Source organism: Pieris brassicae, chromosome 1, assembly GCF_905147105.1.
Source record: "Pieris brassicae chromosome 1, ilPieBrab1.1, whole genome shotgun sequence".
In the NCBI taxonomy this organism is placed as follows: domain Eukaryota; kingdom Metazoa; phylum Arthropoda; class Insecta; order Lepidoptera; family Pieridae; genus Pieris; species Pieris brassicae.
Window position 1 is genome coordinate 20,986,430 of NC_059665.1, and position 121,896 is coordinate 21,108,325.

General features: G+C 33.4%; 3 protein-coding genes across 5 annotated transcripts; 1 reads left to right on the forward strand and 2 right to left on the reverse strand.

Moving 5' to 3' along the window:
* Window positions 1-11,206: 11,206 nt before the first annotated feature.
* LOC123710780 (putative ATP-dependent RNA helicase DHX57) lies at window positions 11,207-27,429 on the reverse strand. 2 transcript variants are annotated; one of them, XM_045662977.1, is made up of 18 exons: window positions 27,286-27,429; window positions 27,025-27,184; window positions 26,591-26,739; window positions 25,402-26,344; window positions 23,965-24,171; window positions 22,681-22,960; window positions 22,459-22,560; window positions 21,486-21,664; window positions 19,673-19,827; window positions 18,902-19,084; window positions 17,032-17,282; window positions 15,887-16,134; window positions 15,211-15,285; window positions 14,927-15,133; window positions 14,257-14,331; window positions 12,752-12,998; window positions 11,892-11,980; window positions 11,207-11,448 (listed from the first exon to the last, which is right to left on the reverse strand). In XM_045662977.1, exons 1-18 carry the CDS (start codon window positions 27,351-27,353, stop codon window positions 11,305-11,307), a joined length of 3,762 nt encoding a protein of 1,253 aa, XP_045518933.1. In that variant the 5' UTR covers window positions 27,354-27,429; the 3' UTR covers window positions 11,207-11,304. The 2 variants fall into 2 exon arrangements, with proteins under 2 accessions (XP_045518933.1, XP_045518942.1); XM_045662986.1 differs by lacking the exon at window positions 27,286-27,429 and having other exon boundaries at window positions 26,629-26,739; window positions 27,025-27,152.
* A 6,616-nt stretch (window positions 27,430-34,045) lies between these two features.
* LOC123715311 lies at window positions 34,046-57,679 on the forward strand. Its single transcript, XM_045670276.1, has 6 exons — window positions 34,046-34,487; window positions 49,178-49,357; window positions 51,314-51,435; window positions 54,224-54,464; window positions 54,961-55,223; window positions 55,465-57,679. Exons 1-6 carry the CDS (start codon window positions 34,343-34,345, stop codon window positions 57,310-57,312), a joined length of 2,799 nt encoding a protein of 932 aa, XP_045526232.1. The 5' UTR covers window positions 34,046-34,342; the 3' UTR covers window positions 57,313-57,679.
* A 33-nt stretch (window positions 57,680-57,712) lies between these two features.
* On the reverse strand, window positions 57,713-119,042 carry LOC123715321 (inositol-trisphosphate 3-kinase B). 2 transcript variants are annotated; one of them, XM_045670296.1, is made up of 7 exons: window positions 118,932-119,042; window positions 95,623-96,091; window positions 61,824-62,003; window positions 60,396-60,468; window positions 59,919-60,046; window positions 58,963-59,214; window positions 57,713-58,532 (listed from the first exon to the last, which is right to left on the reverse strand). In XM_045670296.1, the coding sequence occupies exons 2-7, from the start codon at window positions 96,058-96,060 to the stop codon at window positions 58,185-58,187; spliced, it is 1,419 nt and encodes a 472-aa protein (XP_045526252.1). In that variant the 5' UTR covers window positions 96,061-96,091; window positions 118,932-119,042; the 3' UTR covers window positions 57,713-58,184. The 2 variants fall into 2 exon arrangements, with proteins under 2 accessions (XP_045526252.1, XP_045526244.1); XM_045670288.1 differs by lacking the exons at window positions 95,623-96,091; window positions 118,932-119,042 and adding an exon at window positions 87,602-88,291.
* Window positions 119,043-121,896: the final 2,854 nt, after the last annotated feature.

The window sequence follows — 121,896 nt, forward strand, 5'->3', positions numbered from 1 at the left end:
CGTCAAAATCATAATTATTTGAATGAAATTACCAGGTTAATAACCTGACAGCAACCTATCACGAATATTAGTAAGTGTTACGTTTGTACCTAACGTAACGTATTCAAGTACTTTCATATAAAAGACTCATATATATGAGTCTTTCCTCCAACTTTGATTTTGTTCCCTTGGGAAACTTGAGACTTTAATTACAGATTTAAGTTGGCTGGTAGATTGTACCAGTGACACCAGAGCTGGTGCTTTCCTCGCTCAACGAAACAGTATCGCAATGCAGAGAGGAAATTCTACCAGCATTAAAGGTCGCACAGGCACAGAAACCAGACTTTTAAAATGTCTTTTTAATGTTCTATAAATAAATCAGTGGCCTTACAACCGTTTCAGATCTGGGCCTCATATATCTGTTTTATGCTCTTTTGTCAATCTAATAGGCAAGGAGATGATCAGCCTCCTGTGCCTGACATCTGTCGATTGTGGGTTTAGAGCAAGTTCGGTTTCCTCACGATGTTTAACTTCACCGTTCCAGCGAATGTGAAAGGCGAATATAGAAAGTTCATTGGTGCACCGCCAGATATCGAACTTACGACACGGATGAGGGTCGTACACTGAAGCCACTAGGCCAACAGTGCTCGCGTATGACTATACTTATTATTATTAAGTGTTATATATATATATATATATATATATATATATTATACTGGGTGTCAGCAATAAAGTATACTTATATATATATATATATATATACTTGTTCAGGTTTCATAACCATAATACATCAAATATGCCGGTTTTGGTGATCGGCGTGTCCTGTGTTAGTTAGGTATGTTAGGTATTCTTGTCCATCTTGTGCCTCCTATTATCTTTATGACTATACTTAAAAAATAAAAAATCAATGGTGCTACAACCTTTTTAGGTCTGGGCCTCAGATTTCTGTATCTGTTTCATGATCATTTGTTAATCGAATAGGCAAGTAGGTGATCAGCCTTCTGTGACTGACGCACGCCGTCGTCTTTTTGGCTCTAAGGCAAGCCGGTTTTCTCACGATGTTTTCCTTCACCGTTCGAGCGAGTATTTAATGCGCATATAGAAAGAAAATCCATTGGTGCACAGCCGGGGCTCGAACCTACGACCTCAGGGATGAGAGTCGCACGCTGTAGCCACTAGGCCAACACTGCTCATTATAGTATACTGTATAGCATATGACTATACTTAGTCACCTCTAAATACCCTTGAATAGAAGATTAACTAGACAAAGGCGTTAAGCCATACTATATACTTATATCAATGTAACTACCAGCATTAAACATGAGACGGCAACCACAAGTAAATAACGTCGTTAAAACTGTTATGTGTGAATAATTAAATATTGTGTACATTAGTCCAGCTCTCCGGGTCGCCACGAGATCAGCTTGCTAAATGTGCGGACTATGTATCGGACATGGAAAGATACGGAGCGGATTACGTTATAAATGGTTTAATGGTTGCAGCTCCGTTGTGTAAAACAAAAACATTTTTAAAGAGATAGGTTAGAGGTGGAGTGGTGAGATTTATTGCCAATTCTTCTCTTCCGTTCTACGTTCATGATTTGAGAACTGGCAGTAAATGTAAAATTAGAAGCATTTTATATACATTTGTGTTTTTTTAAGTTTATAAGTGTACATTGTGTTACCTATATGAATAAATGACTTTGAATTTTTGAATTTAAATATACTAAGTCATGTATCTTTGGTTGGGTTTTACATAAGTGTGTCCAATTTATTAGAGAGATTCTCTGAGTCAAAGAACGTAGAAAAATCACCACAACTAGGTATTAAATAAATATATAGTAGTCTTTAATTCATCAATATAACAAGAAATTAATTGACTCAAGGTCTTAATTTTTGAAAAACAAATAGGTTTATAAATTGAAGAGTTATGAACAATATCTGTAAATTATTTTCAGTAATAAAATTCTTTGCGCAATGTCAACTCCTTACCAGTTCTGTTCTCTATATAGTCGGTCCGTAGTGCGACCGTTCAAGCGTCAGTGTTTGGTCACTGCCTGAAACATACATATGGCGCGTTTAACTGTAACACACCAGCTTTAGGGTTGACCAAATTCAATCACGAAATTAACATTTAACATTTATATCACTATTTCAGTTATAAATTCCTTTTTCAAAAATACGTAGAACATGTCCATAATAATAATATTATTGTCAAAATGTCTATATATATGACAATAATATTTAAACTCAAAGTTAAACTCATCAAACCGGTTTCATGACCCCAGTGACCGGAAGGGGATGCTGTGAGGTCACCTCATCCATTCAACACATCAAGATGAAAAGTGTATCAACTTGACCACAGCCTGTTATGACACTGAAGTTGACCTGCGCGTGAGCACGAATGGAGATCAAAAGTGTAACAGGGGGATGCTGGGTCATTTACATTAAATGGGGTAAATTATCTCAACAGGTTCGTTTACCTTTATTTGCATTTGAATATAATTTTCTTTACTATTGTGAGTGACTAGGGGATGCTGTAATTCAAAAGATCAATTTGACCTGCGCGTGCTCATCAATGACTATCAAAAAAAAACAAGTGATGCTGGCGTATTGCATGGGGGAATTGTATTTATATACAAAAATATTAATTTTAATGTTTAAAGAACTTTATTTCTAGATACACGTCACCATCAGCCTTCCCAGCTTCAGTCTACTAATCCCATTCAGATATGTTTCTTTTATTCCCTTTTGAATTGGTTAAACTCGCTAACATTACGAATTTTAGACGGTAATTGATTAAATAATTGCACACCCTCATACTTAATAGACTTCTTCAAATAATTTGTACGCGGTTTTGGCTAGATAAACAAACTCGCTCGACGTATATTGCGTTTAGTGGTGTGTCATCATCGTCATCATCACCAATATTCGAATAGTTTTAATGAAGCCTTCTATAAAGTATTGCATATTACCTAATGCACTTCGTTTTATAAGATTTTTAAAGGTCACAGTTTAACGACCTCGTCATACGCAGATGACACGGGATGAGGAATATTAGTTTTAGCTAAAAAGATCTAATACAATGATTTCTTCAAGATAAAATCTCTGTCTCCAGTGTTTTATTTGTTTGTAAATTGTTTTTTAATCGTTTTTTGAATTCTATTGTAATTGAATTGTTGAACGTTGTTAAGCTGGTGACAGCAACATAATGATTTGATAACATTTTTGTTAATTATTTTCAAATATTTAATTAAGCTCGCTTAATAAGTCTCTTGAATGTCAACCCTGGCGTTAACTCAAGATAAGTAACGGTTAGTTCCGCGACGAGGCACATTTGTAACGCCAGATACAAGATTCCGGATCATTCTATAATATAGCAATTTCCGTCTTATATACACGAAATTACATCATCTTGTTAAGGATATTAACTAATAAACAACGTGAGCCTTTAATAAATTGAATTATGTTTATATATATGTCAATTTGTGTTTGCAATTTTTTTGCTAACATTTTTGTTAAGTTTATAATTTCAATTAAAGTGTGTTACATCAAAAAAAAATTTTCTTTCATAAATTCCATCTTGAAAATCTCGTTTTGTATCTGCGATATTTGTTGAAAGATTTAGACATTACTTAGTTTGTATGTGTCCTTAAGGTACGAAACAAAATACGTATATTCAGTTTAGACGTGTGCGCATGCTTTTCATTGTCAAAATGGTTACACAATTCGCGAAAGAGTAAGACATCCGTTCGCAGAACTACCAGGAGGCCTTGTTCTGTGAAGAACGGGCAAGAAACTCAGCAAGTTTTACCCTTCCTCTACATTACAATTATTCAATGGAAAATGTCATAAACCACAACGTCATTAAATTTACATAAGTAAAAAATTTTTTCTGTGATTTACCACATTCACTATTACACACATATTTACGACACTTTAAAAATAACAATATAACTAGAACCACGCGTTTTTGTGTTCTAGGTTGTCATTGACTGTGTAGTAACCTTTACGTTAATGTTTTTTTGGATATGTGTTTTAAATCTGTTTAAAGGCAGTTCTAATATTTCACTAGGAATTCCTAGAAATTCCTCATTTAGACTTGATTTAAATACAAGCGTTTAGCGAAATGGGTTAGAAAGATGCTCCTCATTTAAAAGCCTATGCAATGTATTAACTTATAAATTAGAAAAGACATCGATTGGTAATAAAAATTAATCAGTCCATATAAGTTTTATCTTTAGTCACTTTTAAATTCGTTCCTAGGTTTTTCTGTACTCTTAAGATCGTGAAACAGATACAAAAATCTGGGGCCTAGACCTAAAAAGGTTGTAGTGGCATTGATTTATTTTAGTAATTTCTTAAATAAAGATTTAATACTGTCGAATTGTATAACCTTTATAGTTGCCGAAATCACAAAAATTTTACTGGTGAAAAAGAATTTCACGTTTAAGATAATTTGATTTAAGCGCGCTTTCATTAATTTATCGGCTACAGTATTAGGTTTAATATTATAAAATATATATATAACTATATTTAAGTACTATAAAAAGTATTACATTAAGTTTATGTTATTATATTTTATATTAGAACACCACTTCGGACGGCGTATAGGCCTCCTCCAAATTCTTCAATTTGTCTCTTGTATTTCCTCTTCCAGGTTTCTGGGCACTCTCTTTTTTCTGCCCATCCCATGTAATTGTCTTTGACGCATCTGTCATCAGGAACGTGGACAATGTGAGTTTATATTTTTAGAGTTATCAATGTGATGTGTAAAACACGTTTTTCTAAGGGTATAACACTATATTTTACTTTGTCTTTAATTTTCAATCGAAGGTTCAATATTATCACAACAAAATTGTAAGTTACAGAATAGGAACAAGAAGGGACAAAGGGAGGGAATCTGTCGGGTATCAGTTGAAACAGCCGTCCCTTAAACTTTGGGGCCAGAAATTCTATATCTTATAACCAATACTAATGCTGCGAATTATGTAACAAACTTTATGGTTAAAATTTATTTGTGTCACAACTTTAAAAACCATTTAAACAGGTTTGCACAGACTATTAACAAAAAGTAAAAAAGAAGTGGCTATACAACCTTTTTAGGTCTGGACCTCCGATCCGAATCTGTTTCATGATCGTTTTGTCAAACTAATACGCAAGTAGGTGATGAGCCTACAGTGCCTGACACACGCCGTCGACACGAAGACTTCCATCAGGGTGATGCTGATGATGAGTATGTGGCATTAACGCATCTAAGAAAACACTTTTAAAACGGATTGAAGCTATTTATTATTAGTAAAAACTTATAATCTTCCGAACTTAATATAAATTTATACCCATATTATGTTTTTGCGATATTGTAAAAACTATATTAAAGATTTCGTTAGATGTCTTTAAAGTTTTTCGAGTGTACCAAAGATCTTGTTAAGTAATTACTAAGCCTTATTCGAAATCTTTTCGTCAATTAATATAATATTAAAAAATAAACAGTGAAAACGCAAAAAAACGTGTTACTACCCCAGTAATAAGATACCTACTACGTAAACCTCCACTGTTGTTTATGTGTGCGTATTTACTACGTACATAACGTTTTGCCTGTGTGTAACAAACTGACCATTGGTCAAGCAGTCAGTGGGGTCGAGAAAGGGATGCAAATATCTAAACATCCTTGGTGTAATAGGGATGGCGCTAGCGTATTGTAAATCAGTATTGTACCCTTTTGTATTGACTATTAGATTTGAATGAAGTTTGATACGCTTTGCGGGTCAAATTGCAGAACTTATTTTGTTGAATTTTCATAAAGAACATTTTTGTTACGGAATAAAAACTATAGTATGTATCATAGAATTCCTCTTATGGTTTCTTTATAGGGGTGACCTGATGATGAAGAGATTATTTTCACTATGAAATATTAAAAATTGTTCATTTAATATTACTTAAAGGACATACTTAGTATTCAACCGGGTTTGTAACATTAAAATTTAAATGCAAAATTTTATATTTTTACGCAGACGAATGACGAGGGATAACCATTAAAGTCCACAGAATTGCCTATTATTGATTCAAACTTGGCCGATTTTAAATGAGCAGACCAGATATATATCTCTAGAGCTGTTAAAATGGCTTACCTAAATATAAATTTATATATGAGTAAAAGTACCTATCGAGTACCTGTGTCACACCTTGAAATTTGTTGAAGTTCTCTTAAAGGTGCCTATTGCCAAAACTTTTCGCATTCCTCACTTATAATACGACAGAATCCTGGCTGAATTGTACATATCTAGTATATATTTATCTGTTGTATATCTAGTACATAAAAAATAGAACAACGTTCTGCTTAATATATTTTTGTATTAGTATTTCGTTTATTGAAACCTAAACATAACAATCAAATTAACAGTATTTACAATTTTCTTAACCTTAGTTTAAGAAAATAAATATCATTGAAAGTTAATTAAAATTAAATATTAAATTAGAAGCATTTAAAATGTATTTCTTTTTTCACGTTACGTGAGGTAACACTCATACCTATATAAATGATTGTGACTATAAACAAATTTAAAAAGTTTGGTCCCTATGGCAGTGCACTTGAACACAGCCCAAGAGTATCCACTAACTCCAAAGGGAATTAATAATTTATTATTGATCATTTATTATTTCTATAATTACTTATAATGTAGGTTGTTATTCTGCCAAAAAAACCATTAAATCCATTCTCAACTAACTAAAGATCACAACAAAACTACCAACTATCATTTACAAACGATTGCTTAGCTACTTTGGCCATATAGAACTGGCCAAATAGTCTCGACAAGCTGGTAATAGGAGGAATGTGTAATGTCCCCTACTCGTTGGTCTGACAATTACGGATATCTATATCCCCAATGCACTGATACAAGCTGAGGATGGAGAGTTGTGGAGGCCGCAAGTCAATGTATCGGTTAGGGCTTTTCAAGACAGGCATCATGTATGCAGGCAGGCATGAATTGTGTGTTACAGCTTTTTCCATATTATAGTGTAGATAGTACTCAGATATTAAACTGACTCCATTGTTTAACTACTCGCAAGTAAATAAGGTCATATAAGATATTGCGTGCGTGATAGGGCCCGTTAATATTTAGATATATTATCCAATTTAATGTTTTGTATTTTCTTCTATATTTTAGCTTAACCTCGTACAGAGCTACAGACGTGTCAAATATCGATGGAACGATATATGGTAGGGACCAAAAGAATAGATAAAATAAAGAATACATCTTTAAGAAAAACAACTAATAAATAAACAACTAAATAAACTTAAGTGGAAGTGGAGCAAGAATGTACTAAACTGGAGCTCAGGTTACAATGAACGAAAAAAGGAAGAAAACGTAGTTAGACCATTTTAAGGAAACCACAAGTCATAGATGGCATAGAGTAGCACAGTGCTGACAGGTATTGTGAGAATTGGAGGCCTTAACCATAAAAGACCACACAGATACCTAAAAAGAATGCGAGAGAAATATAAAAGTGTAAAAGTATCTGACATAAAATACATATTATTTTGTTCTGTGTTAGCAGTTACTTGTGTGTAATCAACATTGTTATTATGTTACTTGTATTAGCAGCTCCATATAATATCCCTCAACGAACCCAACCTGAATTTATTAAACCGGACCTCCAAAAGGTTTGCCGTATGCAGATAAGAGATTATTTAGCAGAAAGGTCCGCGGGTAGGCGCTAAAATGCCTTTGGGTCGGCGATGACCAGGATTGGGACGATTTATCGACGGATTTCGCCTGATTTATACAGCCTTACTGAATGAAATCAGGGACAATGATAATTTCGGGTTTTATATGTAGTATATTTATGGTCTATTGGCTGTTAAAGTATTTATAGAATATAGAATTCGGCCTATTAAAGCTCTTTGGCCTAAAATAATCAAGAGCATTTCAGAAATTCTGACAAAAATAGTCATTCATTAAAGCTTTAAGCTTTAAGAACATTTTGTTAATTATCAAACTGAAGAGTTTCATCTTAAGCAACATTTTTTAAACCTGTCTTTCGCTTGTAACTATCTTTCTTGTGCAACAGCAATATAAATATAACTAGTGTTATGTAGAAATTATTACTACCTTATAATAATAAGGAAAATTAAAGAGGCTAACTGTCCACGACGTGGAATCCTAGTGTAGGGGCTAGTGCACATTCTCATTTTATTGTGCATACATTTTTTTATTATGTGTTAAATATATATGTATAAGATATAAAGAAAGGTAATCTATCTTTAAAAAACCTACTGTTAATAGTGTTATTTCCAACTTCAAATTAAGTAAGTCTAGCCTAAACTATAATTATAGCTAATAAGTGTATATACTCCTCGTAATTAAGATAATTGAATTTACATTGTTGTTGTAATTATAATTTTAATAACAGAAGAGTTAATAGTGTATGTTTAACCCTTGGAAACTAAATTACAGGCTGGAATATTGGTTTTCAGCGGACGTAGGGCCAAAAACGTGTAACGAAGCGACGGCCGAAACGGTAAATGGCGCCAATTACGCGTCGGCCCGTACGTGATGCGATTCAAAATGGCCGAAATAGGACAGGCGGTTTGGTGGAGAATAATGTGGATTAGCGAGTCGCGAAAACACTTCATATGCTAGTACTAATGCTAAGTGGAATTCTATGGCTCAGTGGTTAAGAGTTTGCTCTTTTAAATACGTTTATAAGATCGTAGGATTGATAGCATCTTAAATTATAAATGCTCATTTTGTTGTTTTTTTAAGGCAATTTTCGTAATTATTTTACTATTAAACTATAAAATTAAAATTTCAATTAGCTACAAATATAATATGTAGGCAATGAATATTTCGACACCAGTAAAAACCAGCATAACTCAGTGATTCACTGCAGCATTTTAGCATTCTGTTTATAATTGCGCCATCTATACTTACAAAAGTGATTTTATTGAACTAGATATTTTAGTTCCTGCTATTTGCCAATAGATGACAAAATGTTTACGTAACAAAATTCTGATTGTTCAAAAAATTATTTAATAAAACAAAATAAATTCCACATTAAAATATAACAAATGCAATAAATAATTAACATTATGTTCAATAAATGTACGCTATAATATCGTCTAACTCTTTTAATTAAATTTGTATTTGATTACGATAATTAAAAGTCGAGTTATCTATATGTACATATATATAATAATAGTTTCAATTATATGTGTATATATATCTAGTTATTAAATATAATTTAGCATTAATTATTTAATCGTATACTTGTCAAGTATATTTTTTTATTATTCATTGAACTCAAAAATTTTAATCCTTCAGAGAGTTGAGCTATCCCTAAAGTATCAACGTAATTCGGCCGGTCCTAACCCACAAGTTTGCTATCAAAGTGTACACGTGTAGTTGGACTGGAACATGTGTGTTTTACAGCTACGGACACTATTCGGATATTGGTACCGCATTACATTCTTTAAGTACGTAAGAAGTTTAGGTTGGCTACATGATTTTATAAACGATTTTCGAGATTTGTGATAAAAATAATGAAATATGGAAAAATGTGTCTGTGGAGGATGTTGTTTGCTTCCTTCGATCTAAAGGCTAAAGGAGGCTGTCATTTGGACCAATATCGACACTGACTGGCCCGCAGGTCCCAGGTCGAGGACTTACGGATTAAAACTGATTGTACACGCAGATTGTGTATCGCTACATGTCTTTTCCGTTCTTATTATGAGATTTAAAATCTTAATATCATAAGGAAGTTACTGCCGCGCCTAGCTGCCCACTGAAGTATTTTCGAACCATTATGACTTAGGACCCTTCAGGAAAGGACCAATTCATAAAAGGCCAGCAACGCAGTCACGAGCCCTCTGGCATTGAGTGTCCATAGGCGGCGGCATCACATAACATCAGATGAGCCTCCTGCCTATTTGCCTGCTGTTGTATAAAAACAATGCGTGTACAATCTTGTACTTTGACATAAGTACAAGATAAAATTTTCTAGTAGGTGCAATAAGTCCTGTCTAGTGAAGAAGAGTAAAGTAAAAATAGCAATTTATAAAAAGTTATGGTGTTTTGGTTATACCAACTGTAAATCCTGTATAATACGATCCCTATAAATAAACTGGAGGTGATCAGGGGAGGCCATTTTTCGTTTCCCCGTGATATATAGACGTGGGTGTGACGGACGGTCGTTAGTTTTGGCGGCAAAACGTTTTGTCCGAGGTAAATGTGATTGATGGAGGTAATATTTCCTCCTTGGTCAATTCTTTTGCTGTTTACTTTTTGTCGTAACATGTATGTTATATTAAATATTTGTTTGTTTTGTAATTATTGTTTACATTAACACATTTAATTCGTTAGGTATTTTACCAAGAAATTGAGGCACGTACACACTTCACGATATTCCTTCACAAATAAATTCCAAAAATTTGATATTTAAGAATTATATGTGACATTATCAGTACTGTTGTCGTCAATTAAACCGATCATTCTCGAATTATTTGTTGTAAGCACTCTTCGGTCTGTTTTTACGTTAGGAACGGTGTAGTTAGAACCTCATTTCCTAGGCCGTAAGAGCAAATCATGGTGAAGGAAAACATAGCAAGGAAAGCAAAATGCCTTAGACAGAAAAATGCCTTAGACAAAGGCGGCGTTTGTCATGGATAGAAGTTGGATCACCCATTGCCTATTAAAACAAATGCCCAAAGAACATAAAAAATCTGCGGTCAACTAAGAGTCAAGGCGTCACAATTATTTTATAATCAAAGTAAAGAGAAGTTTGATATTTTTTTTAATAAAACACACTTTCCAAAATATATATAATATTCAAATAATACTTATACTAAGTACAAATTTACTTACATCTCGAACAAGGAACAGTTATTGTCAATAGCACAATATCACAAAACAAAAAAAAATCACTATTAAACTATTATTGCTAAAAAAGCGCTACCGTTGTTTAAATTCAAGCGCTTTTTTATTGTTATACATTTATTTAAATATATTTAATCTATATAAAAAAACTATGTTCAAAGATGGTGCAAAGATTTACTTTGAAGCGTTGGATGGAACAGACATGTATCATAAATTTTCATTATGTATTGTTATTTTTTTTATTTTAACTATAAATAATTAATCAAAACACGCAAGCCATGCACTTTTCGTAATGATAACGGCTTCGTTCCCTATTAGGACAATCATTTGGGTTAAATGAGAACAACTAAAGACAATTAACAACTTTAATATAGCGCCATCTATTGAGTCGAAAACAAAACACATTTTTTATTTACAACGGAAACTGTACAAACGAAAATATATGGTAACTAATCTTTAGTAATAATTTGCACGATGGTCTTAATAATTTTATTACCCTTTTCGTAATGAAGCAAATTTAGAGACGGATCATTAATTTTTTCTTCTAAAAGATTTATAAGCTCTATTCGAATTGCTTTTAACATCTCAGCAACCTGAAAGGAATATTAGAAAAAAATATTATTATTAAATTAATAATTATAAACCCGCGATTATTAAATTATACTTTTGAAAAATAAAAAAATATTAAACTACAGAGAATTAATCATAGTATAGGGGCCGTTCAAGTATTACGTAAGCACTATAGGGTATGGCGGTCTTTGATTTAATCACCAAATAAGGAAAGGAATATATAAATTGCAGTAAATCTGCTTACGTAATCCTTGAACGGACTTTTTGATAATTATATTTCATAAATTCAAAACCCTCTTGTTTCTTAACGCGGTTTACTTAAACTCTTAAAGGAGCTTTACAGGTTTTGCTACTGCAAAATGTATTATATTATTGAAATATCGTCCAATTGTTGGTCAAATTAATATTGCATTTTTTTCCTAAAAATAATTGTTTTGTCAATTTTAATAGGTAAAGTTATACTCACTTCGTGGTTTTCCACTTGGAACATGATCCAGCCATCTTCCAATGACACAATAAAGGTGCCGTTGTGAAGTTCAACAACCAAATTACAACCTGAAAAGATTTTTAATATAGAGCATATTCCGTCCGAAATTCATTTAAATACGCGCCCTCTTGTGACTAAGCAACCTTCTCAGATTTTATGCTTTTCAACACTAGGTGGCGTTTATCATAGATTTTAATTTGTGATTTATACTCACACACTACAGATGGCACTGTAACTAGTAATTTAACTTTGGTTTAACGCCATCTATAGGCTATATTAGTAAACTTTTAAATGCGAAGTAATACCATTTCAGTTTTATAACAAATATTTATATTGTTTTGCTGTGCACGTAATTTTCTTATAGACAAAAACGTATGAAAGTTAAATGTGTTTGTTAATATATAATTTTCTGCTTCGATGATTTCCTCCCACAGTATATAATTAATTTAGCAGACATCATTAAGCACCTAATGAAACACTCGTTGCTTATTTGGGTCCATATTCTAATTCGTAACCCAAGACACAATCTCGTCTTGAGCGCTGTCAAATCTTCTAAAGTAGAGTTTGACATATTTGACGCTATATTTTTACACACATTTTATTACATACAAAATTTTTAATTTCCATATACATATGTATTTGTACAAAGATTAGTCGGTCGCGAGATTATTGCTGCAACTCGCAATAGCCATAGCAATCGCGATCACGACACACATATATTAAGATAGTTGCGGTTAAACAACGGCTGAAAACTGCAAGCCTTCATCCCATGTGATGTTAAATATGACTTCTCATCAGGTTCAACCCCTTCACCAGATTCTTAAAAAAAATAAACATACCAGAAAATAGAACAAGCGGCACCTGCGGCACCATAGAACACTCCCGGATGAACACTTTGGTCGTCTTGACCTTCTCCTGGTACACTAAATAGGGGCTGGTGTAATGTCCTATTGTGAAATTAACCGACGACGGATGGAGGGAGACATAGCCGTCCGATTTAGTTCGGAATTTTAATTCGTCTGACTTGGCCTGTCGTGGTATAGCCCCGCTTGCTTGCATGTGGAACGATTTTTCCGGCGTTAGAACCTAAAACGAAAAACGTACTATAAGCATTAGTTAATAAAACAATAAAGCAGTGTTGACTGGTCCGAACCAATTCGACTAAGATCGTACCAATTCTTAAAAGGCCGGCAACGCACTCGCGAGCCCTCTGGCATTGAGTGTCCATGGGCGGCGCTATCATTCAACATCAGGTGAGCCTCCTGCCCGTTTGCCCCCTGTTCTATAAAAAAAATTAGCGACTCTCATACCTGAGGTCGTAGGTTCCAACCCCGGCTGTGCACTAATGTACTTTCTATGTGCGCATTTAACTTTCGCTCGAACGGTGAAGGAAAACATCGTGAGGAAACCGGCTCGCCTTATGGAAATGTGTGTGTGAAAATGTGTATCATGGAAAGGCCTATTAGATTGACACATGAAACAGATACAGAAATCTGAGGCCTAGACCTAAAAAGGTTGTAGCGCCACTGATTTATTTTTATTTAATAAAACATTTAATTCGTGACAACTGGTAATAGGCCTCTTCATCAAAAATCTTTATATTTAATTACTAGACAAAAATCCGTTCGATTTCTTTGGATCCCGTAGAGTATCCTGGGACTAAAACCTAATTTAGTTTTTGAAACCTATTCCTCATTTTTCTGTTGCTCCAGCATCAGTTGCGTGGGCCTTATGAGAAATTAAAAATGAGTTGTTTGTCATTAGGGGCCGTTCAAGTATAACGTACGTACGTATACGTTTTCTTCTATGGGAGCATACTAGTATTACGTAACGAATTTGGGGGGGGGGGTTGATTCCACTTGTAAAACGATGCAGGGCGGGGATTGAATTACGCGTACTGATAATATTATTTTCAACTTTCCAGTACTTTCCACCACATAATGGTATGTTTTAGGTATAAAGAGTCACTGGGGCTGGTCACGAAACGTTTTACTATTGGATACAGAAAACGGTACGGTGCGTTTCATAGGGGGGGGGGGTCGAGAATCTCCAAAAATTGCGTAACGTTATACTTAAACGCTCACTATGCTTAAGAACGAAATGCATGCAAAAATTAAGACGTATGTACTATTATTTTTGAGAGCTTTGCTGACAAGGGGGGGGGGATAAATTCCAGTAATTCTGCTTACGAAATACTTGAACGGCCTCTTACTCAAGTCGCTTATATCTCTAACCTATTTCTAAATATGAGGGTATTGTTGCCCTGTTTTGACATTAACCCCCTTGAACCCCCCACTATCCAGACATAACCTTTAGCACTTTAGTAGTAAATTAAAATGAATACCTTAACAACATTCGGATAAAGCGCAGCGCATAATATCGTGGCCAGCAAGCGATCATTGTTGCCGTTGGAATTTAACTGAAAATTTAAAAAATACATTTTCTAAGTAATTATTTAATGTTTTTTTTTTCGTTTTAAAAGATTTAGAGTCCATTTCTCTGGAGTGCCACAATAAGATTCTAAATTATGGTACCACCTTTGGGATATCTCCTGCCCAAAATCGGCTCATAAACGAACACTAATGTGAACGCTCATAACAATATTGTCAAAATTTGTTATAAATATATAGGACTACTGATAATTGGTCGTTAAAACCGATAGTCGTAACAACCGATGACGTTGTTATTAAGTACCTAATACAATAGAATTCCGATTAGAATCCCTTTGATTTTGGTCAATATATAAGTTTTGACTGTATAAGGTCGAATTAAGAAACCTAAAAAAAGAAATGATTTTTTTTAAGTCGCTTAAAAAATGTCTATTTCATTTGACGTACACACTATTTACGAACACCCGATGACGTCATTAACGCGGTTGACCAGGTTCAACACCATGGTTACTTATAAAAAGATTAATAAGAGAAAACCAGCACTCCCGATACAAATTTTTATCATTTATACTTTTTTTTTTTAGAAAATCATAAGAAATTTATTAATATAATTTATTAGTATACCTCATCTCCCGTCAATTTGGCAACAGAATCCCTCCACATTTTCTTCCTCAACGCAGGCATATCCGGGACGAAGCCTATAGAGGCCAGAAGCCCCAACAATTGGTGTTTAATATCCGCTAGCATTAGCAGTGTCTTGTGTGAAAGGTAATGTTCGTTCGCGAACACTAAACCCGCGTACGTACTCGATTTCATCGCTTGCTGCCATTTCTGTAAAATAATACCAAATTTCTCACAGGAATGTTGAAAACTATGTCGATATGTATGTATGTATTATTTTAACTTACCTTATAAGCCTTGAGCGTAGTCAACTGATCACTATTCGAGCAAGCGAACTCACGTCTTTTGGCATCAGCTTCAGCCTGGAATTAAATTTGTAACAATAATAATGCCAAAATCAACACAATTAAAATTTAAAACACGTTATTTAAAGTACAGTGTAAACTCTATATAACGACACTGACTGTGCATTTTATGGGTTCGTTAAATAGAGAGAAGAAAAACGTAATAATCCATGACTCCTACTTATTAGTCATGGTCAACAACGGTCTACACGAGCAAGCAATTCCCATTTGTAAACAAAATAACGCATTTCTTAGAAAGTCCGTATGCATAATAAAGCGTACACAACTCCGCAGTTTTTACTATTTGTAGCAACATAAAAAGTACTTTATTACTCAATTGTTGTCGTTATTGAGAGTGAAATGCTATGTTGAGTGTCATTGTATGGAAGACACGCTAAACCAACCAAAGCCAATTCATTCCGACGCTTTAATGAGTTCGTTGTTAAATCTATGGACGTTACATGGAGTTTACACTGTATTTAGTAATAGATCAAACTTTTAAAAATGCATTTTTTTTAAGTTTTGTCTGTAAAGTCGATTTAGTAGCGCAGTACCGCGTTCTACGTATACATCGGTATACGTACAAATGTCACATAAGCAAACACAGAAACAGACATACCTTCTTTCCAAAGGGCGCAACAAACGGGCTCTTATGACTCAAAAAAGCTGCCATAGTGAGTGCTGAGTCCACGCAGCAGAATATAGCGCCGAAGAGCATTAACTTGCCAATTCTGACATCCACGGGCAACGAGGCAAGGTGCTTCCCGAGCGCAGTGAGCTGAAACCCCTTGTCCAACGCTCCCACGTCTTGGAGACGTGATAAAGCGCCATCTATGTTGTGCTTCTCTGGTGGTTCGATGGTTTTTGCTGAAAACAAGAGTAAAAACGTTTGGCTTTTGTTATTTTAAGACATCTTATTGACTCTATCGCGGCTTTACTACTTTTCGTAAACAAATAAGGCTTAAATTAAAATAAAACCTGTATCACACCAAGAATTTACCTCAGTCTTTGATTAGCAGAACGATGGAGTTAAAACTCGTATATAATAAAAATAGTTTAAGTTATAATACAAACGATATAAGAAAATAAACGATACATAAAAGTTTTACATAAGTCATTAAAATATTGGAGATTTTATAATTGTTAATCTCGTCGTTTGAGTCGTTGGACTAACGTAGGCTTACCATATCATAAACGCTCCTATAATAGCGAATCCATACCTAGGAATCTAGTTTTAGAATAGCTTTTTATAGAAACGGGACAGGAGGCACCTGATGTTAAATGATACCGTACTCTCGATGCCAGAGTGCTCGCGATTTCCGGCCTTTTAACACATTGAATGCCTTAACAATAGATTAAAGTAATAGTCAAACAACAACACTTAATGGCGAATTTTGATTAAGTAAATATGAATGTTTGAACATATGTATAAATAAAAAAAACATTTTTCAGATCCGAGTGGAGCGGGACTATAGTAGCCGTGCCGACCGTGAGTAAACGGCAGTTAATGTGTTAAGACCCTAAATTCTGAGTCACGGAAATACTTCAGCAACTGCCTCAATTTTTTTCTACTATTTAATTACGTCAAGAATTTGACCTGACCTGAAAAGAGTATTTCCGCGAAAAGACGGACAGATAATAATCATTAATGTTTTTTTATCTATTATTTTATAATGTAATCTGTTTTGACTTTGTATACTGTGTTTTCTTTTATGATATGTATATCTGTGGCTGTAAGATTAATATTAGAGAAATAAGACTTACCGAGAACTTCGTGAACGCTCATATTCTGAAACAGCGGAAGAATCTTCAACTTCAGCAGCAACTGTTCGAGGGGTACCCTGTGTATTTCCGGCACAGGTTGTTCAGCTATATGGTAATTGTATCTATGCGAGGTAAATAAGTGTATACAGACACCCGGCATCACTCGTCCAGCTCGACCGCAACGCTGTTTCGCGTTCGCACGTGATACCCAAACCAAGTCTAGGGATTCCATGTTACGATTTGAATCGAATCTAAAATTATTATTACTACTATTAGACAAGCCTTGACTGGTTTAAGCTAGCCGAATATGCTTAAAAATATCCATAGCGCATCAGTATCATGACATCATGAACACACCCTACATACACACCTTCACGTGCATACCCTCACTTTAACACCATCACACAACACAGCCAAATTTGGTATGACTTAGTTTAATGTATTGAATTTTTTTTATTGTTTTTTCCCTATCTTTAGTGTAATTGTTTATATTTTGTTAGATATTACGAAATAAATAAAATAAATAGATTTGGATGTTCGATATAAATCTCCTCCTTAATATATATAAATCTCCTGTCACGATGTTTGTCCGCGGTTGACTCCTAAACTACTGAACCGATTTTAAATTAAAATGGCCCACCGTGAGCAGTCTGGTCCAACTTAAGAGATAGGATAACTTAGATCTTTAATTATAGTCGCAATTTTATTTTTTTGTAAATTATTTGTCTATAATTAATTGACAGTCACAATTATCTGTTAACTCCAAAAGATTCTAACAGATATCGACACTTTTCGACTGCATTGAGTAAGTGATCAATAGATGGCACTGCTATGGTAAACCGACAAACGTGTCATATAAGCTACAATTCAATATCATGATTACCACGCGTTATTGAGGCTAAAGTATAAATTAAATTTATTTTGTAGTAAACGAAATACCGTTAAATTCAATTATTTCTACTTTTTTAGTTTTGGTGTTAGCATTCAATCAAATTCAAATTATAGTGACGATAATACAGTGAAATTATTCTATCGTGTCACGGTATTAAGGCTAACTAAAACCACATTAAGGTGAAACGAAGTTCGCGGGGGCAGCTAGTATTCTATAAAAAAAAATTTTTTTTTATAAATTTTGTATATAATTGTGTATGCATAACACTTTGACTTTTAATAAACGACGAGAGAATGCCATGATGACTGATGAATTGATATACGACTCTATTGATACAAAATACTACATTTTTTGGATTGACAATTTTCCTATATTATTTATGCAAACACGACACTTGTTAGAAGACAACAAGATACTTATAATGCGCATTTCCAGCCCCACAAATTGGCAAGGGTTTGTGGGACTCAACCCACACCTGAGTCTGCTTTTTAGAGATTGAATGAGCAAAACCCACTAAAACCACCTCGGGCTGTTGCTACAGGGCCATGTTAGGTTAGGCTCTGGGGTTTTTGGGTAGAATGCCTGGCGAACCCCGAGGGCCCATCTTAAGGGCGTGTGAAGGGCTGAGATGTTTTTAGTGGGTCGGGTCTCGCTACCCCTCTGAATAGCAGAGGGATTTCAGTGTAGACCCAGCCCCACAGTCCCCGCGTCAAGCTCGACATCCTTGGCGCGGGCCTGCGCAAGCGCATTTTCACCTCATTAAAAAAAGGCTCTGGGGTCGCTCTGGGATTCTATCAGGACCACAGCGGTGACTAGTTCTATTTTTCTTCTTAATAGCAAAGTATCTTCTGTACCTGATACGTGATACTCCTCACGATATTTATTCGAGTACGAGGGCATACAAAGTGCACAGCTGTGATTAGAACTCTGGACGTCAGGGTTAAAAGTCGCATTAAGCCAAAAACCTCAAGAATATACCTTTTCTCCTTCATCCTGCCTCCATCAATAACGAACACACAGTCGTCAATAGTGACCGATGTCTCAGCGATGTTGGTCGATAGCACGATCTTCCGAACTCCGGGTCCCGGGTTCATGAACACAGATGCTTGTTCCTCACTTGACAGTGTCGAATGCAGGGGTATCAATTTGTATTTTCCGGTTCTGTAATAAAACGAGTTTTCTGAAAGAAATATTCCAAGAATGTGTGCTTTAAGTGTATGTTTGTCCACAAATTTATCGGAAACGAAAACACTTTTGGATTTAATTTTGTTATGGTATATCCCAACATCCAACAAAGCCCAGAAATGTTTGTAGTTTATGTTGTATATTAAAACTATAATATATATGTAGCAGTAAAGTAAATTGAATCAGTTAATTAAAAATCGATATTCCTAACTTCTTAAAGCTCAACCTAGCATTACCTAAAGCTCACTTTCCTGTCAACACTGGACTTGAATAACGTGTAATACGCTTTTTTGGATCTCGGAGTGACATGCCAACGCACCATCCGTCAGAATTTGTCCCATGGGGGGCTGAACCTTTTTTTACTTTTGGTAGCTTGTAAGCTTATTTTATTTATTAACACTTCGTTACACTACAGAAAATAAATAATTGAACATAACTAAATCAAAAGGAGAGCAAAAAAAAACATTTATATTTTTGTTAAGTTTTTTGTCATACTTGCAGTTAGGCACCGACGGTTAATTTTTAACGTTTAAGATAAAGTTCAAAATGCCTTTATATACTTACTTTGGACTAAATGTATGGCTTTCAGCTAGTTGATCATGGAGCGACATTATTTCACCAATTCCAGGAAGAAATATTAGGATCGCGCCCTCCTTGGGCCAGTTATGGTCACCGGACACAATGTACGTTAGAACGTGTTCTATTAGTTCTATATTTATCTGAAAATTTATATACAATATTTTTTTCTCTTAAGTCTTTAAATGTTAATTTAAGGAACACATATAGATACTATCAAACCCAACAGACGTTATCCTGTACAGATGTTTTAAACACACATAATTGTAAATCTTAACTATTCTCGAATCAGACACAGAAATTTCATTAAAATCTAACCAGCCGTGACTATTGTAACCTAACTACTAGTTAACTTACGTATATTTTATTTAATAATTAGTTAACAAAATGTTAACAATAATCGCACACTTGAAGCGAATATGTGGCCTTTAGTTTTTACCACACTTTGGTGTGGTAGTGTGTCAAATTTGACATCCTAGTTTCCGATAATTTCCACTTATGTTAATTGTCACTTAGATTTACGAACTCCTCAATATGTCAAGTTAGTTTATTGTTAACCCCACTACCCCTAATAATATCTTATTTATAAGCTCGTGTTTTAAACAATTAACGCCAGTTGTTAAGCGCTTCAAACAAAAGTGTTTCATTGATATAAAGTGTTTAGATATCTATCTATCCATACAAAAACACCGCCACCAAACTTAATTCGTAATAACACGAGCATAGAACATTAGCGTAGTTAAGGAATGCAAATTAAAAAAAAGAGTTATTAGCGTATGAATAACTTAGTTCCTACTATGTGCTGGGTTTGATTTGTTGAAGCCTAAACTAGAACAATTAATGAAACATTGAAAGAAAACACTTTTTTACCGGATTGAAGCTATGTATTATATAAACTTTTAATTATTTTACATAATGATCGTTTCGCGTGCTTTACGTAACCGTAACCACGCACGCTGTGAAACGTCGGAAAAAAATTTAATTATGTGAAATAATTATAAGTTTATATAATACATAGCTTCAATCCGGTAAAAGAGTGTTTTCTTTCAATGTGTAAAAGCTATGTTAACAAAAGACAATACAATGAATGAAACAGACGGCCTACTCTATTGGTCCACAATACTTTCAGTTGGGGCTTGAGACAAGAATCACTTTTCGACAGGCGTGACCCACTAACTGTAAACGAATTGGTATGTAAATGGTCACGTGACAAAGCCTGCTAATGTAATTCGTACATGCCATACAAATTCGTTCAGCGTTAGAGAGTCACGAGACAGAACCGGGTTTTTTCTTAAGGACCGGATCCGGTCGCTAAACTCCGAAAAAGTACTATGTTTCGTTTCTCGTAACTTTCTTGAAGTAGGGCGAATGGAAAAAATATATGGTGGAGTTGAGTAGTTTATTTAGATTTTGCAAGATCGATACACGATTTAAATAACTTCGCTTCGAAAAAAATCCAAACATAGCCAATTTTTGACACTTTGAATTCATTTTATGACGAAACTGTATATAGAACACAATTTTGCAATTAACACGATATATTTATCGCAAGCCAAGTAATACATTTCAGAAAAAAATATTACGAAATTACATTAAATTAATGTTTTACATAATTGTTATTAAGGGGAGGTGCGCCTCAGTGCTCCAGCCCTCCACTGCGCACCGCAGTCCACTCCGTGACACTGACACAACAATTCGTGCTGGGATAGGGCCTAAGACCCAATTAACATTTATTAAAATCGAAACATTAAATGGATTAATCAAATCATGACTTATTAGGATCAAAAAATTTTTTTTTTACCTTTTCTGTATCCATTAAAAACAGATTTTTCCAAGTCACCCTATTGCATTTCGGATACCGAGCCAAAACCTGTGATATAGTGAGATTCTCGTCTCGTATCGACATTTTAGGCTCTACGCACGCTTCCGAACGCACATCAGACGTTTCAATTTCAGTTTCGAAATCGATCTTTTTGTCGGCTGAAAATATTTAGTTCGAAAACGTGAAACAAACACCGGGCTCAACTTGGTTTCCAGATTATTTTACAATAAAGTTCACAAAAGTTTTTTTTTACATATATTACAATCCTATACAATAATATGTTGAATTAATGTTCTACAATACTAGTGAATATCTTGTACTAAGGTAATATTTATTCGTTCGTATGTCCGTGACAGAACTTGCACTTATATAGAAGTGTGTTGTGAAATGCGATCCAGACATATATGCCACAGCATATATCTTCACTATAAAGAACTTGTAGCTCCTTGTAGCTCTTGTTGGTGATTTAAATGGCCATTTTCCAAACGATATTTTTCAGAATGTTGGTCATTTTTGGGCATCAATTGTAGAATTTTAGTGCTGTTTTTTTGTAAATACATGTCAAGTATTACAAAATAATAATAAACATAGGCAGTCCAAAAGAGCTGTGGGCCGATTCACAGGGTAGCTGTTAAAATTTGTATGATGGTATAAATTGGCCTTCTTAAATTGTATTTATCTTTCATTTTGTATATTATTAATACAAGTATTAAAAATCATATTGAATTATCCATTTGTTGCGAAAGTGACAACACGCTTCGACAAACAAAGCGTGTTTATTGCACTGTTAAACATTCAAACCAATATAACATTTTTTTTTTTCAAAAAAGATTCTTTAAACAAATCCTCAATACAAACATTTTTGCTTCTATTTAAATGATTAATGTTAGTATTTACTAACTAGTCCTAAATTAATTCTGCTATATAAATGCAAATATATAAAAAAAATTACCTTTCTTTATTTTCCGAGCAAAATGGCCATTTTCTTCTAACACATAGTTTGTTAGATCCATTATTTCTTCTAAAAATACTTGTTCAACGGGAAATGTTCGACCTGAAAATTACGTCACAATTAGATTACTATAAACAATAACTAAAACACTGAGCCAATATTGATGAGTTGAATTAATTTAATTTTATGAGAGAACAAGTCACAAACATTTGTATGACGTACCTGGAATTTCCAAAACAGGAACCTTGTCAAAGTAATCAGAAAACAAATCCGCATTCAAAGTCGCACTCATCAGTATCACCCGTAGGTCCTTCCTCACTTTAATAAGGTCCCTTAAAATGAGAAGGAGAAAGTCACTCTCTTCCGACCTCTCATGGACCTCATCGACGATTATATGTGTGACAGAGGTTATTTGGGGGTCATATTCCAGTCTTCGTAATAAAATACCCGTAGTACAAAATGATAGCCGTGTTTTAGAGGACATTTTGTTTTCGAGTCTTATCTAAAATTATTGAATACAAAAAGTTTATCTAAAGGCAGACTATCATCGCTGTGCATTTGCTTGTTAGGTTCAAAGAAGATCTTTCTTTGAGTCTAATCAAAGAAAATAATTCGTAAGTAAACTATATAATAGCTTAATGTTTCATAGGGCGACTCTGAAACTTGAGGACGTGCGTTCGAAACTGTCGTATAAAATAACACCTCTTAGGGAGCGTTCAAGTATTACGTAACGAATTTTGGGAGGGGGGGGTCTCCATTTGTAAATCGTTACGCGTTATTGTTAATATTCTTTTCTACTTTCCATTACTTTACACCACATATTGGTAAGTTAAGTTTTAGGTTTAAAGAGTTACTGGGGTTATTTACGAAACGTTTTACTATTGGAAACAGAAATGTTACGGCGCGTTACATGGGGGGGGGGGGTGTTTAAGAAGAAGGGCTCTCCAAAAATTGCGTGAAGTAATAGAAAAGCCAGAAAGAATGCCAGTTTTAAAAATTATTCTTAGTCCCTGAAAAAAATCGACTTACACTAATCATAGAGGTATTGAGTGGATTTTTCTTATAGAACAAGAGGTAAACGCGCAGAAGGCTCATCTGACACGCTCAAAATGGCCTCACTTCCGAGAGGGTATGCGTACAACATTTTCCTATTTGTTTTAAAATAAGTGTTGTTTGATGATTGATTAAAGAATACTGAGAGTTTTTTACCCCGGCTTTTTCTCTCGGCCTACATCCTATCTTCTTTGCCGATGAGTAGGGATGTCTAAGTATGCAAATTTAATGACGTGGAATAAGTGATACTTGTATCTTATTGTTCCATAATAAACATTTTTTTTTCAATGCCAGTGCCGCGAGTGTACCGGATTTAAGATGTGGCACGCTTACTTGAACCATAAAACAAAAGTTCAATGACTATTTGTATTATGTAAATAATAAATATGATACTTAGAAAAAACTTCCTATGTTGTTAGGTTAGAATATATTTGTAATTTGAGAAAAACTCACCTGATAACCAACAACTTGACCAGTCTTCTCAACCCGTTCCTCCGCCACTCTATCAGCCACGCCGATTGCAGATATGCGTCTCGGCTGTGTGCATACAATCTCCACATGCCGAGGCTCCTTATTGAAGTTCTCTAACCAATCGTCCAAAATGTATTGCGGCACCTGTGTACTCTTCCCGCAACCTGTTTCTCCACTTATCACTATTACCTGAAATGTTGATGTAATTAATCTACAGACAGAGAAAATGACAGTTCGTGTCGGCAAAGCTTCATACAAATTTAGTTTTCGACTTTCTACATACACTACTGTTAAGGCATCTTGTCTAAGCCCCCAGGAAATCTTAAGGGCGTGTGAAGGGTTGAGGGGTTTTTAGTGTGTCGGTTCTTGCTACCCCTCTGAATAGCAGAGGGATTTCAGTGTAGACCCAGCCCCACAGTCCCCGCGTCGAGCTCGATATCCTTGGCGCGGGCCTGCGCAAGCGCATTTTCACCTCATACAAAAAAAAGCCCCCAGGAAGCACTGGTTCCAATTAAAATATATTACTCAGATAAAGGGTCTTTGATTGTCTTATTTGGAGATTACGTCATCAGAAATTATTCACTTTCTTACACACATTACCCACACATTGTCTATGCTTAAGAACGCATACATTTTCGATGATGCCTACAGAAAAGTAAGACGTTTATATACTATATTATTTTTCAGAGTTTTGGTTACCTTTGCTGCCAAGAGGTGGGGGGAGGGATAAATTGCAGTAAATCTGCTTACCTAATAATTAAATGACGCAATAGACCGTTTATTACATATCTTCTAACGTTTAAGTTATTTTCAATAATAATGTTATTCTCTAACAAATAATAATACTCCCACAAGTTCTGAACATAATTCTCATTGAGATAATTAATTTCAATGATTACTATGATAGTATATATGTACAGTAGTTAAATCAGAGAGTTAATTGCATAAATAAAGCAGCGTCGAAACGTTTAACTATCTGTCTGATCGAAAGCCAGCGAGTTGATTAACAATGTAAAACAAGACTCCGCCATGATTATTTCATGTTATTGTTATTTCGGTTTGATCGTGAAGAATTGAGAGCTTGGAAATTCCGTGTTTTGCTTTATTGTAAATGGTTAGGTTAGCTTAGGTTGGGCTTGTTGTCAAGGAACTCGTTAAACGTTTCGTTCACTCATTTGTCTGACGGAACTTTAGCGATTGAATATCGATTTTTAATTAACTATCTAGAGATTCAATTAACTCTATAATTTAATTACTTTACTGCGACATATATATGTATGTATGTAGTCGAGCCTTCTGGCAATGTCATTGTCCATGGGTGGTGCTATCACTTAACATCAGGTGAACCTCTTGCCTGTTAGCCTCCTGTTACATAAAAATAACTATAATAATATACTGAATGAACATAGTGTGTTATACCTGTGATTTTTTCATTGCATTTAAAATATCATTCCTCTTTTGCCAAGCTGGTAAATTTTTCCTTCCGGACATCATTTTATTGTACCTATTGTTATCTGGTTTTTCAAAATATCTCTTTGCAATTTCTCTATTTTCTCTCATCATATTCTCAATATTTACACTAGGCCTATTTTCTTTAACCTTACTTATACTATAATGAGACGGCTTTTTGATATTACTTTCTACATTTTCAAGTTGTGGTAACAAAGAGTCAGTTGCACTCGGGAATTGTTTTGTAGCAAATTGGATATAATTTAAGATTTCATCTTCGTTATTTAATAATTCAATTAAAGAGTACACGCATGGTATACCATCACGTGTAAAGTTGAGCGCTTCTTCGTATAACCTTGCTGTTAGTAATAAACATGTGCGTTCTGGGATCAATTTTGTTCTAGTCTCTAGCTTAAAAAATATTAATGGACACTCATATGGGTATACACTGTCTTTGGGAAACCGTATCTCCATTTCATAATTAATAGGTTCAATTTTCTCTTCGGCTACATTTTCGACTTTGACTTCATGTAAAAATTTACATTTAGCACCAAACCTGCAAGGGCCGTTCAAAAACAGTTTACAAACTTCTTTCTTTTTCGTCTTGAAATTAACATTTTCCTTTTTTCTAATTACGGTTGTTTTTTCATAAATTTTAGATAAATAGTTCATACTTATTTTCACACTCCATGTGTGTGTGTCCTTTATTCTAAATATGCTATCATAAATGGATTCAAGAACGGCAATTTCATCATTTCTCATCTCTAATAGCTCTGATTCAGGAGGTATATTTTCAGGTTTCTCCTTTGAATGTGCATTAAAATATTTATATGATAAGATTTCCAAAGCCTTATCTGTGCTTTCTTCTCCCATTAGCAATGCTTCAGAGCAATGTGCCTTATGAAAATGATATCTAGAAATGAAAAGCATAAATATTTTAGGAATGTTAATAAAGATAAATTCATTGGATTAGAATTGTAAACAAAATTGTCAGCATCTAATCAAGTGATAATGTTATTGGACTATTTATTCTAAGAAGGAATATAAAGAATGTTTTATGTATATAATGTATATAAAAATAAAACAAAAATAAGTTATATGTAAAAATTGCTATTACAAAATGAAATAAGTCTGAACTATTTTTAATATTTACACAGACCTTTCTAATTTTGCTAATGCAAATTCTCTAAGTCTTACTTCAGGTGTCTTGACATCATCTTTGATAGTTAATGAATAATCACAACCTCCTTGCACCACCAGGTTGCCTCTTTCCATCCAATATTTGTTGCCTAGGTTTGATCCTTTGTCCTGAAAAGGCAAATGAATTCAATTCAAATATTAAGGTTATATAAAAATTTACCTTTATGATCACTTAAAAGGAACATCAAATATAATACTTGTTTCAATAAAATTTCCAATTATAGTTATTACTGGGAGCCACATTAGTTAACTTTAAAACTATAAAGCCTTCATCATGTTTTAATACTCTTTAGTCTGTAAGTAGTAATTACATGCCAACACTTTAGAATAACATTATTTTTTTAATCAAATTGCTACATTATTATATTATTAGGTAATGTAAGTAAACTTTACCTTGTAATTGCTAGCACTTCCAAATTTGAAATCAGGTCCATGAATAAATCTTAATGTATCCAAAAGATGTTTCTGGGAATCGGGATGAAGTCTAATGGTCTGCATTTCCACTTTAAGAGTTGGATGTGGGTCTTCATCTTGGGGTTTTTCCTTCTGTTTTCTAAAAGGAACAATTTGCTTTCATAATAATAAAATATGTATGTTCGATTATTTAGTTGAATTAACAATAATGTGCAATCTGATTTAAAAAAATAAAAATACCGTATTCGAGCGTCCACAGGCTCGCGAAGGAAAATATCCTCAGCTAGTTGTTTACTGAGTTGATCCATTGTTCACAAAATAAATTAAAATAAATGAATTAAAATTCTCCTTGTAATTTATTATAGGTTAATTTTTTGAATGTTTTTTGTAAGACTAAATTCACAATTCAGACTTCACAATGATCACACTTCAACTATGACAACTGACAATTTACATCTTAAATGCAGGCGTTAGTGAGGCAGTGACAGATTATTTACTTTTTTATTATCTTTCCCATATTTATAATTTTACGTAAAAATGTGATAATTTCGCGCACTGTGATTTATAGCATACACAAAAGTAAATATACTACTATACTATATACTTAATTTGTACTCAAAGTCACAGTCAAAAATCATTTATTCATATAGGTAACACAATGTACATTCATGAACGTCAAAAAAAAAGAACTGTAAGTACATTAAATGCTTCTAATTTTACATTTACTGCCAGTTCTCAAATCAAGGGCGTAAAACGGATGAGAAGAACTGGCAATAAACTCATTCATCACTCATTTTAATCGCCAAGTTTTTTTTGTTGTATTATACAACGTTTGTAAGGAGCTGCAACCATTACACCATGTTCCACATGACATCAGCAGGAGGTATGGTGAAATAGGAACACGCACTTACATTCTTGTGGGAACAACACGCAAATACACAGTCAAAGTAATTATCATCACCGCATACACGAATTAAAGTACGACCAGTCACCACAAGTAGCACCCGTTCACGAGTATCACGCATGGCCAGCCATCAGCCCCCTCGCCATATTTTAGGGAGAGAGACAACCCGACGCATGGACGCCGCCACAAGCAATGACATTAAGGCGAGCATGATGATCCTTGAAATGTGAACTTGGCTACATAAGAAAATAATAGTAATACTAATTATACGGAATTAATTTGATACCACTTTAGATTAAAGCAGTCGTGGATGATGCCGATCGCCTCAGAGTCTGGAAATGCAGCCGAGAGATTCAGTCGCGTTACCTCTTTACTGGAGCAATTCATGTCCAAGCACTAGGATCGTTTAAATATTCATTTATATTATAATAGCCCTTCGCAAGCAGTTTTACTTAAATATACGATTTAAATTTATTTATTGACAACACTTGTAACTCACTAGGGATGTACATTATATATTCCAAAGGATTCACCCATTTCTATTTTGATGTGAAAATTTTAATCAAAAAGTTTTATATTCAAATTATTTTATTACTTCGTAAAAACGTTTTCAGTGAGCAAAAATTAAAAATAGGTACCTAATGACCGTTATCGAGTTATCTGGTTGACCATTTGAAGGTAAATAATGGATACATGACAATAAAACGTTTTAGACATTAGAGGTAATTGTCGCAATAAACATTTCTTCGAGATGGTCACTTGAATTTATTAGACAATAAAAATTGGAATTAATGTCCACTTTTGTTAAGGCCAGTATTTTTCCTGATGTGCTCTATGATTTTAATATAGTGTTTGAAAATGGAAAATTAATATATTTATCCATTATATTTAAGGTTATACATTCTAGATAGTATATAACTTAAACGTATTGGTGTTACATGGGCCAAAACAGTCGACTGCGAAAACATCGCTAGATGCAATTTGGGAATATAAGAGAATAAATCAAAATAATTAACCTCAAAATATAGGTACGTCTAGTCTGTTACATACATAAACATAACACAATAAACAGAGTATATCAAACATACTATATTTGTCAGATAATATCAGTCTACAGAATATATACAAAGTTAAGCCCGCATGGTAAAACATATTTTAATGAAATGACATTAAAGTTTCTAGAGCTGTCAAACTATATTTGACAGTGTCTTGAGAACAAGCGTTTTTCATAAGCATAAGACAGGTTAAATAGTATATCTTTTAAGTAACACATAAACTATTATGTCAGCCTTCCAATGCGAGCGGAACGGACCCATTACGGACTCCGCTACAATCGTTACAATGTGCTTCCACCAAAGCGGAGACGGCATGTATGAAAATGGTAGTATTATAATATTGAATAAGTAACTGCTACCTAGGTACTTAATAAGTCAAAGATCGTAGCATGCGCAGAAGAAATTAATTCACGTTGCACCTTTTAGCATTGCTACCTTGAATACTAATTTAAGAATCCGGATCTGGAAATCTGTGTAAAATTCTACACTATAATATCTATGGTTTTCACGACAACTATTAATTTCGATAAAGCGTAAAAAACTCACGTTTATATCCGTTATTCGAGTGGACATCAGTTTATGAGTAATTTACTGATAACAGTAATTTGACCTATATTGAAGGTTTGAAGCAAGATCAACTAATATTGTTTTTATTTACGACATAGTCATACAACTCCGCTCAGGTCGGCCATCGTTACCATCGGAGTACGAAAAATTATTGATAAGGCATCATGTGTCTTGGCGTCGTGTAAGTAGCCCGTGTCTTTGCGCACATACTTGTGCATTATCGCCAGTCTCCATAGAGATTAATCCTAGACTCCCTTGTTTACGGTAACTGGCTACCGCGAATTGCACGAGCAATTGATACTTACTTTATTTATTTAGTCGCTAATAATTGCATTTCCACGAGCATTCCTAACATCAGTTATTGGGCATCGCAAAAAATATAATATTATATACTTCCTTCTCAAATCCTACGAGACCTATACCGGATGCAGTCCATGGATAACAGATTCTTTGACTCAATCTATTAATATTCAGCAAGTGATACTCGTAATGACACGTCGTCAAACGAAAACGGCATTAATTTTGCCTAACAATACATCGGAAGTTTTTCGGAAAATATATACATTCCAATTGCTTTATTATTAATAACAAAACATCCGTTTAATCCGTTCAATTAAGATAAAAGGATCTTTCATGCTTTGGAAGTCGCATATTCATATTCTTCTTTGGCCGAACCCCAGTCCTTGACTGGTCCTCCTCAAAAGTCTAAATAAAGTCCTCGGTAGGGTCAAGACCCTACCGAGGACTTTATTAAATAGAATTAATGTTACAGAAGCCACGCTAGGACATACTTTTTTAAATTTATAAAAACTCCTGGATAAACTAATCGATTGTGGGACAAATCATAGTTCCAGTATGGCCATACAAAATAAATATATTCTAGTTATTAGGTCGTAGTTTACTTTCTTCTTGACGTTTCAATGACATTACGTGCAATAACCTTAATACTTCAAGTGACGTAGAATGTAAAGAGGCTTTTACGGTAATCCGTAATCCTGGAGATTAGGCTGGTGTAAATATTTGTGACATACTGATAGACATTTATACCATCAAGGTTTTTGCGAATACAGATCTCCATATCTTTCTTCATTTACGATTTAAACATTTTATGAAAAATTGGAAATATAATTGTATTATTTGGAAAAGTAGAAGAAACATTAACCATGTTTGAATGTCTGCAATGTTTCAACATACCGTTACCGTCTGACCGTATTGTCAAATTATTGTTTTTTTTTATTGATGTGAAATTTCTTAACGGCGTTGGAAAAAAAATACTTTCACATTTTTCCGTTACGCATCATATTTTTCTTGACCCTACCACGATTGATTCGAAGCCAATAATAACAAAAATATAAAATAACGACAACAATGATAGTAATAATTCTATTACAATTAATGAAATTCTGTAATAATCTTAGTAGTAATGAGGTAAAATGAAATAATTGTATTATTTGTATTCATGCTTGTGATTAAAGCCTTTTGTTAAACTTTATCTAATTTAACTTTATTTAACCAATTTCTGTAAAGTTGTATATAGTAGGTCATTTTTCGAAAAATAAGGTCATAAAGAAGTTTCACTTACGTGTGTACAATAGTACACGCACACTTTTTTTTATTATTTTACACATTATCTTTAAAGTATCGATACTATATAAACTATATAAAATAATATTCTAACTATGCGAAACACTAAATAGAATATCTAAGTACTAACATTTTAAGTGTATTAAATATAAAACCAAATAACTTTCACTTAAACTATTGTCAAACGTAGAAACAATGGTGTCAAATACACCAATCAGATTATTTATTAAAAATAAAATAACCTAGTGCTACAACCTTTTTTAGGTCTAGTCCTCAGATCTTTATATCTGTTTCATGATAATTTGTCAATCTATTAGTCTCCTGTGCCCAACACATGCCGTGGACTTATTGGGTCTAAGGCAAGTCGGTTTACTCTCGACGTTCCCTTCAACGTTTGAGTGGATGTTAAATGCACATATAGAAAGAAAGTCCATTAGTACACAACCGGAGATTGAACTTGACTTCAGGTTTGAGAATCGCCCGGTGAAGCCACTAGGCCAACACTGCTCTATCAGATTATTTATTAGTGACTATAAAACCCACACAAATTGTTATTTTTAATTCTAGTATTGGGTTTTAAAATTAAAATTAAACAAAGAACTCGTTTAAATGCTTATTAGTTGCACCTAGTGAATCTCGGCGTGGTATTCAGTCCATAGAACGCCTTGTCGTCCAGGGGAAGATAGAAGGCACTAGACCGCGCGGAAGGTCACCTACGCGTTGGACTGACCAGATCAAGTCTGCCGTAGGAGGTACACTCAATGAGTGTAGCAGGATGACCACTAATAGGCAACGATGGCGAAACGTCGTGAAGCGCATCACATCTTTGATTACCACTACTACATAGCGATCACGACCGCTCTGTCAAGAGTGTACCGGATAAGAAGAAGTGAATCTCGAGTCGTTCTTCTTCAATTAATTTTTTTTCTATCAAAAACACTAAGAAAAAGTTAAGCTTCAGGATAGTATTAGGATTAGACTGTCATTTGTGTCACTAACAAGCCATTGTACTCCACAACGCTTTACAAAGTCATGTTTCATACAATTTACTATCGAAAACATTTTATTCATATTCTGACAAACAACCTTTAAAAACAATAAATGTAGTATAGATACAAGAAACCATAATATACTTTAAAAATTTGGTATTAAACATTACTTATCGTCATTAAAATATTTACTAATTTTATAATTTGCATAGGCACACTAGCATCTACAGGGGCTCATTAACACATTTCATAAAGGAATCGAGTTTTACTACATAAAATAAGTACTAAGCTAAACTGAGATGTCTAGACTAAGATGACCTAAAGAATTGACGAATATTTTAATTTTTGTAACATTATTTCAAAACGTATTTTGCTTGCCTTAATAAAATTGTTTGGCAATTGGAAATGCTTTTATGGTTAATATATTTCTCAATTAATTACTATGTTTACTTTAAATCAACTTAATTTTAATGAATTATACATGAATTACATGCATTTATGCTAATATCAGTGTACCATAAAAAACATTTAATAAGGCCTTCATAACAGGAAACTTTTATTGAAGATGCGTTGTCGTTCCTTTGACAAATTCGCATTAGGGGGAAAACCTGAAATTATCTTTATTTGGTGTATATTGGTGTAATAAACTAATTTGGTGAGTCTAGTAGCTCGTAATTACAACTTTTGCCTATGAATTTTCCTTTGCTTTAGATGAGTAATGATATGAAGAATAAACGTCAACCGTGGTTAACAAAGGAAGTCCCAAACAGGTGTATGGTTCAGGGATAGACCAAATTTGAATTACTGAAATGATTTGTATATTTTATATTCGTGTAATAAGTAAATTTTAGAATTGTTAAAACATAAGTTAAGTACGACGAATACACCGACAGATATGTTTTTATTGGGCAGTGTATAAAATGTTGAACGAATTGTCCAATCGCGATTTTAAGCATTGCTCAACTTACTTGTTAAATCGCCGGTTCTTGAACTATAGACACAAATATAAAGATAGGATACCATCACTAATCATAAATTAATTATAATAAATTATATAATAAACACGTTATTAGAAAATGTGTGAATGTATTTATGTGAATTAGTAATAATAAATAAAATATATTTAGATTTTTTAATAAACTAAACCGGCCGTTACAAATGCCTTTAGTATTTGCATTCTACAATATTTTGTAGAATGCTACAACACAGAAGAAGGAGACAGGAGAAGAAAACTAAAATTATATATTTTTAGAAAACTGAATCTCATATGTATTATCTAAGTAGATCCAACGTAATTGAGTTGGTACGTTTAGTAGTAATTAAGCACTTTTAAAACAATAAAAACTATGGAACACACAGAATCTAGAGAAGTTTCAAAATTAAAATCGTTTTGCTTAATTAAATTCGTTTTTAGAATTATCTTAATCTTAGTAATGGTACAACTGACTAAAAACAAACAAAGTGTACTTCGAGAAAGGAAACAACCATAGTTATCTAACAGACCGAATGAGAGAAAAATTGTTTTTCTCACTCTGCTAATCCACTAACAGCGGACATTTAAATATAAAATTAAAAGGAAATTCTCTTAAATTTCTATATCATTGTCGAGTCGTACCTAATAATCTCGACATTAGTCATGATACGCTATCAGCATCTTATTATATAGGGGATTAGGGATGCTCTTAATTGCGTCAAAATTTTAAAGAATATGCTATCAGTGAAATGATGTAACGTAACCATTATCAGGCGCAGAATCCTTTTAATCTTCTGTTGTAAACGGAAATCTTTCTTGTACGCGTTAGTATTCTCAGCTACACGTATAAAGTTGACAATAACCTTACATATTATCCTTTGACGAGCTAATGTGATGCCAGTCAAACATTTAGCTACGTATAAAAAAGACACGCAACATTCGTTTGAAAGCGCGCGCGCCGGTAAAATCATTCGATCGCAGCCGCTTCGGTAAAACGTCGTGTAATTAAATTGACATCTAATCGAATAATGGTTTAAACAATCGACTTTGCGCGTCAATGATCACTCCGGTATCATGTGCTGTGAAAAAGGCAACGTTCAAAATGCGAGCGCTAATTTTACGTACACGAAAAATTTAGACATTAAATATAGTTTCGCGAGGACGATATGGACAGCGGCCATTCTGTGATAAACGTGTGTTAAGATCGAAACTGTGAACCGTCAAGATGATGTCCAAGAAGCAGTTCGCCTGCATGCTAGTCCTTCATATTGTTTACCTTCTGGTAGGTGCAAGTATATTTTACCACATCGAGAGTCCTGTTGAAGTCGCTCAGAGGGCCGAAGAAAAACTGGAAAGACTTGAAATCCAAAGTAAGTAAACTATTAAGCAGGAAGTCGAAAGAAATTATAATACTATATCCTATTCAATTTCTATAATTGCTACTGGTTTATGTTGAAATCAAACGGTTATTCAAGGCATAGCGGAAGTTCTTTATAAGGATTATTAGTTAAATATCACTAAAACTTTTAATTCAATTTATCCTGGTTGTAATCACACGCGTCAATATATGTATGTCCACACACCACAAATCACAATAGAAAAGGAGTTGTTGAATGTATTAAATCACTTATTTTGGATCTATATTCCAATCACTAAAATAATTCTTTAAATTTTTACTAAGCCTACAAGTGTTTGCGCATATTATAACAAATTATTTGAAATTTCAATACAGATTAAACTTGTATGAATTCATGAAGTTTTTATTTCAGTTTATTGTTATAATATACCAGCTGACTTGACAGACAGTCCTGTTTGAAAGTTTATTTAATTCGTTTTCTTTCTTATTTTTGTAAATTTCCTATTAAAATTTCTTTTATAAGAACCTTCTGAGAAACACAATAAAAATAGAATTAGCGAAATTGTTCCAAATGTTGGAATTGTTCACGGATGATTCGATAACCAAGGGATATTAAGTAGTTTATATTCAATAAGTATTTTAAACAAGCAAGCATACGTACGTGTGCGTATACGTAAAAAAATACGTATCCGTTGAAACAGAAGTTCTCGTTATTAAACTAAACTGCACGAATACTATAATCCTATCCACACAGGTATCTACGTGACAGCCAAATATTATTAAAAATCTACTAACGGTATTGATATAGAACTCCCTGAATATCAGCTATTGGTTTTATTTACAAAACAAACGAAAACGAAAAACGTTTCGCCCGATTTTGATCCAACAAATGTTCAATCTACAATTACAAACTCTTAAACTATTTACACATTTATCGAAGCACTTACATTTGTCGACATTGTGATGCAACTGGACTGCACTTAAAAATAAATATGTACCTTCCTATCTACTTGTTATAGTTTCTGACAAGCGTTAAGCATATATAGGCAATAAACAATATCCAATGTTTATAATGTGTCAACTTTTGTTCTCGGACTTACATACTCCCATACAACTAAGTGAAATAATTGTTTATTACAGTTCCTGGTACTCATTATTAGATGGTTGTTTTATGTCTTATCCTAGTGAAGGACATGCGCGACTTCCTTACCACGCCAAAATCTTTTCAATTGGAGTTACAGTAACTTGACTGCTGTTTAAAGTCAGAAAGTACATTTGTTTGTGACATTCATCAATTATTAGAAAAGACTTAACCAATACTTCTGTGCCTTCAAAAAATCGACGATCTGAGATTTAAACGCCAATGCTAAAGTATATTTTTCTGCTTACTGCAGTACTACTAGACCCTGATAAGTGACCATATCGTGTGCTCTTAGGACGCATGTCGTAATTGTTACTAATAGTAAATTTTCTACAGTGAAATGTTTCCATTATCTTACGATAACATAACCTTACGTATAATACGTATAATCTCAATTAATTTCACATTGATGTTTTAGCGGTCAGAACTCTTCAATCTATTGTTCGACATTTCCACGATAAAAAACTATCATTCTAAACACTCGATATAATGCAAGATGCCGCAATTATTACAATCTACTCTGATTAAGGCTAATAACAAAGATTTTCATTACCATTAAATACACGTGCAATTTTGCCTTTGCTATTTATAAGTCAATAAATGTAAAAAGAATCCTTATATCTAATTTAAACTTATTGTAAGTTATGCGATTGCCATAATTTATAAAATCATCAATAATTGTGTCATTTGGAATAATTTGTCAAATTTATTCATAGATTTCCTTCAAAATATTCAATGTGGATTGCCATATTTCATAATTGGTTAGAACATGTTCCTGTTACCGGAAAAATAAATATGATAACGGTCAGTAACTCAACAATTAACGGGTTAAAACATTGGCGCTGATAAGACGTATGAAATGAATAAATGTGCCGCGCAATTTGTTTTGCAAGTTTAGGCGTAAAAGTCACATAGATTTTCCACCTTTTGATAACTGTACTATGTAGAGCTCTACATATTTCGTATTTTATCCTATAAAGATAGGCACTATTTATCTATTTTTTTAATCGAAATAAATACTATTAAGCCGAACTCTGGCTAAGTTAGCTATTCAAGAAAACCTTTGCTTCTGGAATACAATGTTATTTTTTTCCATTCATTATCTCAACAGATTAAATACTTTTACTTTTTTTATTGATCTGTTGAAAAAGATTTTAGTTGTTGTTCTGAATTTAAATTTATGCTTTTATTTTTAAATAATTCCTCTAAAAGGTGAAACATAAATAAAACTTTTTTAACGTATAGAAATGTTATTTAGGCAAATTTCTACAATTCTGTGTATAAATGAGTATTCTTTTAAATTAAGTATATACTTATTTAAGTATATGCTAATTTAGAAAACGTTAATGAGTTTTATTTGAATGTGAACAATACTACAAAGTTAACTAAAAACTTAAGAAACTAAGTATAATTGATAAATAAAGAGTAAAACATAAAACAATTTAAAATACATAAACAAAGTTAATTAGACACATAAGAAGTAATTATAGGGCAATGAAATCAATATTACTGAAACAATTACGTAGTGAAAGGATGGTCATAACGAGTTCACATAATGTATTGTGAAGTTTACAAATCGTACAAAGATCGTTAAGTTAATCGACATTTTTATAACTATCTATTAACGTTCAATGTTTTGAAAGGAATTCGCATTTTACTTATACAACTGAAGTAACTACTATTTCATAAGTTAAGGAAGCACGTTTCTCGTAGAGTGTAATAATTACGAGTCGCTACGAACAGCGATTTTTAGACGTTACAATTTTTTTTTAAATGAAGTCCAATTGTTAAGTAGAAATAAATATGATTGTTAAGCAACCTCCAGTTCTGGTCAACACAAGGTCGTGTATCAGGGTTGGCTACGATTAGAGGTGTTTCGAGTTAAAAAGCAAAAAGGCTGATAATCTTTTTTCTTTTAACGTTACGAGCTTCACCCTTGTGCTATATGGGATCTCTACATACTATACTAGTTTCATCATTGGACGTCGAGGCGGAATACGAAATTCCACCTCGACATCCGACATACGACAGCTACCCTCTGAAGTATTTCCGAACCAATTCGACTTAAGGTACTTAAATAAAGTACCAATTGCTAAAAGGCTGGCAACGCACTTGCGGAACTCGGTGGCGGTATCACTTAAAATCAGATGATCCTCCTGCCCATTTGGCCCGTTTCTATAAAATGTTTGTGATTTGCTAGACTTTACAAACGAGTGCGTTAATTCCTCTGATTATGAAACAGAACATTGTCTCAATAATCTATGTTTCTTTCGTTTCTAAATTATGTTATTATTACTGTCCTTCTAAAACCTGATAAAGCAAAAGCAAATCGCTCGGCATCTGTATTTACAAAAAGTCACAGGAGGTGTTAACCTATTTCAAAAGGAACTCAATAAGGAATATAAAAGTCGTGTAATATTTCATTCCATAGTTATGAAGGAAAATGTATTTATTTCCTAACCAATAAAGTAATACTAATGGGCGTAATGTTACAATAAAATAATGGAAAGATAATTGTTTATCAATTGTATAAAATAATTCTTATTAGTGCAAATTCATTTAGATTGTATTATTTTATTCCAGTAATAATTAATAATATATTGTCAGTTTTAAATAGCCGTCGCAACTTTATTCTTTAATATAATAGGTAACAAAGGCTGATGTACACTGGTAGTAGGATTGCGAGTGCGTTGCCAACCTTTTAAGCATACTCTCTTTGAAGTCTAATAGTCCATTTAGGCTTGATGGTTTTCCTATATGTCAAACATGTGTCGTAGAGGACATGCGGGGAAAAATAACGTTATATTTAACGTTGTTTTGGTTACCACGTATTTAATATTAATTTATTTCGTAATTATAGAGAATAACAAATAATTAAAAATAAATCAGTGGCTCCACAACGTCTTTAGGTCTGGGCCTCAGTTTTCTGAATCTGTTTCATGATCATTTGTCAATCTAATAGGCAAGTAGGTGATCAGCCTCCTGTGCCTGACACACGTCGACTTTTTGGGTCTAAGACGTGTCGGTTTCCTCACTTTGTTTTTCTTCACCGTTCGAGCGAATGTAAATAATAATTAATAACAAACAATTACACTAAAATATAGCCAAAGATGGAATACATAATATTTATAAAAGGATTCAAAAATTTACAAAAGGGAAATAACTATAAAAAGTATTCAATACATTAAACTAAGTCTTACCTAATTTGTCTGTGTTCTGTGATGGTGCCAAATTGAGGGTTTGTACGTGAAGATGTGTATGTCGGATGTGCACATGATGCAGGTGATTTTGCGCTATGGAAATTCGATTTCGTATTTAATATAAAAATACCAAATCGTTGTCTATTCTAGCTACACGCTATATGTTTAGCCTTAATTAGTTCCTATAATGTTAAAAATACTTAAAATTTCCTTGGTTATTTGAAGGTCCATTTATATGCGGATATTTCTAGAATATATTAGCATTCTACCACGGTCTGGTGTGACGAGGAAAACTTGAGGACATGGGGACATCCTCATTCGGTCAGTTTGATTCATTGAGGAAAGTTTATTGATAGAAGAGGTATCGTCACGTATCAGTGTTTAAACACTTACTTCTGTATTTTTAGCATACAATGACAAAATATTAATATAAAGCATAATAAAAAAGCCCGTTTCTTTTGTTAATATATTCTTTCTTGTTCTCCCAATTTTCTTTAGTACCATTGATTAAAGGCCTCCTCTAGCTTTATCCAAATTCCCCTATATATAAAGATTTATAAAAATTTCTCTTTTCTCTATATATCAGTTACAATATTAAATTGCATTTATTAAGTCAAGTACCTAAAATTATTGTCAAATGGAGCAGACTCACGCCATAGGGAAGGGATAAGTCTACGGGATACGTACACTTTCTCAAAGTCAAAGTCAAATCATTTATTTCAATTAGGCCTATTAAAAGGCACTCTTGAAAACGATAATTACAAGTTAAAATATTGAAAAGGTAATTATTAGTGGCCCTTCTAGAAGGTAGTTTCATACGAATGGGCAAGAATCACCACATTCTCTTTTGAAATAGTTTTTACAATATTTTGTAAACATTAATAACGTGTATGTACACGCGTTAGAAGTTATTCTTCTTTGGCGTAACAAGATAAAAGTCTGTAGTTGTAGGTACATATTTACAAATATTGCATCTATACAATTTACATTATTCTTTATTAAAAATGTTAATTAACATAGTCAGTGTGAGCTACGTCAAAGCTAATTTCTTTTAGGAAACAAAGAAAAATAAATGCAAATATAAACCTATATTAGCGACCAGTTAATTTTGTCCAGTTTGTTTTTCCTATGAAGCGGGACCAGCATGTTTCCAAGCAGTTTTATCTTGAATATCACAAAGTGTATTTTAACAAAAGTTTTAAGTTTTATTTCGTTTAGATTTAATATGACAATAGGTATGTTGTAAGTGTAAATGTTACACATTTAACATAAAATAGTTTGTACTTTGGCTTATTTGAAAGGCCGTTAAGAAATTTGATCTTTATTACCGTATTAATATTATGTCTATCTCTTTTATCATGTGTAATAAAGATATCTATCTTTATTTTTCGTTTAGCTTCCTTTCTCCATTATCTTCATTTAGCATTTAAGTACAAATCAGGCGTCTGGTAATTGTAGACTGAAATGCCACCATACAGGTAAAAACATTTTACATGAATAATATTCTACCAGATACATACACTGCATAGACTTATCTTCAAATTCTATGGAACAGTGATTTATGGGTCCTTTCAGACCCCACGATGTACTGCTTAAGGGAAATACAAAAAATATCTGTTTTAATTGCTTAATTATACGATTTTATTCATATTGTTTGTTCCTGCTAAGAGCGACTGATTTGGCTTAACGTCACCGGGAATTTTAAGGGGATATAAAATCATTACGAATAAATTTGCATTTTTTATATTGAAACGAGGTTTTTAAGATACATTGAAAGATGAGGCAAGGTGGAAATTTTATAAGCAACGTAAATAGTGTCGACCTCCAAGTTTTACTTCGTGATTTGAAAATTAGGTAGTTAATTGGATGACACGAATGGTGACTTACTGTTATATAATCATCAACTCAAAAATATGCATTTGTACATACATACATTTGTTAACAAAGGACTTTGGCAACGGTTTTATCAAATTCAAAATCATTGGTTCATATAGGTAACACAATGTACACTTATGAACACCAAAAACAGAAATGTATATGACATGCTTCTAATTTTACATTTACTAGGGCGTAGAACGGAAGAGAAGAACTGGCAATAAACTCCCCCATTCTTTTAAATCAAGTTTTTGTTTTACACAACGTTTATAAGGAGCTGCAACCATTACACCATGTTCCACATGACATCTTAAGTAGTTAATAATAATAAAATTAAAAATAAATAAGGGGGGGGGGGGGGAGAATGTAGGAGCACGCACTTACATTCTCGTTATCGTTCTCTTAAATATCGATTTTACGTACAGGAAACCCCATAGGTATTTTAACGAGATTAATTTCGTTTTTTAAAAATAAATGGCAACATTTTATTTTTAAGCATATTTAACGAGACTGCCATGTTGTGCAAACATTAAAGCCATATGTCAACATTCAAGATGACATTTATTGATATTAAAATGGCCAATAATTATTTATTAATACACGTATACTAGAAAAACATCTTAGGTACCAACAATAATCTCAAGAAAATGTAATATTATGCCTGCAATGAATAATAACACTACAAAATAATAGTTGATAAATTCTATTATATTCAAATAATTATCACGTATATAATAATATTTTTAGGTATTTGTTACACTTATTCTAATGATATTTATTTTATAAAATTTACGAGACATGTGTTTGTCATAAGTCCGATCTATAAGGTTAACAAGGGAACATAAAATGAATGACTAATGACACGGTCTGTCTGCGCCTCAGATTTGCATCTGTTTCATGATCATTTGTCAATCTAATAGGCAAGTTGGTGATCAGACTTCTGTGCCTCACTCACGCCGACGACTTTTTTAGGGTCTAAGGCATGCCGATTTCCTCACGATGTTTACCTTCATAGCGTATGTTAAATATGCGGTAGAAAAAAAGTACATTGGTGCACAGCCGGTGATCAAACCTACGATCTCAGGCTCGCTGCTCGCTGGTTAATCTTCTATTAGTTGTGGAAGTTCAGTTAAGGTTTAAACAAAAACAAGATGTTTCTAGTTCCTAGCTGATACATAAAATAATAATACGTAAATATTTGTGGTTTTTTGTCTTTTTTGAAATAATAAATTGTCATTTGGTTCATCATAAATGGTTATCATGTATCATGGTTGGTCATAAATAGCTTCAGAAATTTGTTTCACAACTTGTGGTATGAGGTCCAATCTAATTGGCCTGCTTATTTTTTTTATTAAGTTACACACATATACAATATATATAGGTAACACGACGTTCACCGAGTTATAATTGTCGATTAGTCTATGGAAAAATGTTATCAGCTTATGTTAAACTATGGCGCTAATCATAACGTCATTTGGCTAACATCAAAATGGCGTCTAGACATATCACAGAGGAACACGTGAACAATCAAACTATATTTGTTAGTTGACATTATTATCATTTCTCTATGACTTATTTATTTTATAACTATGTAAATGTTTAATCTTAATTCCATTCGAAAGTTATTATTACTACTTATATTAAGACTTATCAATAATAATGAAGCCCGTTTATTTCCAATAAATGGTTAACAATATACGTTATTTTTTTCTTATTACTGGTTGTGGTAACGTACTTCAGTTCGATCCAAACCCCCTTTCGTGTAAAGGCAACCTGCATCCTGCAACCAAACCTGTCTGTCCATAGCTTTCTTTTCATCCCATTTTCGTCACTTAGACTACGAACTCCGTTTCCTTTTAGCGTCATTACATCCGGTTAATTATCACGTATTAGCTTAATGCCCCTAAAACACGCTAATAAACTCTTTAAACTGAGCGAACTTCGTGACAATGTCCTTAAAAATATTGCTATTGTATTGCATAACTGACTGATAGTGTTAAAGGCTCATAGCCAGTTAATTCAAACACTCAAAATAAAAAAAAATTACAGTGTATCTCTTTGCTACGAATTATTCTCGTAGATCGTAGAAGCCAATTTCGGTGTAAATTTGCTACGTGCATTTTTTATTCAAAGAATACATACTACAATCAGTAATTTCAGTTCTCTAATATAAATAAACGTTTAAGGTCAAGATGTCGTTGATTTTTGAGTATAAAACGTGGTGGTTCCCTCACAATGTTTACCTTTACCGTACACAAGTGTTAAATGTTAAAACATGAAAGAAAATGAAAAAATCCGCGTGCAACCGGATTCTGAACGGTTCTGCGTTCAAGGTCACATAGTACACTTGATTTCTTAATAACTGAATTGTAGTTAATCAACCTTTTCCACAAGTTATATTTTAAAACAATAAATACTTCTAATTACATGTTTAAATTTATTATAGTAGTTAAAATACACTCGGTACTGATCAATGGACATGATATATTAAGGCCTCATTGAAGACGTCATTCATAACAATATACCATTAAAATGTTGTGTGTCATAAATTTAATATAATGGCTTCACTATTGTTAAACGATTTTATAAAAGAAGCCTACGATATCTTTATAAAATGTATGCTGAAATATACAAAACATACAAGTAAATTATTAAAAAAAAATTATGCATACAATTTAATTTCATTAGTATCCGTAACTAAGTAAGTAAACTGCATATTTAAGCTATGGCCTTACAAATAAAATTCTTTATCTGAATATGTAATATACTCAATAAGTTCTCATCCCTTTATGGGGTTACCCTATATATTTTAGAGACGTAAAAAAAGAAAAGTACAATAACCTTTTAGGTTTGAGCCTCTGATTTTTGGAACTGTTTTGTTATTATTTGATATTTCTAAGATGCAAGATGATTCGCTTTCTGTGTCTGTCAGACGTCGACTTTTCGGATCTAATGCCCGATGACTTTCGGTAACGATGACTTTCATAGATGTGACAATCATCGTAACGAGTGTAGCGGAGTACGTAATGGAAGGCGGGCATAAATCATTCCGCTTTCCTCACAAAGCTTTCTTTTTACCGTACGAGCTTTAAAGCGCAGATATAAAGCCCATTTTTTCGAACCTACGACCTCAGGGATGAGAGTCGCACGTCACTAGATCACCACTGATTAACCAGCGCAGATTTTTCAGTTTCTATTTCAGTCTATTATTTCTTAACTTAGACTTGTAATAAGAATATACGGATACAGTTTGTATTCACAAGTGCGAACTACATAAAAGAAATCTCACATTATTCAATGTTGTCACTCGGGATTTGGAAACGAGATCTCAGCATCTAAATGAAGAGATAAATCCTGTACAAAGTGGCGTGCTGTAGTATATTGTAGAACACAATTTTCCATCATTGCTCTTGACCACTCTTGACAGTGACTCCAACCTTCGTATTGTAATAGATTCAATTGAATCATTTTAAATCCATTTAACTCAGCCACTCCTCCGTTTCAAGCGTAACATTGTTTGGACATACTAAAAAATGGATTATTTCCGCAATCACTAAAGAAACTTTAGGGCTACAATGTTAGGTTAGGTTAGGTTAAAAATGCAACGCGTGCGATATTCTTATGCCCTAGATTGTGAATTTGAACTTGAACTTGTGATTTCGTTGCTTTAGCTTGATCTAATGTGTTTTGTTGTTATCTATTGTGTTGTTCTCAATATGTTCGTGCTCCCATTACGCCATGCTTACTACGAATTGAGGCTAAAGTTTGTTCATTATTATGATTCGTTTTATATGTAAATTAGTCAAAATAAACAGTTTTATTTAATAAAACTAATATGTTATAGTAAAGCGTTAACGGCGGTTAATGTCGCTATAGCTTACTATACATAGTGGCGACGTTTTCTGGCGTTATGGAGAGTTGTTATTTAGTGTGAACAACAAGGTAAAGTTAAGGTTTCACAATAAGTTGAGTGATATTTTCAGACTTTAGAAGATTAATTAAATAGTAATTAATGATTATTTATTAGAGCATAAAAATATCAAACAAGAATAATTGTATCCATACTTATATACCAGCATAACTACAAACAAATTTTTTATTCAATATATCCAGTTCTGCTGCAGAACTGAGGAGTTAAGTAGAGGATTCATATGCGGATGGGGTGACTCTTGGGCCAGTTCGTGAGCTTCGAAAGCAGAACATGCCTCATGTCTCATATTGTCTGTTTTACTCCGCAAAACATTAACTACAAAGTAGATTGCCAATTATTCTGTCTCTATGATGAATATCATACACTTGAACGCAAGTTAACAATGCATCAAATTGACGTTTATATCCCTTAAACAGTTAGGTTGGCAATAGAGAATTTAATTGGATATAAATACTCGTATCAATATCACGACCGGTGACAAGTCAACGATTCATTACCATAACTTTAACTGTATATGGTGAATCCGAGGTGAATAAAAATACGTACTAGTTAATTATTATTTATTTAGTATACTACTACAAATATTACAGATGTGTCCCAATGGGCCACGAGAGTAGTTTCACATCACACATATATCAGATTTCTACATGACAAACCGTTTTGGGTTTACTGTCAGATTAACTATATTTATACCAGGGATACTAATCCTAAAGCACTAGACAAGTAAGCGGTCTCTTTTCAACGCAGTTTCTCTGAAAGAGACGAAAGAGTTTAGATTAAAGACAGTGATCTATTTAATTTTAGTACGATTAAAGGGATAAATACATGTTTTTAATATAATTTCGGTAATTCGAGTAGCCGGAGCAATAAGTATTAGATAATGTTTTGACATTGTTATTATTATCAAAATATTGAGTTCCACTTATATTCAAATATATAGTAAGTTTTTGAAACGGAAACAACGTGTGGTCAAAACTGTCATGTAACATTACCGAAGACACGCCACGCCTTTGTTTAGTAAACTAGTTCTATTGAATACAAAGTCAGATCTGATTTCAAGAAATTGTTCTTAAGAACACCTTGGTTTAAATAACTGTTATACGATTGGCATGTAGCAAGACTGTCTGATGTTCGATGGACCAAAGGCGACCCGAGGGAGGCCCTTTTGGTAAACGAAACAGAGGTAAACCACTCACGACATGGGTGGATGACATTACTAAAACGGCTGGCTCGAGGTGGATGCAATTCACTCAAGATTGAGATACCTGGAGATCCTTGGAGGAAGCCTTCACCCGCGGAAGGGTTCTTACAAATAGTTATAAAAATAGGAAAAACATATTGTTCTTTGGTTTCTTTAAACAAAATACACGTAAATGTAATAGGATTAAGTTTACTTTGATCTTTTGCAAGAAATACAGAGCTGCTTTTTACTTATTATACGGTTGTTATGATTCTTAAAGCGCCGGCAGTACTTCGGTGTCACTTAAGACCTTATCCCAGCACGAATTGCCTTATCAATGTCTCGAGGTGGACTGCGGTGCGCAGTGGAGAGCTGGAGCACACAGGCGTAATAAAAATTAGTTATATAAATTATTAAATAAATGTAATATTATCTTTTTTTTATAAAATGGATTACTTAGCTTGTAAATATCAAAATCATGTTCTGAATACATTTTCGTCATAAATTAAATTCAAAGTGTCAAAAATTAGCTATGGTTGGATTTTTTTTCTATCGAGCGAAGTTATTTAAAGCGTGTATCGATCTTTCAAAATGGATACATAAACTACTCAACTTCACCATATATTTATTACATCCGCCCATTTACTTCAAGATACGATGACAAAAAATTAAATGAAACAATGTACTTTTTTGGAGTTTGGCGACCGCTTGGGCCTTTAACATTAGGTGAACTTCTTTTCCTGGACTTTTCTTTATATAGGTGTTAACGACTAAGTCCTTTGATATGTAGCCATAACTTTTTTATAAAAATTAAGGTAATGAACTAAACTCCTGTTATTTTTTATTAGTTCTAAAATCGTAATTTGAGCATTCATTGGACAAACTAAAGGCCCTAAAAAATCAGGCCCTGAGAAGGAAATGTATCAATGTTGAGCCGAGCATTAAATTGTTCAATACAAAAACGGCATCGCCTAATTAGTATCCTTCTTATTTGACCGGTTTTTATCATGCACTGTCAATTATACCATCGTGATTGTATTGTTTATTATTTAAATTATATTGTTCATCTGTTAATTAGCACTATTTAATTTTATTTAATTAAGACACCTTATGTTGGAATAAAGTATTTGTATTCAAAATTGGAAGGTTCATAGTCTTGGTGCGAATGATGTTTACATTTTTTTTGGTAATTTAGTGCTGAGATTAACTAAGAAGTTTCGGTACTAAACGTACCTGTTTGGTATCCGCAATATAACGTATTTATTTTGCTTGCTAATTTACAATTAAAGGAAAGCTAATTTAGCTTTTTTAGAAAAATCATTAAACAATACTAATATTAATAATATATATAATTGGGTTTATCTAAAACAACACTGAAATAGTCATTCATTCATATAGGTAACTTATGAACGTTAGTATAAAAATGTATAGTTCTAAATTAACAATTACTGCCAGTTCTTAAATCAAGAACGGGCAATAAACTCTCCGTCACTCTTCAAGCGCAAAGATTTATTTTACAATTTTTTTGTAAGCCCCTGCAACCATTACATCATGTACCACATCACATAGGCAACTGCTTAGAAGAATTAAGTATATATTGTAATTAGATAAAAAATTATTTTTAAAAAATCCGGTGAAATAGCTGTACATACTGTGTACATGTAAACATATAAAAGGCCGTTAAAGGCCGGCAACACATCCACTAAAATGGGTGTCTATGGGCTGCAATGCCCTTTTTGAGCGTCCCGTATGTTTGCCTATGCTATAAAAATGTAGTATCAAGGTGAATATAAGTAATAATAAATTCAAACTTAAAACATAATTTATACCAGGGGAAACTAAAACTAGAAGAAAATCATTGGCGCTACAACCTTTTTAGGTCTGGGCCTCAGATTTCTATATCTGTTTCATGATCTAATAGGCAAGTAGGTGATCAGCCTTCTGTGCCTGACGCACAATATTTTCCTTCACCGGTCAAGCTAAAGTAAAAATTAAGTAGGTATTTATATGTTGGAGGTCTAAAATGACGATAAAGACTAATGAAGTAATAAAACAATCTTCATCATGAGATTTTCCCATTGTAAATTTAATTTCAATTGCACACGTTACTTCTTTATTGACAATTTTTATAGCTTCGTTATATTATTATTACTTGTATTACCCATGACTTCATCTGCCTAGGGAATGAGATATAGGCACATTTCCGTCTGTTTTCTTAAATTCACACACTGGTGATACGAACCCTATAATATATATATATATATATATACTAATCAACGGTAGACGGAATCGGCTAACTGACTCTCAAAGCCAGAGGACTGGCGAGTAGGGTTGCGGGCTTGAAAAGCACAAACCGTGGCAGAACGCTTCTGTGACCAAATTATTAAACTTACGAACGAAATAACGGGTCTCGCAAGTAATTGCGCCCCGGCTCGCCTATGAATAATGTAATATTGGGGCATCATTATAAACCATTAAAAATATCTATTACAAAACACTACGGCAACATCTAGATGTTCTGACCTTTGATACTTTGAATGGAATGGTATGAAAAATGTTATTCCAATATTCAAATAAACTTTCACTATTAATTGTAAACCTTTTCAGACTAAAAATACAACATATACATATATGCATGTTTTTACGACGAGATATTAGACGAGACTTGCATTTTGTGTAACTGTTCTTCCCACTATAATAATGGGGTGGTTTCGTGAGCCGTACAGACTATGGAAATCTTTTCACTTCCACAGGTGATAAAATGTTATCCACGTAAACCAGGGATTTTCTAGATGGGGATAAATGTCGACGTTTAATCTCATAATCTTAGAGTAGTACAAATCCTCCGTGATAAACGTTATTGAACGACGTGTGTTTTTCGTGCACATTGATAATACCAAAGAACTTTAATGATCTTAAGATATTCTAATGCCTATATTGATAATAGGAATTAATCAAAAGTAATGGAGACACCTCAAGAATGCCGCAAATAGGAAGCGAGGCAACTATTGAACAATCATATAGTATTATATCAGACAATGTTTATATATATATTATAATATCTTTAGGAAGAATTATTCTGTACTTTTTAATTATGATACTCATTTCATACGCGCAGCCAAAACAGAGTAATCTATAGCAAAACTAACTAGTTTAAATCAAAGCCACTTATACTTTAGTACCAAACATATCAATTTTATCTAAAAAAATAACATTGAACAATATTTAATCTTGAACAGTGGATAATGTCTGATCTATTAAGGCTATAAAAGATGTTCAAGAACATCATTTATAGCGAATTATTGTGGCTATGTATAAACCACAGGGTAGTAGTGTATATATGTACCTTAAAATATGTTTTTAATGTATCTTTCAGATCTTCTATACGAAAATTACATTCCGAACGACCCAACGAAACAGGACAGTATACTACGAAAGCTGTCAGATTACTGTGGGAAACCAATGTATAATATTACCACTGAAGATGAGGAGCAAGCCTTTATGTGGGATTTCTATCACTCACTGTTTTTCTCATACACCGTTGTCAGTACTATCGGTAAGTTATATTTAGAATAGTTTTACTTTTAAGAACAATGTATACCTTTTTTAAACCTTATTTAGGTTCATATACTCATATTTGTTTTACTTACATCGGTGCACTGACTCACTAATTGGTGTTACTTTTTTGAATTGAATTGATTTGGATATATCTCATAATAAATTTTCATGTTAGATTCTTAACGCTATCGTTGGAATACGTTATATGAAAAATTCATGCTTGACATAACTCTAGTTAGTATTGTCTTTTGTTAACATAGCTTTTACACATTTAAAGAAAACACTTTATAAATAATATAGCTTCAATCCGGTAAAAATAATTCTAGTTTTATATACTAATTGTAGTTTGCTATATTACTTAAAATATCCTTAGTGTAGTGAATGACTAGTGAGATGATTTCTCTAGACACACGTTTAATATCTAAGCAGCCCTGGTCATATGATAATATGACCAGGGCTGCTTCATATCACATTCTTTACTTATATATACAAAATATCGGGCTTAAAGTAGAATCGTTTATTAAAACCTAATCATAACAATCAAATAAACAGTATTTTCAATTTTCTTAACTTAACAAGTAATAATTAAAACAATTAAAAACGGATAAAAAGAAAATTACAACAAATTTAAAAAGTTCGGTTCCTGTGGCAGTGTACCTTTAACGTTGGCAGCATTGTCTAGCTAGCTCTGGGGTCACTACCAGGCGCCATCTTAAATCATTAATTAGCGCCTTTTCACACGATGCAATAATAGTTAGCTTATTATATATGTTTTATAGTTAATCTTGGCCTGTTATGTTATAGATACTATTAATAACTTTATAAAGGATTCATGTAAGTAACCTTTCACACAATAGAACCTATTTACAAACTACATGTGTAAGTAAAAAGTATGTTATTAAATAATAATACCAAAAAAATATATCTAGAAATCGGGGCGATTTTATTGAATACTTAGCTTACACTTTTGTTGTTCCTATTAAAGTGATAAGAATTTCGGCAAATACCTTATGATGTACTTATAAGACACTTAAGGGATTATGTCAAAACGTGATGTTTGACGATACGACATATGATGCGTGTCCATTGCTTTGAACTACTTCAACGCATCAAGATATCTTTTATCATTTCGTAGAATTGCATAATAGAGGATCTTGCGTGGTCGTCTTGTCTAATCGGATCAGTTAACTCCGAATAGGGAATGAATTAGCGACACTTTTTTTAAGTTTCAGTGCTCTTTGTAAGTTTATATATCCAAGAAGCAGTTATAACTGTTAAAAAGCATCCAAAATAGTACAAAATATTTAAAGAAACTTGCCTGTATATCCCGAGGATTCAACACGGCTGTGAGTGCCTGCGTGTTGCACTACGATGTATTTAAAAAAATGTTACGCCATGGCTATCAAACTATTTAACCAGCTTTCCAGAAGTTATAAATGATGTAATGCTTCCAAGGAAGTTGATAAATTTTTAAGGCAAGGTTCCTTTATAGCGTAGGAGAGTATTTAGCCACAGATAGTATCATGGTGGTGATTGTATCCTGAAGCGATAATTCCCCGGCTATACGCTGAAAACAAATACTAGTACAACTAAGACTAATATTTATCTAATATTTTAATTAATGAAATCCTAATGGACACATTTAATAAAGAAACTAAGCTGTCATTTAACTTTTTTATGAATTATACGTCTATAAATTGTTCATATCAATTCAATTCCGTAAAAGGTACGTGTGTCGTGTCCAGAAAACAGGCTCCTGATTATCGTTCGTTACTTAAAGAATATTCATAAATATGAAGCCAAATCCTATAAAGGGTTGTCACTGAATGTTTATTAGAGACTTGGGATTTATAATAGACCAAAAAATCGCAACGCAAAAAGACGCAATGCTGAAATTACGAGACTTACTTAAATAATGAAGATAATTTATGTATGTATTCTCTCCTTATTACAGGTTACGGAAATTTATCACCGACAACACATCTATCCAGAATCCTGATGATCTTCTACGGTTTATTCGGTATCCCGATCAATGGTATCTTACTTGCCAACCTCGGAGAATACTTTGGGCTTCAGGTAAATCCTCATTTTATACTTTATTTATACAAGCATTTATAGAATATGAAAGAAGTAAGACATACATGTGAAAATGACATGAGAACTTGGAATAAGGTGCAGCGCTATCTAGATCCATGCATCTTCTTCGCAATCGAGTAGCCTGCAATATTGCGGCAAACACACACAGAGGGGAATCAATCCTAGCAAGCAATCCTAATTGGTAAACAAAAGAACGAATTTCTTAGAAAGTTTGTATACATTATATACTGACAGAAGAGTTCATTCGTTGCGGGCTAGGATAATAAAGGGACAAAATAACGTACACTGATGCGCAGTTTTAACTAATTTTAGCAACTTAAAAAGTACTTTATCACTCAATTGTTGTCGTTATTGAGACAGGGTGTTAATTCTATGTAGAGTATATGGAAGACAAGCTAAACAGACCAAAGACAATTGATTTCGACGCTTTCGGAAGTTCGTCGTTAAACTTTACATGGAGTTTACACTGTAATTGAGTTTTAGACGTACGGAATTTACGACTCCATCTTACACTAAATAGTATTGTAGTATTTTAAAAATATTGTATTCATTTGTTATATTACGACACCAAAAGACGAAAACCAAGTATCGTTTAAGAGTAATTTCAAGAAACTATTCAATTCGTGCCAGATTCACTTGAAAGAGTTGTATCGACTAACAACTAACACATCTATATAATCCAGTTAATCATTCAAATGTTGTATGACAACCGTGTAATTCTATTGTATTTGCTATTCCTAGGAAATAAAGATCAATTAATGATGTAACTGTCGTTCATTGATCATATTGATGAGTCCTTTTAATTTATTCATTTATTAACACTTCGTTGCAATAGATATAAAAATTGAACATAATTAAATGAAAAGGACGGCAACTGGCGGCCTTATCGAGCCTTTGAGCGATCTCCTCCAGGCAACAAAACTGAAAAATGTATTAAATTAGATAAGGTAGTCAAGAAGCGAAAAAATACATATTAGATAAAGTTATTAAGATAAAACTAAACAGGAACAAAAAAAACAAACTAAACTAAACGGATACATGAAAAATAAAAAGTGCACATGAGTCACGATAATTTAAGATCAGTTTCACGTCAGTTAATATAATGACGAACCTATGCTGAAAATTCGTATGTCAAATTTCTAAGAAGGAAATGAAAATAAATATCCTATGTCACTAAGGAACCGACCAAACGGTTGTTCATTTACAGACCGACTTTCAAAAGAGCCAGATGCGATCTGGAACTCGAGACACTCTCGTGCTGCTTAGCTTCTCGGCCACAGATCTACCTGATACCGAGGGTAGATAGATCTGTGGATATTCGGTAAAACTTTAAAAATGTGTAGTAACTTTGTTTAAAATATAAATTTGATAAATCAGAGTGACGTAATGTGTATATCGCCCACAACTAGCTTAATTAGCCGTTCAATTAACGGCCTAGCCTTTTAACTAAACAGCGCCGTTTAACTAACGGCCTGATAGATATTCAGCCGTAGCGTTTGTTACAAAACTTAAACTGGCTGGCTAATGCCTCGGCCATACGATACGGTGACCATGTGACAGAAATAAAAAGGATGAAACATCTGACTGTTCTTTGGAACTGATGAGCAACGCCATATTGAAAGTTTGGAAAGTTAAGGCACTAGGCAGAAAGTGGATTGAAATTTCAATAAACAGGCAAGAAATGTAATGAAACGTCATCCAAGTTATTCCCTATTTGGCTTGGTTTTTCTCAATTAATATCATTCGGCTTGCGCATCCGATCATATGATATATAAATTCAATTAATTCATACGTGGGTCATCTTGTCATTGCAATCTCATTTTATTAACGCTGGAAAAAATAATAAACATGACTAGGTCAATAACTGCCATTCAATTATGGTGAGAGAGCACTAGGTGATTCTGTCAGATCTAATACGTGTTTGACATTCGGGAGTCATACCTAGTGTTAAGTCTGGACTTACGCTCGTACGTTAGAAATGTATTGGACATTGATATGCAGGAGTCATAGTTTGCGCCAAGTCTCGTATCAGAATCTCACCCTTAATGATCCAAAAGCTCCAATGACCTTTATAGCTTACGATTAATTTACCATTTACTATAAATTTTGTAGCTGAAAATCGTATTATCACCTATCGATCATAAAATTTCACAACTGCGCCCTTTAAAAATTATAATGGTTAATCTATAAGATTTTTATGATGACTCTGAGAACAGTTATTTTCACATCGGTTGAAATAGAAACGAAAGGTTATTTGAGAATTGGCATTGCAACTTTTAAAGTATACTTACAGTTAATAAAACATCTTTATTAAAGAAAATTACAAGAAAGTAGGTATTTCTACAAGTTTTACTGATAATATTTTTTCTTGCCAGGCATATTATAAGCCTTCTAAACCTATTTTTTCTCGTGTTCGTATATGCACTCAGTACCTCTTCGATAAATGCCCAGTGTCAGTCACTGATTCCAGAAAAAAAAAATGGTTTAGCTGTTCTCCCCCAGAGCCACTTCCATCTTTAACCACTTTCTCAAAAACAAAATTTTCACTGGCGATTCAAAACTGTCCTATTATAAAGTATTATTATTGTGCAAGCGTAGTTTAGTTATAATATGGTAAATGTTATGAAGAAATTACAATGTATCGTTAATAAGTCAAATGAAAGAGACAGACACGACACAGTAAATCCTGTGGGGTCTGCAGTTTTTTTTATCATGTGTATTAAAGTGGTTTTCCTTCTTCATTCTAATTTGTATATTTTAATTCCAGCTAATCTCCGTCTACCGAAAATACAAGAGACGCAATGAAAAGCGCGCAGATAAATTAGATTACTTCTTCAATAATCTGGGCATGCTGGGTCAGATTTTCCTCTACCTGGTTCCTGGTTTTCTGTTCTTCATTTTCCTGCCAGCTTGTATTTTTGTCGTCTTCGAGGGATGGGATTTTGTAGCCGGTGTCTATTACGCGTTTGTTACATTGACAACTATTGGCTTCGGTGATTTGGTTGCCGGTAAGTTATTTTAATATAACAGTGCCTGACGTTAGTCAGGAGGGAGTGAGGGCAGGAGGCTCATCTGAGGTCAAGTTATATCACCACCCATCGACACTTACATTACCAGAAGGTCCGCAAGTGCATTGCTGGCCTTTTAAGAATTGCTACGCTCTTTTCTTGAAGGACCGTATGTCGAATTATTTCGGAAATACTCCAGGGCAGCTGGTGCCACATAGTGGTACGCGGGAAAAACTGCCTTAAGAAACGCTCAGTTGTGGAACGACGAACGTCAAGTATAATACGGATGTCGATGTCTGATGGTGAAACTCAGATGCGGGTATTAATCCGAGCAAGTGCCACGTGAAAATATCTGTTTAAAGAATTACATCTAATTTATTTTATATAAAGTAAGATTGAAACAACATGTTGGCTTAGTTATCAACACATGCAAACTTTAATTATTAACAACTAAAGTCCAGTCTTTATATATTATTTCTACTGTTTTTTATCACAGGCACAGTGAACAATGGTTTCAAACAAGGATACTTTCTCACCTACCAAATATTCCTTCTCGTTTGGATAACCTTCGGCCTTGGGTACATAGTAATGTTACTTGGATTTATCACAAGTGGCATGAGATCAGAAAAAGTCCACAAAATCGAACAAAAATTTGCCAACCAACTTAAATCAACTCAAAGTAAAATACTGCAAGGATTTACACGAGATCTTGCTGCTATAAGGAAGATAATAAATGAAGCAAATTTAATTAAATTGAAGGTAAGTGAGAAGTTTTCACATTAAATTATGAAAACGGTTAGAGGAAAACGAATGCAGTAATAACTTGATACCATTAAGTTTTAGGAAACCTTGTTTGGAGTGATATACTTAAATATTTTTAAATCGTGTGGTTTTTTTTATATATTTGTTATGTTTTTTCTTCTTTGTTTCACTTTTTAAAAAATCTGCTCATAAAATGGTTGAAGATTAGACTTTTTATTTATCGTATTTTATGTTTCAGCCCGTCTATGTCGAGCCAAAACCACATCTGCATAGAAGTGCCAGTTGCCCAATACTTACATTCGATGTTGAACCAAGAGGGTCAATACCAAAACGAAAAAGGGCTAATTCCGAAAATATACAACTATCAACCAAAGATATCCTTCGAATACAATCGGATACTGATTTGCTTGGTATTGACAAAGAGAAAACTTTTACAGCACAAGCTATTGTTAAGCCAGCTGAACTTTTAGCAAGAGTTGTAAATGTATTGGGTGGCTTCAACCAAGTTCCAGACAGAGGTATTAATATCTTCGATGACGACCAGATTTTAGCCAGTGAAAATCCTCCAGTGTTTAGCATAGGTCATGATATTCTTACCAAACGAACAAGAGCATGCAGTGTAGCAGTACCAAATTACAGAAAAGAGTCTGTGGCCAAATTCAATCATGACTTGACGTGGACAAATGGTGATACAGCAGAAAAATTTAGAAAGGAAGCAAATATTCGGACCGGAAAATTATCCCTTCCTACAGCTGTGACCCCCACTGAAGATATGCAACCAAAGAGCCTGTTTGCAAGATTATTTAGGAAACCTAGTTCCGGTGAAAGTCCTGCAGAATATATTAAAAATACTATGAAAGGAAGAGTAAGTGCAGCACAAGCAAGTGATAAACCAAAACAAACTAGTATGTACCCTCTTTCGTATGGACTCAGTGATGAAGAAAGAAGTGACTTAGAAGATTACAAAGAAAAAACCAAACGGGGAAGACACAGTATTTTCCCAACTTTTGATTTTTCTGAAGACGAAGACACAGCAGCCATGAGATCATATCAAGAAAAGCCGAAACGACATAGTATATTTCCAACATTTAATTTCAATGAAGATGAAAATGACGAGGCAAAGGCCTACAAAGAACGAACAAAACATGGGCGATATAGCATATTCCCTACATTTGATTTTAGCGCACAAACTAGTAACGATGAAGATACCATGGACGAAGACGAAATACAGAGATATCAAAACCGCACACGAAAAGGTCGAACAAGTTTATTTCCGTCCTTTAGCAAATCTAAGAAAAATGATGACGATACATTACCCGAAAGTTCTGATGAATTAGTCAACTACAAGGAAAAGACGAAACATGGACGTAGTAGCCTCTTTCCAACGTTTGGTAAGAGTCGTAAAACTAGTTCTCCTGATGACTGTTCGACAGACTTAGAAAAAAGTATCAGACAGTACCAAAACCAAACAAAGCGTGGTCGCAACAGCTGTTTTGCGGGCACGTCGACGGACTTTACCAGTGAATTAGAAAGTTATAAGAACAGAACTAAACGCGGTCGGCCAAGTCTATTTGATCCAGATGTTAATATTTCCAATCTACCAGAAAACGAACAAGTGGAAGTTCTTGAAAATACAAGTGTCGCAGATTTGTTACGTGCACTAGCGGTTTTAGAAACTGCAAGTCCATCTAGCAATCGTCCGATACGACCTGATTACAACCTTCCAACCATTCCTAGTAGGGATTTGGATGAGCAGGTTGGGTCAAGACGTAGAAGGGTCAGTGCTCGACTTGCAGCGCCCCAATTTACCCCAACCTTGGCGACGGTAGTAGCAGGCGCCGAATTGCAAATAACAGCTGCTTCACAAAGGGAGAATAGAATGACGATGCTGACGCAGCCTCCTCCACCGTATACTGAAACTGAGGATTACCAGCCCCGTGCTAGAAGGTATTCCCCTGCATCGTCAGGATCGTCCACTGCTCCTGTACCAAGACCATATGCTAGAAACCGTAAGGAAAGTCAAGATGACTCCAGGCGCGGTAGTTTAACGGATATTGTGATAGATAGTAACAAAGACAAAAGTTAGTGCCCTATAGTACATAGACTATTATTTATTTTAAAAAGCCGTCCAAAGGATTGCCATTCCTGTATAAGTGCATTAGTGAAGTGCCATTAGCTTTTAGTGTGTAAGGTTTATTGTTAATAGCTGATATGAAGAATTTCAGACTTTATACGTAATGAAATACCTTTTTATTTAATGTAGACTCCAATTATATAGACTCATTCCATATACATATATCATTTATTAAGTTCATAGTTACTTGTTTTATTTTCATGTTCGAAGTGGAAATACGTAATAATATTTAAAGTGAAAAGCACGTCTTAAGTTTTACCAACAAATGTTGTCTTGGTATATTAACCATAAAAAAGCTAATCGTCCGCATTTCTTGGCTGATAAATTTATCTTAGATATTAAAACAAACAAATACGTATGTGATATGTTTTAATTAGTACCTCAGTATAATTAGCCTTATGTACTCGTAAATAATAAAATATCTAGTCGTTACACTAATATAGTGAACTTACTAAAAATATAAATAATACATTAAGAATTTTCTGTGAGTTTTTCAGTTATATACATTACATGAAACATTTAAAAACTCATCTGAACATATGAACATACAAGTACACTGTCGAAGTATAGAAATACAATTTTATCCAATATTTAGTAGTTTTATTTATTGTTACTGTATGAATATAATATATACCATGCAAACATTGCAGCGAACTTATAATTTTTACACCATCTCATAAGCATAACTTACATTATGAGTATTTCGGCAAACTTAAAGTAACAAATATTTACACCTCTAATGTAGAACATCGTCGTCATTACAACACATCTGGACTTCCAGAAAGAAATATTCAAGACAAATTACATTTGTAATTTTTAATGGGTCAAGTTGCTAAAGTGTCTCTCCGCACGCTTTTGTCCAAATTCAGGTCTGAGTAGGGACGATCAACGTTGCCGTTGTCGTCTTTGATCAGTGATTCAAAAATGGAAATTAAGTTATTCAGGCCGATGAGGTAACCATCCTCGTGATTTCCGACTTTCCAAGCGGAATTATGATCAATGCTGATGTCATCTGGAACAGGCACCGTTTTGGCGAAGTCAATCATCCAAATAGAGGCCCCTCTTTTGTCGTGGACAAACAGAAGCGAACTGCCGATTAACTCGTGAGTTCTGAAGAAGGGTGATTCCAGGAGGGTCGCTCGTATATCCTTCAATCTTTCCAAGTATTTAGGCTGAAATCATAGAATAAAACGTAAATTTGAAATCACAATTTAAATTCATTCTTCAAATATTTAATCCCATTAAACACATAGGAAGAGAAATAAAATTCATCTGGACTTAGGATTTCACTGTTTTGAATAATTGTGTAAATGCAAGTAGCTTCTACATGAGCCAACTAATAAAAACGAGTATTTATCTAATTATTTTTTAATTGGCTACGATAAAAGACAATTGAAATCCACTCACTTGAGACAAGACAGTAAAGTTCATTTATATTCAGAATTTAAAGAAACAAAAATAGGCTGGAAAAAGTTGGAAGAGGCCTTCTTCCGGATATGGGCCGTATCTTAGAGTATAATAAGACGCGGATAAATAAAGGTCTATTATTGTATTCTGAATAAATTAATTTGCAATACATAAATGAAAAAAGACGACACTTACCACAGCACTCCTAGAACTGCTTGTAAAGTCCTTGAACGCTTCCAAAATCTGTTCCCTCGTCTTCGTAGTTTTGAAGTCCTTAGTACTTGTGCCATCAGCTTTTTTCACACCATCTATTCTAAAGCCCAGTGTTGCTGTTGAACTGATAGTTTCCCTCCATATCATATACCTCGGTTTGGTTACCCCTTTGCTTCTATGTTCTTCATCTGTAGGCGCGGCTGGATCTATTTGGATCATCTTCTCATACATATCCTGAAATAATTTAAAACTAATTAGGTTTATTCATAATGTTTTGTCTTCCAATTATAGCACTATTAATAAAACGTACCAGCTCAATCTTTTCCTATGTAATGAAATAAATAAAGCTTTATCTATATATATATATAGATTATATATATAATCCCTATTTGTCTTGGTCACGGCATCACGAGTGAACGGCTGGACCGATTTAGCAAATTCTTATTTTTATGTTTGTTATTGTCAGAAGGTTCTTATGAAAGTATAAAATAACGAAAATTGCGCAGAACATTACAAAATTTAATTAAGCAATTCAGACTTTGTTTCTGAAATATTGTTTTAGTTAATTATACCAATTCGAAATATTCATAGTTAAGACAGGACAACGTGTGTCGGGTCCACTAGTATATAATAATAAAGATAGCATTGATGTATGATAACCCTCATAACTCTCAATATTTTGTGTTATTGCAACAATTCTCATGGTTTTTTTCTAAAGCATTCCTGTGCAGATGGACTTTTCAATGCAAATAATTTTCTAATTCAAATGTATAGTGCGCGAGGGCGCGTCTAACCAAACTAACAAATAACTTCTTCAGCTGTATAATATAAGTATAAGTTGTGATAAAAACTTATTCTTAGCCAATTGCTTTGCTCTATACATCTCTGAGCAGCTAATGATGGGTTGTAGTGGTTTAACACTAGAAAAATATACCTACTTTTCTTAACTTTGTCTTTTCTTTTGCTTTGGCTAGCTCCTCTTCTAAGTATGTCCTTACGCCAATTTTGCAGTCCATGACACAGGGACAATCAAAATCACTTAGCAAATCTTGTAGTTGTAAGTATACTGTTATATTGTGTTTAAGGAAAGTACATAATAAACCAATATTATTTAAAAGTATTTTACAACTATTTCTAGCATTTTTATAGATAATTTAATCGCCGGTTTTGCTCTAAACGAGTAGGTATATGTTTAAATAAAAATTAATTCCCGAATATACGCAAATGTATTACTTCATTTACTAAACTTGACATAATAAATTTGCGTTATAAAAGGTTTTAAGTTAGTGTCCTAATTTTAGATTAATCAAGATTTATTTTCCTTAGGAATGAATGAATGAAATGAACGCAGAATTTTCAGTATAGTTGAATATATATGTTTAAATACATTTCTTTATATATTATGAAAAGGATACGTTCTCCATCATCACATGTCACTTGACCCTTATATTCAGGTACATATGGTCTTAGAATGTCTTTCATCAGCAACTGAAATGAATCATACAAAAGGTTAAATTGAAATTTGAAACTAAAAATATATGTATATAGTATGAATTTAAAAATAGAATTGTTATCTTCGATCACTGACCTTTGAACATTGAACTCAAAATTGAACTACATTGCTTTACGTGAGGTACGAAAGTTTATTGACGTCAATCTGTGAAATATCGAAAATCCAGTTCGAAAGTCATATGATAAAACCTCTTTAAACAATAAAAATTGTTTCGTCATTTATAATAAGGTTACTATGAAACAAAAGCTGTTTTTACGATCAAACATAAAATCCTTAACTACGATTTTATTTGACTTTCTATTTGTCTCGTCACCATACCCTGGATCGTCATTTTACTACGCATATTACACGACATGTAAACTTCTTTGACAGTTAAAAATACAAGTAATTTTAAAGTCTTAATACAATTTAATTATTCCGTTTAAAGTGGGTTCCAAAATATTGAAAGTTCTATTATGTATTAAGTTTCAATAACAAACACAAACGTTATATACACAACACAAATACAGTTACTGCTGAGGTCGGGTAATCAATCAATAAATTTACCGCAAAATATGGAATTTGGTTAAACATTAAACATGAACATGGAATTAGTTAAATAGATTGACGTAATGAACTTCGCAAAACTATTCGCATCATCACGATGACATAACGCTACACATAAACATAACACGGTATCTCACGATGTAGTAGCAATTATTTAAATTACACTAATGGTACTACAATTATTTTTATATAACTATTGTACAGTTGGTAATTTTGCCCTTGTACTTTTGTTGTTTCGAAAAAGGCAAAGACAAAAATACATGAACAAAAAATGGCTAAAACCTTAATTTTATGAAAAAGCATGGCCGATAACTTTCACTTTTAATTATTATTTTTTAAATATGGTATTAACCATTGAACTTTTAGACCTTACGGTAAATATGAATAATTGTCAACTGCAGACCGATTTTCCCAAAGCTTACGCAATCGCATTGAAACAAGGCAATATAAAAGAGGGTGTGTCTTCGCTTTCATAACGTCATTAGTTTAATATAATTTTACTGACGTGCATCTTGTGACTTCATGGCAATTTAATTATCACCGATGATTCATATAGTCACCATTCATACATTCTTACTAGCTGGGATTATTCAAACGAAGAACGTCAAAAATATCTTTTTCCTCTTTAAGATTACTACAGCTACTTCTTATATACGTACGTACGTATGATCATCAAGTAAAAGTAACCAAACAACTGTGTGTTATAATTAAAAATCTATTCGTAATTAGTCTAAATTGATCATTAACTAATGTAATCTATCTCTTTTCATCACATATTTCTCACCTTAAAGCATCGTTCTTCTTGTGGGCTGAGTTTCTTAAGTATCGTGCCTTGATCAGGGCCCGCCTTGAAGTTTCCCTGATGTCCAGCTAATTGTATCCAAGGATACCGTTGCTTCTTGTACGTTTGAAAGAACGGAGTCCATTGCACTATGTTGCGAAGCTTACGCCATCTCTCGGATTGCTGGAAAACATATCCTCTGTTAATATTTCCCATATATATGAGTTGTTTATTATTTATGGTTTTAATATTTTTCAATTTTAGGTTTATTATAGTCTGTGTATAATTCGATTATTTTATCCTCATTAACCATACATTTACTGCGCACATCAAGATTGTTCAAAACATTTTGATATTTGCAGAAGTTTATAGTTTTTTTTTTAATAAAACTTAAAATAATGTAGTATACTAGCTGACCCGGCAAACGTCGTTTATGTATAATTATTTATAGGATTTTTTTTATGTCAATAAAAATAACTATCAACTATAATAAAAAAATAGGGGTTGATCGTAGAGGGGTGAAAATTAAGGGTTGTATGTATTTTTGTATGTTGTATCATAAAAAATAACACAAAAAAAAATTCAAAAAATTAATAAATGCAATTTAGAGTAGACTCCCATTATGACTTAGGGATTTGAAATATATATAGTAGCCGATTCGCAGACTTACTGAATATGCATAAAAAAATCATTAGAATCGGTCGAGCCGTTTCGGTGGAGTATACTCCTCCCATAGGAACGAACATTGTGACTCGAGAATTTTATATATAAATAGATATACAATTATATGTAGTAACTACATTTAATTGTGAGTAATGGTAAGTAATACTCATAAACAATTTAATTAACAAGCGAATTGTAGTAATGATAAATAGTTGTCACCATCATTGGAATGCATTCTACAAAGTCAAAGACACCTTACGTGTTAGAAAAACTCGCAAAAACAAATGACGTAAATAGCACGACAAGGTTAATACATATGTAATTGGAAAAATACTAAAATAAAAAAAATCACAATTAAATTTCATTTCGTTTGACATGAACACTGCAACATTAGCGCTTAATATAAATGAACTCACTTAAAATAAATGTTTGGAATGACAGTTAATGGTTTTAATGGAATCGAATTTTGTTCGTTTTTTAAAACCTTAAGAGAAGTGTATATAAACATAATGATTATGTTAGATAAATAACCAACCTTAGAATGCAGAACATAAGCACAATAGACCACATCCATAAATTCCGAGATATTAACACAAATATTTCCCGCCAACATGTTAACTATCACTGAGCACTGCCTGTCAAGTATCAAGTATGGTCTAGAGCCCGTCGCACCATCAAGTGTAACGTGAAACCGCAACCTCGCTAATATAAATGGATAAAATTAAGTCAGTATGGCGCTATGACGTCACGTTTTGCGAACACTGGAATTTACACGTATTTGAATTTCGATCGTCAGTTGTTTTTGGGAATATTACTAAATACTTGGGTTTATTTTGATATGTCGTCATATTACAAATATAACTGTAGTTCAATTTAATTAGGCCGCAGCTTAATTTATTGATCTATAATAATTATTGATTTAAACGTTTACGTTTTCACAGTACGCGTGGCCGGAGCACACTGACAAGTTACAGTGGGGCTTACCTTCATTAATAATAAATTTTATTGATATAAAAGAGGGTATTGGCATTTTTAGTATATTAAGGAACTAAAACACATTATCATGATTTTTATAACAGTTAAAGCATGATTTGGTGTTCTTCTCATTTACTTCGAATCTTTTTAATGAAATAATTATAATGCAGCGGTACTACCGAAAAAACAGTATCTTTCACGCCAATAGTTTTCTTTTTCATATAAAGTATTCATTGCGCTTATAGAGTATCCTTTTGTGATGGTGCACAGCCAGGCTTTGAACTCACAACCTCTGCGTTATGAAGCTCGCGCTTAACCAGCTAAAAATATGAATTATTCGATGTCTTAATGTATAAATGTAACTTTAACTTTTATTTTATAATTAATGTGTATCCACTTGTGGAAACATATAGGCCAAGTTGATACACATAATTTATGAAATTAAAGTTATAGTTACATAATATACATTCAGACATAAATAAATCATATTTTTAGCTGGTTAAGCGCGAGCTTCTTTACACTGAGGTCGTGAGTTCAAAGTCTGGCTGTGCACTATCAGAAAAGGATACTCTTTCTATAGATTCTAGTTTCTTAGGTAGTGCCGCTGGATTCAAACCTGGCGTCATAGTTGTTGAAAACGCAAAGAGAGCCGGCAAGACTTGGAGTGAGGTGAAATACGAGGTTCAAGGCCCAATGCGATAGAGACTCACTGTGGAGGCCCTCTGCCCGATATAGGTGTTATAGGACATCAATGTGTATTGTGTATATACTTTGTAATTACTTTTCAATATTGAATTGAACCAGTGACCTAAATATTAACTAGTTTTATTTAGTCCGTTGACATTGCTCCCTGAACTTGGTTCAATAAATCTTATTCCAATCAATTTAATCTTGTTACCGAGATTGACATCACGTGAATGATGAATGATTTAGAAAAAGATATATTTTTTTCTTTCTAATACACAACCATTACATGTTAGTATATCTGTGCGATGTAATTTGTTAGGTGTATTTTTCTAAGTTATTTTGTTCTTTAAGTTGTCATTTTATTAAAATCGTATAATATACTGCGTATTGAAATAAATTGAGATTTAAGTTTATAGTTTTTTGTTTGCCGTTGGTGGAATTTTTTTAAATACATAAAATGTTAAGTAATGCTATATAGATGTACTTTAGATCCAACAATGAACCGAGGTATAAGATAAATGTCTGCACGATTATACTGCCATGACATATTTATAAAATAAGTAAAAGAAGAAATAATAAAGTATGAAATAATGTAATGAAATAATACAGTCAAAACCGGTTATATTGAAAATCAAAGGTCCCGATTGAATTCTATTTGAACCTTATAAAAAACACCGCTTTTTACGTACAACATATCTCTTTAAGCGACTGCATTTAAGTGATATTTTCGGAGAATTATATATGTTAGAACGACCAGCCGTATTGTAAAAATTTGAATAGGTGAGGGCAGTAGCCCCTTTCAAAATCTGGCACACTAAAGTCATTAAAGAAAATCGACTCGAGTTTAGGGTCTATTGTATTTCTCAGAAAGCAAATAGGTACACGTGTATGCCGTATAATCGAAGCCCAAAGCCCGCTTTCTCATTTGTCTTCAAAGAGTTTGTTACTTATCGGAACACAAAAACATATAGTTGTGTTATTCATGATACTTTTGAACAAGTCGCAAATAAAAATACAATAAATTAGTATAGAAAAAAAGCTTATAGCTATTAGCTATAAGAATATTGAGTATCACACTCGAGAATTTCAACCATTTGGTGGTTTGAATATCAAAGACATAATGTGCCAATAAATGAACAAATTCTTCAACAAAAAGCAAACTATTTTGCTCAGCGTTTTGGTGAATATTTCGTATGCTCTAAACGTTTTCGGGGTAGGCACCGTATCGTCGGCGAGAAATGAGTGGTGAAGCTTCCAGTATTGATAGTGTAAATCTTTCACCAAAAACTGCTTTAGACCTGCAGGTTTCAAACACGTCTTGACAATGAAATAAATTTAAATTTAGAATTTTTTGTTTACCGTTGCTGATTTTTTTAAATAAATACAATTTTAAGTAATGCTATATAAATATACTTTAAATCCAACAATTAATCGGAGTATAAGATAAATGTGTGCGTGATTATACTACCATGACAAATTTATAAAATAAAAGAAGAAAAAACAAAGGATACATACGCGCTCGTCGATAAGCAGCGCCGTTGTCTACTCCCAACAGCAATAGTGATACCGATACCAACGCTTTTGTATGCCATTTTAATATCCGTCGACATTCGGATCGTACGCATCTTAACACGAGAATCTCTAACTTGTATTCGTCTTCAGAACCAGACATACAATATCCAGACCAGATATATAGACATATAAATAATTTACAAATTTATTTAAAACCTACAAATACGTTTCACACATTTGCTTCGTAGTTTAAAATCGTAAATCAGTCAGAAAAAGTAAGAAATCTACGCATCTAATACTAATATATAAGATATTATCTTAATGTGTTTTCTATGTAAAAATTTGCCCTAGCTAATCGCGACCGCAGCTTACATCCAACCATTTATGGTGACTCAATTCATTAGTAACCGGTTATAACCATCATATTTGTTTCTTGAGTCGAAAATAGCCTTTAAATTAACGAAAGTGTTTAGTTTTTCATTTAAATCAATACTTCAGGTTTCGCTTTTAGCTAAAACACTTAGTAATAGTTGTTAGAGTTGCACACTTTTCACACGTGTCAAAAATATCATTTATTTTTGTGTAAATACGTAAACGTCAATTAATAATATTCCTCTTACTGGTTCTTAAACCAAGAACATACGAACGAAAACATCTGCAGCAACAATTACACTGTTGTTATGACGTTGTATGGAGTACAAACACAGTTGACAGTAGATTGAAATGCAAATTTTATGTTACAGGAGGCAAACGGGCAGGCTTAACTGATTTTAAGTGATACCGCCACCCGTACACTTACACTACCAGAAGGCTCGCAAGTGCGCTGCCGGCTTTTAAAGAATTGGTACGCCTCTTGATTGGCCCTAAGTCGTATTGGTTCAGAAATACATCAGGGGGCTGCTGGTTCCATATAATGGTGGTGCGCGGAAAAAATTGCTCGAGAAACGCTCAGTTGTGGAACGGCGGACGACGTGACACGGATGGTAGGTATTTTGTATTCTGCCTTGACATCCGATGATGAAACTCAGCTGCATGTATTAGTTCGAACAACTTCTATGAACACTCTCCATACATCTCGCGAGACGCGTAAGACGAATGATTTTATTTAGTCTCATTTTAGTAAGACAATTTTAGATATGCAAAAAGTGTCCCTTAATAGCATGACAGTAAAAAACCAATAACACCTTTCTTCACATGACTCGGAATGAATTCAATTAAGAAATAAAAAACAAAACTATGTCCTATCAGCAAAAGCAAGCTTTTTTTTAATATAACTTTTTAAACAGTCATGCCAATGTAGAATTTGCCTTGCTTTTATAGCGTATTATTTAATTTATTACAATATATAGTTATGTTATATATATGTAATTTATGAGTAGAGATACCGTACGGCCGTAGTGCCTGCTTGTTGCACCACGATGTTTTCAAAAAATATGCCTTTGCTATTAAACTTTTTAATTACCTTCCTAGAAGTTATAGATCATTACCGTGTAATTCTTTTAGGTGAAAGATGATTACCAGTCTAGGTGCCTTTACAGCGTAGGATAATATTTAGACTATAAGCTTGACAACAATTATAAAAAATCTTAACTTATTATTATAAAAGTAAACTGGTGCTAATTCAATATTTACATTAATTACACAGGAGCCTTTAAGCGAGAGCACACTTGATGCATATGCTACAATGTCAAAACTTTTGCCCCCTCTGACTTCAAAGTTGAGGTTTTGTACTCCAAATTTGCGACGCTCCAAATTACGGACTACCGGCCCTGTTACCATTAACTAATGATATATATATATTTTAACTACTATCATTATCAAAGTTTCAAATGTTAATCGTAATGAGGGTAATTAAAAAACAATGTTCGTGCTTAATAATTATATTAATTACTTGTGCGTCATCTTGACGTAGTTAACTGTACTTTCATTGGTTACGTAGATGGCGCCAGCAGATCTCAAATATAATAATCTATCTATCTAATAAATAAATATATAATAATCTATTGTGTACTTTTATTGGCAAATTCCGGATTTGGAGAAAACGGCTTACTTATAAATTTTTATTATTATTTCTTGCGTATTTTTGCTTGATATCCGATACTTGCGGTGCGGTACCTTATTTTACCAAATATTTTGTTTAAGAAATTACGTATTATACATATTTATATTCGAAGGCGTTTTTCTATGTAGCGTTACAGTACCAATGGAACAGCAATTTAAAATAGCTATACAAGATCTAGATACAAAAATCATAAACCTAAAAAATCTTTATAAGACTTAAGACATCTAAAGACGTATCAAAGAAACGCAAACCACAATGTAGAAAATTATATCAAGCAATTATCAGGCTTTGTATGAGGGTGTGATAGTATAAATATAATGACAATGTATTAATGAAATAGGGGGTAATAATATTGAAAGGAAATTTTTTCATGGTAATCTGTATTAAATCGTTAAATGTGTACGGAAAATGCCCGTTGCATTGACAGTCCATGGAAAATAAAGCGTTGATTGACTTCAGGTGACAAAGGTGGAATCCAGTACCGAAGCATTCCACATATTAAAGGTTTATAGAATCTACTCAGTGGCGAAGGTTAGATTATCAGAACAGAACATCCAACTTTCATAACATTCTGACTTTGAAATCTGTGGCTTCTTAGAAAAGATTTTTTATTTTAGAATAGTATTTCTTACTATGGTGAGACACGTGATGTAACTAACGTTGACGAGGCTGTGTTGATTCATTATATCCGAATTCGTAATATTTAGAAATAACCAAAGTGAACATTTTTTCTAGAAAACCAGAATTATTTGATTTAAGAAAATCATAATAGATTATGTAAAATTAAATAAATGACGGAAATCAGAAATTTTACTGAAGATTTTCGGCCTATCACTAAGTCACGCTGGCAGCGTCAAAGGTCCACAGGTGCCAGGGACCAAACTTTTTAAATTTGATTTAATGTTCTATAATTAATTATAAATAATTATATATTTTGATTATTATTCCACTATGTAGGTTAAGAATACTGTAAATAACATATTATAAATATACGAAGATAACACTTATTTTGTATTGAAACTGGAAAGACGTCATACAAAAGTCAACCGTTCATATAAAAGCATACATTGTTTATATGTCGTGATAACGTTTACGCACAAAAAGTCATTAAAAATTTTAACATTTTGCCATTCACGTGGTTTTCACGTACTTGCTTAGTTAATCAATACAATACTGTAACAAACTTGTGTGACTCAGCCCTGAGGTCGTAGGTTCTATCCCCTGCTGAGACCTAAAAAGGTTGTAACGCCACTGATTTTCTTCATATACACTTGAAATTTATTAATTGATAAATCGAATCGAATAAAATAAATATTCTGAGAATATAAATGATTGCGCTCAATGTGTAGATTTTTTATAACTGTTGTCTGCAATGAGTCAAGGAACATAATTGAAATTAATGGTCATTGCCAAGTATCTGACCGCAAACACTTCTAGAATTCTCTGAAGAGAATTAATTTAATTGGTACTAAAAGTAGGAACTTTTAGTGAGGTGTTGTAAAATAAGAATCAGCAAAACCCCCATTTTTGTCTAATACAATTTTTAATTGCTTTATAAATGGAAACCAGATCACCATGGCCATGGATCACGGCCATGTCTTTAAACTTATTAGTGCAACGGTCTTGAGACCATAGAACCTTCTCGAATCCATAATTTTTCTAACCGACCCTTCATTTCGCGAATCAGCTTTAAGTGCCAAGACTCAGAGGCACTCCGGTTCCCACTTGCGATCCCTGGGCGACGGTATCATATTTTTATAGTTTAAATGGGTATTATATTTTATATATAATAATAATTTTTCCATAAGTCAATTGTAGAGTTATTGAAATCGGCATGTCTTAATTCGTTTAGAATATCTAAGACAACCGTCCCTTATGTTTCTTATATTTCTTCTCTTTTATGTACAAATATGCTCCGATACTCCCGTTAACGCAACAGTCGCGCGCGACCATACGCGCAGGAGCAGTGTCTCGATATGGGCGTGCTTTTTATGTACGGCAGTACCAATACAGTTTTCATTATACTTGCGCATACGCATGTACGGTGAAGTAACTCATCCTGTGGAAACCGGCAAGCCAAAAGTCGACGGTTTGTGTCAGGCACAGATGGCTTTGCTTATTAAGAAAAGCCTACCACACACAAAAAGTCTTAATAAAGTAAAGATAAATTGTCCATGATGAGATTTTAGAATCCATTTACAATGCAATGCAATTTTAACCCTAAGATAAATCGAAGCCTTTAATTCTGTCCATGACGTGAATTGAAATTAAAATATCGAAGGTTAACTTAAACGATTTTCAATACTTCCCCCGGAATTTCCTCTACGAATTGCACCTTGCTTTTTAGCGATAAAAAATATCTAATATTTCCTTACCAGGAAAGTGTCTACTTAGTTCTTGTTATAGTATTAGACGTATGCTTTAAATGCATTTTTAAAATAACACCAGCACTTGCTACTCTGCAAATTTCAATAGCGTTATCGACATCAGCAATATAAATAAAATAATCGTATCGCTATCGCTATAGAACGTTACCTGTAAATACCGGCAAACTTCTTGAACAAATGTCCTTGCCTGCGCAGAAGCGATTTTTAGGTACTGGGAGGGGATGGAAGAGGTGGCGGTGGTGCGTGGCGGTGGGAGAGTGATGTGTCGATCGCGTGAGTGGTAAATCAGTTGACGTATGTGTCCCGCGCTGTGTACGATGCGCAAACTTCCCCCCCACTCCCTTGTTTAATGCTCAAGAAGTTTGCCGGTATCTGTACCAGCGCTGATGTATCATTAATTGTGTAAAAAGTTATTATACTATATTCACAATTATCTTGAGTCAGTCAATTGTCAATTTAATTTTACTATACCGGGACGACACTGGACACAATCCCGCACTGTGTCTAAAAAATAAATAAATTATAAAATGAAGCAAGTGCAAAGATTGCCTTATTATTTACTATTACTTTATTGCAATTCAAATCAAGCATTGGTCAAGTGGTTTAAGCGTGCCACCCGAGGTCGTAGTTTCGATCTCTGGCTGGGGGCACCAATAGACTTACTTTCTATGTGCGCATTTAACATTCGATCGCACGGTGAAGGAAAACATCGTGAGGAAACACGATTGCATTTGACACAAAAAGTGGAGGGCGCGTGTTAGGCACAGGAGGCCGATCACCTACTTGCCGATTAGATTAACAATTGATCATGAAACAGATACAAAAATCTGAGAAATATAAAAAAAGGTTATAGTGCCACTGATTTATTTAATATGTTTACATACATTCGAATATCTAACTATATGGTATATGATATATACTCAATAAAATCTCTAAATTTCTAGCGTAAACAAAGTGTTACCATCATGATTGTAATTGATTAAATACTTCATTGTGTTGACCCTACATTGTGTACGATTTTAAAAATGTGTGAATTTACAAACAGTAATAAACTATGCTTAAAAAAGTTTCCCCCGCCTGAATAACATTGCAATCTGTATGGATTTTCTAAAAAAAAATGTCAGTAGAAGACAGCATATAACTTAGCTTTTTTTATTAACATTTGTCGGTTTCAGCCAAACGTATACCCAGAAAATATAAATTGCAAAGTCACAAAATAGAAACGAATATCTTAAATAGAATCGGTTCTTATCTTTATCTCTTAGTTATTCTCTATCTCTAAGTTTAATCTCTAAGTCATTAGATTCAATATTTGATGAATTAGCTATTCAACAGGTGAAAGTTCTTTTATTACAAATGGAATATACTCTGAATTTTCGAATATCTCAATAAACAAAAACTGCTATAATATCGAAAAAATGGATAAAGATCTAAAATGCCACACAAGGGATTCGAACTGGTTCCAATCGAAGACAATTCCAGCCATCGATAGAGCCAAGAAAATCACTATAAGAGCCATGGTTAATTAAAAAAAACAATTCTGATTAGAGTAATATCTCTCCAGCATACAAAAATTCATCTTGACAATTTATATACCAGATAAAATAATTTATCAATTTACTGCGGTGCCTTATACAGAACCAGTTTAGATTGATGTACCGATATCTAGATTTTGAACATAGATAGCTTTTATCCAATTATATTTATCGACGGAAGATATAAATAATTCAAACATGTTATCCGGCTATTAAAATAAAACTTATTACTGGTAATAAAGCTAAATTTAAAGTTAATTTCTTGCTAAACGGTGTGATACTGTAGAAAATGTGGCTTATTATGTCACAATTCATAAAAGGAATATTGCAGCCAATGTTGAGATTTTGATAATACTGTCATTAGTGATTCATATGAGTGAATTTTACTTATAACAAGGCTCGCTCGTAAACATCGTTTGAGAACCTGTTAAATATTATGTTTATTACTTTTTTTTATACAGAACTGGACAGACGTAGATCCCACCTGATGTTAAGTGATATGAGAGCACGCCTGTCCAGGAGATGCCTGTTTGACCGCCGGTTAAATAAACCCATATTATACTGTCTAGGAAAACGACGATCCAATTCGTGCAGTGTGCCACCTAGATGTCAACCACGATGGGGTGAAACTACTAGATGGGTGTTGTTTGAAAGGGGATGACGGAATCGGATTGTGTAGTTCCATTGAGCATTCTTCGAATTGCAATATATATAAGCCAGCAACATTTACACTAACAAGAAATACCTTTTATTTTAATACTAGTAATCTTACAGCTAACATACACATTATAAAACGAAACACTTAGTCAATACAGAAAGCCAAAACAGATTACATAGATTAACAATATATATGTAACAGAAAACAAGTAAGTACATTTACAGACAAAATATATTTAAAAAAATTAAACTAAAGAAAACTGAAATTTAACATTTGAAACAGCAAAAAATAGTCAATATTTTAAAATTTAACATCAGACTTTTACACTTGATTTAACCAGATTTTATGAAGTTAACGCAATAACTTATCTTAGATGACCTGAAAATACTTAACTCTCGTAGTAACTTATTTTCCGGGAATTCTAACTTCGATAAGTTGGTAATTTAATTATTATTAACAAAAGAGAGTTTCAAGATTTGATACTGTTCCTTGTAAAAACATTGAACATATTTTTATTTTTGTTTATATACTTAAGCGAATCAATTTTACACGAAGTTAATATTTTTATTTTATATAGTTTATTTTCTAAAAATTTGATAACAAGATGTTTGTACACTTACCTATACTAAATTTTCTTACTATGTGAATGAATCAAATGAATTAAAATCATTGAAAAACAAAGTATCTTTGAGTCGAACCCGTTAATTTTAAACTTTAAACTAAAATTTCGCAATCATAAATTGTAAATTATTAAGTCCTTCGCTAATTTAAAACCGTAGTCAAACCCTTAATATAAAACCTCTTTCAATAGCTGGATTAGCAAATTAAGTTTATAAACATGGTAATGTCAATGCAGGTTAACAGCTCAATTTAAATAATCTTGACTACATTTTCTATATGCGATGACAGTGACATGCTAAATGTAGGCTAAATATACAATTAAGGTAAATCAGTGGATTTTATCATTTTTCTGATCAATGATATTATTAAGCAATTATTAAGCTTGAAAATGGCAACATTGAACTGTACTTTAACCCATTCCATTTTCAAAATTGTAATTTGTCTAGTTTATTCACAGAGTATTGGTACGGTTATTGTCTAAGGCCGTGTCCCCTAACGTAAGCCCCTTCTGGGCACCAATGTACTCTTAATGTAGTATGTAGTTAGCACATGCTCCAGGATAATCGTGAAGACACTGGTATGTTTTAGACCCGAATTTTTACGATAGGACCATAGGTATAATAAAAAGGGACGGGCAACTAGATTATTAATATTAAAACCAATCAAATATTATAAATGAATCTGGTGCTACAACCTTTTTAGTTCTGGGCCTCAAATTTATGTTTCATGATCACTTCTAATGGGGAAGTAGATGATCAGCCTCCTGTGCCTGCGTCAGTTTGTCTTAGGTAAGCCGGTTTCCTCACGATGTTTTCCTTCACCGTTCGAGCGAATGTTAAATGCGCACATTGAAAGAAAGTACATTGGCCGGGGGTCGAACCTACGACTATATGGATAATAGTCACAAACTTAAGCTACTAGGCAACATTGCTCAAATATAATTGCTAAATCGAGATAAAAAAACTCAATTCATTTCAAAACAAGATTCTATATTACATACGACATTGACGCACACATACTAATTACCAGAAAAAATAAAGTAAAATGATAATTAAAAAGAGACATTTAATGTGTTTATGTTGGCATATTAAAAAAATACTTTTAAATCGTTTGACGCAATAAAGGCGGAAATTAGGCCGGTCTCCATTGAAAACAACTCGTGCGCATCCAGCCGAGATCGCACAAAAAGCGAATAAAAAGTTAATTGCGCAAATATATTTAATAAAATTCTACAGTTTTTTAAATTATTTTTATCTATAGAGTAAAATTTTAAATAAGGAAATATTATATACATTTGATTTGGGCTACCCCTGGTCTATAAATGACTACATCTATGGAAAACTGTATGGATAGAATATCGCCTGTATCGTGTGTACAGTACCTTAGTCCGTGGAGATATAAATATACTACAATGTATGAACACTAAACCTAATGTGACTTTCTGATTTTTATTATCTTTCTGTAAGTCCAAAGCCCCTTCTTACAGCCCTTCACTTTTTGTGTTTAAGACATTCTGGTTTCTCTGTAATCTACGCATAACACCAAAAGTACAGATACCGGCAAACATCTTGAACAAATGTATTTGCCAGCGCAGACGCAATTTTTAGGTATCACTGGGAGGGGGGGCGGCAGGCGGTGGTGTGCAGTTGACGTTTGTGTCCCGCGCTGCGCAAACTTTCCCCCGCCCCCTTATTTAATGCTCAAGAAGTTTGCCGGTATCTGTACGAACTCAAAATGTGCCGTATACTAACCTAGCTCTTCTGTAACTAAATGAAAACGTACCCCAAGGCCCACATCAACACAATATCGAATTACTATCGCGCTAAACTTCGAACGTCATATCAAAAAAATATTCTGTATTAAAATAAATTTTATAAAATCTGCACTGTATATAGGGCAACGTTGACGTCAGCGTATTGTATTGTAAACCAAACACGTACAGCCGCTGATTGCAAAAACAAATATCACTAAGGCCGAGGCCGCAAAGACAATAAATTATAAGATTTAGTTATGTAATCAAGATGTACCTTGACTTTTAACCGGGAATATTAAAGATGTATTTCGTAGGGATATTTATTTATTTATAAAAGATTGCCAACGCTCGGCAACGTATTAACATTGGCATAATACATTTAAAACAGAATGTGACAAGCTCTTACAGGCAAACATGACATAAACGAATATATAATACAATAAATTTGAAAAAAACTTGAATTATAAAAACTAAACGAAAATCGATTTTTAAGTGTGAAGTGAGCAGCTATTCGAGGTCCTTTGATATTATACGAATTATTATTATTTTTCTCTTTTATCATTGTATTATGGCTTGAAGGCATGGGCGAAGATCGGACGGTGAAGGAAGCTAACCTAAGCTGGCCCCCCAGTTGGAGGCCCCTTGGGTAGAGTGCCTGGCGAACCCCGAGGGCCCATCTTAAGGGCGCGTGAAGGGCTGAAGTGTTGTTAGTGGGTGGGGTCTCGCTACCCCTCTGAATAGCAGAGGGACTTAAGTGTAGACCTAGCCCCACAGTCCCAAGGATGTCGAGCTTGACGTGGGGCTGCGCAAGCGCATTTTTCACCTCATACAAAAAGAAAAAAAAGTGGTTGGAGGCCAGTAGGTCAGTCTAGGTCCGCTAAATAGACATAGTGGGGACCTGCTGCAATTCAAAGTCAAGAATTGGCGGGAGGTAGAACATGGAGCAAACCAAAGTTTGATTTTGGTTGTTCAACACCATCTTTAGTCAATCACTAGTAAAGACAAAACTTGTAGTTGGGTAATAATACTAAGATTATATTTTGTAAAATTATGTTCACCATAAGTATAGAAGCGTACACAAAATGATCTTCGCACATTTGAAGCCAATATGTGTCGATTAGTTTTTACCACACTCATAAATTGTAAAACATCCTAGTTTTCGATAATATCCACTTATGTAAAGTGTCACTTAGATTTACGAACTCTTCATAAGTCAAGTTAGTTTTTTGTTAATCCAGCGTCACAACCCCACTACCCCTAATGTTATCTTAGTTATAAGCTCATGTTTTAAACAATTAAAGCCCTCTCCGCGGGTCCCGACGACACCAGGGCAGCAAACGCGGCTTCGACCGCTGGTCGCCTCGCTGGGCCTCCCCCGGGTCAACCGGGGGTCTCACCCGGCGGTGCTTGACCGCGAGCCGCGCAAGCTGCCCGATACCATCACTAATCATCACGACACCAGGGCCAAGTCGAGACTACTCCTTGGCCCCCTCCTCATCATCATCACCACCGGACTTGACACTCCGGACACGACCCCATCGGCTGCGCGCAGCGGGTAGAGACTGAGTCTCCCCGCGCGCCTGCAGCCCTCACCAAGGGCTATATGCCCGCCCCCGTACCGTCCTGTATCAGCAGGGCGCGAACACAGACACCACCTGAAGGGGGCATGCGCCCCGAACAGGACAAAACACCCCCCTCGCGAGGGAGGGTGCAGCAATGACTACGAGAAAAATTAAAGCCAGTTGTTACCCAGCATCAAACAAAGTGTTTCATTTATAAATATAATGTGTTTATATCGTCGAACGTCCATACAAATTTTTTAAAGATTACTTAAAGTTATATTTTCGCGCTCCACATGCGACATTACTGACTCCCTATAACCAGGATTACTAAAAAGCATGAAATGACTTTATTTATATGCATTGAAATACTTTAAATGTGTATTCTAAGCCAAATATATTAAATAAATAAATGAATAGCGCTACAACCTTTTTAGGTCTGGGCCTCAGATTTCTGTATCTGTGTCCATCTAATAGGCAAGTATCCTAGCGTAACACGCCGTCATTTTTTGTGTCTAAGGCAAGCGAGCGATTTTAAATACACACATACGAACTTAGAGATTAGAGCCTCACGCTAAAGACACAGGGCAACAATGCTGGACTGAAAATATATTAATATAACTGATGAAATAAAACATTTTGTTCTATATTATTTCAATGACCTAACCAGACTCATATATTATTTTACTACAGTGAGTAAATTCGGAGCATATTTCGTAATAACTTCATATGGGACGCTCTTATCGCGTCTAGACGATCCATAACCTCATTCAACAAATCGCACAATTAATGAAAATCATATCAGACAATACGGTATCCAAATTACATACGAACTAGAGAACTCGAATATCAAATTACCACAATAATTTATCTTAATATTAAATTACGCGTCTCGTTTTTTGTCCGCTTTGGACTCCCTAAACTATTTAACCAATTTCAATCAAATTTGCACACCGTGCGCAGTTTGATCTAACTTAAAAGATAGGGTAGCTTACATATTTACATATAATACTACTGTACTTTTTTTTGTTTTTTTTTTTTAATAAAATAGGGGGCAAACGGGCAGGAGGCTCATCTGATGTTAAGTGATACCGCCGCCCATGGACACTCTCAATGCCAGAGGGCTCGCGAGTGCGTTGCCGGCCTTTTAAGGATTTGTACGCTCTTTTCTTGAAGGACCCTAAGTCGAACTGGTTCGGAAATACTTCAGTGGGCAGCTGGTTCCACATAGCGGTGGTGCGCGGCAAAAATTGCCTTGAAAAACGCTCAGTCCTGGAACGGCGGACGTCGAGGTGATACGGGTGGAATTTTGTATTCTGCCTCGACGTCCGATGATGAAGCTCAGCTGCAGGTATTAATCCGAAAGTGTAAGTCACTGACCGATTTGAATGTTTTTTTGTATGCGCTTTTGTGGAGCCCTTTATATTATCAAATCAGCCCGGCAGATGACGCTGCAGCTTCATACATTGCTTAGTATCATAATCGTTTGAAATATCGTGCAGGATGTCCGCTAGGACCCGACAGACGTCTATATGTATACTGTATACTATATGACGTGCGTTAATAATATGGTCATATTTAACAATGTAAACGCAATTTTTCGCAAATGGTGTCACATAGGTGTGACTTTTTTATCGGCCAAAAAAATAAAGCGGAGAAAACCACTTAAGTTAATCGCTTACCACCGCCCATAGACACCAAGTTTACTAGTACTTTGCCAGCCTTTAAGGCTCACCTCTACGGCACCTATTTCATAACTGGAATCTATAGTTCTATTAAGTCGTAAATAAAATCGCCGTCTTATTTACTGAACAAAACACATTAATTATATATGAGAAGTATATATTTGTAAAATATACGATCTGTTATAATGTTAAAGAATTTCATTAAAAACGTATTTGCGTCATTAAAAAACAAAAAATGTAAGTTGTTTTTGTCTACTAATTAGTATTCATAATCATTTTAGTCATTTATCTAGAATCACTCTTAAGATTTTAATTGATATTTAATTCCATTTCAAACCAAAATATATTTTGAAGAAATAAAAATTAACAAAACATTCACACGAAATCACTGCTTCTGGAACAAGTTTGGCTGGACTCAAACTACAAACACCAATCAAAAAAGTTTTAATTCTATTAATTACCAACTACAACGAGCAACAGAAAAAATATTAAGATGTTCTCCATAGCTTAAATAGGTAGTTATACTGACGATAGACTCTTCATTAATTTACTTTCTCGACATTATATATTAAATAAATGTCTACCATTTTTTGCGGTGATGTTCAAAGGCTTCGTAAGTTGGAACATTATAAATAACAACGTTTAGAAATCGAAATAAAAACGTTTAATAGTATCGTACATTTATCTATAATAGCTATAAAATTTGTGATTACCTTAGATTATGGCCCTTAATGACAATGAGATCTTAATTATTTCGTTCATTGTGACGCGTGGCTGCTGACGTCAGCCGATCAAGTACAAAATGAGTACAAATTACAGAATGTGGTTTAGTCTGAGTGTTTATTAGAAAATAATGAGGTCGCAATTGATGACGTTCATGTAGGGCTGTCACTATGGAATAGTTTATACCAGGATATAATTAAATAATTAACTATGAGTATTGCGGGGACATTGCAATGGAATATTTGGATTGCAATTCAAATAATAAATACCACTGTACTCACAAGTTAATGTTTATTCCTCTATTATACTACCTTTAGGTAGCTTCTTATTTGTATAATTTTTTTGATTACATAAAGATATATTTGTCGCAGCCAACTAATTTAATAAGCCGTTCAATTAACAGCCTAGCCTTTTAACTAAACAGCGCCGTTAAACTGACGGCCTTAAAGATATTCAGCCGTAGTATAAACTGGCTGGCAAATGCTTAGGATATTCGTACGATTCGGTGACCATGTGACAGAAACAAAAAAGATGAAACATTTTTATTGCTGTCTTAAAAATTAAATTGCTTGAGTCAGTTAAAGCAGCAATTCACATTATTATTGTAACTATACTCTTCCTCCACTCTTCTTGCTATCTTTCATTTTGGAAAACACCACCAAAGTTGTGGTTTGCCGACGCCATATGGACAGTTTGAAGAGTTTCATTTCGAGTTTGAGAGTGGCAGAAAGTAGAACGAAATTTAAATTAACAATCCACAGGCTCGGCAAATAATGAAACGTCATCGATCCCAGCTGTTTGATCAACTGGAATATCATTCAGGCCGCTAGTTAAACGGCGCTGTTTAGTTAAGAAGCTAGGCCGTTGATTGAACGGCTAATTAAGCTAGTCGGTTGCGACATATACAAAACTGATTCATTAAGAAAATTTTATTCGAAATTTTTCTGAACGCATGTTTAGCTTGCTGATTAGCTTGAATAAAAAATCATATTGAACGCAATGATATCACGCAACATTAAGCCACGTCATGGTCGCGTGAACATCCAAGTCGAACTTCAAAAAGAGAGATTCCATGAGAGTTGTTTATTAATATGTAAAAGTCATATTTTTCAAAAACAGTAATTCTTTAGATGAAAATGAATTGATTTTAAGGGAACAGGACTACTGCTTGACGTGGTTTTAGTGGATCACCCTGTCTCTGAATAGCAGAGATTCTGATGTGTGTCGAGTCCGACATACCCCTCAACTTTTGGCGGCAACAATGCATTTCCAGCTCAAATATAAAAGTAAAAGAAGAGGAATAGAAACTCCTATTCATATAAAACATCAGTCTTCCGCTGACTTGCTCATGTGTTACTCGCGTTTATATTTCCTATAAACAAATTGATTAATTTGATGTTACGTAACCAATAACAATTAACAAGTGAATATCACGAAAGTGGATGACCCAGAGGCATGACAGGACCGTGGCAGGCAGAGATCCGTGGTGGCTGCCTACCCCTTCGAGAAATTAATAAGTTTTTAACTATGCATCAAATAAAAAATCCAATTTTAATCTGCGGTTTCGTTTTAGTAACTATATCTAAGATTATTATCAATTCTATTGAAGTTGTCGTTTCGTTTTTAAGTATTCATTGTAACAACTAGTGAGAATAAATTTATGCGCGAGCGCATGTTCTCCTTTCAGGTCCTCTCATTAGCGGTGGAGTTACCTTTTAAAAAGACCACCAGCATAGTAAAGAACAATGTATATGCGTGCCTTTTAATTTACGAGATATTTATTTAAAAAGTAATCTTGTTAAATTCGTTAACTTCGTCGAAAAGTAATAATTTTTTCGCTTGAATCGGAAGTTACGTCAAAGCAAGGCTTATTGGATATATTAAATATTCATAATAAAAAACAATCCTGCAAATTATATCATTATTGTTTGTGTATTTGAAGTGATCAACATTTATCGAAATATATAAAATATTTGGGATTTTTCTTTAATAAGTCTTATAAGACATATGAGAGTACATTATGTAAAAATAAATCAATATAAAAATGGCATCAAAATATCAGACGTCTTTCAGAAAGGAAATTCACGCAAATTAATTACCCCGTATCTATAATAATATTTTTTCAAGCATTATATGACATAATATGCAGATAAAAATATACTCCAATTAAACATTTAAAAATTTCTCTCAAGTTCATATAACAAGAAACCATTTTGCCCGAAGCCTATAATTAATAAGTGCTTGCGTTTTTGACCTTAATGAATTCATGTAAATAAGGTTAATTTATGTAATGTCATAAATTTAAATAAATATGACGTGAGAAAACATAAATTTAATTAGTTTATACATTTATCGTAATTAGCACCTTAAATCACGAAAGAACTGGTTTTTTCTTAATATACGTAGTAGGGTACATATATACAGATTGCCATAGCTTCACAGATTAGTAAAAACTTATAACTTTAATCATACCGTAAACTAAAGAAACCAGACTGCTAAGTTTAACAACAATGTTTCTGAATACGTTTTTGTACACTTATCTGAATGTAACGATAAGCTCTAGCTGTGACTCCCGTATGTCAAATATATTGGATTTTGCGAAAGTCAGAGAGCTGTTATTAATTCAACTACCTTAATGGTAACCAGGAATATTTTTTTAAAATGATTCATATCATCCGAAAAATATTCGCCAATAAGTGCTAAATGTATGAAGAATGAGATCGCAATGCAAGCATTGTTTTTCTGACTCATCATAAGATCTTTGAACGTTGTTGTTTCAACTTCACCAAAAAAAACTTAAGCAAATATACTATTGGGGTTCAAGTCCACAGGGAATATTTTAACATTTTATTTGGGACCTGGTTAGTACCCCAGAGCTGGTATAAGTACTCGTATATAACAATGCAGCCATTGTTAAAGGTACACTGCCACAGGGACCAAACTCTTTTTTTATATTTATTAATTTTTAATTATTATTGATATTACTATGTAGATAAAAGAATAAAAGTATTTGAAGTACTAAGCTAAAATATTTGTAACGATACTAAATATAACCTTTGGCCAGAGTTAATGACGTAAATCCCAACATTGAGTATGTTAAAGTGGAATTACATTACAGTGTTAATAAAGGTCTCAGACAGAGGCAAGGGTTATCATGAAGCGTCGCCGATGTATATTTCTATAAATAATCATACAAATCCCGGATAAAAGAGGTCTAGTAATAAATAAACAATATTACATGCCGATAGGAAATACGATACTAAGAATCAAATCAAATCGAACATTGTAGAAGTCATTATTACGGTTAAAGAATGTGTTTTACTACTATAGAGTCACAATAGTAGTCGAATTTAATTGTTAAGGAAATTCAGGAAATTGAGGAATCATGACAGGCAGGTCGCAAAACAAGATATATAAAACATGTTTATGTATATATATTATTAGACTAGTACTAAAATTGTTAAAAAAACTAAAAATAAAAAATTTAATAGGCACGAAAATATAAACATATATAAAACAAAACAATTACAACGAAATGGCCCTTGGAAGTAGTAGGGGAGCACAAACACGTTTCAACTTTGAAACATTTATCGTATATGATAATAAATAGAAAATATATAGTGTATAAAAAACATAGAGTTTCCCGTAAACACTCTTAAGAAAGCAACCAAGCTTCATAACAAAATTCTATTTATTAAGCTACTAGGAATTTGCATCATAAAATCATAACTACGTATAAGGGGTCAATACTCATCTTATTCCATAAAAACCATTTACCGAGAAATCGTTGAGCCAAACCATGTGGCTTGATTGAAAAGTAGCTTCCCGCAATAACAAGTTTTTAGTACCACTACATGCTTCAAACATGAGCCTTTGGAATCAAAATTGCAGATTTTATTTATCAACTTACAGAAAGATGAAAACAGTCGACGGATTCAGGCTTTTTATCGGTAAACATTATCTGACACCATTTTATAATACCTTTGGAAAATGCTTTCCTAATTCACTGCAGCGAAGAAGATATCTAGATGGAGTCGAGAGTGACAGTCCTGCGACTGCTGTCACAATGAATATCAACCAATAAAATATTCCCGCAAATAGATCTTATGATACAGTGGTGCGATGCAGAGCAAAGAAACATTGGTTGCTTATATCATAAGCATGATACGTAACTAACTCTAGCTTATAGATTATAAAAATAATCAATGTAAAACCAGTAACAGTGAAAAGATCGTCCTGCTATGAACTTAACAACTAATTGAAGCGCTTGCAAATTTCTGATAGTTAAATTTTAGTAAACAACGCTGACATCACCTCCCATAAGGAGTAGTTGAACTAACTGCTATTATTCGTGAAGATTAAACAAAACAGGGTTTACAATGACTCTGTGGGCGTGTGTGGGTAGTCGTAAAGTGAGTCCTACGTAAAGAATGAACTAGAGTCTAATAAGAGACACAACGTCAAAATATCAAAACGGTGTTTAGAAATAGCGCAAAGTTAAAAATAAATGATCTTATTTTAAGATTGCTATTAAAAACATATACTCTGTAAATGTCCTAGTTAGGAAATATAAATAATACGTATTAATTATTGTTATACACACGGGACATCCCAAAGTTTACATCGAAACAGTTCGTTTGTTAGTTCATTTACCGTATAATTAAGTATAACCCTAACCCTGATAACCCTGATTCTCCGAATTTTGTTAGTAATTTGAAACAATTAAATTTTTGGATATTTTATGACTGGGATTATTTACTGGGAATTGCCAAGCACAATGGATCCTTATTATATTATTAGAATTAAAAGTATATGTTAAGTTATATCGGATTAACTCCTTCATAAAAAGTACAAAAAGATAATGTTGGCGAAAAGATGTTGACGAAAACGTTTAACGAATGAACTTCGTTCTGTCAATAATAAAAGCATCCTGTTATGTAAAGCAGAGAGAGAAGAAAAGAGAAAAAAAAGATTCGGAAACGAAAGTTAGCGTACGTCTTAAATGTATTGGATTCACATATGGCGGTAATAGAATACACAAGTCTCGTTTCTGGATCTCATCCATAGATTCTAGCCATTTTTAACTCTGAAATGAAATCATCTTGAAATAATTATTATTCTTGTATAGTTTTTTTTTATATTAGGTACATTGTTTCGATACCTACTAATATAGTTCATTGATCTTCAAATACTACGTCAATATTTTAATACAGAGAATGTAAACGTTTATGATTATGGATAAGAAATATTTACCAGACATGACAGAACCACGTGGTCACGTGGTTCTTAATATATCGGTCGTCGAGGTCGCGTAACGCAATTTAATTAATTCATATATTCATGTTGACACGGTGCACACATAATTGCAAACGAACCTTTTCAATGTCACTATGTTTTATTACATCTTGGAACTTTCACCGAGAAAGTTAAACTTTCAATAATTCAAAAGTCGATCAATTTTTCACGATGTAATTATTACATGAAATGAGAAAGTGTGCTATAAATGTACCGTTGATTATGCCTTAGTTCTATTTAACTGGGTTATTATTGTAGAATTGTCCGAGCAGGGTCATCCTTTCCGGGAATACAACGTACAACGTACACGCGATGAGACTCCAAAACGAGAGTTTTCGTTGGAGATTGGTGATTGGAAAGATGTATTGTGTCGCGTGTCTGTGATTGCACTTAGGAGGCTGTTAAACGATCACATTAAACGAAATGCGTCTTTCGTTATCGGGAAAATATAAACCGTAACTGCTCTGATACTGTTGAGAACTTGCTCTCAGATTCAGCGTCGAGAGATCTGGTAAGATACAGAAAGGAAACTTAGCGCTAAGCCAAGTATCTCATATGTCAAAAATGTATTGGATTAAGAGATACATTTTTTGATAATGTAGTATTTTTTTGATATTAGAATAATTTTTTGACATAAGACTATTTTTGAGAGCTAAATCTCTCACTCTATCTAAATGCCTGCCATGGTGCAGAGTCTGACAAACGTATGTTAAATATCTTGGTTTTAATCTAGCTCCTAAATTTGATTGAAGGACGTAAACGATTCATGCTAAGTACTCATTGAACTTAATCTTACGTATCAGAGATTGTTGACATTAAACAATGTGATTCGTGAGTGGTAAGAAGGGCAGTGGGCCATAGCCGGCTAACGGTGAACGCATGCGTAAACGCATACTAAAGCTTACGTTTATAGTATCCGTAACCAAGTCTTACAATCTATAGTACAATCCAAAAACGATCTAAGCAATATACTAACTGTTACAATGCTTCAATTTTATTATCAGAAGATGTCAAAAACCCGTATATTCGTCTAACAGGCACAACGCACTTGTGAGCAAGGCAATGTGAATGTCCATGGGTGGACGATATCACTTAACATCAGATGATCATCCTCAAGTTACATAAAAAGTTGAATAATATTTTGACGCGCTTTACTATATAATCTTTTACAGAGATCGGACCTATCTTTTTTCATTTAATTAAACGACGTAGGCGACTGGTACATAGTACCGGAATCAACGAAGCTTGTGCTTTCCTCGTTCTTCAAATAATTATCGCAATGCAGCGAGGAAATGCTGCCAGCGTTAAAGGTAAAAGCCAGAGACCAAGCATTTTAAATTTGTTGAAATTTTCTTTTTATTACAAGTATGTTGGTTGAGAAAATTGTAGATTCCGTTTATTTGATTGTTATCTTTAGGTTTTAATAAACGTTTCTACTTTAAGTACGATTCTTGCATATTTAATTAAAGTATGTGATATGAATATTGTCATATGACCAGGGCTGCTTAGATATTAAACGTGTCTCTGGAGAAATCAGCTCACCAGCCATTCACTGGTATTCTAAGGATATTTTAAGTAATATATTAAACTACATGGAGTATATACAACTACAATTAATCAAGCATTCATTTGCAAATGACGTATTCCATCGAAGCGTTAAGAATTTAACGTGAAAATTTATTATGATACATATACAATGAATCAATTCAATTCAATGAAGTACCACCAATTAGTGCACCGATGTAACTAAAACAAATATGAATCATTCGAATTCTTGTTTACGGTAATTACGAAACGGATTTAACGGCACTTAAATTTATACGTCATATTTAGTATTTATAAATATTATAAAGGCACAAACCAACAATTATGTAGTTAACTTAAACCTAGAGCTAGAAAACTATACTTAATGGCAAGTCGACTTTTCTGAAACAAACCGCGACCACACACACTTCACAACACAACCCTACATATCAGCTACCCCGCTTTTCTCTTTCGGAAATAATCTCTTAAAAACTTTTTCGTTAGCTTTAAAGCTTTAACACATTCGTAGTTTAATAATATTGTTATGCAATGTCGGTCAATTGTTTTTAGTTTTATTTTTATATTAATACTTTTCTATTGTATTAGTATTAAGTTACTGTAAAAATAGGAAATAAATAAATAAGTGAATATTTTTTTCTGAAATTATCTATTGTCCCTCTTTTGTGGCCTGTAGCCTCGGTTGCCCTCCTCTAAATACGGCCCTGGTGTTATGTAGAATTTATTACGTCAAGTACTTAAAATCATTATGACAAATGGACTATCTGCACACAACACAGGGAATCCTTTTGTATTAGATGTTATAAATTTTTCTTTCTTTCATAAGTTATAGCCATTAATCGTGATAATTTTTCCTTCTTTCAATAATTTCCAAAATATGCTTTACGTGACTTTAAATTAAAGATAGCATTAGTTGTATTATAGAAAGATAAATTTATTTAGTTTTAATATTTATTACGTAGACGTAAACCTCACGTTGTCCATACAACCATATAAAATTCATATTTAACGAAGTCTATTTCTAATTGTAGCTATTGGCGTGAAATAACAACAAAAATATAGAATAATAACTATCGTATCGAATCAGTAGGAGAATTACTAACTTTACCACTGAGCGTCGAACGGTATGGTTGCCAGTTACATCAGACAATAGTTATGCAGATTTTAATTAAAGTTACCTGTTTAAAGTCCTGTCAATTTGATCAAATGCGTTAAAGATACGATGCCACAGGGATCGAACTCTTTAAATTTGTTTTAATTTTCTTGTTATTAATTTTTAATTATCTTTATTATTACTATGTAGGTTATTAAAAGTGTAAATACTGTTTATAAAAATTATACATAACTTTTTTTATTTCAAATATAAGGTTCTTAAATGAATAATTAAATAATTATTATATAAACGTTTAACTGTAGTAGGTAATGAAAATAAGATTCTCAACGGATGCAAAGTGAGCAGGACAAAAGATAACATCTCTTTTTCACAGCGTTATTAACGATAGAGGAACAAAAAACTGTTGCTACATGGTTTGAATACAAAAACCAATACATTTAATTAATTAATTTAATGTACGTATTTACACGTTTTTATTTTTAGTATATAATGACGTATGTAATCGTTATGTAGATGAAAATAACAATCGATTGACCTTAAGTACTAATATGGACTAGGAAAGATGTTAAGCGCTAAGTAATTGCAATTATAAAACAAAACGAGAAACTAATTTCTCAGAGTTTATTCAAATCGTTCAAATGTTGCATAATTCAGAATAATGTTTTTGACATTATAATCTGTACGATAACTGTTCTCTGATAAACTTGTAGTTAATAATAACTACATACAATCAATTGTCAATTTAACGAGTATTTTAAAGGTTACTTTAGACCTGAGTCAATTTTGGGTCTTTTTCTGATTATGATTTATTTTCAGACAAAGCCGCGAGCAAAAGCCAAACCTTCTAGCTTAAATTATTAAACCAAACATGTTTCTTGCAACATTTCGACAAGTTGCTCACGAAATTTGCAATTCAATGGACATTATTACCTATTCTTTTGTATCAAAATTCTTTAAATACTTAATGGTTATCGATTTTTTTGCTAACGGAAAATTTATATTTTGGTTACCTTTGGTTGTACTGGTGGCGGTTCGGGGACGTCTGAGTCCCATTCGGAGCTCAGATCATCACTAGAAGCTTCTGTAAAGTCATCGTTCCATGGCACATCCAGTAGAGCAGTCTTCATTTGATCATATCCTGGGGACATTGTCGGTGGACCATAGCCAGGGGGCAATGGGCTGGACGATCTACAGTCCTCACAATTACACGGCTTTGGTCCGAAGGTTTCCTTCACTTCATCCTTTACATCTGCCTTGGAATTTCTTCTATCTCGCTTTCTTGCAGTCCTTGGCGAGAGTCTGTTTGTACACTGAGGTGGAATGTAATATCTTGTTGGCTCAGAGGCTCGTCTGCCGGAATCTGGCGTTTCAATCTTCACAGGCGATAGTAGAGACATTTTCTTCACTGGCTGCTGGCGTTCAGCCCCGGTAGAGTCTTCGGACTCCATGGTATACCGTATAATTGGGATAGTGAATGTGAATGATTCGGGACACTCGGGCATATTGATCACGGCACACACACAAGGAATGTCAACGACATTTTATAGCACATTTATCACGCTATAATTTGTGTACGCATTTTTGGTTGTCGAAACACGAGCGACAGTTAGCCGCGAGGCTTGCCGACTGCGCGTGCGATAGCGACGCGCTGGAATTGTTGACTTTTCGTCCACGTTGACTTAAATAATTTTAACCTTTATTTTTTTGCTGTATAGGCATCTTGGAACGGAGGTAAAGGAAGAAAAATTCGTATAAATACAAGTTATTACCTAAGCAAGGTCCGTACTGACGTACACTGATAACAATTTCCCTATTGTTGTCGACATTATTACAATGTATTCAAATAAGTTACCTCATTACAATAGTACAAGTATCTAAAGACTAAATTATCTTTCATGAGTAACTTAAAAAAAATAATCATTATTTATTAAATTAAAACTAATAAAACTAGTAGAGCGATTGCGATTCTAAATAATGGCACATGAACTTGTGACGTCAAAATTACTGAGTGAATAATTACTACGTAATAATTAGTTTCCATAATACCATGACCGTTATAAGTACTGAAGGGGTTTTAGTATTGTGACGGAAATGTAAAAGCTATAACTTAAGAAATGGTACTAGTTGAATATATTTTATGTAGTAATTTAAAGGGCAGTATTAGCCTAAATTATTATTAACTATTCCTTAGATGTTGAACCCCAACTATGCCCCAATAAATTTTAACACACATCTACTAGGTGTACAACAGCAACCCACTTGCCTAAAGAAATGAACAGGCGCAGATATATCCGATTCCAATAATTTAATTTCGCATTTAATTCAGTAATTATACATAAACGAAGGACTCCATACGGTAGACTCTGTAAGGTTCCTTGTAGTAGTACGAACCTCTGAATACGTATCAGTCTAAAGCTTTCGTGTAAGAGAACTTTTAGTCTTAATAACCTGCATGCCCATAGCTTGTTCAGTGTTATACCTGTCGCATCCATACATTGGACAGTCGGTCAGAACATGTAACACCGTCTCTTCAGCTGTATTGCTACAAGGACAGGCCTTACTTTGTCTAACCCTGAACCTGTAAACATACGACAAGAATCCACCGTGACCTGTCAACATCTGGGTAATCAATCCCAGTCTTAATTACTGAAACATAATTGTGTCAAAGTATTTTTATTAAAGCTTCTGAAAACAATAATATAACTAAATTGGATAGGCTAAACAGTCTAGTTTTTAATGATTTTCATTCAAGTCAAGCGATGCATTAAATAAAAAATGTTACCTCGAAATTCTTAGTTACGTAAGAAGACACCAATGCCAACCTGTTGCATTATAATTACATTTACAACGCATTTTAACGGTAATTTTATACAAATCGATTAGATATATAAATATGTTTATTTGTTTGCAATATATCTACAAATATTATATCATATTATATCATATTAAACAGAGTCGCTTATAAATTGTTGATTTATTTATAAACTATGCAACGATTTTTATGCAGTTTTCTTTAGATTGTAATTCAGGAGAATGGTTTATAATAAAGAAACGACTATAAAACCGAAGTAATCATTTTGACACGTTAATCTGGACCTGGCTTCGCACGGTTTGATATGTTTAAAATATTTTGGAAACTAAATATGCATGTCTATATAAGATAATGTGTCTAAAAGTGAATGATATTTTAACTGTAAAGTTTAAGACTGTACTGTGTACTGTGGTACAATTGACGTTGGTTTTGTTACACTAATACAAAACGTCAAATGATACTCGTAGTAGCATTGATATAATAAAGTGTCCCTTAATATCTTTTGGACTAATCCATTCCTATTTCCGTACAAAACAATACATGTTCCGTACTCAAACATTTGGAACTTTAAGACTTCGTTTGGAAATATCTCAAATCTTCAATGCAAATTATTCTAGGAGTAATATTATTACAAATAAATTAATTTTTCTGATAAATCGTTTTATAGAATGGGGCGGACAAAAGACTCATTTCCTATTCGCCTATCAGTTCTCGCGAGTGTGGAATCCTTTTTAGAGGCCTAGAGAATCTTTTGGATTTATAATAATGCGTAGTAACACGCATAAACATTGTTATAAAAATACTTTTACAACGTCACATTGACGACATCGTTTGGCAACAACTAACAGGTTTCCATTTTAATAATTCATACTTTTAAGTGAGTAGAATTGTTTACTGATGGTAATTTTTCAAACATTTACGTTATAACGCTTTGTTTTTCCTACTTATCTCTAATGCTTCCGGGTTTAACAGTATATAATCCTTAAATGCGACTCGATATACGGCTTCAAAGTTCAAATAGTTCGTAATGATGAAAAGATTTTTTAAATACATACAATGCGGACTAGATTTAACTTAAGACTAATAAGTAATTTTTGTCTAACCTAATTTACTAAAAAGGATATTTAACATAAGAAAGGGTTTAGTAACACTGTTTGCAGGCTCTAAGGGATTAAAAATTGAGATTTATTTCGCTTTCATAATAAACCGAGAGGTTTATCAGTACGACTAATATATGTTAAGTACGAAATTTTGTTATATTATCCCATTTTTAACAAGATTATATTTAAAAATGTTCTTTCTAACTAGCGGACCGACAGACTCAAGACTATTCTGAAATCCACTTGAACATATACAAAATTGGTTAGGGTGTTTAATTACAAATTAAAGATACACTCATACAGTCAATAAAAACCTCAACCACATTTACATATTAATATTATATGTATATATATATATTATTTACCAGCAAAACATACTACTATACTATATATATACTATATACTACTTGTTGTATTATTATAATTTATAAAAAAAATTCTGGAGGCAAACGGACAGGACTGTACTGTTGTTAAGTGATACCGCCGCCGCCCATGGACACTCAGATTGCCAAAAGGTTCGCAAGTGGGTTTCCAGCCTTTACAAAATTTAAACGCTCTTTTCTTCAAAGACCCTAAGACGACATAGGGGTGGTGCGAGGCAAAAGCTCCCTAAGAAACGCTCAATTGTAGAACGGCAGACGTTGAGGTGGCACTTCGTATTCTACCTTAACGTCCGATGATGAAACTATGATACATGTTTCCGTTTAAACCTTCCCTGAACCTCCATATTTCCAAATGAGCCAAATCTTAAAAGGCCGGCAACGCACTCGCGAGCCCTCTGGCATTGAGAGTGTCCATGAGCGGCGGTATCACTTAACATCAGGTAAGCCTCCTGCCCGTTTGCCTGCCCCTATTCTATAAAAAAAGCCAAATCGGTATTTTTCTTTTTATATTATTTAATATTACTTCAGGGTTGAACTCGTTCTAGTAAATAACGTGATACTTCATGTGTTCACTTTTATAAACAAAAAAAAAGAATTAAAACGGGGAAATGAAATAAACCATTGATTCGAACAAATGTATGAGTAAATCGGTGTTAAAAAATATTTGGATTTCCTAACTAAAGAGGAGATATATGCCAAAGTGGCCAGTACGACAAACCGCCAATATGATATCTTAGGAAATTATATTTTAATTATTCCGTTTAAATCGTTAAATGTTTACAAATAGGTTTGCTGAACATTATCTCCAGCGATTTAAAAGCCTTTATTAGATCCTAATAAAAAAGAAACAAAACCTGGTTTTTAAGACGGCCCAAAATTAACAACATCAGAAAATTGTACCTGAACCAATACATATTAAAATTCAGAACAATTAACACTTGTAAAATTAAGCGATATATACGTAGAGTTGCCATACTCGTAAGCAATAATAATTCCAATCTTCTCAACTCGTTACAATTCATACAAACTTCAGCAATTTTTATTGCCTTCATATCTTCGATGCGACATTTATTTTTTACATCAAGGAAGTGATGACACAGAACTGGTTTATCAGTTGGTTCGTCTCACGTTTATGGAATGCGAATAAAATGTCAAACCTAAAAATATAAGGAAAATAAATCCGTGGCAATGCAACCCTTTTGGGTCTGGGTCTCAGATTTCTATATCTATCAGTTCCATGATCAATTCAATCTAATATGTAAGTAGGTTATCAGTCTCCTGTGGCTGGAACACAGGCAAGGCAAGCCGGTTACCTCACGATAAAAAAGACATCTTCATCGTTCGAGTGAATGTTAAATGCGCACATAGACAGAAATTCCATAGGTGCATCGCTGGGAATCGAACCTACGACCTGAGCTATGAGAATCGCACGCGAAACACTAGGCCTAACGCTGCAGAAATAGAGGTTCCAATAGCTTTAACAAAATTAAAAAAATAACGACGAATTGATATTTTTGTAATATAATAATAATAGTATCACAAAGTCGAGAGCCATGAGCTTAGTTGAAAACCATAATTAGACAAATTGTAAAATAAGACTTTTATGAACTGTCACAAACTGATGATTGACTAGACAGTAGATAAAAATGTCGAGTTAGAGCTCCGAGTGAAAATCTTAATCTTCCTTTTAGAAGAAGGTACCTAATTCCACTTTGTACTCAGATTAAGAAGTCTCTACGACCTAAGAAGAGCTGTTTTACTCGTGAGTTGCCGCGTTAAGAATGCTTGAATTGACCATTTATTTTACCTTAGTGAAGAAGCCTTGATAATCTAAAATACCAACTGAACTTAATATACTGTGCTGCATGAGAATGCAAGGCAGTTTTTATTCAAAAGAACATTTCAAGAAAGCAGGGAAAGGAATAGTGACGTGTTTATGACGCAAACGGGACGTGCGCAGGATTCGTCACAGTTTTTTAAACCCATTGTGCGAACTTAAATATATTAAAATTAAATACGATAAGAGGACTACATTTGCTTATATGAATGTTTTAAAGTTCACTTCGATTGGCTGTATATTTACATGGTTAAAGAAAATAGCTGTTAAAGCACAGTTTTACAATTTTATTTACAAAAAAAGTGTATAAATTCCACGAAAAAGCTTAAAAAACATGGAATGTTTGTACTTCGTGTGTCCAAACGATAACAGTAGGTAGGTATCATGGCCTCCTTTCAAAAACTGAACCGAATCGCTAATTCACAAACAATTAAAAACATGCCCGTCCTTGTCCTCCTGAAACGGTAATTCCTTAGATTTAAATCTAACAACTCAATAGCAAGGAATGTAGATTTATTTATAGAAACTAATTAGAATTCCTAAGTCGTGGAGAAATAATGCAAAATTCATTGAAGCTCCTAGCTTTGCGTCAGACATTGAACCTGGGTTTATAAATACGTCATGATGCCTGTAAAAGGTTTCCACGGGCTAACGGTGTACGCTCCTAATCAAACGATCGTTATTTTAGATAGGTGCATTCCCATATAAAGCATCGCTCAATAGCTTGTCAAAGTACCTTGCAACTGACGTCAATCAAATAAAAAAGATGTGTTACGTCGAAAAAAACTTCAATCTTTATAATGATCCCTTAGAACGGTGATCCCGAACCATTTTTGTGCCATACGTGAGCCTTCCTAAGATTCTATTCAACGTACATAATTTTTACATAAATAATTGAATCGATAACTTAATAAACTTTACTATAGGTTTAGGAACAAATTACTTCGTAAAAATTAATAAAAACTGACATCCAAATTCCAAATAATTTTAATAAATGTTCAAAAAGCCCCCTAAAAAGAGATATGCCGCCTGTGGGACGTGGGCTCCCGTTACGAATTACTGCCTTAGAAGGCTTAATTAAAACTGTTTAAAATTTAAAGTCTTTCTATCTATCCGAACCGCGTCTTATGACGTAGTGTTTTTCACTCTTTGATTTACACCTTTGTTATCGACACGAAGTGCTAAGTTATATAGTTATAGAACGTTTGTGAACAGCCAAATAACATTCATTTATAGATTTGTTATTACGCAAAAGGCCTCTTTAATAATAACAAATAAATTGGAAAATAGTTTAAAGTACAGTCTAGCCCTAAAATTAAAAAAAAGTTAGAATTGGCGCTAATTGTGACGTACGCCAAAAACATATTGGATTTCGGCATTTGAATCATATCCTTATTACGAGATTTCAGTTTTGGATTGCCAAACATTAATGAGCCAAAAACATATAACAATAAACTTTATTAAAAATAAATAAATTTTATTGAAATGTGACCATACAATCTTTGTGAAAATCATGAATACATTTGAATACATTGCTAGTTTTGCGTCAGTTTTTGTATGAAAGCGCCATCTATATGCGACTGTGTATAAAGTAGAGGATATTAAAAACTCATACGCACTTACAATTGCGGATGCCGATACAGTCGCATGACATTGCTACTAGATGGCAGTGTGAAACCAAAAAAAGGTTTCAAATAAAAGATAAGCCATGATATGAAAATTTTAAAATAATATAATGCACAAATTTTAAATTTTAAATGAAAGCAATTTATCAATTATTCTGTATCTCGACAGCCTTCCAGCAGATGACCAGCCCTCGTGGGGGTGTTCTATTCTCACAATATTTTCCTTGACCGTAGAGCAAGTATTAGTAGCGCACACAGGTAAAAGGATCAATTGGTGAAATGTCGGGATTCGAACACACGGTATCAGTGTTAAGAGGCGCCTACAAATACTTCTCCCAAATTACCTTATGAATCAATTCAGTCATTTTGGAACTTCCTACTTACAAAGTCAATTATGTCATCTCAATAATGTTGGTACAATTACACGTCAAATTGATAATCTCCTTCGGTTTTGAAATCGGTTAAAATAAATATCATCACGACCTAATTTCTACTTTCGTACGCTTTTTGATGAAACGTAATAAGTTCAAACGACATTTTTCTTTATATTATAAAATAAAATAACGGGAAAACTAATTATTATGCATATCAAATATATCTAATATTCAATACATATACGAACATACATATTACATATTGTATACCGATATATAGTTTTATGTAATTAAATGTTAAATTAATATTTACGTCTACGAAAATATTCCCGCTGTACACTGAGTTACGCATTTAAAACTCTTTAAAAATTACGTTCTTTGTGACATTTAGCATTTTAAAATTATAGTGATTATATAGGTATCGGAGCCATTACCGATTTTTAAAATCGATTATTAAAAGACACCTGTCAATCACATATCATTTTTGCTTTTAAATTTTTACGAAATTAACTTAAATATATTTTCTGTTTTGTCCATAAAACACAATTTTTATGGTTTAATTTAAATTAAGAACATGTTTACAATAATGGTACCAGTATCGAAGTCATTCAAAAAATTACAATTTTACGAAATATGCAATAATGATGTTTGCATGCCTCGTAATTAATTTAATGGATTTGTTAAATTATCGCGATGTTGAAATTCAAGACTAAATACTTGTATTTATAACAACAAACATAAACATTAATGAACTAAAAACAAAAGATTTATTAGATAAATATTAATTATTTTAATGCATTGACTTTTAATTGTATTGCAACTCGAATTTTTTTGAAATGTTTTTTTTTATTATTCTTAGTAATATACCATAATAATAAGGATAAAAATTATCTTACATACCTTTCTCAACGTTCTATTCAAATCATTCGGATTTGGTAGATAAAAATCGACAATACCCAGAAGGCAGTCATCACAACGGCACACATCACTGGGCAGCGACGACATTGAACCAAAACTGCTGCAGCTGTCTAACGAATCCGTCCGCACCAACCTTCCGGTGCTTAAAGCTTCCATTTTGGCCACTAATAGCGACTCCATTAGCGATCTAGGTCGGGCGGGAGATCGTGAGCGTCTCGGAAGATCGGGAGACAGTGTGCGTTCTAACAAATCCGGTGACAGCGGTCTGTGGCGTGTGAAGTCTAAAGATAGGTCCGGCGACATCCCACGATGCCGGGATAAGTCCGGGGACATTTGTGGGATCAAGTCTGTTGAGCTCGCGCGCGAGAGTGGCGGTGTCACGCTTCGACAGTGTTGAGATGTCATTTTTGTCGCCCGCATTGGTAATGTTTAATGAATTCCCAGAGGTCAACTTAAACCAATTGTGTAAATTTACTAAATAATTCTTATAAAGCCATTTCAATCAAAGAAGAGCGAAACTTCCCTGTCACAGGTCTCTGACTTACTAGGGAGGCCTCAATCTGAATTCTATTGTACATATAGCAAAACAAATAAATAATTTTGATTTTTTTTGATTCAATAGTACTGCTATTATTATTGTACTACGTATACTTAATAGCTGGTGATAAAATTTACTGCGATTCATATGCAAGACACGTCGAAATGTAACCTTGGCAAACCTTGTCAGTGACGCGTTATTAAAGATTGAGGATAGCAAGGAAATGTTTCCATTTTAATGTTTCGAGGAAAATCATTAAAATTAAGCCGTTAACAATTAGCCTTATAACTTTAACTAATTTTGATTCATATCAAAATGTATAGTTACGTTTGTGAGATGTTCTATCGAAATGAGGACAAAATTATTTAAAATAATCCACAGTTCGTAATGATACATTACTTTTGACATACAAGAGATGATGTTGACCTCATGATTTGTCGATGTTAATCTAGTGGCGTAAGAGTGCGTTCCCAATTCAACTTGCTTCTACTATAAAGCTAAACATCTTTATGAAACCGGCATATATCTCACACTAACCAGCAATAACATCTGTCTGATCACCTATTTGAAGACACCATGCCATCTGAATCCAACAGCCATTTGGGGTTGTAGCATCATCATGTACTTATTACGTAATAACTTAGCGGTTTGGTTGCTATTTACTACTCTATAACCCTGAATAAATAAATAATAATTGCCGCCTTTTTCTATTTGTTTTCAGTTCAGCGTAAACATAATTTTCCAGTAAGAAACAAAAGAGTATGTTTGTACGGAAAAACTTTGTCTATGAAGGAGTTACGTTACTTTGACTGATCCTTAATGAATCAAGCATTATGGTCACTCTACATAATTCTAATTCTGTACGCGCTGGGTGGTCACCGGTGTTAGAAACCACCCGCCAAGCGGTAAATTCATTACCTAGTTTATTAAATCTTCACTAACTACTTGACATCGACCATCATGGACTTAATAGCCGTAGTCATGACTAGAACCTAGTTTGGAATTCGGACTAATTTGTAGTTTGAGATTGACAAGTGGATTTTAGATGCCATTAGATCGTTTAGAACGTATCGAGCTTGACACGAGTTATTTTTTTTGGCTACAGACGTTTCTTCTATTAGAGGTTTTCCTACCATGATTGCGATATTTACCCACGATGAAAGTTATATTATATGGTTTTTGTTTATCGGACTTACTCAGTCAAAAGGATTTCTTCTTGAAGGCTACTTATTAGTAACAGAGGCTAGGACTCATTACAAAATAATAGTAAAACATAATATTAATCAAGTCTATTTTGGAATGTCAATTAGTAACTTTACTGGTGAATCAGTTTAAACATTAACTCCGCAGTAGTATTATTCTACAAAAAAACTTAAAATTAATCAAATTTCAAAATAACCTTACAAAATGTACCAAACGCGATACAACCTTTGCCTGGGCTTATCTATCCCGGGATCACTTGTATTAGACAAGTAGGAGAACAACCTTCTCGTGCCTGACACACAGTGTACCTTTTTTTGGTGTTTAGATGTTTTTATTTGCCGTACAAGTGTTAAATGCGCGCAAAGATAGAAAGTCTATTGCACAGCCGGGGATTAGGAATTTACGACTTCAGGGATGAGAGTCCCACACTGAAGCCACTAGGCCAACACCGTTTTTAAAGATTACAGATACAGATACAGGTTAACAACAAGCATTGTTTTTTTAGAAAACACCCCGCCCTCAAAATCTACTCTTTGACGGGCAAGAAAAGAGCATACCTCCCTTAAAGGCCTGCAACAGACAACCGTCCATGAGTGGTAAACACTTTTTTCTAATTGCTCAAACCTCAAGCCAAAACACACCCGTTATTTCACATAAAAGTATTTTTTATGACGCATTATTAAACACGCAGATATGTGTCTGCCATTTCCCCGGCACATTTCCTACATTAGTACATTATATACCGCAATATATGTAATGGACAGATCAAATAAATTCATAGTTAATGTTAATAAATTTATTTAAAGTAATTCCAAGTATAAAGTCGGCAAATCCTGAACCATTTCTGATAAAATCACCTCATTGATTATTTATACCTCCTTAGCTATGCTTCACTCCTGGTATTTCTTGTTTTGTCGCTCATAAATAAAATACCGTATAAGGGTTTATTTTATCGCAAGGTGAAGAAAACTGTCAGATACTGGAAATCGGAGAGAAAAGATAGAAATATTAGCACCTTAATAAGGATATAGCGGTAATTGGTTTTACATAAAACTTAATTTAAACTGCCGACTGTACCTGCTGTAACTGAGATTTTGTAAATGGATATATATATCATTTGGGAGTTTACTATGTTGCAATGAGTGTGTGGCTTCAGCGTGCGACTCTCATCCATGAAGTCGTAGGTTCGAAACCCGGCTGTGCACCAATGGACTTTCTTTCTATCTGCGCATTTAACATTCGCTCGAACGGTGAAGGGAAACATCGCGAGGAAACCGGCTTGCCTTTGACCCAAAAAGTCGACGGCGTGCGTCAGGCACAGAAGGCTGATCACCAACTTGTCTTTTAGATCAACAAATGATCATGAAACTAATAAAGAAATCTGTAGGACCAGACCCAAAAAATATTTTTTTAGCATTTATTTATTTATGCAAATTTTTGCATTAAATTCGTCTAAGCTTTTCGCAAAACCATTTTTGGTTCAGAGTTTAGAAAAAAATTTTTTCCGCAATTAATGTACCTATTAAAAACCAGGCTAGAGTATCTGTTAGTATTATAATATAGTTCCCAATATCATCTATTTTTTATTTCAAACAAGCGAGATTCCAATAGTTTAAATTCAAACAGGAATACTAACAAAAAAAATCTACAACAATTCGTCGTTTCTATAAGGCATTGTATTATCCGAAAACAGGCCCTTAACAACCCACCAATACCAATTAAGTGCTACAAGGTGTTGTCAACACTACCAAATACCACTAATAAATAACAAGACAGTAAAAAACGTAGAATAGGGACACGAAAGCCTTTTTTCTTGAGAGACGGGGCTCTTTCACACTGTATACGGTGCAGATTTGAATCAATTTTGTTTTGTATATAATTTAATTGGATTTCATTTATTAAAATTAAAGAAATATTTATCGTACTTGTTTTGGATATGACACTATGTTATAGGAATGTTGGTTACATAGTCATAGGGCAATATTCAACCAGATGATTGGATTGACATTGGACGAGTGGACTTAGATTATTGATGGAAAGGCATGTCTTAAGAAAAAAATATATCATTAGTCAACACGCACTTCATGACCAATCAACATGATTCTACCCTATCCTAATGATGAATTATCGTCTTAAATCCCAAATTACTAGAAGTAGAATAATTTTAAGGCTACTAATGAAAACGCTTTCTATTTATTTTTTAATAAGCCATGTCCCAAGTAAAGCTAACTAACAACGAATGGCTTATGACCACACACGAGGTTAAGGTTGACCATATTTCAATTATACAGATTTAACTAATTATATTTAAAAAAGCAATTACGTATAAAAAGACGCATACGTGATCGCAACTTAAACTTAACAAAAACAGTTTCCACGTCGTGTTAATGAGCAAAAGTATATTCAGAGAATCCATCAGTTCTTATTTGCATATCGTGTAATTACAAATCGGCATGCGCAAAGAGGCTCCTCCCACGAGATGCAAATTACGCCCCTCTTAACCGAGCTTTATCTGCCTACATCCGTTTTGGTGTGAACAAGTCAAGAGCTTTTATGTGCTAAAGCGAATAGTTATTCTATATTTGGTTTTGGATACGAATTACAAACTGCGTGCAATGGAGAATTCGAAATAAATTCGTGTTTAACATTTAAGTACTTTGAGCCCATCTCAAGGATCTTTACGGTGAGACACTTGAGGATTTTTGTCCAATGTTCTTTCGGCACTTGGAAGATAACTATGGAATACGGAGGACAGGGGATGGAAGATTAGAAAAGGAGGCGTAAACGCCAAGCCCACCAGACCTAATCTTGCGCAAATAAAGTCCCTTTTTTTAGGAAAGAGGAGAATCCTCTGCTGCCTAGCTTCTCGGCCAACAGATCTGATCATGTGCCTGATATGTAGAAGTCCTTTGTATTAAAAAAAATATACTTGCTGATAGTAAAAAAGAATACGCTAAACAGGCAGGTTCATCTGTTGTTAAATGATACCGCACATGGATACAATCAATACCAGAGGGCTCGCGAGTGCATTGCCGGCCTTTTAAGAATTGATGAACGTAGAAGGACGGATGGAAGTGTGAGATATTGCGGGTATTGAAAGAATCTGAGTCAGTTTAAAAAAAAATCAAATCGTTAACGCCTCTCAACTTTAAGAGTCCTTGAACCAGGACAAATATTTTTTCATTATTGATCAAGCTCGATTATATAAACATATGTTTTAATCCTATCGATAGACAAGCCAGCAGATTTTTAATTGAATGAGAAAAAATGCAATGAGACAATTATTATACGTGTGGTATATGTGGAACTATGAAAAATGTCTAAGTACCTACGATTTTAGGGAAGTAAATTTGTAAACTTTGTTTTGAGATGAAGATTACTTCAGTAAATGATGTCTAAATAGTTTTTATGCTATGCACGTGCGTCAATCACGAACACTCGAATGCGTGTGCTCTTAACTCACATTCCCCTTTTAGCTTTAAAACCGAAAGACATATTTTATTGTACGTGTAATTGGGGAATTTTAATTTCGTTAAACATTTTTCGTTCGTGCAATAGTATGTGCCGACTCAGTGAAGTGTTATTTATGTTTAAGATCGATAAACGTAATTAAATTAACGCTTCGACGGTATAATTAATTAAGAAAACCTCGTGATTCTCAATCTGAGTCACAAGAAGGTAGTCTTTTTGTGTAACATCTGGCCCAAAAGATTTGTCGATTCTATAATTAAGTATTCGAAAAATATTACAATAATATTTACGATAACATTCTTTAAATTTGTTTGTGTCAGCTTAGGTTTTTATATCTCAGAAATGAAATGTATGAACTAACACTTTTCTAATGAAAAAATAAAAACAGCGCTACAATTTTTCAAGGCTACGCCTCAGATTTTGTGTGTCTGTTTCGTGGTCATTTGTTTTTTTCTAATTGGCAAGTAGGTGATCAACATTAGCCTGATACACTTTTTCATCTAAGGCCGGTTTCCTCACGATGTTTTCAGTCATCGTCCGAGCAAGTGGGCATCGAACATACATACGGGAGTCGCATACTGAAGCCACTTGGCCAACACTGCTAATGCCGTCCACGTCATGGGATTTTGACTGACGAAGTCTTGTTTAGAAGTAGCAGTAGTCTTCGACCAATTACCCATAACATTAATACCAAACACAATTAACAAACGTTATGGCATCGAAATATCTGAAGAAGTAATAATTATTCTCAACTGTTATATATTGACAAAGAGAACGACGAATAAAAGCCGTTTATGTTCTTGTTACTTGAGAATTTATTTTTAAAAACAACAAAGTTTAGTTCGCAACATTGGTATGGATATGTATTGATAGATAGATATGTCTAACTTCAATCAGTCACTGTGACAGACAAACGACCACATTGAATTGCGTAAAATGCGCACGAGTGTCGCAGCAAATCGTCTGGAGATAAATTCAGCTCTGTTACATGGAGTTTCTTGTACTTATTTCAATAATTCGAATATGTGTTAGAGTTGATTTTTAATGTTATCCATGTACGTACTATTTTGATCAATGGCTATGTTACGGCTTCAAAAATAAGGCAGTAAAAACTCCCGTATAAAACTTATGTGATTCTGAAGTAAAAATACAATACTACACTACTAAAATACAATACCTTCAAGAAAAGAGCGTACCAATTCTAGATAGGCCGGCAACGCACTAGCGAGCCTTCTGGCAATGACAGTGCCAAGTATCGCTAAAAATCAGGTGAGCCTCCTGCCCGTTTGCCTGCTATTTTGTTAAAAAAAATCGAATTCATAAATAAATAGCTTATATATTTATTCAATACGATGGGGAGATTAAACGCCGAATTATTTTAGTGGCCCCCACACTGAAGCGTTAATGTGAGATTTGAGGGGCTTTATGAAGTTTTCTCTAAGTAAAACTCCGCAGCAATTTCAGCGTAACTGAACTATGCATTAGTATCCCTTATTAATGGGAAATAGCGAATTTTATTTTTTAAAAAATATTATTGTACGTTTTAATCAAGGGATTGCCAAATTAATTTGAAAATAAATCAGTACTAACATGGTTCATACTTCGATACTCATACTGACCTTCTTTCAAAATTTACCTTTCTTTGTAATAAGAGATTCAAAATCGTTTAGGTAACACAATGTACACTTATGAACGTCAATGAAGAAATACATATTAAATGCTTCTAATTTTGAATTTACAGCCAGTTCTCAAATCAAGGGCATAGGAACGGAGCAGAAGAGCTGGCAATAAACTTCTCCGCCACTCTTTTTAATCGCCAAGTTTTTTTTTTATTTTACACAATAACTGGATCTAAAAGTCTTCTTTCCCTATGGCTCGCTTATTTACTACTTTTAATACTCTTGTGAAAGATTCCTTCTTACCCCAATTACGCTAATTTTGTATATAACAGGGTTTAAGTTTCTGTTTACTTTTAGTCTTTTAACTGTTTGCTTGTGTTTAATTTTTTCCTTGCTAATGGGAAATTTTCCCGCTTGACAACTTTTATACACATACTACCAAGTATAAGGTAAATATTGTCTTTATGCTTTGGCAGTTATCATAACTGTCATTATAAAATATATAAACACGCCAATTTATAACATTATTAACATAACCTTTCCAGTGTTTTTCACATCGCATTATTTAAATGTAAAACTTTCAAAATTCAATTGCAAACGCGAACTCAAAGTAATAATGAAACACATGTGGGTATACATGCCTATGTGAGTATACATTCGTAATATTCTAAACATTTATTTATGTGTTATTTCAAAATATGATTAAGCCATTCTAACAAGTGGAACCAGTATATAATCGCTTTTTAAGATATCAAATATTATGATAGCTTGATTTGATATATAGTGGAATTAATCAAGAGGTTAAGGATACTCGTGACACCGGATACTAGGCCTAGATATTTAAATGTATTTAAACAACATAATTGGTTAATTATTAATACAGTAATTAGACAGTATATAGGCTAATATTTGTTGGTTATATTCTATAATAGACAATGTAATATAAATTTAGTTGGCAACACTACTTTTCAAGATGGCTTTTTATCTCTAATAATTTCGTAAAATACTGTGACACGTTGTTCTTCTAATAAAACTGCAAGTCCAGAAATATATTACTTTTTATTTATATAACAACAATAAAAAAAATGTTGGCAGCTATTTCGCTATGATATTCCATAAAAAAATGTGTTTTTTTTTTCACATTTTCCTTTAGGTGTGTACGTGGGCAGCCACCTAGTTAAAGAGTGTGTACGCAATTAAACATTAATCGTATCATCAATATTTTATTGCGCGCGGGAACAACAACCGGCGGCGCTACCAATTGTACGCTACACACTGTCGCTATACAAAACCCCAATCATAAATTAACCCATATTATCGGTACTTAATGTAAAGCAATATTTGTTTGTTTAAAATTTTTGAAAATGTATTTCAGTAACGGTATGTTTACGACGACGACTTGTTTTTTATCACGACGATTTTGGTGAGAAGAATAATTCATAAGTTCGTTATGACCACTTTTGAAGACCCATTGTGCATGTTGTAACAACAATTATTGTATTTTTTGTATGAATCTAATGCCAATAATGGTGTGGCTAAAGTGTGGTATACATGTCTTGGGTTCGATACCAGGCGAAGGAGAGATTTAGAAGAAAATATTTTTGTTTATTTAACTGTACCATATCTGATAAATCTCTTAAATCTACATTGATTTTGTTTTTATTTGACCGCTTTAAAATAATAAATGCCGAGAAGAGACTGTCATTTCATAACAGCGTATACATCGACTGAAAGAGACAAAAGAGTGCATTGATTACAATTCAATTTGGTCTATTTAGTAGGACCTAAGGGGGGTTAAAATCACTCTCTCTCTCTCGATACCTTATGTCTAGGCGTCGTGGTCCGCAAGGAAACATCTGGAGCGGATGTGTTTCCATCGGTTTCTGTCTAACAGTATACAGTTTTGAGGCAACAATCCTGCGCATTGTATGGCCGCAATAATTCGTATTCGGCATATAGTAAAAAGGAATTAGTGTACATTACCCGAACAGCATTACATGAGATTGAATTTCTCATAATTTACTACTAATCGCTTCCATTAAATAATTAAGAAATTACACTCGGCACGGAACCACCGCGTAGCTACTTAGCCGGCACTTAACGTATAATTTAAACTTCGAACGCGTCTGCAATTAATTTTAATATCCTATAGCGAATTTTCGCTCGTTACGACATAAAGAAAAAACTAGATTGACAATTACGATAACAGATTTCGACAAACAATTTCAAGAATGCTGAAAGCACAAAAACATGAGTTGTAATGAACGTATACTTTGTATATACTTGTAATTTGACACTATATGACAATAAATTATTGTGTAGTAGGCATTAAAAGTTTTTTTTTTAAATACAACAGGTAGTAAAGTAGGTAACGTTAAGTGATACCGCCGCCCACACATTACATTAAGAATTGGTACGCTCTTTTCTTGAAGGACCATAAGTCGAGGTACGAAAGTACTTCAATGGGCAGCTGGATTCACATATTGGTGCGTGGAAAAAACTGCCTTAATAAACGCTCAGTTGTGGAACGACGGACGTCGAGGTGATACAGGTAAAAAGTGTCCATGGGCGGCGAATCATATGATAGGTTAGCACTTTGCGTATGTACAAGGAATGGAAGATAATGAATGCATTTAATATCTCAAATCTCTGAACTTAAGCTGAGTTTTGGATTATCATAATATTAGACCCCAGTGATAAAAATACGTTTAACCTACACTTCGAGAAAGATTTGATAGTTTGCTTGTTTGCATTGAATAGACTCCAAAAGTACTTTACCGATTTCAGAAATTCTTTCATTATAATAAGTATCCTACACTATCCCTGATAAAAAAAAATCAATGGCGCTACAGCCTTTTTAGGACCTCAGATTTCTGTATCTGTTTGATGATCATTTGTTAATCGAATAGGCAAGTAGGTGATCAGCCTTCGATGCCTGACGCACGCCGTCGACTTTTTGGGTCTAAGGCAAGCCGGTTTCCTCAATATGTTTTCCTTCACCGTTCGAGCGAATGTTAAATGTGCACGTAGAAAGAAAGTTCATTGGGGCATATACGGGGATGGAACCTACGACCACAGGGATGCGAGTCGCACTCTGAATGATAAGCTATAGATTATTTTCAAAAAAGTAAGGAATCCGTTTGAAAATTTGATAATTTTACCCAATACCAATAAATTAATGCATATACTGAACAAATTATTGACAATAGAGCAAAGTGGTGTACAGTTTTATAGAAGACATTCACATATTGACATTTTCTTCTACTGTCCGAGGACGTATCTAACAACACGCCTACTACAAACTCAATAGCAAACAGTTGTGTCGGCGTCTATTTGTGTAGTTAAAAATCTACTAGTTTAAGAATTTTAAGGCTACCTGAAATTCCTACCCTATTTGACCTGAAATAATACTTTTACTTATGTATAACTTATCTTAATAAGTTATTGTAAGATAAAGTGATTGTTAGCGATTATGCAAATGGAAATACATTCTACAAAGAAGCCGAATAAACATAAGTATGTAATTACATATAAAAACATACGCACAAAAGCACTTAGATTTTGACAATGTTAAATACAAGTTACCGTACAAGGCGAGCAAATATCGGATAATCAAAATGCTGCCGATACTGAGCCAAAAATGTACAAGTTGATAAAAAGCTTTAGATATTACGACTCAGTTCCATGGAAGTTTATCGTTAACAGTGGGACTCGTTAAATGTTTTCGTCGAAACAGGTTTATAATACCACGGGTGTATTAATTGCGTTTGTTATGTTACGTACAACGTACGTCAAAATTCCTTATGTAAGTCGTAACTTTATGTATCGTAGGTGTGGCATATAATTTTGCGTGTAAAATTTAATATGTATGAAACATAAATATTCGAATACAGTAAAAACAATGAAAACAAGATTTATATGGGTGTAATAATGAAACTTTATTTACACAGTATATTTCATAATTACACAAAACAGAAATAAAATACGACGACAGACGAAGGATGTAAATAGGAGGTCTTACTGTTAAAAGCACAATCAGTAGTCTAGTTACTTATAATACTAAATTACTAAATTTTTAAGAACAAATGTAGTAAGCTCCTATAGGCTTGAGGAAAATATCGCGAAGCAAACACTTCAATTATGCAAACGTAGCATCGTAGGATATAAATGGGCGGTCTTGCTGCTAAATTTTTTTTTGAGCTTATACGGTTTTGGCTCGTTAGGGAAAAATGATGAGAGTAAATTTTTTTTTCAAAAGTTTACGATGCGCGCACGCCGTCACAAAAAACGACATCCTTAAGTTAGATATATTATTTTGTGATATTTAAATAAACTTTATTTAACTAGATAATGCGTAATAATAAAATTTTCAATGTATTTAATTCCATTTTTATATTGATAGTGTTGTTTTTTCTACAAAGAATATGGAATATAAATATACAAGTAATAGTAGAATAAAGTTTTTTCGGAAACTTGTTACGCCAAAGTAAAATAACTTCTAATTCCATTTATGGTATGATATAGATTTATTTTTATTATACTGACTACATTATTCAAAGTATCGGAAAGTTAAAAAAACATATCACTTAAGTGCAACCGCTAAATGTAAAGAGTCCTCAAGACAAGTTTCATCTCGTCTCAACGATAAATGAGAGCGACTTTCGCGATGCTGATTCACGGTATCAATCGGAGAGGCGGCAAAAACAAACCACCTAATAGCCTTTAACAAATGCCTATAATTCCATTAAATTATCCCAAATGACACAATTAGGGGGCGATAAGCCTTAAAAATGAAACGCATTACATTGTCAACGACAGACATCAATTTAATTCCGTAATTAGCGCCACCATAATATTGTGTGATTATTTTTTATTCTATATACACAACTGGTATTGCGTGTATGACGTAGGCATATTGTCTTTCGAGATTAAATTATAATTTGCACGCTTATAATAGGATGGGTGGAGACAAAACGACAGACACGGGCACTGATGCCGTGTATTGGAACGCTTTTGAGACATAACTTGTGTGTTGTGTGATATACAATTTTGGATTATTTCGGTTATAACTGTGTTGAGGGCTTTGGGAAACGCCCACAAATTAGATGTTCATTATTGAATACTAAAATTAACAATTTGTTTATGTGGTAAACATTACCACATATAATAGGTTTGGTAGGATAAACAAAAATCCTCCTGGCGCCCACATTGATTTAGTTAGTTAATTATAAGATTTAGTTTAATATATTTTAATTTTGTATTTTGCTAGCTTACTTGTTGAAGTTGAAGTCTTGAAGTTCCTTTTATAAATATCCTAATATGTGCTAATTTGTTTTATTTAATGTTAAAAACCCATAACACGATTTAATGATCATTATTTTACAACTGTAATTCTGTTATTTCAATAAGATTCTCTGAACCTAAGATTGTTTGTAGAACATTAATTATTGAGTAACAAAAACATGACATTCACAATTGTTTCATGTGCCTCGTATGAACACGAATTATCCGCGTAATTCGCCAATGTTTCGGGTTTTAGCTAACTACAATACAGTTTTTGAAGACGCACCAAAGATGAGAAGAAATACTTTAAGAAGCGGGAAGACTGACTTTATTTAGCACTAGTAACAATTTAGTTTCTTCTTTAAAAAAATTAATTGTCGTTTGTTAAATGTTGAATTTAAATTTTCTCTCTTTTTATCTATTAATGTAGTTAATTGACTTACGTATTCTGTTGTGTTTATCAATGTAATGTTTTGGCTTTGTGTATTGTCTAATTGTTTTCGTTTATAAAGAAATATAGCTGTAATATTACTCATAAAAAAAGGTAAATAGAACACCTGTCAATTATATCTTAATCCTTTTCGCTAATCATATGCAAAGTATTAAACTAGATGTCAAAGACTTGATAACTTGCCAATTATGATTTCTACAATGTTATTCTAGAAATATACTTCATATACGATTATTTTGCATACAAAATGTGTGTCTAAGCGACTATAACTAAGAGAAGAATCAACAAAAAACAAAGAGCGGAAACTTTCATGAAATAAGTTTAGTAGGATTTTTTTCGCGTCATTATATTCATATTTTCTATCAGGGTTATAATGAAAGAAAATAATCAGTGGCGTTACAACCTTTCTAGGGCCTCAGATTTCTTATATGTTCATTTGTGAATCTAATAGGCAAGTAGGTAATCAACCTCCTGTGCCGGTCACACACCGTCGACTTTTTGGGTCTAAGGCGAGCCGGCTATCTCACGATGTTTGTCTTCACCGTTCGAGCGAATGTTAAATGCGCACATGTACAGAAAGTCCATTGATGCACAGCCGGGGATCGAAACTACGACCTCAGGGATGAGACTCGGACGCTCAAAAATAGGCATCTTATAAAACGGATATTCACGAAACATATACAGAAATCAAGGGCCCAAACGTAATAGGTTCTAGCGCCACTGGTTCTTATTTATTTTATGCAAATCTTGATTAATATAATAGATATCGTAAAATGCAAACAAAACGTACGTTCAATTGCTATTGCATTATATAAATTTTATTGTTCCTTAACAATTTAAATGACTTAAATGTTGTAACAATTGGTGTTGTAACGTAAATATCTTTTAAGAATTGTCGTTTAAGCATTGTAATGGCGGTCAAAGATATTTCGCCGTAAACATGTCGTAAATTTTATCGTAATTGTGGTGACATTTTATTAAAACCGAAATTTAATGTTTTTCAGTGGATTAAGGGCGTTTAAGTAATATTAATAATTTTTGCGCTTTTTACTTCCTCTTAAATTAACTAATTTGTTTTCATAGGAAAATGTTCTGTTGATTGGTGCCGGGGATCGAACCTACAACCCCTACTATCAAGGCTGTACATTTTATTTACTTGGGCTTTCTCAGTTTTGCGATCGTGGTGGTTTCCTAAATCGTCGTATTACAGTATTGCGTGCGTACATTTCTAATAAATACCTATTTCTATATAAATAGAAATGCCAATCGAATCGAAATAAATCAATTGAAATAGAACAACGTTAAGATACAACGTATAAAAGGCTGTTTTTTTGGGTATGTATTACGGCGTAAGTTGTTGCTCATATCTTTGTAATGTTGAATATGCCATTTGAAACGAAAGTTATAATAAATTATCGACATTAAGATAACATCGCATTTACCGAGATTTCAAACTGACAGGCGACTTATTTTCTTTTCACGAACTTGTAATTTTCGATTAATCTTAATATCCACGTAGAAATCATTTTTACTCTCAAAATCGTCTCCCTGGTTACACACGTGTGGAGAATGGTTCCTCAACCTAAATGGAGTATCCTCCACCGTTCTAACCACTGTCTGGACGACCCGAAGGCCTCGGTGAGTGTTTTTTTTTACTGTTATATTGCTGTTGGCATGAGGGGATTTGACTCAGCTCGGGCTGTCTTGGCGAGCATAGGTCGGCCAGAATCGTCTAGGCCTGCGACTAGCGCAAGGGTGTCTCTTGGGAGACTCAGATCTCGGCTTGGGCCTCCGCGGGGTGGTCAATCGCCTGAAAGACAGGATGGCAGCTCACTGGTGTGAGCCAAGTATGTAGTAACGCCTTCCCCAGGAATGGCGGTTAAGCTACGCTACGCTACCCTACGCTGACTAAGCTTTGCCGTTCTGTTCCATGTCGGGGCGTCTTATGGGGCTTTTTGTCGGGAAGGGGTGATCGATGCTTTTGCGCACCAAAACAAAAACACTGTAAAATGTATGTAGAAATGTTTTGATTTTAAGTAAATACACAATTAACATCGTATGACTATAGGTATGAAAAATTGGCTGTAATTTTATATGTGATACTATTGTATCAAATTACGCAAAAAATAAAACACAACAGGACCGTTAAACGTATAAACAGGGCTCGAGCTAGAAAGATCTATCATATACTTTATGCATGCTATGTCTACGATACAAGTACATCATATTAATCTTAATATCTGTATATATATATATATAAAATGGGTAATATCATCGCATCTTAATGAAACCTTGCCTCATATATTGCAGGAAATTAAAGAAAAACATTGATTCCTGATTAATGTTGTATGCTGCGATAATTGGCCATTTTTATTGCAGATTTCTACTGGCTTAGCAGGGGTCGCAGCTTGCAGCGTGAAGAGCAAATGTATGTGCATTAATGAACACACGTCTGGTAAAAATATGTTCAGTTAGAATCTATGCACATAAATTCATTTCGACCATCTTTGAATGTACATAATTTTATTAAACTCAATTAAGAGTGAGTTAGTACGTTTCTAAACGATATATTTGTTTGGTTAACATAGCTTTTACACATTGAAAGAAAACAATTTTTTAACCGGATTAAAGCTATTTTTATTATTATAAACTTATTACTTAAATTGTACACCGTGACCACGCACGCTGCAAAGCACAAGCAGTTTATAATAATAGCTTTAATCCGGTTAAAAAATTGTTTTCTTTCGATATATTTGTTACTAAATATATTATAGTATAGGGTAAATTTTTTAAATTTCTACTGATCTGATCTGATCTGACTGTAGCTGAACTAGGTCCATGTCATATACATTTCAATTATTTTCGACCATCCTTTAATATACATAATATTAAGATCTTCGATTATCATTTGATTAACAGTGCATCCTATTTTATAAGAGTTAGTTTTTCTAGTTTTTTAAACGATATATTTGTTAATAAAATGGGGTGAAAATTTTAAGGATTTTGAAAAAATTTAATGGATCGACACTAAAAGTTCTAAAGCTTAGAAAATGTTCCCAAAATCATAATCATTGTTTTCCTAATTAAAGTCTTTAATTACTACCCGAACGGATTAAACATTTAAACGAACTAAAGTCCAAGTCAGTGAAACTCGATAAATACAAAAATAATTCAATCATACATTTTTCAATGAAAACAACTAAGACAAATTATTAGGACTTATTGCGATATTGTATAATTAAATTTATCATTACTATTAGGGACTGCAGACATCGAATCGCTACGAATCAAAAAAATATGAATTATAAACGTCATACAATTTGTTTTAAAGGCCAACATACTAAGAAAGTTTCCTGTAAGTAATATAATTATAAACTGTTCAAAGTTATATCAATATTTATATTTGATTGTATAAGAGAATAAAGACAATTAACATTTTCCATTTAAGAACTTTTGAATATAGCGCTACACGATGGAGTAATTTTATCATGGCATTCGACCGACATATCAAGAATTACTGACCGTTGATTTGAAAATTTTAATCATTAATTGCATTACCAAGTTAAGCGTTGTTTAACCCAATGATAGTAATTAAATGTAATACTACATCTGGCTTTAGAAAAGGGTTTATCTAAAGTTACATAAAAAGTGATCATAAGGTATGTTCATTATTATTATTATTAGAGCTTTATTAATGAATCCATACGAAAATTTGATAGTTGACATTTCTTTATAGGTTTAACACTTTGTTTGTAAAAAACTAAGTTATTTAGTTAGTTAACTAATTAATTTTGTAGTCTAGTATATATATCTAGGGCCCTTAAAATAGGCCATATATAATATACTTTTCCATCGTTCAGATCTAATTGTGAAGAAAAACATCGTGAGGAAACCGATTTGTCTTAGACCCAAAAAGTAGACGGTGTGCGTCGGGCACAGAAGGCACTGAAGACTGAAGGATGATCATTAAACAGATACAGAAATCTGAGGCCCAGACCTAAAAAGGTTGTTTCGCCATTGTTTTTTTTATGTGAGGATCTTACATTGAAAGTGCATAATTTTAATTGTTGTCATGTGAAGCGTTTTCTTTTTATTGCGTTTTTCATATGTAATGGAGGGTTGGAGGCGGAGGGTTTGTTATATTATATTCTATATTGATATTTCATGAATTTCCGTAATCCCACAGTTAACATAAATTATTATAACAAAAAACAATAACTAACCTTTAAAATATTATAACTATATATTATTAAAAGGAGTCGCTTTGGGCAATGTTCCTAAATAACTGGCAGCGTTCCCCCTTTGAATAGCTAGACTAATTTTTGGTCTCAAATATATGATATATAATTAATGATGTTCTGGGCATCATAAACCTTAAATGACGACTAAATAGCCGTTTATTAATAGTAAATTGTAAGCACTGCTAATACCTCGATACATCCTTGATTGAAACTTAATCACGAACAAAAGCACACTTTGTCAGTTGCAGAGATGAGGAAAGAATTACTAGGTAAATATATATAAATGAGAGAGTTCAGACTGATAACAAATGCTTTTCCTTTGTATAAAATGACAAATAGTTGACTATACCTAGAAACATAGCGTAATTACGCCCATACACATTATAATTTATTTAATTAAATTCAAATAAATGAGAAATCAAATGTTGCAACAAAATTATAAAATAAATGAATTATATTCTGAACAGTTGATATATATTATGAATTTCTACTATTTTATAGGGCACGCTTTGTAGAAACATTGTTTATGAATACGTTGGGAGAAACTTAATTTAAAAAATCTAACGCACTGTAAAATCGTATTCTTTAAGTAAAAACACACAATTATAATTTTCAAAATCAATATGTTTTTGACAAGAGTGTCACTTAGCGCTAAAAGTGTCATCTGATCTTTAGGTTGGACTAAATTTATAGAGTCCCAGCAACAAACCGAAGATTTATTAGATCAAACGCTTTTATCGCTTATGTTAATGGTTTTAAAAGGCTAAGGTAAAATATATGGTTAAATTATAACCTAAAATGTTTTATTAAGTTCATAATGCTCGGTATAACTCAGTTTCGTTTGGTGTATATAAATTAGTTTATAATAAAGAGCAAAGACAAATCGTAACTAAATCTCTGGCACTACAATGGTCTAAAGTTTCTGTTAATTTCTTGAATATTTTTTTCTTAATGTCTAGACTTAGTCGTATCTGTGCCTCTCACACACCGTCAATATTTGTGTCTAAAACATGTTCTATGTTCTTACGATATTCCTTCACTGTACGAGTCAGGGTTAGATCTATGCCGAAGAGGATGGATACCCACATGCGAAGCTGCATAGTGTTTGTTATTTTACGAATAAGATTTAGTTAAATTTGTGTGTAATAACATCGCAATACTAATATTTCCCATCGATGTTATTCACGATTAATTACTTTTTCACACTTAGAAGGCCACATTCCTTACTCTGCATACAATCTTATCTTAATAAATATGAATTGAGAGAATGGTATGTGTGAATGTGACCGCTGGGAAAAATACCCGATCAAATCCACAAAACAATATAATTTACTTCACAATTGCAAATTTTACAGATAGTAATAAAACATTGCTTGATATATTATTTATGTGTGCATGTTGACAGAACAGTAACTGAATTTATAGGCCAACACCATTGTTGTATATCGAAAGGTCTTAAGTCTTGTTAAGTTATGTACTGTGGTTACAAGTAACACGGTACTAAATCACGAATAATATTGCATTTATCATTGTACACTGTATGCGTAAGATAATATTATAAAAGTAGACACTACGACAGTAATTTATTCATTATGTTGTTAACTGATACCTATTGGGTTTTTGAAGTATTAAAATTAAAATAGTATTAAGCTACCATTCAAGGAAAACTGTTTGATAGTTTGTTTTAGATGTCATGATCCTTGATGTCATAGGTTCGAGCCCCGACTGTGCAACAATGTACTTTCAATGTGCGCATTTAATATTCGTTCGAACGGTGAAAGAATTCATTCATTCATCATTGTGTGAAAACCGGCTTGCTTTAGTCTCAAAGAGTCGACGGCGTGTGTCAGGCACGGGAGATTGATGAAGAATTAAATGATCATGAAACAGATACAGAAATCTGAGGCCCGGACCTAAAAAGGTTGTATATGCTACACTGCTGGTTTTTTTATAGTTAGGAGTTCAGAAAGCGATTTGAGAAAATATTAAAATTCTTATTAATTTTAATGACAATTATATTTCTATAAAGAAAATAGATATAAAACTGCAGGCTGCAAAGAGCGACAAATCTTGGAGTAGCAACCGAGCTCTGTGTTCTAACGACAGCTATAACGAATCCGAAGTGGTTGTATAGTTCGACGCATTCCTCTCAATATCCGTATCGCTGACGAAACCATAGGATCTGGCGGGACAATAACTTATTATTGGGATCAGGATCTCTATTCGAAGTTACAAATGCCCCAGATTCTTTTCTCAATATAAATAATTGCTATTGGTGAACAAACGTTATAACGAGTAGAAATATTTATTTTAGCTTTCTGATAACGAGTTGAGTTTGGATATCCATAGTTGCTCCCTTCACACTTTAGCTTTAAGCTTTTCGTTAGCTTTTATAATTTAATTGTTTTGTTTAATTTCTTTTTTTTTATTTCATCGTGTGTGTTATTTTTGCCTATAAGTGCTTGTCACATTAAAACTGTACTTTATTTTTCTTATACCAATGTATTAGTGTGTCGAGCATTGGCAAGCTTTTATAAATAAGAAATAATTCTCAATACAATATATATCTGCTTCTAATTATTCTTTGATATCATGTGTTAACAATCTCAGACGATAAAAAGTTAATAGACAAGCGTACAGTCCGGCACGGCTTATCGCTATCATCGCAATAAGGCGTTGTATTGTTAAATTCCAACTAGTTGGTTTTTATTTACTTTCAAAATTCATGTTTAATATTCATCTTGAATCAAAACCTCTTCAATAGTTGCATACTGTACTAACATATGGATCTCAAAATTGGGCGCCCACTAAAGCACAGCATACGAAGCTACAGGTGTGTCAAAGATGAATAATAGGGAAGTAAAGTATACAAATTTACAAGAAAAACAACTAAGATAACAGATTTCATAAAAATAAATAGACTTAAATTGAAAAGAGCGGGACACATGGCAAGAGGAACAGAAAAGTGATGCAAAAAAGTGAAGCAAAAAAGTATTGAACTGGTGTCCAAGGTACAATAAACGAAAAAGAGGAAGACAACTTAGAAGGTAGATAGACCAAATTAAAGAAAAAGCATGGCAGAAAGTGACACAGAGCAGAGAGGATTTGGAGGAGGACTTTGCCATAAACACACTTAAAGGAAGACTGAAATAAAAACGTGTTTAAATGTAAAAGTAATATTTATCTTGAGACGTTTGTTTTTTAACTGGAGAATAATCCGGGTATCCTCAGGGAGTATTGTATATTACCTTACTATTTTTGATTACTCAGTAGGAAATCTAGTTTGTTACGTTATAAACTACTTATAAATTGGTTATAGTTTTGAGAGCTTTCTCGTTCAACAGTAACAAAGGATTCACAATCAATACAGACGTAACGAAATTCCGTATTAAAACTATCAAATAATATAATAGTACTGATAAACAAAAAATATTACAAATGCCTAATTTCTTACCACTTGCGTCAGCACTTCATGTAATACGAAAAGCAATAAAACAATTCACATTCATTAGACATTGAGTGTGAAACAGTAATTCTCCTATGATTAAGTAACGTAATTACATGGGTCAAAAATGTCAATAACATCTTATGACCGAGAGTATCCTCAATGGATTCGGTTTTTGATGGATAAGTGGCCATTTTTTATTTTCACTTGATGAAGGCACTAATATTAAGAATTACAGTTTCACGGGGTAAGATTTTATAACATGACGTTACAATAAAGCATGTGAAACCACATATAAGAACATAGTTAATATTTTTGAAATAACATATATTTCAGAAATGGCTATTAATATAATGGTTTAACTGAGTAAATACAGTGAGAAATATATATAATGACATTTCGTTACCTTATACAAAACATCCATATAAAAAAGCATGTTACTTTAGATATTAGGCAACGGGTAACAAGCGATTAGTAGTAGTAGTAGAGCGAGCGATAGTATGAAACAATAAAAAAGAATCACCACCTGAGGGTAAAGAACAAGAAGTGCATAAATAATTAAAAAAATAATAATGATATGATGAAATAATGTTGAAGCTAATCCAATGGTTAATGAATCACAATTAATATATATAAATAGCTAAATTACGAGGCAGAAGCTAATTGATCGCAATGAAGATTTTTAAATAAATTTAAAGACAGCTCGTCTGATATCAAAAGGTAAGGAGTTCCTTTATACACTAAAGGAGGAGTGATATAATTCCGTTTTATGAGTAGGGGTTTTTCAAGAATTAGATGGACACGGGAACGCAAATCATCAACATAAACACACATTTAGGACAAAATTGAAGTTTTCGTAACTTTAAAAGAGTTATCTATGCTCTCTCTTCTCTCGAAAAGAGCTCATATGTATGTATGTAATAATTCATGAACTGCATAGATTTACAGACATTTAATTATCCGTTAAGTCTGACAAAATGTCTGCTTCATGACAGTCCTATACTGTAAATAGTTAGTATTTTTGTAATAAATCTATAACTATTTAATGTCGTATTGTTTTGTATGTGATTTTTTTTAAATATGGGACCAACGGGCAGAAGGCTCACCTGATGTTAAGTGACATGCGCCCATGGACACTCTTAATGCCAAATGCGGTAGAAGATGCAGAGAAGATAAAGCTCGGAAAGGGATTGGTCGTCGACGATTCGAACCGCTCTTCGTTGAATACTTGAGAGCTCCCACCCAAAGGTGGGAACAGTACTCCATGTTTAGCCTTTCCCTCTAAATGACCGCGAATTTGAACGTTATTAGTTAATTAATATAAATAGTTGCGTATTGGAGTAATCTGTAATGGTACTTTATTTTGTTTTGCTTCAGGGATCACAATAAGATTTATCGTTAAGCGAATTAAGTAATTGGCAATAATTATCCGACATAAACCATTTGTTTATCGGCTTCAATCTCTAATGTAAATACAAATGGATCTCATTGGTCAGTCAAGCATATAATTTAAGTACCAGAGAAAGTTAAGTAACAATAAACATTTTATCTATTTTCATTCAATTGTGAATTTATGTCTCAGAATTTTGTATCTTATCCGTCTTAATAGCGCTGTGTTGAATTTTAAATGCGTAGGATTCAGACATGTGTTACGCAGATTGTCTGGGATTTTTGTTACGAATTCTTTTAATTACTGTACATCAGATACCATAAGGCACTTCATATTTAATAAGACGTATTTGATTTTAAATATTTTGCAGTATTTATCGCCTCTACGGCTGAGTGATCACACTGGAAATCACCACTCATGTGACCCGTGGGCTTATTGTGCTATTTATACCTATACTAATATTATAAAGAGGAAACACAGCGAGTGTTTTTGTATGTATTTAATATTTTCGCACAAAAACTAATAGACGGATTTGGAAAATTCTTTCACCTTTAGAAAACTGCAATTGACTGAGATAAGCTTTATTAGAAAAATAGGTATCCCTAATTAAAATGTAATAATATAAGCCAAGGGGTGAAAGGTTATCCATAAATCTGTAATCGTGTGCGCTGTGGAAACTATCAACATGAATAATAAGAACAAAAAAATGTTATATTATAGGACGTATCCAATATCTACAAAAAGAATGGTTTACCCATGGGCAATTGTATGTTGGACTATCCCAAGTCGGAACTCCAGAATATCAAATTATTTATCTGCCACAAAACAAAACTACGCCAAAAATGTTGTGTATAGGGAAGTTTTAGGACACTGAAGTTCTACAAATAAATACAAATATTTTTTTGTTTTTATTGTTAACAATTTATAATAATCAAGTCCTGGGCTAATTAAAACATTATTTCATTACCTGTAGAGCATTTTTAAATCTACTAATGTCGGACATTCTACGGAAAATATGTTACGAATTTAAAAATGTATTAGATATATATTCGTTGGAAAGAAAAACCTGTATATTGAATAGATTATGAATGTTAGTGTGTATCTAATAGTCTGAAATGAAGTAATTAAAAACTAAGTATAATAAAGCTTTTATGATTAAAAAAAATATATCTATAGTCCGGCTTAGTAGACTTTTCACTACCACGATATCGGTATCAACGCGAGTGAAACCACAGGGCATCGCTAGTCTTTAGTAAAGATAATCAAAGAGTTTTTGGTATCATTTTAATAAAAAAAATATATTTGGGAACGTGAAAATCACCCACAGACTTAATATTAGAAAAAATAGAGTATGTATAAACGTTTATATATGAAAGAATGTTCAAAACTAAACACATTATCAAGAACGTTCTTAATGTGTGACTTCCTCCTATTGTGTATATCTGAAAACGTTATTTGTTTTCCGTATTTGTAAACATTACGGTTTGCTATATAAAGATAGATGTAAAACTAATATTTGTATGTAAAAATAAGTTCCAAGGGCAAATTCTCCGCGTATTACCAATAGTTTTTTTCGTTCCTAATCGTCCGTCATAATACCTTCATAGTTCGTGAGAAATGGCTTTATTTGTGTTCGTGTATGTAACTTACAGTATGACTAGTTAACCTCTGATGAAATTCAATAACTAACACAGGATAACACTGCGCGTTACTAAAATGTCCGCATTACTTAGAAAATTAATTTTCGCGTTTCACACGAGGCATTTTTCAAAATTCGAATAAGATGAACACGGAATGCGTGCAAACGTTACACGAGCTGTTTCACTACTGGCTATAGCTTAGTAGTAAGTTGAAAAGCCTCAGGCTGTGAGGCTGTTGATAGGGCTGTCAAAATATATACATGACAGTATTAGGAAAAAAGTAGTTTTTATTGTTACAAGATGAGACCTTACTTTCATTGTACAGTACTAGGAAATTTTATTAATCCGGTTACATATATGTACGTGCATTTGTTTTTAGATGTAAAACACAGTTTTATCAAGAAAATATATATAGTTAGGTGACCAACACATCAGCGTGCTACTCTTATCCCGTGAGGTCGTAGGTTCGATCCCCGGCTGTGCACCAATGGACTTTTTTTATGTGCGCATTTAACATTCGCTCAAACGTTGAACAGAAACATCGTAAAAAAAACCAGCTTGCTTTAGATTCAAAAAGACGACAGCGTGCGCACCTACTTGACTATTAGATTGACAAATCATTATGAAACAGACACAGAAATCTGTGGCCCAGGCCTAAAAACGGTTGTTGCGCCAATGATTTATTTTATTTTTTAGCTTAAAATCCAGCACATAATTCTGAAATTATTAATGACATACCAACATCGAATTAGGGACTTCGGTATTTATTGAGTCTAAATGTCAATGATCTATATAGTTTGGCAGCCCTGTTGACTAGTGTATTAATTCATGATTTGAGATAACTCGGTGCAAACATGGAACTAACTGTCGTGGGACCGAGACATCGCCCTTTTTTCATTGAGACACGGCACACTTAATTCGATTTTCATGATTCGTAAGTGTACGCTAACTTACATTTTATTCAATGAGGTATTTTTATTAGCTCGTATCTTATATTGAAAATAATTTGAAGTTTATAATAATACAAGTAGCTTTAATCCAGTTAAAAATTGTTTTCTTTCAATGTGTAAAAGCTATGTTAACCAAAGACAATACAATTTTACGTAATTTATTTTCTTAGCTTCACAATGAATATACATCAACACTGCAGTCGTAAATACTATTCGTAATTTACCGATGGAGTTATAAACTATCGAACGCACGGAACTTATGAAACGAAATTCAATCATGTTCCTTTCAGATTGAACAAAAATTTACCCATTTAATGTGATACAATCAATGCCTCGCGTTTAATTAATGTACAGTTTCATAACAACCATGAACTTTCATTCAATATAAATTTTGTTTTTATTTATAAATATTCAGTAAATATCAATCTATTATTAGATTGTAATTAATGAAATTATGTTTTAAATTAATGTAGTAATCGTGTACTTATATTTTAACAAATAATACAATAATATATTTTTGGTTTTGCGTTCGTTTCGAAAAAGGGTGCCTTGTAAGGCATAGCACCAATGGTATCCCTATATGTTCTATGTTGTCCTAACTATAGAGATTTTTTGTTTTATTTATAAAGCATTTACATTAGCATTAGTTATTAATACTAGTAAATAAAGTACAGTATAACTTGACGGATACCAGACTTATTTGGAAAAAACACCGACCATAGACAACGCAAACCTATAAGCAACCCAATAACGCACTTTTTTCATTTAAAACTTTTTCTACTTCCGAGGCCAGTAGACTTTCTTAAAAACAAATTTTTCACTAACATTACAAAACTCACATTACATATATTCACTAAAAATAACATCTTGTCAACCTGTCCCATGCTGACTCAGAAAATATTCTTATTGTACGAAATATTTTAATTATAAATCGTGTTATGTAGAAATTATTGTCAAGTATTTTTTGACTATTGACCGTGATAAAAGCTAATGGCCCCTTTCTATCAAATAACAAAATCATTTGTATATATGTATATTTTATGTATGATTTAGTTTTAAGCCGAGCGGAGGTACAAAAATTAGATTCCAAACCAAAGTTCAAACATTGTTATAAAAATTTTTTCCCATTTTCCATGATTCCTATAGATTGTAGTGTTGTAATATAGGTTATGTTACTCGCAGATAAAGTTACTTCATACTTCATAAAGCTACTACATAAACATGGGCTGAATGCCTTGGCCAACCCCGATGTTAATAGCAGGTGTAAATAGCAGTCCCGGCGTCATGCTCGAATTCTATGGCGCACGTGGATATTTTCGAATGTCGAACGTTGGTTGGATTTGATTGTAGTGAAGCGGCATAAAACAAAAAATCAAATTCCTCTTTATAATGTAAGTCTACGTTGTTATTCGCCCAACAATTAATATTGCAAACATGTACACGTGTAATGTCGCAATCTGTCTTTGGGAGGATAGAAATATCCACCATATTTCTATTACAGAACTATGTACGGTTCTGTATTAATAATATATCTAAATGTTGTGCTTGATCTACGCAAGAACACATTAAAACCTCCTCTTTGTTGAGACACGTCATCTGAGGTACCACGAATGCTGAAAAATAAATTCGCGTTTATATCCGTTGCTGAAATTTTATTTAAAAAATGAGCTTCAAATACAGCTACATGTGTAAATGTAAAATAAATTATTCGTACCTGTTAATATTACCTCAATTAGCACGGGTAGCGTAAATGTATACAGAGAACAAAACTTGTCTTTTTATACAAAATAATGAGAATACATAAAAATTTACTGTGAAATTTGTGTATTTCTTTAAATTTAAGTATTTCTTTACGTGAAATGCTTACATCGTATTTCCGACGTTTCTGCCTTGAATTGCAGAGAACAACACATTCCTGATTTAAAAATAGGAGTACTTAATTAGCTTTAATTAATTAGCATTAATATATTGTATTAAAGGGCTTTCAAATACTTAACCCTAAATGAAGATAATTGTATTTCTGAT

Coding starts and splice junctions, on each gene's coding strand:
- LOC123710780 (XM_045662977.1), bottom strand. CDS start 27,353: ATGGATCAACTCAGTAAACAACTAGCTGAGGATATTTTCCTTCGCGAG. Junction 26,740..27,024: donor GAAGTGCTAGCAATTACAAG/GTAAAGTTTACT, acceptor TTGCCTTTTCAG/GACAAAGGATCAAACCTAGG. Junction 17,283..18,901: donor GGCAGGATGAAGGAGAAAAG/GTATATTCTTGA, acceptor TAATAATTTTAG/ATTCGATTCAAATCGTAACA.
- LOC123715311 (XM_045670276.1), top strand. CDS start 34,343: ATGATGTCCAAGAAGCAGTTCGCCTGCATGCTAGTCCTTCATATTGTT. Junction 34,488..49,177: donor GGAAAGACTTGAAATCCAAA/GTAAGTAAACTA, acceptor TGTATCTTTCAG/ATCTTCTATACGAAAATTAC. Junction 54,465..54,960: donor CTTCGGTGATTTGGTTGCCG/GTAAGTTATTTT, acceptor TTTTTATCACAG/GCACAGTGAACAATGGTTTC.
- LOC123715321 (XM_045670288.1), bottom strand. CDS start 88,093: ATGCCCGAGTGTCCCGAATCATTCACATTCACTATCCCAATTATACGG. Junction 60,469..61,823: donor AAGAAGAACGATGCTTTAAG/GTGAGAAATATG, acceptor GATTCATTTCAG/TTGCTGATGAAAGACATTCT. Junction 59,215..59,918: donor AAAAGACAAAGTTAAGAAAA/GTAGGTATATTT, acceptor AAATTATTTCAG/GATATGTATGAGAAGATGAT.